A 121,896-nucleotide genomic window follows, 5' to 3' on the forward strand; every position below is an offset into this window, starting at 1 on the left:
ATCTCTGCACGCAGGAGCTGGTATAGATTTGCGCTGGCATCTGAAAACTGCCACAGGAGACACTGTCAGATGCTCTTCATGCACCCAGGGACCTCCTCCCACTTCTTCTGTGCCGCCTGAGCTGCTGTACAGTGTTTGCAGATGCCCTCATCTCCCGTCATTGTGTCCTTCAGGGGTGCCTTAGCCCCCCTGCCCATCTACAGCAAAGCTTCTCCTCCATGGCTGTAGCAAAAAAGAGCAGAAGCTGGTGGTTTATATGGAAGTGATCAAATGTGGGACCAATTTCCAAGCTCCTGTAGGTGATCATTGCTTAAAGCATGGCACAAGGCAAGTGTTGGGTGCTTAATGTGGCTCCTAGTTGCTTAGACTAGAACCTAGGCATGGATTCTAGGGGAGCATAGAGACCCTTGATTGAGCTATAGTGGTTGAGAGGTCCCTTTGTGACCTCCAGTGGGAGTTCATGCATAGAGTAAGGAAGGGCAGAACATCTGGTAGCTTGTATGATGGTAAAGAAAAGGACCAAGGCTCACACCCCATCCCAAAATCTATCTGCTGGAAGGGCACAGTGTGTTGAGGCTGCAGAGGTGTGTTTGGAGCAAGGATGGGGTGAAACCTGGGCTGTAGCAGGGAGCAGGATGTGAGCAGTGCAGGTGCAGGTCTTTTAGGGCAGCACCTGGGAGAAGCAGGGTCCGCACTGAGTGTGAGAGGGGCCAGGCCAGATCCTGAGGTTCAGGGTGTCGTTTGCTGTCGGACAACCAAAAGTCAAGAAGCAGTGGGAAACATCTGTGGAGAAGTATGGGACTTGTTAGCTTTTGCCTGGAGGAGCAGCCCTGCCATCTCCCCTGGATGGCTGCGACTCCAGTGGTGACTGGGGGATGAATTACAGCCACCAGGTTTTCCATGCCTTAGTATAGGCATGGGCATGGCCTCAGCCCCCGTGTGATGGAGCGAGTGAGCCCTCAGTTCCTGGCTTACTGCAACATCCAGTTGGAGGCTCTCGGGGAGTGCAAGTCAGGCTAGAAAGTGTTGGGTTTTTTTTTAAACAGAAAAAGAAAAAAGCCCTCCCACCATCACAAGATGTTTCTGTCTAACGGCTCTGTTCTCTCTCCACTAAATACAAATTATGGTTCTGACAGCCGGAGGCGCTTATCTCCAGCTGAATGCCAATTGCTTTCAGGAACAAAATGTTTGAAGTTCCTTTAAGGTGAAGGCACAGCGTGGTCCCTGCCACTGCTTTCAGCCTCCAAAACCTGCTGTCATCACCCCGACTTGGGTCTCAGGTCCCCAGCTGGGAGAGAACCAGGCAAGGGTGTGGACACAGGCTGGCAGCTACATTTGGACATAGCTCAGCCCTCCTGACTCAGTCGGGGGGGCAGGACGGACAGGGACATGGTCCTGGCCTGACGTTAGCAGTGGCGTGGCCCCTATAATAGCACCGTGCCCTGACTTGAGCTCTCTCTCCCTGTCAGCCTCAGAGATGAGTCTGTCCATCCCAGCCGTGGCGCTCAGCGGGATAAAACCAGAGCTGGGATACATTCTTGCACTGGGGCTCTGACCTCTGTTGGGAAGCGTGGACTTGAGCCGGCTCTGGTGCTGCTGGCCCGTGGGACACAGGGAGCATCGGCTCCGCGATAAGTGTGTGCCAGTCCCGTCCCTGACTGCCCCTGAGTGATAGTCACCTTACCAAGGGCTGTCTTTCTCCTTTCAGGAATAAGTACTCGGCTCCCGGCAGCGTCGCCGTCATGGGGAAGGACTATTACAAGATTTTGGGCATCCAGAGCGGTGCCAACGAAGATGAAATCAAGAAAGCCTATCGGAAAATGGCTCTGAAATATCACCCTGATAAGAATAAAGACCCCAGTGCTGAGGAGAAGTTCAAGGAGATTGCGGAGGCTTATGATGTCCTGAGTGACCCCAAGAAACGAGCTGTGTATGACCAGTATGGGGAAGAAGGTAAGGGGATAAGCACTGCCCACTGGGAGGCAGGGATGTGGGGTCCAAATCAGTTTTCAAGGTGAGGGAGGGTTTTCACAGAGAGATGTTTCAGTGTTTCATGCCTACTCCTGAAATGGGACTGGTTGCCAAAGAATTGAAGAGAGTGAAGGCTCCACAGGTGACAGATATCACCTCTCATCCCGCTCCTCCCCAGGCTGCTTCACTTTTCCAGCAATTTGTCACCTTGCTTCCTGGGGTGTCTGGGTTCCCTCTGCCCCAAAACCGTGGGCAGCAGCTGAGAAATGGAAAGAGCTCACCTCCTGGGTCATAGCTGGGGTAATTCATTAGCAGCTCTTTAAATTACCTAAATAATGCACCAGAGACATACTGCTTCTGCCCACGTTCCCCCTGCTCTTGGGCACTGGTCCCGCTGTCCTCTCTGGTACAGGCTGACCTACAGGATTCAAAGCTTTTCCCAATTTAAGTAATAGGCCCTTGTTTTGAAACCAAGCGGCTGCTGTTGTCTGGTGGTTGGCATGGAGGAGGAGGAGGAGGAGAGCCGCTCCAACGCAGGCAGCCTTATTAGTCGATGATGGAAGAGTGCAACCCCATTCGGGGAGAGTGCCGAATAGCATCTGCATTAATCAGCCCAGGACTTGGGTGCTTAAAAGAGCAGGAGTTCTGGCAGGAGCAGGCTGCTGGGTGGAAGAGGCAGTTCTCTCTCAGGCAGGTGCCTCCCCTCAAAAGCCACCAGCAGGATTAAGCAGCAGTGGGCTAATTGTTGACCCATTAGTTATGTCAGGGATATGATGGATGCACTGGGCACAGTGATTTGCTGCCCTGTAAAATGAGAAGAGACTCTCTAAAGTGAGAAACCAGCTTTTCCCAGGAGGCCTCAGTGAAATCGGATCCTGCTCAGGCTGGCGTCATGGGATTAAAGGTGAAACCTCCTGGCTGTACAGTCTTTTAGGAATGGGGCTCACTGGGGATTTGGCAAAATCCCCGTCTCCTGCAGGCATCTAAAATAAGAGTGAATTAAAGAGGGTAAGAGCTCTCCCACTGCCCCATCAAGTTAAAGACCGTCTTCCCCCGTGTCCCATCAGTGTTGAACCTCTCATGTTCTGTGATCTTCCCCACACCTTTTGTTTCCCATTTTTTGGGGGGCGATGAAGATCAGCATTTTGAGAAGCTTCAGGGTCTCACATGCTATATAGGCAAGGTGAAGTGGGAAAGTCCCTTCAACCCACCTAGGATACTGACTTTAGCACTCAGAAGAGACCCCCAAACTTGTCTTGCTGTGGAAGGGGCGTGGGGGGTTGGGGCAAAGAACAGCCTGTCAGAAATAGTCCTTCACTGTCACTGATGTGCCCTGAAAATAGTCCCTGAGCTAGGCTTGGCTTAACCCTTCCCAACCCTTCTGGTCAAAAATAGCCTTGAAGAGCATGTGTGACCTCTTTGGGGGGCACTTGTCATGTGCCTTGACTCCTTGGGACTTGGGATGAGTTGCAGTGATGTCAGGCTCAGCCTGGGATCTGGCAGGGGAGTTTCCCATGGGAAGGGTTGCCAAATGATCCAAACCTGGAGCTTACCTGGCGTTTCATACAGCCAGGGTGCAGGAATCTGCATGCTGACCTGGGGGCCTCCTCACCTCCACCTGCTCATAGAATCATTGAGGGTGGAGAAGAACACTAAGATCATTTAATGAAGCACTGCCATGTTCACCGTTAACCCATGTCCCTAACATCCACAAACCTTTTGAACACTTCCAAGAATGGTGACTCCATCACTTCCTTGGGCATCCTGTTCCAATGCCTGACCAACTTTTATGTGAAGAAATTTTTTCTAATATCCAGTCTCAGAGACAAAGCTATTGGGCCAGGAGGGAGCCTGCTCATGGGGGAAAATGGAGGTGTGCTGATGAGGGTATGTTTTAAATTAAAATTAGGTGAATTGGGTAGAGAGAATCAGAGGTCCTTCAGCAGGGATAGAGGGAGGAAAACCTGAATGGATTCTGAGCCTGCAAGGTGTAGGAGTAGGACTGTGTGTCATGGGTGGAGATGGTGCCTTCATGGTGGTTGGGCTGGAGGGGTGATCTGCAGACTCAGGAGAGGGTGGAGCAACTGCCTGGAGGTGGCAGAGGCCATTCTCCCACCTGGGCAGTGCAGTCCTTGCAGAGCATTCCCCCATAAGGAGCATTCATGTCTCCTCTTCCCCCCTCTCTTCCAGGTCTCAAAACTGGAGGTGGCTCTTCAGGTGGCTCAGGGAACACCTTCCACTACACCTTCCATGGAGACCCCCACGCCACCTTTGCGTCCTTCTTTGGAGGCTCCAACCCTTTTGACATCTTCTTCGCCAGCAGCCGCTCCCGGATGTTCAATGGCTTTGACCAGGAAGACATGGATATGGATGACGATGACGACCCTTTCAGTGCCTTTGGCCGGTTTGGCTTCAACGGCATTAACGGGGTTCACCGGCGGCACCAGGAGTCCCTGCACACGCGGAGGAAGGTCCAAGACCCACCTGTCATCCATGAGCTGAAGGTGTCCCTGGAAGAGATCTACCACGGGTCCACCAAGAGGATGAAGATCACTCGCAGAAGGCTCAACGCTGATGGCCGGACCATGCGGACTGAGGACAAGATCCTAAACATTGTCATCAAAAGGGGTTGGAAGGAGGGAACCAAAATCACGTTCCCCAAAGAAGGGGATGCCACTCCAGACAACATCCCTGCAGACATCGTCTTCATCCTCAAGGACAAGCCTCACTCGCACTTCAAGAGGGACGGGACGAACGTGATCTACACGGCAAACATCAGTCTTAAAGAGGTGGGTATGGGTGGTAAATCCCATGGGGTGTGAGGTGACACTGGTTCATGGCATTTGGGGCCAGGGTGGGGATCAGTCCTCCTGCTCTGGATAGGAAAGACCAGGTAGGTCACAAGAAAGGAGCTGCAGAAGCCAACTTGGTCTTGGCTTTGGAGGTGACTTCACATGACTTCCATGCCAGCTGTGGGACAGTGATGCTGCTGTCCCTGCTGAACACACCTCACTTCTTGAGCTAATTCAGGTGGTATTTGTCCATTTTCTCCCTTCTCTGTATGTCTTGTTTTTCTCTTTTAGCATAGGGTATTCACATATGAAATGAAGGCCACGTTGTCTGTAGGAGCAAGGGAAAACTCAGGTTGGGTGGCATCAGTCTGATTCCTGCTTTTCTTGTAACTGAGCCTGTTGTGGCTTAGTTACTGCCTAGGATTGCACCAGATGCTTCTTCCCATGGGCAGAGAGGAGGATCACCTGGAGGAAAGTGATCCCTTGCCCTCCCTGAGCAGTGCTTTAGCCGTTTTCCTTGATTTTTGCTTTCCTAGATAAGCAATCAAACAAATTAAATACCCAGGCAACGAGTAAAACTCAGCACTTCCAGGCTGCCAGTCTTGGAGGTCACGGTGGGGCTGGATGGATGCATCAGATAATCCAGCAATCTGCATGAAGGTGGGAGAGGAAAGGGGAGATTACCTCAGTACAAGATGTACCATTTGCCACTGCTGCTGTAAAACTACCTTTTAATAAATCCCAGCTGGCAGCTGCATTTAACGTTGACATTTTTGGCAGCTGCCATTTGCTATTCCTTTCAGACGGTAGACGCTGTCTGTCTTTTTAATGAGCTGAGGTTTTTTTTTTCCTTCCTGAAGGCAGATTTATGTTCTCAAATGCATTTAATAGAAATAAGCTCAATGGGCCAGACCTGAGGTAGGAAAACGTGATCTTGTGAAGTGTGCCAGGAAGTCAGGAGAGCGCTACAATGGCTTTGCATCCTGGCTCGGGCTGTGACCAGGTGTACTGGGGGCAAAAAGCACACAGACCAGGCAGAGCAGGGCACTCCTGAAGCAAACTCAGGTCCACTTAACTTACAGACTCAGGAGCAGGGTTTCCCTCACAGTGCAAAGTACAGAGGTTTATTCCTGCAGTAGCTGGTTCTCCTGGCTGATCCAGAAATACTCGTGAGAGACTGCCTTATTTATGGAGCTGTGCATGCCATATCTCAGATATTTCCTTCTGTTCATTCCTCTTATCTGTAAATTTAACCCTGACCTGGCTGTGCTAATGCCCAGACCATGTTAGCCCAAGTTTGTGTACTGATCAGGCTGGAGGGACTCTTGCCTGCAGCTGACTTTTGAGCAGCAACTGGAGAAACTGGTTCCACCTCCACAAACTGCTGCACCACAAGTGTTGGACACTTGTGAACTCCATGAGCAAGGTTTGCATGCTGGCAGTGGGTTTGCACAGTGCAGACACAAAGCAGAAAATTGATGGTCCAGGCAAATTCCTCATCTCTTTCAGCTGGAATTTCTGGTCTCTGACCTCCCCCAGCACAAACCCAACATGCTGGGCATCCTCGTGGAGCTGCTGGTCTGGCTGTTGTCCCCAGCCTGCTGCTTGCCAGGGCAGTGTGATACTCTGCTGCATTTGTCTTCCAGGACAAGAAGTTCCTCAAGTGCTCTGGAGCACGAGCAGATGCTGGGAGCTCTCCAATTCTGTATGCTACCACCTTAGTATGTGACAGAGTACAACTTCTCCATATCCTCAGCCTCTGGCTGTAGTCTTGAGTTTCTCCTTGCACCTTCTGCCTTGCAAGGCTGCCTTTTCTAGCCTAAGTTTTAGTCTCTGACACTGCCATGAGGGAACAGAGTGCCCTCAGGAAAGCTGGCAGGTGATGGGTGCTGGAGGACCCTCCCAGCCCTCAAGTCTCAGCCCTGCTGAGTGCCTGGTTAGGGCAGTGCAGGCTTTTGGCCACCTGTCTGCTGCAGAATCACAATGTAGGAGCACTTTTTCAGGGATTCGTTGTCTTCCTTCCTAAAATCAGGCGTGTGCCACAGCAGGGAGCCGCAGGAGGGAGGAGACACGCAGCTCCACCAGCAGCTGCCTCTGCCGGGAGGCAGTGCTGCCGGCAGGGCGTCGTGCCCTCCTGGCTGATGCCTAATGCCTGCCCTTGGCACCATCCCACTTTGCATCCTTCACCTGGCTTCACCTTCCTCGAAGCATCCGCACCTTGGCTCATCCCGGCTGGGACGCGGCCGATGGCAACGCCCTCCCCCGGTGGCTTTGCTGCGAGTGGAGGAGGACCCAGTGGTGACCTAGATAAAGCTCTGCTCGCACAGCACGGCGCTCAAACCAGGGTGATTTCATCCCCAGGGATAAACCAAGCCTCTTTCTAGGATGCGGGGTAGCTCCTGCGGTTACTGGTGTTACTTCAGCAACCGTTTTCCCAAATGCCAGCAAAGTTGGGCAAGAAGAATGAAAAACAGGGACATACGGTGGAGGAGCGATCGCCTCGAATTCTTGCGTCTTGGCTCTGGGAAGGAAACATTAAGATCCTGTCTGCCTTCGCTGTTACCGCCCGCTTCTGCTCACATCTCTGCCTGCTTTCCCTAGCCACGTGTTCCCACAGGGAGTTCTTGTTCTCCTTTCTGTTCTTGTGGCTGGAGGTGTTCTTTCTTGGCACATGTGGGCACATGCAGCCACGGCACACTGCACTGGGCACCAGTGAGCAGGAGGGCCTTGGCATCCTAGCCCAAATACACAACACAAACTCCTTGATGTGGGTATATTGTCCTTTGTTTTCCCACCAACCTGCTGGAGATCAGCCAAGCACCTGCTGTTCACACAGAGCTGGTGATGGCATCCTCCTGCGGGCTGAAGACTTCATCCCTGGAGGACACCCTCTCCAGGAGGAGTTCTGTGCCAATGAGCCATGCAAAGGAGACAGGACCTTCTCCCCTGTTCTCCACTCAACAGAGACTCCCAACCAGCTCTGGCACAGATCCCTCTGCAAACCCTCTAGTCCAAAGCCTTGTTTCCACTACAGAAGCCTGATCCATCATCTCAGAGCCAATGGCCAGCACGAGATGTTTCTCCTGCTGCCTGTTGCTGCTCTGCCTCTGGAGGCTTTTCCTGGGGAGGGGAATGCAGACTATTCCCCTGCTTACCCCAGAAACAGCAATTGCTGTTTCTCCACTCCCCTTAGGGTGTTTTGGGAGGGCTGGGTCCCCCAGGACCCAGTTCAGAGGGACCAATCTGTGCCAGCCCCCACATGGAAGCGGGAGGCTGTAGCTCAGCAAGCCCCCAGCCCCCACCCCCTTCCAGAAGCATCGTTCCGCAGTCCTCTCGCTCAGCCCTTGCTGAAAGCCTGGAGATGATCCTGCCCACATGTACGACAGAGCTGTCTGAGTTATTTAAGGACACAAGGATTTTCTTGCTGCATTCCTGCATCACGTGGCTCGCCAATGCAGGCTAGCGTGCGGCTGCTGCCGGGGGCTGGGGTACAGCGGGATGGCACCCCCACACCGGTTCCTGGCTGTGCAGTGGGACAGGAGACAGGAACCAGCCCCTCCAGCACCCTAGCTCCCAGGGAAGCTCAGTGCCACGGCCACAGCGTTGTCGCATGCTGGCGTAGCCTTGTGGGGGCCGTCGGTGACGCGGATGGGACGTGGGACAAGGGCTGTGCTATAGATAACCCCAGCACCGGGCAGAGCTGCCGTGCTCGGGAGGGTGACAGCTGATGGGCTGTGGCAGCATCCCATGATCTCAGCTGGATTTTCGGCTGCCCGAGGCTGGGCAATGAGGCTGGAAAGGGGCTAAATTTAGCCTGTGCTGTTGCTGTGGGTGGCTGGGTGCTTGCTGGTGGTGCCTTCTGGGCAGCCCAGGAGGTGGTGAGGGGAGTCCTTACCCCCATGAGAGGTGGGCCACCCCTCTCCTGAGGCTCCCCTCTGCTGCACAGCTCCTGCAGCCCAGTTCACAGTGGTTGGACCAGCCTGGTGCCAGCAGAGAGCTGTGCTTGCACTGGTGAGCATCACCCAATGCTCTTGGGCAGCATCCAAAGGGAGCTGGACGGTTCAACCACGGGAGCAGCCAGTGAGGGGACAGGGTGTGGCTGTCGGGGTGCTTTGGGGTGTCAACCCCATCTGATGGCCTGTTCCCTCTTCCTCCCTCAGGCCTTGTGCGGCTGCACCGTGAACATTCCCACCATCGATGGACGGGTGATCCCACTTCCCTGCAATGACATCATCAAGCCAGGGACAGTGAAGAGACTACGCGGGGAGGGGCTGCCCTTCCCCAAGGCCCCCAGCCAGCGAGGAGACTTGATCGTGGAGTTCAAAATCCGCTTCCCAGACAGAATAGCTCCCCAGACAAGACAGATCCTCAAGCAGCACCTCCCGTGCTCCTAGACTCCAGGGACTCTCCTCCAAAGCAGCAATACTCCAAACGCATGTGCCACAGCACCTGGCCTGCACAGAGCCAAGGTGCCATAGCACTTTTAAATGCAAAAAAAAAAAAAAAAAAAACCCAACAAAACCAACCAACCCCTCACACTACTTTTCTCCCTCAAAAAACCCATCCGACCCACCCCCTATCGATCCTTCTTGGCTGGTTTTTTACTCCAACCACGGGGAGACTCCTGGCTGCCACAGCTCTCCCAGCTGCCAAACCTTTTCTTTCTCCCCAGAGGTCCATTTTTTGCCTTGCACGAGCGAGAGCTGTGGGCCCTTTTCCCGGGGAGGTACGTCGTGTTGTGGGTTTTTTATGTCACCTGCTTTTCAGGCCACTCTTCCCACAAGAAGCTGGACTTGTCGGGGTCCGGCGCTGTGTAAATAGGACTCCGCAGGATCTGGCATCCCCGCTGCTGGTTTTTCTCTTCCCCTCTTTGATACTTGCTGCTGTTTGGGGTCCCGGCTGTACCGCGGTGCCGATCACTCCTGCTTGCGGTGGCCCCCCCAGTAGCCGGACAATTTCTGACCTGGGGCCACGGTACCGAGTCCAATCGTGGTCCGCTCTCCTGTGCCAAGCCTACACCGAGCCTCAGCTGTGCCGAACAACGGAGCACGTGGGGATGGCCCGTCCAGCCTCCTGCCCCGCCCGGGGACGTCCCCGGTGCCCCTGGGCAGCGCTTGCCTGCACCTGCTGCCCACAGGGCCCCAGCCAGCAGGAGGAAGGGGGAAAGCCCAGGGTGGAGCTTTCTTTTTTCAGATGTGTTGAGTTTGCATTGCTGCTTTTATTTTTTAAATACATATATAGAGAGCTCATTAGATAAACTTTGTAAGGGTTTTTCTCTGCCTGTATTGGGGATACTGGCCTGACGCACCCAGGCTTTTTTTGAAAGGGGGATGATTCAGCCACACGAACAGCAAACCCCCGGAGTGGGGTTGTGTGTGCGTGTAGCACTAATCTGGGTGCAAAAGCAGAGCCAAGCGTGAGCAGAGCTGTGGGTTTCACTAGTGTTTCAGGTCAAATTAGGGATTCTAATAAGAAGAGAGAGGCGTGTGTATATATTTTTCTACAGGGACAGTTCATTCAGGAGGTGTTTCTGGACATCAGGGTGGAGCTGGGAGGTGCATGAGGCAGTCTGTTTAGTGGCTCCATTTTCAAATACTGTATTTTTTTAAAACCTTTGGATTTCCATCAGGAGAATTTTTATATTTCTTACCTTTCTCAGCCCACTCTGCCTCATGCCATTTTTTTTCCCAGGAAAGGGCTGCTGTGGAGCACGAAGTATGTTTGACCTGGCTTTGTACAGCTCCTCTTTTACTGCAGCACTGCCAAGAAAACCCCTGCCAAAATATTCCCCCCTGCCCTGGAAATCCCTTTTTTTTTTTGTTAATTCCCTAAAAAAACAAATTACTGCCTTGAAGCAGGGGGTCCCTGGGGGTGGGGGGGCTGTGTGTGGGGTGTCCATGGGGTGGGGGTACAGCCGTATGGTGTTACCCTGTGGGGTGAGGAGACCTGTGAGGCGCTGCTGAATCAATCACCTGCTTTGGAGGCCTCCAGTTCCCTCCACTGGTCCCTGTGGAGTTCAACGAGGAGAAATGTGGTGGACGCCGTGAGCGAGAAGACAGGCCAGCACGCAGATGCAAGCTGTTCTGCTTTTCCCGTTTTCAACGAGACCTGAATGTTTTATAGTGGGGTTTTTTGTAATTTTCTTTTTTTCTTTTCTTTTTTTCTTTTTTTTTTTTGTAATGTCAGTATTGAGAGAAATAAAGAAGTATTTTGAAAAATACACTTTCTCAGGGTGTTTTGTAATGGGAGGTGCCAGGCTGGGCTCCAGCAGACAGCAGGGAGAGGGCTCTGTGCCAGGGTCATTGCCACCACCACCCTGGCCAGATGCCCTTGAGGCTGGCAGGGAGAGGAAGAAGAAACGTATTTGTTCTGCTCCTTGAGGCACAGGACCTTCCGTGCCCGGTAAGAAGGAAAAGGGAATGAACAGGTGACCTGGTTGGTCACAGAACGGCTGCTCCTGCCGTGCATGGCCTCAGTGGTGCTGACCACACTGCTTAGGTGGCGGTGAGGGGCTGTGTCCCCACAGGGCTCTGGGATGTGGCTACCATGGGCAGTGGGATGGTCAGTGAAGGGCTGCAGGAAGAGGCTGGAGAGAGCAGTGCCCCTCTCTTTGCAGAAGGGCCCAGGGGCAGGGTCAGAGAGAGCTAAAGGCATTACTGGCACCCATGGGAAGTCCTGTCAGGAAAAGTTTGCACAGTGCTCCCAGCCAGAGCAGTGCACAGGGACAGGAGATGAGAGCAAAACCCATAAGCCTTGAGCCCATCTCTCAAGTCCAGTGTGTGGCTCAAGAGAGTTTGATTTTGGGTGAGATTAGTCAATAAATTAAATTGGATTATGTTAATTGCTGCATAGCACTGCATATAGTTTCCATGGCCACCGTATGCCCATCACCGTCACTGGGCACCTTGCCTCTCTAAATTTGAGGTTCTTAACCCAACTCGATCTCCTTTGATTGCCATGTTAATGAAGGATGAGCTTTGGTGAAACCAGCCAAGCCCATCAGTGATGGAATTGGAACTGGCTTCTACATGTGACACCCCCACACACCATCTTTCCTGCCCTGAAAGTCTCCTAGGACAGATGAAGCCCAAGGTCATGGACTAAGCAACCTCAAGGGACTTTTATAGGGGTGATCCATAGACAGGGACACTTTCCACTAGACCAGGTTGCTCAAAGCCCCATCAAACATGGCCTTGAGCATTTCCAGTAAAGGGGCATCCACAGATTTTCTGGGCAACATGTGCCAGTGCTTCACACCCTGACAGTAAAGAATTTCTTCCTGATATCAAATCCAACCCCCCCCCCACCCCGCCTCTTTCACTTTGAAGTGATTACTCTTTGTTCTGTCATTACATGGTCTTGTCAAAAACCTCTCCCCATCCTTCTTAGAGGTTCTCTTTAGGCTGTGGAAAGGATCAGAAGACAGGAGGGGTGATGGGGTGTTGGGACACAGGGGGACTTGTCATGACATAAATGGCATAGAATAAATGGTGGTTTCAACTGGGATAGAGTTTATTTTCTCTCTAGTGCTGTGATTTGGACTCAGTATGAGAATAATGTTGATAACACACTGTTTCAGTTGTTGTTCAGCAGTGCTTACCCTAACTCAAGCACTGTTCCATTCCCCATGCCAGTGAGCAGCTGCACAAGAAACCAGGAAAGAGCATGGCCAGGAGAGCTGACCCAAATTGGCCAAAGGGATATTCCATGCCAAAGAACATCATGCCCAGTGCACAAACTGGGGACAATGAGTGAGTGGCTGCATGGCACTTAGTGAAACCCCAGCAGTCCTATCTGGTGCCCAACATGGGCCCAGAGGATGGAGTAACAATCTATCTGAGCAGAGCCTGTTAGACCAGGTTTGTTACAAGCATTTGCTGTATTAGTTTAACAGTATTTGTTCACAAACATTTGGGGGTTTTTTTTGCATTCAAAAGTTCTTGTGCATGTGCTTGCAGGAGCACCTTGCTTGGTGTGTGTCCCCTGTGATCTTCCGTGGGGCCAGGGTGAGCTCTTTGCAGTAGTGGCTTATAGGTGTCTTTAAGTGCCACATCTACACCATTTCTGAAAGATTCCAAGAAGATGTACAGATCTGGTGCTTAGGAACATGGTTCAGTGGTGGACTTGGCAGTTAATTGTTGGACTCGATGACCTTGGAGGTCTTCTCCAACCTAAACATTTTGTGATTCAATGATACGCACCTTTGAAATACCCCCAGGGATGCACCACGGCCGTGGCAGCCTGCTTCAATGCTTGGCAACACCTTCCATGAAGCAGTTTATCCTAATATCCAACTTAAATCTCCACTGGCACAACTTGAGGCCATTTCCTCTTGTCCTGCCCCTTGCTAGTTGGGAGAAGAGACTGACTACACCCTCCTTTCATGTCACTGTAGAGAGTGATCAGGTCCCCCCTGAGCCTGTTTTTCTCCAGGATAAACACCCCCAGCTCCCTCAGCTGCTCCTCACAAGACTTGTGCTCCAGACTCTTCCTCAGATCTGTTGCTCTTCTCTGGACTCACTCCAGCCCCTCAGTGTCATTCTTTTTTGTGAGGGCACCAGAACTGGACACAGCACTTGGAGTGTGGCCTCAGCGGTGTCTAGCACAAGGGGATGAGCGTTGCCCTGGTCCTGGGCCACACCATTGCTGATACATTCAGGATGTCCTTGGCCTTCTTGGCCACCTGGGCACACTCCAGCTCATGTTGAGCCACTGTTGACCAGCAGCCCCAGGTCCTTTTCCATTCAGGAGCTTTCCAGCCACTCTGTCCCAGCCTGTGGCACTGCCTGGGGTTGTTGTGACTCAGGGCCAGGACCCAGCACTTGGCCTGCCTGAACCTCACATAATTGGCCCTGGCCCATGGATCCATTGGTACAACAGGATCTCCATTTGTGAGGCAAATCAGATACAAGCACTCAGCACTGCCATTCCCTCTGTATTTCGGGAGCCATCTGTTGGGAACTGTTCATAACTGCACTTTTGGCCTTTTTCCTTGTACAGTCAAACTATAGTGGAAACATTTTTCTACATCTCCTTTCTTTCACAGAATTAGTCATAAAAAGGTTTGGGTTGGAAATGATCATAAAGCTCATCACATTCCAAACCCCCACGGACTGGGACACCTTCCACTGGACCAGGCTGCACAAAGATCCCTTTAGCCTGGCCTTGAACATCCAGTGTGGGGCCCAACACGGGGCATTCATATCTATAATTCTCTCCTGCCTTCTGTCCTTGGAAGTCCTCCATTCCCCAGGCTCGTAACAGCAGGCATTCTTTCAGGGAGGAGGAAGGAGGTAGTGGTACCTGGTGGTTTTACCTGCGAGAATAGGGAGAGGACACAAGAACGCGGGAAGGAAAAGCTACCTTGACCATAGAGACACAGATATGGGAATTACAAAGGAAAACAATCACAAATTAGGATTCTTCCAGAGTATTTGCTGCCCAGTCTCCAGTGGGTAGTTTTCCAGGCAGAGTCAAAGGGTATAGTATTCCTGATCCTATGGCAAGCATAGCATCAAAGCTGTGTCAGGGGAGATTGAGGTTGAAAAGGTTTTTTGCCCAGAGGTGTTGACAGGCATTGGAACAGCTCCCCAGGGAGGTGATTATAGCACCAAGCCTGACAGAGTTCAAGAAGGGCTTGGACAGTGCTCTCAGGCACAGGGTGTGTCCCTAGGGGTGTCCTGTACAGGGCCTGGAGTTGGACTTGATGGCCACAATGGTCCATTCCAGCTCAGGGTGTTCTGTGATTCCATTTCTACAAGAAGTCAGTGGCAAATCCAAAGGACTAGCAGAACCCTGCCTCTGTCCTCTATCCCACAGTGCACCCTGAAGTCATGGAGCTACACAGGGCAGAAATCATCCATATTTCTGGAGGACAAAGGAACTTTTCAGTGTCCTATGCTCTTCCACTGAGCAGCTGCACAAGAAACCAGGAGGGGCATGGCCAGGAGAGCTGACCCAAACTGGCCAAGGGGATATTCCATGCCACAGAGCATCATGCCCAGTGCATCAGCCAGGGGCTTGTGGCATGTGGGGTGTGAATGAGCAGCTGAGTGGTACTGATTTGCCAGCTGGGTTCAAACCTCCATAGGAGGGGAAGACTTGGAGCAGGAATGTCCACAGGGAAGCAATACACATGGAGCAGGAAATGTCAGTGGGGAGGGCACATCTGTGGTGCAGGGGATGCCCATGGAAGAGGGATGCCCTTGGGACAAGGATAGCCATGGAGAGAGGATGCACACGGCCTGAGGGAGTTAGGAGAAGAGATGGGGCCAGTGATGCCAATGGAGCAGGGATGCCCACAGCACATCCATGCCTGCCTGGAGCAGGATGGGTTCCTGCTGAGAGTAGTCACTTGTGGCCCCCTGCTGAGCCTAGAGGGTTTTGGAGTGGTGCAGGAGGGTCCCAGTCTCTTGAATCAGGGATCAGCCTCTAATCCCAGTACCATGGCCTGAGAGAGGTCTCCCATGCTGCATCAAGAGTGGCTGGACTGTGGCTCCCATCACGTCCAATGGTCTCCATGGGGCCTGGCTGTAGGGACTCTAGGGGGTGAAGGGGCTCTGGGGCCACAGGTGGAACCCAGGGCACAGGGAGGTGTTCATCATGTCAGCAAAGGGAGGGGATGCCTCATTAATGCCACACCCTACAGGGCAAGCCTGAGCCAACAGCATCTTCCCCCTCCAGCACCTTTGGGAGCTGCCCAGTCCCCCCAGCAAAGGCTCGAGGCAGGGGAAGCGGGTGCTGCAGAAAGGCTCTTGCCCTGGCAGTGAGTCTCTGCTGGGGGTCTCTGCTGGAGGAGTCCTGAAAGAGCCAAACTCAGTCCGTCATACCAGCTGCTCACCTGGGGCTGCTGAGGTTCACAGGGCTGTGAGTGCTGGTCTGGGGGACACCCTCAGCCCTCCCGCTGGGTTCACAGCCTCAGAGCAGCATAGGTACTCTTGGAAATCCTGTGGGTCCCTGTCCCCTCACCGGGAGCCATGTCCCACAGAGGGCAAGGAAGAAAGGAGATTTTCCAGCCACTCTGCTGGATTCAATTAGCATTTGCAACTAGGAGCAGCAGTGGGGAAGATTTGGGCTGCCAGGAGATGGGGCACACATCCCACCATCCCATGCTCTCCTTGCCCCAGTCTCCGCAGCAGACAAAGATGCCAGGGTGGATCTGCTGCTCCACCTGCTGGGTGGTGATGTTCTCACACCGGCAGGAGGAAGAACCCCCTGCAGGCGGCTGGGGGAGTCCTGGAGAGCTCCTTTCCCGGGTCGCAGAAGGCACCTGGGTCTGGTTCCCCGTGGCCAAAGCAAACCTGGTATCTCTGCCCCTGCAGAGCTCAGGGAGGAGAATCAGCCTTAGAGAAGAATGGTGATGTTTAACCCAAAACCGGGATGCAGTGAGGCAGGGGAAGCACCAGCCCTCCCAGCCTCAACCCCGCTGCCAGCAGCGTCCCCGCTGGAGCCAGCAGGAGCGATTTCCCCAGCAGAGGTGGTGTGAGGACAGGGACGCTGGAGCCGGCAGACAGCTCCCAAATAGGACAGCACAGGTGAGTTGCCAGCCCGGCCCCTCGGGGCCTGCACTGCCTCCTCCCCCGCAGGGGTTGTGCTATTTAAATGCAGCGTTCCCTATTTCATTGTGCTTATGCCCATGGCTCCGCACAACCCCTTCTCACGCCCAGTCCTGTCCTTCTGCCATTAAATCCTCTCCCCTAAATATAGATGGCTTGATGGAGTCCTTCAAGCTGTGCCAGTCTTTGGGACAGACACCCCACAGCCCAGCCCCACAGCTCCTCCCTCCCCCTCAAGGCTCAGCCCCAAAGGCCCGTTCTGGAAGCAAACACTCTGCCACACAAAATGCATTTTACCTTCTTGCAGAAACCCTCAGTTCCTGCATTCCCTAAGAGCTGCTCTGTGCATTCTACTGCCACTGCTCCCGTCAGGCTGAGGGCTCAGCCATATCCAGCCCCTTGTCCTGTTCCTGCTCCCTAAGACCCAGGGCTTCCCTCACATAAAACAACCAAGTACAGCAGTAGTGCACTTTTCAGTTCACAGAAGGCAAAATAAAGGAAGCAGCAAGGCAGGGAGGCAGAACAGGTGAAAAGGAAGAGAAACTGTGGTCAGAACCCAGCTACTGTGTCTGGAGCACAACACAAGGCCAGCTTTCCACCAGAGATCCAAGACAAGCATCAGAAACTGGGATATACGGAATGGGTTGAGGATTCTCTCTCCCCCGCCACAGTAGTGTCACAGTGCCACAACCCCAGAGACATCCTTAAGTGCCCCTTGTGCCTGGACGAGATGGGGATTGTTGGAGAAGTCCTTTGCTGCAGAGTCACAGCAGCAAGAGACCCGAGAGCTCATGGCCAGCCTTGGAAAAGCAACAGCAGGTACGTGCTGCCAGGCTCCTCCTGCCAAGCCAGGGAGAGCAGAGATGCTGCCAAACCCATTTCTTACATTAACAGAGCTAAGAGGTGTTAAGCATGAAGAGCAGCCCTGTCCACAGCAGGGGAACACACACACAGATGGGCTCCACTAGAGCAAGGAGCGCTCACACAACACCAGAGACATGGGTTTGGACAGCACCAGCACCACACAAAGGAACTGCTGGGACCTTGCTAGAGTTTTGTGGGATTTTTATTTTTTTTTATTATTTTTGTGGGGTTTTATTCTTCTTTAATACAGGCTAGCGTTGTACCCTTGCTAAAGCTGCTGATTCTGCCACATAAACTAGAACAGAAATTTCTCAGAAATTAAGTCAGTTCCCCTCCTTGTTATTCACTGTCTGCCTCCCAACTGAACACCGCTCTGGATTTGTGTTTGCAGAAAACATCCCCTTGTACAAAGTCTGACGTGCAGCTACACTGTTCTGACTGAGGAATGAAGAAGCCAAGAGTCCACTGAACATTGGATTTTTCCCTGTACAACGTGGCCTGATGTGGAGTTTGGTCCACGGAGGACAGCGTGTTAACCGTAGAGATCGTCGTCATTGTCTTCGCTGTACACGTTGCCCCCGCTGCCACCTCCTGTGCCTTGGCTTGGACCAGCGCCGCCCTGGTTGCCCGATGGGAACCTGCATGCAGCAATGCAGGACAGGAGAGAAGAGAAGCTGCTCAAAAGCCTCCTTGCAGCTCAGCACCATCCCCTCCCTCTGCGCCAACCCCCCGCGACAACTAGGATGGGCAAGGAGGAATGGGTGAAGCCTTAGGGAAGGTCAAAGGACTCATGGCTGCTAGCTGTCGCTTGAGTTAAAGGAAAAAAAAGAGACTTTGGGAGCCCCAACAGAGCAGGTACAACTAACCTGCAGCACACCCTACACCTGCCACGCTGTGAAGGGGTACTTTATGCACAAGGTTGAATGGGAATGTGCAGTGCAAAAGAGATTTGTTGCCCAGAACCCATCAGAAAGCTGCCCCAGTGCTGTACTTGGGGGCTGCCTGAGCCACACTGCCCACCCCTCCCACGCCACAGGTACCTGAAGCTGCCAAAGCCACGGCTCTGCTGTAGGGTCTGTGCAAACATCTCGTATTTCCTGATGTCGTTGTCACTGACAGAGCGGCGAGCAAAGCGCATGGCCTCCTCAAAGTGATCCCTGCGGATCTCGGGAACTGGATCGTCCTCCTCCACCTCCTGCAGCAGGACAAAGGGACCAGGTGAGCCGTGAGCCTAAGCTCCATGGGCCCAGCAGCTGCTCACAGCTTCCCCCTAGGTCAGGAGGCTCCCAACACCCTCCAAGCAGGGGATGGAGAGGTGTGCATGAGTCAGGACTGCAGAAGGCACCTCCTGAGCAATGCTGACCATGAGGCATCCCAGGAGGGTCCTCAACCTCCCACAAGATGACAACAAAGTGCTCCAGCTCTACGCTCTGCACAAGAGCCCACTCATCCCCTGATGAGGATGACAGAGGAACGCATCACACCTCACACATGTGGGTAGGGAGAGCTCAGTGTCCCACTCACCATGGCAGAAGGGTTGGTCTGCCTCTCACGCTCTCGCCTGATCTCACTCTCGATGGATTCGCGGATGGCCAGTTTGCAGGCACGCTGGCAAATTTCTGTAAGGTCAGCCCCTGAGAAGCCATTGGTCATCTTAGCCAGGAAATCCAGGTCAACATCCTAGAGAAAGATAAAAAAGGAAGAGAGGCCCTTCCTTTACACCTCACATCCTCAAGTGACAGAGAGGTGTCTTTAAATCCCAGTGTAGCAAGGTGCTGCCTTAACTATGGCCAATTTTGGAAAGATCAGCTGTTAAGACTCCCATTTTCAGGAAAAGTTAACCACTCACAAAAGCAGGCTATGCTCCTCACACCCACTAAAAATCCACGAAGTGGCTGTAAATGCCTCTGCACTTACAGATTTAGGATATGACTTGCTCAGGTCTCCACACGAGGAGTCAAGCAAAACACCATCAGACTGGAAATAGAGATGGGGCACAAGCAGACCAAGATAGCTGACCTCCTCCTTCTCCCCCTCAGTTGAGAGGGTATTACTGCAACCTCCTTTGAAACTAATTAGGTAAGCTTGGTATAAAAAAGCTTGGGCTCTCATTTTATGTCTGTTTCTCTTTGATTAACTCTCAGCTCCATTACTGCCCCACAGCTCTTGCCTATGACAGGGTTCAGCAAGAATTCACTGCAACGGCTCCTCTTCAGTTTGTATTTCACACCTATGTGTTCTACACATATTCTTTTCCTCACCAAAATAGGCTTTTCCAATCCTGCAATGTGAGCAGAACCCCATCAAGTGACAAAGAGCCGCTGTGCCTGCAGATCACTTTCCAGCTTTGCTGACACCTAAACTCAGAGCTCCAGCTTCCTCTCCCATTCTACTACATGGATGAGCCTCCAGACCTCTGTGCTGTCCCACAGCCTGTGGGGAACACGAACAGCACACAGCAAACCCAAGCCAGAAATAGTCAGGGTGCAGATCCTACCTTTGCAACCGGTGATTTCCTCAGATTGGCCTTAAGGATTGCAACCCGGGACTTCTCGTCGGGCAGGGGGATGTAGATGAGCTGATCCAGGCGGCCGGGGCGCAGGATGGCTGGGTCGATGATGTCCGGCCTGTTGGTGGCACCGATGATGAAGACGTTTTTCTTGGTGGACATGCCGTCCATCTCGGTCAGGATCTGGTTGATGACACGATCTGCAGCACCGCCGCCATCCCCGATATTCCCACCTCGGGCCTTGGCAATGGAGTCCAGCTCATCAAAGAAGAGCACACACGGGGCTGCTTGGCGAGCCTGCCAAAAGCAGTGGGCACCATGATTCCATGCTAGTACTTCCCAACAAGAAGCACACTGACTTCACACGAGGCCTTCCTTAACATTAACACAGCTCAGGAGCTCCAGAAGCTCTTCACAAGGAGAGCTTAGAAGACCTGCTCCGGAGCAGTCCCTTGCTACACAACTCCTGAACAACAAGCTGGATTTCCCATGAGTGGAAACATAGTGAACAACGCAGAAAAGTATTAACTCCAACACACAGAGTCAAAAACAGATCCATTTTACTGGACTAGAACTCTCCCCACAAGAAATGAAGATGTCAACTGGTTTTTCAGGCACTCGAGCAGGTGAGATATATGGAAGGGAAAAATCCAATTGTCTTCAGCTACGTAAAGGTAGTTATAAGGAACTGGATCTTTCTTCACACTGTGCCATGAAAGGAGGAAAGATCACAAGCACAAGGAGGTGCCTGCTGCAGCCCTGACTCATGCACACCTCTCCAGCCCCCACGCTGGAGGATGGTGGGAGCCTCCTGACCTGGAGACCTGTGAGCAACTGAGAAAATCCCAGTGAGAAAAAAAAATTGTTCATAATGAGAGTGCTCCAACACCAGCACACAGGCCTAGAGAGGTCAGAGATTCTCCACCCTTCACACATGTCCACAACTCAATGCGCTGAGCTGATGAAATTTCAAGTTATCTCCCTACTCTGGACAAACAGCTGAATTATTCAGTCTCTGAGGTTCTCTCCCACCTAAATTTTTCTCCACATTCCTACCAACTTTTTTTTAACAGCACCATCCCTGACCATAAGAGCAAGGATTCAAAGGATAATCCATGCAGACACCCTCTGGGACAGGAGATGACACTATGGGACAACTGAGCAGGAGTGAGCCCCTTTCTAATCTGTGTATACTGCAGGGCAAGAACCCACAGCATATTCTGAAAATCTTTAGATGATGACAATTAATGAGGTGTTAATCTAAGTTTCATGAGGTGTGGAGCATACATGCACCCTCCTAACCATACCCTCTGCCAAAGGCACCGGGGAATTTATCACCCTCTACTGACAGATGCCAAATGCAGTCAGAGAAAAGAGTTTCAACAGTTGTGTTGCTGAAGAGGATTAATTCCAACACCAGGAAAGAGTTCCTGCTCTCAGTGCAAGTGGGGAAAACACAAAAGACATAAACAAGAACCAGTAAGACAGATGCAGTGGAGACAAAGTTCGGGAGGTACCTCACCACAAAGATAGCACAGGGAGTAGGAGAAACACTTACCTTGTCAAAGATCTCGCGCACGTTGGCTTCAGACTCACCAAACCACATGGTGAGCAATTCCGGCCCCTTGATGGAAATGAAGTTTGCCTGGCATTCGTTGGCAATGGCTTTGGCCAGCAGTGTCTTACCACAACCAGGTGGTCCATAGAACAGAACCCCTTTTGATGGGGTCATGCCAAATTTGAGGAACTTGTCTGGGTGCTCCACAGGATACTAGAAGAGAACAAAACAAAAACCTCTCATGACGAACCACAACAGGCTACCTTGGAAGTACAGAATGGTTTGAGTGGGACCGGATCTTCAAAAAATCATCCTCTGCCATGGGAAGGGACACATTTCTCTGAGTTAGTTTTGGTTCTACAGATGCACTACCAGAGATTTCTGATGGAGTAAACACAGGATCCTGTCAGGTGCCACTGCAGTTTTAAGTGGACACTGGCTTGGAAAGGTACCTATAACAACCTATTTACCTCTAGGAATGAAGTACAGTTCAGTACTTCCCAAGTACCAGTTCAATACTTTCCAGCATATTTAACCTCAGCTTCACTCTGCCCTGCAGAAGCAAAAGGGAACAGCTCATTACCTAACCTATTTGCTCTGCTCTCCAGAGACAGCAAGGTGTCTGATGTGAGCCTTTATCCTCAGCAACGAGGTCATATACAAGACAGGTGATGATTTTAACATCAGAAAATTAGACTGAAAATTTAGATTCTTTTATTCACAGGCAGGATGTTTCTACAGTGCCAGCTGAAAGCAGGAATATATCAAACCCAAACCATGCCAGTGCAGACACCCAGAGTAACATTTTGTCCTGTTCTTTCCCTTTGTAGAGGGCTTCACAATTAGTTCTCACACGTCCCTGTGCTAAGGCTTATGGGGAGCCCTTCAGAAGCTCTCTGTATGAGCACCTTCATCCAGTGCCTGGTAGATAAAGCTACCACGGAAGATGATTCTCAGCAGTGGTCCCACTGCTGGTCTCCACTGAAGAGGCAGAACTTGGCTGTTTCTGCATGTTGCACAATACCCACATAAAATGCCACTGCAGACTCAGCTCAGGAAAACCTGATGCTGCTTCCCAGCACCTTCCTCCCCAAGTTCATCAAGATGGAACAGCCTGGTATTTATAGTCCATTACAAGTAGATGCCATAAAGCCAAACATTTACCCTGTTTGCACCCCAAACAGGAAACTGAAGATATTCTGGATTTTATTATAATATTTTTTTAAGATGGCTAAGAAAAAAATCTGTTGTAAAGCCCTACCTGTACAAGCTCCTGAAGTTCTCTCTTTACATCTTCCAGGCCACCAATATCTTCCCAGGTAACTTGTGGCACCTCCACCACAGTCTCCCGAAGAGCAGAAGGGTTGCTCTGGCTCAGAGCCCACTGTTGTTAGAAGAAATAGTATTATATGAATTCTAATATGTTACATTCTTTTGCTTCAGAGAAGCAATTGATAGCACCCAGAACAATGAGGGACACTCCTTGCATTACCCTGAAGTCATCCATGGTCACAGCCAGAGAGTTCATCACTTCAGCATCGATGGTTTCATCTTCTAGGTCTATGAGATCCATCTTCTTTCTGATAGCCTGAAGAGCAGCTTCTGAGCAAAGAGCAGCCAAGTCAGCACCAACATGGCCATGGGTCTCATTTGCCACCTGAAAACAGAGCACTTACCATGACTCACAGGGATACAAGCAAGGGCAACACATGCTCTGGTCCCTCACTGGGAAGAGAGATGAGCAACACCAGGGTTTTGCTGCACATTCAAGACAAGTGCTAACACTCAGGCAAAGACACTGTGCCTTCTACTGCCTACTAGAGATCCAATCTGCATCTAGAATTCAGATGGTGTGCAGAAAGGTAACCCTGAGGACTGCAGTTCTTCATTCAGGACAGAGATGCCAAGAACCATCCAGCTTACAGGTGGTGCAGTGATACCACAATGCTCACCCAAGCTGTGCGTGAGCTTTTTCAGGGCTGCTGTACTTTTAAAGACAATGACACAACAAACAAACCCAGGATGACAGTGGCAAGGTACTTCCAGACTGGAATGATACACATTTGTTTCACTTAGCCATGCCATTCCTAACTAGAGAGTGAGGACTTTGGGTCACTGGTAAACTGGTCACAAGGAACCTGAGAGATGACACAATCATGCAGTTCCATGCTGTCCTAATTGAACCACTGCACTTGTATGATCAAGTGTTAACAATTCTTCTATGAAACTGAGCATTGGGAACCACACGAGCTTTCCTAATGGCACACTCCTCACCTGTTCCAGATCCACATCATCAGCCAGTTTCATATTTTTTGTGTGGATCTGCAGGATCTCCAGGCGCCCAGTGGCATCAGGGATACCAATATCTACCTCTCTGTCAAAGCGACCTGGGGAGTACAAGCACACATTCAGCTGTTGATTCTGCACACTACAGAAGCTGCAGTTGCTGCCTTCCTCTTACTGAATAGTGATGTTTTCCACAAAATACCACAAAATGACAGTTTTGGGTTTGTCTGCAGCATCTATCAGCACAGTAGAAGAGCTAGATCAGAGACGGAGGAAAAGCATTAGGCTTTTAGGGAAAGTGAGACTACTGTGAGACTAACAGTAAGACTTTAGGATTATACAGTACAGAGGACTGCTCATCTAGGAACTTTTTCTGAGCCTAATTTTTGGGAAAATAGGCTTTACTGAACCAACATACCATGAGACATTTTTGTTTATTTCTACCTTTGTGCCCTTGTCACAAGAGCTAAAAAATAGTGAGACGTTTAATTTTTTAGAACTTTCAAAGCATTACCCAAGTGGTGAAACACATGAGGAAAATAGGGCATCCCTGCAATATTCACTAAGATATGTGCATCTCTGTTTTCCCTCCAGCCACAGCTGTGCTTTCAAATGGCTCACTACACATTTAAGAGGCCAGTTTCCCCTGCACACTTGACAGATTTGCTATTACAGACTACCAACTGGTCATACACCAGACATTCACGTTTTGAAAACCTGAGTCTCAGAAACCACTATACTGTTCATTAATAAAAGAAACTTAAATCAGGCCTTCTGCAATCTAATGCATGAACATTCCCTTGAGTATTTTCTCCTTAAGTGTGTCCTGAAATAGCTTCAACTAATACAGGCTAGCACACTTTTCCCACTTCAAAGTATTATTTTATTTCTACACATTCTCACCTAACATGGCACAGAAAATGACATCAAAGGCTGCAAGCCTAGAAAACCATTTCTAGCAAGGAGCTGGCAACAAGTCAATAGTTTATGTAACACATGTTCAGCATGACTTTCTGCTCAATTCTTACGGGGCCCCTGAAGCATGGCCTGTCACAAAGTGTGTGACAGAGGGAAGAGAGGGCAGGGGCGGTTACCAAATCGCCGGAGCGCGGGGTCGATGCTGTTGGGTCTGTTGGTGGCTGCCATCACGATCACGTGTGCCCTCTGCTTCAGCCCGTCCATGAGGGTCAGCAGCTGAGACACGATGCGACGCTCCACCTCCCCGTGTGTCTGTGGAGACAGAAAGCAGCGCTGAGACCAACGGCTCAACAAGGAGCACGGCAGCCAGCACTGCATCGAAGCCGGCAGATACAACAGCCACAGGATGGTAACAAACGTTGTGAACTGTATCTGACTGTCCTCATGTCCAACTGAATTCAGGTGTTAAGGAGCTGCTGCTTTATCCTGTAGTGAAATGCAGAGACTCATGCCAGCTGCTACCAAAAAGAAAGGACATACTAATTTACCTCCTATAAGCTCTCTTTACCTTCTCTCTCTTAGGAGCAATGGCATCCAGTTCATCAATGAAGATGATGGCAGGAGCATTCTTTTCTGCTTCTTCAAAGGCTTTCCGCAGGTTGCTCTCAGACTCACCAGCTAGCTTGCTCATGATCTCAGGACCTAAAAGACAGCAATGCTGTGCCACTCAGAAGAGAGGCAGCTAGTCCCAAAAACGCATAGCTGAATTTTCTTAGTACAACATTGACATGGGACAAGCCGTATTTCAAGCCAAAGCAAATACTATCAACCAAATTCACTAAATCTGCAGCTGAAAGGCAAGATCAGCATGCAGAATTAGTTTCTATCATTATTTTGGTGTTTCCAGTTTACTCTAAGAAAATGCAGCACTAGTCAACAAGCTACCTTTAGCTGCCTCTTTCCTTACCCTATTTCACACTTGATGAGCTTCTCTGTAATGTGCCACCACACACAGTTAATGCCAGTCCTAGCTTGCAAGAGAAGCAATCAAATTGTAAGGTGATGAATTATCAGGATAGGGAAGGAGAAAGCTCTATGAAGCCATCTTTGGTTTACATTACACAGGTATACATTTACCTTCATATAATCCTATAAATCAGTTTGAAAAAGTCAAAACAACCAACCACAAACAAACAAAAACATAACCCCCATCTCCTCTCAAAGGTTAAATAGAAAATAAAAGTGTGTAAGCACACTGATCCCAAATGGATGGACAGCATTCCCCTGACATCTACAACTGCTGAACACTAGTGCAGGTTTAGAGATTTATTCAATTTTTACAGATTTTGCTATTATGCTGATGGCAGTGGTAATGAAGAGAAAATATGCCTCTACAGGATGCAAGAAAAATAAACCTGACCCTCAGGCATAGAAAGCTGCCAGCTGTAGAGACACAGGGATGGGCAGATGCTCTGAGTATTTCATTACAAGTAACTCACCAGTTCTTATCAGCTCTGTCTACAGCACTGCCTGCAGCTCCAGATTGGGGTCGGCAAGCAGTGAATGCATCGCTAACTCTGACAGCGTTATTTTTATTATGCAATAGATATATAAGCATCTAAAGAAACAGTTGGTGCATTAGCATTCAGTGACAGCTTCCACAAACTTGAGGAAGTACATGACAGGGTGACATATGGCTAAAATCTGCCCATTTACATCCACTATCTTGAGATAAAAGCAAGTTCCTAACCCTACTGCTGGTCATTGCTGTGCTGTGTTCTACTGGCATTTGCTATCACTGTCACATGAGTGAAATCAGAGATGAAAAGCTGCATTCCTTCAGTAAAAATGTTCTCTTATTCCAGCATTGACTACAATGGGACAGAAAAGCAGTGTGGAAAATTCAGGATCTGGTCCTTACTAGATATCAACCAGTAGCCACCTCAACTGCTACAGGTAAGAGTTAATAGGAGTTCTGTCACTTGTAGCTCAGTCCAAAGGATCTCATTATAGTTTTCAGGGAAGTCAGTTCCAAATAGTGTACTGTGAAACAAAAGAGGTCTTTGTGCTTTACTTGAGGGGAAAGAGGAACCACAGCAGCCACTTATTTTCTGAATGCAACATGGTGGGAGCAAAGCCAGAAGCCCTGCCAGTTCTGCCTTTAACAACACAAATGGACAGACAGACGCTGAATCTCTGTGTCTCAACACAATCTTCCAAGCACTCTGCTACAACACAATCGAGCTTCGGGGAAGTGCCACTAAAGATACTTTCACACAAAGGGCTTCCAAGTGTCCCCAGAGGCATGCTTGAAAGAGGTAAGGAAGGATGTCAGGAAGACAACAAGGCTGTAGAAGCCCTGTTAACACCATTCCTTACCATAAGACAGACAAGTGAGCACACAGCAGACCTGGGGCCAAAGCAGCCACAAAACTTACCGTTGATCAGGAAGAAGAAAGCCCCCGTTTCGTTGGCCACTGCTCGGGCAATCAGTGTTTTACCAGTGCCAGGAGGACCATACAGCAGGATCCCACGTGGAGGCTGAGGACAAAGGCAAGGGACTTAGGTTGTGAGTATCTGACTGCTTAAGCAGCTTCACAGTGAATCTGTAAGTGTTTGATAATGCCAGTCTGAAATTGTGATGCAAACTTATGCAACAGCTGCCATGTCAGCACTGCTATCAACACTCTTACTACTTCACACAACACACAACAAAAATCTTGCCAGTAACTGGCAGCACTGATTCAAAGCATCACTCTGTTTTACAAGCTGCCAGTGTTCAGTCCAGAACATGTAAGCAAATACCTTCCAAACACTAGCATTAAAAAACAATCTCAAAAACCCACACCACAAATTATTTATTTCCCTCTCCAATACCTCCTAAATCTCTGTTGTGGAGAGACATCTCCCAGGGCAAGCCCATTTATCCACGTGGGGACATACCTTCACCCCTATGGCCTTGAACAGAGCAGGGTGTCGGAGGGGAAGCTCCACCATCTCTTTGATTTGAGCCAGCTGCTTCCGGCAGCCACCAATGTCATCATAGCCCACTTCATTCAGCGACTCCTCTTCATCCTACCCATGAGGAAATACATTAAACATCTGAGTGAAAAAAATAGTTCAACAACCCCTCCCAGTCTACAGAAGCCAGGAATATGGCTTTTTAGACATTTCTTGCCTGTCTTGAGATTCTCCCATTCAAGTCTTCCTGATGTCTTCTATAATTGTTTCTTAGCTGTCTTCCCAGACATATAAAGAGAACTGCCTGCACGTACTCAGACTTCACTGAAGCCCACCCTCTGGAAAGACAGCCTCTGCTGCCAAGTTCCCTACAGATTCTAGCACAAAACAAGCTCTCTGACTCTTTGATGGGGCTAATGGAAGTAACAAGAGACAATGTCAGTATAAAATACAGTTACTCCTTAGAGTAAATGCTGTCTAACTATTTGGCATATACTATCTGCCAGTTATTCAGGTCCACTGTTACCTTTTGAGACTCACTTCAATTAGCACAGAATGTTAAGGTCCAGACATACAGATAAGATCAGCTGTAACCAACTCTTCCTTCACAGTATCCATTCACTCAGCTGTCCAAACCTTTACTGGCCTCAGTTATTTAGGCCACATTAAAATAATAACATAGCCTGGAATCTCAGAGGGACTCAGTTCAAGCCCCACCTACCTCAAGCAGGTCACTCATGAGCTAGACCGAACAAGCACTGAAGGTCTTAATTTTGGAGATTTCTGCCCTCTCTGGGCTCTGCTCCAGGATTGGGGGAAACATTGTTCCAAGTATCTGCTGGAAATTTCCCTTGATCCAGCTTATGCTACTACACTCAGTCATGTCCCTGGGCACAGCTCTCAGAAGAACCTGATCATCTATCCCTTCTCATCAGACAGTTGCCAGTAGGCCTGTCCCTTTGCCTTCCTTTCTCCAGGCTGCATCATCCCATGATCCTAGTCCCTCCTTCATTCCTGACCTCCAGCTCCTCATAATTTTGGTGGCCTAGGCTGAACTTACTCTTGTCTATCTCTGCTGTGGTCTGAAGAGGCCAAATGGGATTCATGGAGTGCCCATGTGTAGTCTCACAAGGGTCACAGAGGTGTGTTTCAGAAGGCAGCTAACAAACCAATACTCAACACTATTTCCAGGCAGATGAAGGTACTTATTCTATGAAGTACACACTCACCTTAGCTCATTTCCCTGAGACTTTCTACTCTGTACTGTAAGGTCGCCAAGATCTGTCAGACAAACTGCTCAGGTAGCCACAAGGTTGCAACACTCAAGGCTAAACACCTTAATGGATTGGGGATTTTTTTTTTTATGTAAACCATTTGAGGATTTCAAATTTCTCTTGGAAAAAGTGCCCATTACTCTTTTCACATGGCATGAAATTTAGCACCATTGTAAGCTCTCTCTGCTATGGGCCAAGGGAACACCGGAACTGAAAGATGCATCCAAGCACAGTGTAAGATATCTGGAAGCAGATGAAAAACAACTGCTGCCAAAGCATGGCATCTCATCAGCAAACCTACCCCCAGTGCTTTCAGCGTATGAGTAAGACACTGGAAGTACCTTTCTCTGACTACCTTCAGCAGCAGCTCATCTCCTGAAACCAGAGTTTCTGACCATTACATTCAGTAGACAAAATGTCAAAACACGAACTGCAAACACTGCTGCCCTCAAGCACTGTCCCAGAAACAGGCTTTGGACAGAGGAGATCCAGCAGGAGAAGCACAAGGCAGGGTTCTGCTCACCTCCCGTTTGATGGGCTCTCCCTCACAATGGATCACTGTGTCCGGAGCCACTATGCAGTACGGGCTTGGATCTGTCTCCACCACTTTGAACTCCACTGCACGCATCCCTCCACGCACCAAGAAGATGTCACCTGTAAAACCCCACACATCAGTGGCCTGTTGCAACCCACATCTGCAAAACGTCAGCCCCTGTATGACCAGCAGCCCCAGAGTTTAAGGAAGTGGGTCACACAGGCAGACGCTGTGGCATTTATGACACTGCCTTGCATGTTAAACAAGAGCAGCATCCACTGCAATGGCTTGAGCACTGTTTCAGTTCTCAAATTTCATCCAGCAAAAAACAGCAAACAACAGAGAAGAATATTCTGCCCAAACACAAAACACAAAGGCAAGAAATCACATTTTTCCCCCATTCAGTTTCAATGTAACACTTCTAGAACAGGCAAAAAGCCCTAACTTAATAAAAATTAATTCTAAATTTATTTTAACTAGTTACTACTAGTTATAATTGTCTCCAGAAGCAGAATAATATATAACACTGCCCTGTGACTCCTGGCTGCACTGGTCTACAGACCCTGGATAACTTCCACTTGTGTCTATAATGTACTTTCATCTGTGGTACAGCAGAAGTGTTATGAACACAACTCCAAAAGTGCACTTGGTTTTCTACTCACCCTCCTAGTTATTCCTTAAACTACTATGAAGAAGTGAATTTTGTCAGAGTGCCAGCTGGTACACATGTCTTGGTTTCAACTGGGATAGAGTTCATTTTCTCTCTAGTGCTGTGATTTGGACTCAGTATGAGAATAATGTTGATAACACACTGTTTCAGTTGTTGCTCAGCAGTGCTTACCCTAACTCAAGCACTGTTCCATTCCCCATGCCAGTGAGCAGCTGCACAAGGAACCAGGAACAAGCATGGCCAGAAGAGCTGACCCAAACTGGCTAAAGGGATATTCTATGCCAAAGAACATCATGCCCAGTGCACAAACTGGGGGGATTTCACTGGGAGACATCACACACTAATGAAGGATAGGCTGGGCATCATTCAGCAGGTGGTGAGCAACTCCTCCTCTCAGGTGTCATGCAACACCTGTCTTTCTGGGTTTCATCCCTGTCTTTTCCATTACTACGACTATTATTAATATATTTTACTCTGTTTCAATTACTAAAATGTTCTTAACTCACAAGTATTTCCTTTCGCCTGATCTGCTCCCCATCCCACAGCTAGGTGAGGAATGAGTAGCTGTCTGATATTTAGTCATATGCTAGGATCAAAAGACAACAGTCCCTTTTGGCAGCCAGCATAGGGACAAAAGGTTGGCATAACAACAGATCTGAGCAGAGAATGTTAAGCCAAATTTGTTATAAGCATGCAGTATATAATGGTAGCTGATGACAGTGTTTATTCATGCTTGTTCTCAAGGTGTTTTTTAACACCTCACTTGGTGTAGGTATCCCCTGCGATGAGGTTTAGTGTCTTTGCTGCCTGGGCTAAGGTTTTCTTTGCAGTAGTGGTTTATGATGCAATGGAACCACTGGTCCTGAGACTAATCTGAGGAGTGAATCGAGCACTGCCATCTGCTCTGTACTTCGAGAGCCATCCACTGGGAACTACTGGTAACACCACCTTTCCTACATCTCCCTCCCTATGTCTTCCAATGCCACGCTGATTACAGGAGCACTTGAGAATTTTAAACATTTCTAATATTCTTTCAATACACCTGAAGACAGCCTGGTTCATATCACAGAATTTCCTGAGCTGGAAGGGACCCATGGGGATCACTGAATCCAACTCCTGGTCCTGCACAGGACAGCCCCAAGAACCACACCATGTGCCTGACAGTATTATCCAAATGCTTCTGGAATTCTGGCAAGCCTGGTGCTGTGAAATAGCACACTGCTGAACGTGATTCAGGTCTTGTTTAAAGTTAATACATTTAAGAACATCACCCAGAGGGGAAAGTGTCCAGCCCAGTGACTACCTATAACATTTTGGAATTTCACTCCGGAACAGATGTAGAATCCTGAAAAACTAGTAAATATACGGAAAAGGTGTGCTGTCATGCTGGCAGTTCCAGAGAGACACAGATCACTGCAATGTGCTGGGACCTGGCCCAGCACACTGGAAGCCCGTTCCATATTATTCTGTACTCTAAGAGGAAGAAACATCAGCACTGAGGCTACTCAAATCCCAGGGACAGGCAAAGCATGGTTTTGAGAGGGTTATTGTATTTCTTATTGTGCACCAGCCTCTGGAAAACCAAATGATGCAATGGACTGCTCATGACTATATGGAGAGCAAAGGCTGGTGGGACCAACAAACTTTGGGACACACATTTAGCCTGGTGACTGCTCCTCCCCAACCAACACTTTTACATAGAAGGAGATAAAGTTCCTGTAGTGCACATAAAAAATATGCTGGGATAAACAGTCTGGGTCACTGCTGCCTCAGCCAAAGGCAAACCCCACACATGGTTCTCCTTTTCCACACACGGTTCTGCTCTTCCTTGAGGACCTGGGTGCACTTTTTGGGTGATGTGGGAGGATGGAAAAGTCCAGTGTATGGGTCAAGGTGGTTTGATTTTAGGTGAGAGTAGGATATTAACTAAACTGCATGATGTTAATTGTTACATAATGCTCATATGGTCACTTCTATGGCAGCTATATGCACATCACCACATTCAGCACCTGACTCCACCACTCCAGATGCGGGGATCTGAACATAAGTCCCCTTCAATTACCCACATTAATGAAGGATGGTCTCTGATGAAACTGGATACACACAACATACACCAAACTGATTAATATGCAGGCAACTTACCAGTTACATCATGTGGTTGTAACTTAATTTAACAAGATTTTCTCCCAAGTTCCACTTGAGCCTTTCTGATGTTCTCTCATCTCATACAACTAAAAAAACTGCAGAATTACCAAACTGCTCTGCCAGCCAGCAGCAGCAATCACTCCTTCTGAAGATTATGGAAAATTCAAATCACCACTAGCAAAATCTCTCCCTACAAACGCTGGTCTAATGTTTCATGGAGATCTCTGCAAGCTTCTAGAAATTCTCTGTATTTAGTCTCAGACTAGCTCACACTTGAGGCCGTGAGGACTTCAAGACAGCCATTATTACCTTTCCTGATAGGTCTGTAAGCTTCCAAGAAGTAGGGCTTGAGATAGACCTCAAACAGATTCCCTGTGATCCCTTCTACCGTATCATCAATTGGCAGCACATGGATACGTTTGCCATATTTCACATCTGGGCAAGGCTGGATGCTGCAAAAGAAGAAAACTCCAGTTAGCCATATTGTGCTGGACTTGCACCTCAGTGTTACACCTGGACAAGAAAAGACATGCCCCTTCCCAGGAAAGAACATCCAAAGACCATCAAAAGCCCTGGTGAGACTTCCTACTTGCACAGGAATATTTCAGTGCTGATCAGGCAAAAATCATACCCATCAAGAGCTAGTCTTCACTCCTTTCAGACCTGTCCAAGACCACTGGACAGTCTAATAGTTTTCTCCCACCCTTCTGCTCTTCTGCAGACTCCCTCACCACATTCACACATCTCTAATGTAGCCTGAAGACCTGCAAGAGCCATGAGGTAGCTTTTACTTCAACAAGCTACCACAGAACTAGCTGGAAGGAGAAGTGAGCTGGGGAAAACTTTCCTCCCTCCTCTCTCTCACTACAGGGCCCAGAGTCCCTATTGCTGACAAACTTGATTCCAAGCAAAGGCTCACACAGTACCAAACAGGGGTAAACACCTTTGCAGCCATGTGTCAGTAAGTCCCCCTTTGTGAGCGCTGATGGTTAGGTTAAAGGCTGAAAGCCCTTTTCCCTTTTTAGATACAGGCTACAGTTATTATTTTGCAGTGTAGCACAACAGCCTACTGTAGCAACAGCTCAAAGTATCCAGCTGTGGCAGAAACTGGTTTCACCAGCTAAGAACAGCCATGAAACTGCAGCCGAGCACTTAGCATTTCATATGTGACTTTTGTTAGAGACTCCTAACAGATTCCTTTACCACATGCATTACAGAAAAGACACGGCAAAGGGGTAAAAGAAAAGAGACTGTCCCAGCAGAAACATTTTGACAGCCCACAGTCAGGAAGTGATTAGCACATGAATCTGGATTTTGGCAGAAACCGGGACACAGCAACACTGTAAGCAGTAAAAGATTGGCAAGAAAAACTTTGAGGCCAAGTGTGTGAAAATTCCCTGACCTCGCAACGAGTCAAGACAATTGGTAACACATTTGGGAAGCTGAGAAACCACCACAGACACAGTGCTAACAGAGAAGATGAGAGCATGGGCTGTCATACTACAAGAGACTCCAACAGGAATCTCCCATCAGGTTAAAGTAAGAATTCACTTCTACTTTAAATCCAACGACAGAAAACACCATTCTGAACCAATTACAGTGGTGTTTAAAACTTGCATTTTCAGTCATAGAGGGATGGGTGGAACAGCCTCATTTCTCTCATCCACTAAGTTTGTACGAAACACATTTTGCATTTAAAAATTATTACAGATACCACTTCAGAAAGTCTGGTGTCAGAACTAGGCTCTCATTTTCTCAGAGACAATGCTCAAGAGGTGGAGAAGCTGTTAGCCTTCCCTTATTTAAACCATTTTTATGTTCAGGAAACGTTCATGTGCTACCATTCTATTCCCATCACAGAATGTCTCCTGTAAGCAGAGATCAGCATTTCCAAGTTTTACTACTAATTTTAAGGTCCCTTCCAACTCAAACCATGTTATGATTCTACCTCCTGTAAGTGTTGCACAACAAAATCCCTGCAATATTTTTTAAGCATTTCTAATTTAAAAATGATTTTTACAACAAAAATTTGAATCCTTGGGATATTTTAATCTTGCTCTTAGGCTGTTCCACTTTTTTCTGGCATTCATTTCTAACAGGCTTTAACCTGTTTTTGCAATGGGGCAGCTCAGACACTAAGAGATAATGTGCGATGCTGCAAATGTCCTCACCTGATCACATCGCCCAGGCGCACTCTCAGGTTGTTGCGAACAACCCTGTTCATGCGGATCTTCTCATCTGAGCAGGTATCGTCTGACAGAACAATGCAGACTGCTTCTCTCCTCTTCTTTCCTTTGAGCAGGACAGTGTCTCCTCTGAACAGCTGCAGCTCATCCATCTTTGCCTGTAAATAGCAAAGTGATAGAAAAAGCTTTTGAAAAAGCAGGAATTCAAGCATTTGAAACAGTTATTTGACTTTGGAAATTACACCCTGGAAGTAATATAATAAATCCAGAGGACAGAGACTCTTACTACAACGGTACAGAGGTAATCCTGAAACCAGACAAAGGGCACAAGCTCGACTGAATCCTACAAACTGAGGCTCAAAGAACATTTTATCAAGGAGGAGTGTCAGGAAACAAGACAACCCTCCCTCAATGGTAACAGCTGTAGCTTCTGATGAAAATACTTGTACTCATGTTGCAAAGTTACACTTCGAGTTAATAGACAGCAACGACTTCCAAATTACTAGATTAAACGCTTTGCCTCTACAGACGCACCTGGGACAGTGACACAACACTGTTGTCTTCATTGATGGCTTCATCAACAATTAACCGATTGGGCCTGTTCTTCTGCTTCAGAATAGCAGTCGATAAGTCATCGGCTTTAGAGCTGGGAGAGAAAACACAGCTTATGAGCACTCCCTTCCCTGAATGATACTGGCCCTCTCCAGCCATCCCGTTTTCATCTCCACTTTCTAGAAGTTTCTTTGTTGTCTTGTCTTTTACAAACTTTACTTGTTTGTTGCACAAAGGAGAACATTACTTCCCAGGGACTAGTTGCAGGAGTTCAAGAGAGGATGTTTTCTCTCAGTAAATGTAACTATGAACTTCCAGTGGATACAGCTATGAAAAGAAGTGGCCAGAGAGATGTTGCTGACTGTAAGATGTTTTGCCCCAATGAACTAACCAGACTCATCTGAAATCACATGTAACTGCTGCCAACAAAACAAAAGTTCAAGTCTATTTGTCTATTTGGTGTCAAATCCCAGATAAATAGGGGCATTAAAGGACAATGCTGCAGCAACCCTAACAGGAAAAGTTGTAAGAGTTTAGCCTGTCAAGTCCTGTTTATTAAACATAGCAAGCTGTAGAAATATTCAAGTGCTCATAGAAAATTATTTTGTGTTGGGGTTTTTTTAGCTCTTTTCCATAATACCTTTATAAAAGTCACTGCAGCTCTGGCCTACAATGCCACAAGAAATAATTTATTGCCTTAACAAAATGGAACAACTAAAATATCAAGGAAATGGAAGAAGGGCAGATTAACTGTTCCCCTTCAAAATCTGATACAGCAAATAATTCACTCTATGACAGAATATGAGCTTATTATTGAGGAGCTCCTCCTTATTCTTGAGGAGCTCTTGGAAGCTGTATGTTAGCCACACACAGCAGGGGTGGAGTGCTGTAGCTTCCCCCAGTGGACTGACTACTTTCTCCAAATATGTAACTGTGCCAATGTCCAAGGTCAGAAGAGAAAACCTTGCATAGTCTGAATTGATTCTGACAGAAAATAAAGAAAAACAAAGTATTCCCTGGACCTAAGCAACTAGCAAGCACAGGAAGAATAGGGTGCTTTGTGGACAATGGCAGCAGTTGTAACTTTGGCTTCACCTCACCCTTAGAGACAGAATGATGAGAAGAAACAAGACCTTGAGTGGAAATGGCAGCACTTGGCATGTTCACTGCATTTTTAAGAGTTCATCAGAGAGGGGCAACATACCTACGGTGTGATGTTACCCAGGAGCCTCCTCACCTCCAGACAGAGGCTTTTCCAAGACAGGCTATGCAGTGTTGGCTCCTTCTCTGACACGTAAAAGAGGAAACAATACCAAGCAAGCCCACGAGAGCAGCCAGCTGCTTTCAAAAGGTTTTGAAGCTTCCCTTAAATGCTGGTAGCGCAGGAAACATGTTGCAAACAACAGGCAACATTATTTTAAGTGAACAAAACAAGCTGTAAAACATGTTCTTTCCTGGACTGCCAGTACTATTAAAAGTTACCTTTTTTCCTCTCTTTATTAAAAAGAGTGCAAGAGGTAAGACACTGCAGATCTATTGTCTGAGCAAAAAAAGGACACACTAAAAGCTGCTGGATGCATCTTGGAAAGGGCTCATGAATTCTAATCAATCTAAAAATGTGGTTCTGTTGTGAATCCTAAAAAGTCAGTGATTTCCAGGAAAACTGAGAGAACAATAAGAAAACTGAACAAATACATTATCAAGGCAGATTATGGTTAAACGGTGCATAAAACCAACAACCTCCTTGTAAGGACTTTGCCTCCTCATTAGCTTCTGGCCACTGGAAACTAACCCAACAAACAGAATTCAAGATTTCAGCTAAGGAACACCAGGGAGACACAATACTCATTATCTGAGTTATTCAGAGTATGACTGTAACTTCTTCCTCCACACCCAAGATGTGAATCCCAAGGCCTTTAGATAAGAAACCACTGCTAAACTTTGGCTACGTGAACGGTTGCTGAAACTAAGTGTCTGCCTCTTGGGAGGCCGGAACTGCTACCACAGCCTAAAAAACAGCCTGGAACACCAGATCAAGAACAAATGGTAAAGGAACTGGGTAACAAGTGGAAGCTTTTCAATCAACACTGTACACAAAACAAAAGCTGCAAAAAACTAGAGAGAAAGTTTGGGTAGCTCCCGACATATAGCAGTACATAAAAACACAGCAAGAATCAACTCTGGTTCTGGTAAATAAGAGGAAGAAGTTTTAGTATGGAAGAACTGAACCTACAGTTCTCAAAGAACTGAGGGGTGGCGCAATATTAGATACACTCAGAGTGACTGAAAAGGATCAGAGGCATTAAAAACAGAATTAAAGTGTCCAAGAAGGAACATCCGGGGAGCTAAATGTGCAGGGTGAGCTTCAGTGCTCTGACCCCACTGTTCTGCAGAGGAAAAAACAAAGGTGCAACAAAATTACATGTCAGCTAAGCAGGGAAATGACGTTATTTCTCCTGCAGACAAAGGTAATGTTTAGACAGACAAGCACTACCCATCTTTCAGCAGCAATTTATAATATTGTTATCATCACCATTTGCCCTCATTGCATTTCTCCAGGGGTTCCTCACGCTGCAGCTGAAACCCTCTCGGGAGACCGGAAACGCGATACTAGGGGGTCCACTTTCGCTCTGGGGGTCCGAGCTGCCGGCCCCCATCTCACTCAAGCACTCATTCACTCGCGCACCTCAATCACACTCAGACAAACCCTAATATATGTGGAAAGGGCATGAAAAGAAAATACCAAGCAGCAAAGTCTAACGTGTAGGTTGAGACTCTCTCCCACCAACTTTCCTACTCCTGCTGGGAAACTTCAGTAAAGGACAGGGACAGAAAACTAACCCAGGTAATTCTTACAGCTCCTTGATGAGTAGAGACCTCCTGACCAGGAAACCCTCCAAATCACCTCCCTGATCCACTCCATTTGCCAGCTCCTTCACCCCTTTCTTTCTCTGACTTAACAAAGAGACAAACTGAACACAAAATGTAGATTTAGAGCTGTTTTGGAATTAAAAGGAAATTCAAGGTCTGTATTAAGCTGCCCCTAGACAGAAGCCAGAAGTGAGGACACAATCACCAGCATAGCAAATGGCCCAAGCTTGCAAATAAAGTGCAAGACATCTATAAAACTGAAGCAACTATGTACCAGCCCTAAAGGCCAACCATAACAGGTTTCCTCAGCCTCCTTTTCTCTCTCAGTAAAGCAGTTCAAACAGCCTAATTTCACATATGGGAGAACGAGAGGGACTTTCTACAACTTACAGAATCACAGAATATCCTGAGCTGAAAGGGACACATCAGGATTATCGAGTTCAACTCCCGGCCCCGCATGGGACAGTCCCAAGAGTCATACCATGTGCCTGAGATCATTGTCCAAATGCTTCCTGAACTCTGCCAGGCTTGGTGCTGTGACCACTTCCCTGGGAAGCCAGTTCCAATGACCGACCACCTCCAGGATGAACCTTTTCCTGATATCCAACAGAAACCTCCCCTGCACAGCTTCATGGACCTAGTTACACCACTTGATGGTTTCTCCCTGTGTCAGAGCTCCCCTGTTCAGCAACTAATAATGCCCAGAGGCAGGGGAGGATACGAAGAGTCAGAGCAGAAAGTCAGTATCAATTAGTGATCCTTCTGAAAATGATAATCAACTTCCAAAGCCCCGTTTAAAGTAAGGAAACAAGCTGTTCCTTCAAGTTGGTGCTAAAAATAAGCATAAAGTCGCTCCCCAGAATGATTCCAGCTGCAGTAACGAAACTGAAATCAGCCATGTCTTCTGACACTGCCGTGGCTTTTTACTACCATCCTTGTGAAATCACTTCCCAGATAAAACCCGTGAGCAATTTCTTACCAACCTGAACATCTGATCTACAGACTGAACTGCTTTTCCCAGGTAGGTATTAAAAAGAAAAAAGTCATAAAACGTTTCCACCCCAAGTGAAGTGTTTGAGGTGTGTGGTGACTCATGCAGACACTTACTGAAACAAGACAACCATGGGGGCAATTTAGACCCCTTGTGGAGAAGCCAAGTTTTCAACTGTTTCAGACAGACTGGGAGAGGAAAACAGTTATTCCTTCAGAAAGCACACTCCCTTAGCTTTTGGAATGCTACTTGCCATGCTGAAGCTCGGTTCAGCAAGATGGCTGCCAGCAGCTGTGACAAAAAATGGCATCTAAAAAGTAACGTGTTCCAGCTGCAAACTGACTTTTGCTGGTTCCTGGGTGGGTGAGAAGAACTTTGCTGAAGTAGAAATCCCTTTTAAAAAACACTGTTAACCTTGCCCAGCTGCACAACTGGGGTCTGGGAACTTCACTTCCACTGCAGACACGCAATGCCTGGGCACACCTCGCTGGAACTGACCTGGCAGGGTCAAGCAGGTTTGGATTCCAGGAGTTGCAAAAGAAAGGGAAAACATATTCAAAGAACATCAAAAGGGACCAAAAGTGCCTCTGGCGAAGTCAGAAAGTTACTTCGAGAACTCTCGGACTGGGAAAATTTATCTTTGGATTCTGTTTTACTCCGCTCAAAATGCACGTGGGCTGCGTGCAGAGACTGTTACTCATTCCTGGGGAGCACGGAAGATGATCCTCAGCCTGTAACTGAGTAGAGCTAAGAAGAGTGAGGCAAGACACCCGAGACGGAAACACCGCCGACCGCCTCGGCCATGCCGGGCACAACATGTCTGCCTCGGCTAGCGCCAAGTCACTCGCCAGCCCCGGCCCCGAGGCCGCTGCGTGCAGGAGGAGCCCGGGAGGGGTCTAGAAAACAAAGCACTCTGTAGTTCAGGGCCCGGCGGGCGGGTGGCCCTAGGCCTGGCGGTGGCACGGCGGGAGGCCCGGCCCGGCCTCGCCCCCCGCCATGACTCGACACTTCCCGGCGAGGCCCGGCCGTGGCGGGGCGGACGGCGGGAAGCGGCTCATCCTCGTTCCGGCGCCGCCTTAGCCCGCCAGGGGCCCGCGGGCCGCCCCGGGTGAAGCGGGCGGGCCGGACCGGGCCCAGGCCGCGGCGGGGCCTAGGCCGCGGAGAGGCGGCAGGGCCCGCACTTACTCTGATCCCGAGGCCATGGCGCTGCGGGGAGGGGACGAGGGGCGGCAGACGGCGGCTCCTCAGGGCGGGCGGGGGTTCCGGAGGGTCGCGAGGGTCGCGGGCGGCGGGCAGAGGGCTCGGGGCGTCCGCGCTGGCTGAGCCTCAGCGCCGACTCATCGGCGAAGGGAGCTCCGCCCACGCCGCCTCACCTGCCTAGCAACATCCTGCGCTGGCCAATCGGAAATTCCGGCCGGCCACCGCCTGGGCCAATGGGAGAGCACGAAAAAAGAGACTGAGGGCTCCGCCTGAGCCCCGCCCCTCCGTATGCCCTGGCCAATGGTCACCAGCCAGACGCCACTACATGCAACCAATCGCAGTGCGGCTCTCCTTTCGAGCGACAGCTCCGGTGCGGCCAATGGCGAAGAGCCACCGACGGGAACACGCGGGAGGGAAGTCCCGCCTCCACAGCCGCAGTTGATTGGGCAGCGCCCGAAGGCAGGTCCAATCAGAAGGGGGGTGGTGCGCACGCGCGCCTCTTCCCGCCAGTTAGAGCTGCTTCCTTCCTGCTTGTGGCCGGCCGTGGCCGGGGTCTCGGAGAGGGCCGGTCCCACCCCTGCCTGGGGCACCGACACCTCCCACCCGAGCAGGCTGCCCGGAGCCCCAGCCAGCCCGGCCTCGAACGCTCCCAGGGATCCAGGGGCAGCCACAGCCTCTCTGGGCAACATGTTCAGGGCCTCAGCACTCTCACAGGGAAGAATTTCTTCCTAATAGCGCATCTAACCCTGCCCTCTTTTAGTTTAAAATAGTTACTTCTCATCCAATCATTTTATGTCATTGCCAAAAGTCCCTCTCCAGCGCTGCTGGGGCCCTTTGAAGGAATGGGAATCCTGAAGCCTTTTCCAGGCTGGATAGGAAATCCCAGCTCTCTCAGCCTTACCTCACAGCAGAGCTGCTCCATCCCTCTTATCATTTTTAGTGCCCTCCTCTGGGCTCTCTCCAGCAGGTCCCTGTCCTTCCCGTGCTGAGACCCCAGCTCTGGATGCAGAGCTCCAGCTGGGTCTCAGCAGAGCAGAGCAGAGGGGCAGAATCCCCTCCCTCCCCTGCTGCCCACGGGGCTCTGGATGCAGCCCAGGATATACAAGGTCTTTTTCTGAAGGAATTGCAGAACAAAGCCCCTCTCTGTCTCTCCTGCGTTCTGAGGGGGCTGCAGCAGCTCCTACCTTGCACTCCCCCAGAGTTCTGTGATGCTCTCTTTCCTCTCCCCTCACTCCTCCTTTGCTTTGCAGCTCACAAGCACCCCTTCCCTCTTGTGGGAGGCAAGGCTTGCCAAAGGCTTGGGTAATGGGGTCAGGGAACCTGCCTCATCCAAAAAAATGTCCCACCAGACACTGGGCAGGGACATGTGAGAGTGAGGGGCCTGAAGCTATGGCAGTGACACAGACCCTCAGCACCACAGAGAACACACAGGTGTGGGTCTGGACCTTGCTGCTTTCCCTGATTAGTACAGCATTGTGAAATTCAGACCTCAGAGCTGCATGCTTCAGACAAAACCCCTTCTCTGGGCTCCAAACCACAGAAACCAAGCAAAAAGCTGGTACACAAAGCACAGACAGGGACACACAATCAGCTCCCTGGAGCCCCAGTGTAAAGCCAGCCACCACGTGCAAGGCACAGAGGATGAAGATATCTCTGCCCTTGGTCTCTCACACATCCAGGGCACACAGCCCATGGTCTCTCTGTAGCTGGAGGCAGTGTCAAGGCCATGACAGCAACAACTTGCTCTGGAAAAAGAGCATGGAAAAACCCGAAGCTAAACAGAGCTGAGTTTTTTATTAGTAAAGGACATCTGTTCTGCTTCAGTCCTTTGGGAATCCAGCTTCATCACACAGTAATTCTGTCTTGGAGGAGTCTTTAAAGGCCTTGTGCCAGCCAAGTGCAGGGAGACCTCAGCAGATGGGTATGAGGGGCATGACCAGGTCAGCTTGAAGTGTCCTGGGCTGCTGCCCCAAGGTAATCCTGTATGCTTCTGGCAAGAGGTTCACTGTGAGGGAACATCGCCTGCTCCAGACATGAAACCAGGTACAAAGGGAGGGGCCTGAAAGAGAAGGGAACATGGCAGCAGCAAGAACTGCAGCATTCCTTTGCCATGCCCTAAGACATTTGTTCTGCATGTCCCCCTGCTCTACCTGCAGCCTCTGCCCTCCCCATTTGGCTCCATGTCAGCTCTTCTGTGCCCTAGGGAGTCACAGCAGACCCACAGCCTGTGGCCCCTCAGAGCAACCATCAGGGAAAGCTCCTCAGACACCCAAACTGCCCTCACAGCCTGACAGACAGTTTGTACTGCAGGACATGAGATTTCACCCATCCCTCTGCACACCTTCCCTGCCCTTGCTGCTGCCCATCCACTCCAGGGGAGCCCTGGGAGAACTTCTGCCACTGAGCAGCCGCCTCCTGCTTTCGGTTCAGCTTCCACAAGGCTTGCACCAGGTAGGAGGCAGCAGCTGGGTCACCTGCAAGACAGGAAGAAGGATCAGCCCTTAGCAGAGGAAGAGCAGGTCTTCAGCACTGCTGGGTTGCAGGGTATTACCAAAGAAGCTCAGAGGCCAGACGAGGGCAATGAGTGTAGGAAGAGTGGTATAATGGGGAAGAGGCCATCCTGGCTGTGTCACAGGCTCTAATTAACCCCGGAGCTGGCAGCCAAGGCAGATAGCATCAGCCCTGCGACACAGCCTGCCACACCTCTCTTTGGACACAGACTGGGCTTTTCCTTGCAGGCATGTCTGCACCCAAAGGGAGGCAGCCACAGGCAGGACTGGGACCAGCAGGTCTGACAGATCCTGGTGAAGCTCACACCTTTTCAGCATGTCAGAGCACTGAGCAGGAGACAGCAGCCCTGTGAGCAGCACTAGCCATGCCTTGGCTGAGCTCAAGACATGAATGCTCCCTTTGCAGGCCTCTGTACTGCCAGGGATGAACGTGCTGCTTTGTTAGGTGAAGCACAACTCCACTCCTCTGTTCTGGGAAAGCAGACCTGTCTGGGAGAAATTGGCTGTACCACGCTGGGAGTGAGGCAGGAAATTTCCAAGCTAGTCAGGGTTCTGATATACTACTCTGACGATAGTTTTGGTCTGTTTCTCCATGGCAGTGAGCTGACCAGATTGCACAGAAGTATCTCTAGTATTTAACATTGCTAGTGGCCCTACTGTTGTCCTTGACACCTGAATAAATGTGGTATGAAGCACAAGAAGCTCCTGCTGAAGACAGCAAAGCAGCCAAGAGCAAATTTGTGGAAATCCCTTGTGTTCCTCACCAAAATGAGCCTTACCTGGTGAGATCTGCAAACAGTGCTGGAAATCCAACAGGGCTTCTTTGTGCCTCCCCAGCTCCAGGAACTGTGCACCTCGCCCAATAAGAGAGAGCAACCTGATCTTCTGGAGCACCTCCACTTCTGCCTGGAGGTTCTCTGTCACAGGAAGACACAAACACCTGAAGACAGCATCCCTCAGACGTTCTCTCCATTGTCCGCAGGAGGCTGAGCTAGGTTAGCAGTCAGGACAGGCCAAGCATTTACTTGGGCTGCTCATCTTCCAGCTTCAGAGACAGATGGCAAAGCTCAGCCTCTCTGCCAGCCTGGAAGAGGTCGGGAGGCAGCAGAAGGGAAGAGTGAAGGATGTCAAGAGCCTAGAATGTTACATAGCTATGGTGAAAGTGATCTCAGCAGCAGCCTGGCCTTTGGCTGTCCCTCTCCACCACTGAAATATCTTTTTCCCCAAAGACTGGATTGGAGAAGCTTTCCAGTTCACAGCCCATTTAACTGCTACCTAGACAATGAAGAAGGAGGCAGAGCCAATGCTCAACTTCGCTCCAAAAAAACCAGCTCTTCTATTCAGAGGCTTCAGCATGGCCTAGAGCTTTGCATCCTGGGACAACTACCTCTTGCCAGAGTGATGCTGGGCCCACTCAGCTTGACCCTCTACCTGCTGCTGCCAAGCACACAGATCCTTACACAGCCAAGGCCCCACATAGGTCCCACCTGTGTGGTGTCCTACCTGTCCATTTGATGCCAGACCCGTGAAGCTGGACACGCAGGAGATCACTGAGGCACCTGTGGGTGAGAGGCCAGAAAAGCTTTGGAGCCAATCCCGGGCCTTTAGCAGAGCAGGAGTCAAGTTGTCCGGGCAGCCCCAGAGCCATGCTGTGTTCTGCCCTAGCCCCACCAACCACTGCTGCCTGCTCGTGAGGCCCCTTCTCCCAGCAAGGCTTTATCACCTGCTGAACTGTGTTACAGCTTCCTTGCTCTCGCCTAGCTTGGCCCATGCCCAGCCCTGGTGCAGGTATCCAGCTGCTCTCCAGGCAAGACAGCACAGGCTCTCCTTCTTCTGGGACAGGAGTCTACTCGCCAGTCCTGCCCCTGGCAATGGGCACTCTGGCTGCTCCAGCCTCTCCTCCACTCGTAACACCCGTGGAACGAGGTCAGTCGTCTGGCTGATGACCTCCTCACACACAGTTATGGCATCCTGGAGCCTCCCAGCCTGCTCCAAGGCAGACGCTGCTTCCAGGAACACCTCTGGGATCCTGGGCAGAACTGAGCTACCATCTAGAGGGACCTGGAGAGCAAAGGTGACATCAGTGCTGCAGAACTGCAGATTTCTCAGCCAGGCAGGATGCTTCTGTGCATACTGGGAACGTGGAGCTGCTGCCCAGCAAAGCTCAAGCCCTCTCCCACAGTAAGCCTGGTGAAGCAGGCAGATGGGAAACACTCACAGCTCAGCAGAATCGAGACATCAAATCCCTACTCTGGAAGTGAAGGACGTCCAAAATCAGACTGACAGCTGCTCCCCACAAGAAGGGGGAAGCTGTCTCTCCAAACAGCAGTGGTGAGTGCTCTCTGGTGTGAATCCAAAGGCAGACATGCCACAGGTCGGGGGTACTAGCCCCCACCTCATTTCCTTCACATCAGCCCCTGCCTCATTTCCTTCACATCTCAGACTAGACACTGAAGCCTGGAGTCCAGGGCTGATGTCCAGGGCCCAGCCTTTGGGACTGGGTTTGGATCCCTCCAACCCTCATCCTCCAAGTCACCAAGGGAGCTCTTTATCAGGAAACCTACCTGCTGCTGCAGCCCCTCCTGAAGGAGAGATAGAAAATCCAGGTAATGTTCCACTGCATCAGCCACCCTGTAATAGGAACAGGACATGATGGAAACAGAAGTGCCGTCAGCCAGGTGAAACCTGGGTTGCCAGCCCAGTCTCCCCCCCTGCACCACATTTGCCCTGTTCACAATCTCCGTGCTTTGAGCAGACCTGCAACAGTAGCACTGAACTGGACCACTTCCAGGAGCACAAGGAAAACTGCAGAGCCCAAACAGGCAGCATGCTGCAAGCAGACCAGAGGCACTGTTACCTCCCATCCTGGAGACACCTCTGTGCCAGAAGGTACTTCACTTCAGAGGGGTGGTGACGGCGAAGGAGAGAAGTGAGTACTGGTGTGTGGACAAGCATCTCTGTTTGCATTAGGAAATAGGGACTAGAGGAAGCAGCTGCTGAAGGGTTTTTTCCCAGAGCCTGTGAAACAGGAACAGAAAATATTATCAACATTACACAGGTCAAATCTCAGGCAGCTTCAATCTTTTGTCACTTCTGATATCTGGAGATGCACCCAGGCGAGCAGAAGTGCTGCATTTCACAAGTACAGCTACATTATTCTCGCAGCTGCTTCCAGCAGGAGCCATCAGGATCACACAGGGGCAGGCAGACTTCTGATCTCCACGTGGCACCAGGAGATTTGCAAGATCACCCAGATCACCGCAGGTTTTTAGTTCAAAGTGCTTTGAGCTGCCTGGAGCACCATATCCCAAGCAGCCACAGACGTAGTTAGACCATTTATAAGAAGAGAGTTCCCTCTCCTCTCTGTATGTATCTGACAGTTTTCAAACAGCTGAAGAGATAATTCAGAATCTACTGCTGTGACCTACTCTCACAGGCAGGTTCACACAACTAATGCACACTGCCCCACACTGCCAAAACCTGCCCTTAAAGACCTCTTTACTCTTACACACTTTACTAAGACATTGATACTTTCCAACCTGAGAGTATAACCTCCCACGCCACCACAAACATGAACTAGGACCCAAGGTCTTGCCACATCCAAACGTGGTGCTGAGCAGGAATTTTAGATCTTGATGGACTCCTTCCAGCCCACTTGCTGAAGGCAGCACCATGCTACTTTGGGGACCCCCTTCCAAGGTCAAACAACCCCCCAGAAGGAAGAAGCCTGCAAGCTCTGTGCAGGCTCTGCTGGGCAAAACTCATGCCAGAACTACAGGAACTAGACAAACCTCGTAGAGCAGAGTCAGGGCCTGCACCTCCACATCGGTCTCTCCCAGTTCATGGTACACAGCTGCCACATGGGACAGGGCAGGAAGGCACTGGAAATCTACCTGGAGCGCCCGTTTCAGGTGCTGAAGGGCTGTCTGAGGCTTGCCCTAGGTGGATGGGAAGACATGCATGTTGAAAGGGCATCTTGCTGATGTCTTTACCATTTGGTGGGATCCAGATTCTCACTCCGATTCCCCAAGAGATCCCCACTAAGCAGGGCACCACTTCAGCCAAAGGCAGCCCTCCTTAGGTCAGTTTTTGAGCTTCTCTCTCTCTGCAGCAACACTTTACAATCAGTCAAAATCTTTGCTTGGATTTTGCAGCCCAAGGAGGCTGAGGCCACAAGGGCAATTTCTGCTCAAGGCCTTCCCTCCCTGCAGAGGCCTTGGACCACACAGAGGCCTTGTGGGCATCAGCCTGAGCCTCCCCACCCCACAGCTGCCTTTCCCCTCTCTGCTGTCATTACCATTCGCTGGGCGCAGCAGCCAAGGCAGGTGTAGATCTGGGCCAGGACCTTCTTGGAGCAGAATCCTCCTGCAGCTTCCTCAAGCAGGGAAAGTGCGGTGGGGAAGTTCCCAGCCTCCAGCTCCTGCAGCCCTAGAACAGACCCAACATCTAGGCTCTGTGGCTCACCTTCCTGGCCCACCTGGTCCCAAACAATCGTGGTACTCTTTTATTCCCAGTGCCATAGGGACTGGCCTGATCCCCTCCAAACCCAGCGATGCACAGCAGGATAGTGCCAAGCTTCCATCTTTGCTTTAATGGTTTTGCAAGAGAACAAGTTACTCAATGGAATTGTCCAGCAGAAATAACAGCAGCTTCTAAGCCCAAGATGCCTCCTTTGGCCCAGAACAAGGACAGGGGTATGTGCTGGACAACTCACCTCCACATTCATCCACAATGACAGCAGTGCAGACAGGGAAGCACGCACAGAACCTCAGAATTTTTCCAGCACATCTTAGTCATTTCCCAGCAGGATGCTTTGGAATATCAACTAACTGATATTTATCACAAGTGGTTATTTGCTTTTCTTTCAGTCTTCTTTTCAGCCTTCCCTCTGAGGCTGCTGTCACATAGCAGCACCACACTCACATCTGCCACCTCCCTGCTGGAAGTGCTGGTGCTTCCCTTGAGTATTTTGGCTCCAGCTCTGTTGGCCAGAGCTCCTGCTCTACCTCCTGGCAGGAAGGCCCTGTATGAGCCCAAGCACCGCAAGACGGCACTGGCTGTCCCCAAAGCTGCTGGGATTGTCAAACAGTAAAGGAGAGAAAACAGGCAGGATGGAACACAGCAGCCAAAGGAGATCCATTGCCTGCTGTGACACCAGGCTACAAAGTGTCACAACAGCTTTGTGTGGCTCTTGTAGCATCATAATCCCAGGGAAACAATGGAAACAATGTGCTTGCAACAAGGCAGGTTCCGGAAGACAGACAGAAGAAAGGAAAATCTTTATAAATCCCCTGCCAGCCTTCTGCTTTAAGGTCACTGCAGGGCCCAGACGCCTCCCCTAAAGTCACAGACAGGCAGAGAAGCCCTGTGATAGTGCAGAGACAGGATGAGGTGGGGAAAAGCATGGAAGGATTTGAATATGAAATGTAAAGGCTGACACTCAGAGGCTCAGCCCAGACCCGCTTCCAAAAGAATAGCCGAAAAAACCTCAAAGGCCAGTTTTCCTGGGAAGAGAACCCAGGGTAAGAGCAGGGAAAGTGGTCCTGGGACAGAGCAGCAGAAGACTGTGCTGGCATGAGTACCTGTCCCCCACAAACCTTGCAGGAAGGCTGCTGCAGTGCAGAGGATCTCCTTCAACTCCTTGGCGCTTTGCACAAGGGGCAAGGAGGCCCCTTCAGGAGGGACCCGCCACACCTTGATCACAGAGAGGAGTTTGTTCTGCCCCTCACTGCAGTGAGCTCTTCCCTGGTCCTGTGAAGGCACAGAGGAGAGAGAACAGAGAATGCTGAAGGGAAGCAGGAAACACCAGTCCAAGGGCATAGAGAAGCATGTCCCACCAAACCACTCAGCACTGCTCCCTGCAGTGGGAGCAGACTGGGGAGCAATGTCCTACCATCTATTCACTTCAGCTACAACCCCCTTACTGCAGGGATTCCTGCCTGGCCTGGGGCAGCACCTCCCCAGCCCAGAGTGGGGGACACCTCCAGGGCCTCCTGGCAAGCAACAGATGCTTGCTGGAGTTCATTCAGAAAGATGGGACCCATCAGCAGGGAAGAGTTCTGCATCCCACTCCTGTTCCCTACAGAGTCTGCAATTGCATCTGCAGCCCTCTTCCAGCCTGCCCAAGTCTCCTCTCTGACACACAGAGGTCCAGGGCCCACACAGGCAGAATATTCTGGAATCCATTAACAGTCTCAGGGCCATTAGGCTATGCTGGGATGCCAGAGGGAGGATTAGTCATGCTGACTAGGCAGCACTGATGGGTTCAGCTGTCCAAGTTCCATAACAACATTTTGCAGAGTGCGTTTTAAGACAAATAGGGTATTTATGCCAGCTCTTCTGGGATCTGCCCGTGCCCAGTTACCTCAGCAGTGCTCAGGAGCTGGAATAGGCCTGCAACACTTCCCAGCCGGCTGGCTGCCAGCCACCAGGCTGCTTGCAGGGCCCCGAGGCGCTGCAGAGGTGCCTGCAGCTCCTCCACAGTTACCTCCTGCAGCACCTTTTGCCACAGCTCCTCCGTGCCAAGATCCTGTCCGCAGACCCCACAAGCCTCCAGAACTGAAAAAAGAGTAAGACAAGCAAAAAGACCTAGAGCTGTGAGACAATGCATTGGTGCCCTGTAACAGACATCCAGGATGCAAGAGGGAGAGAAAGCCTCAAGAAAGCACAGGCTCATCGTAGCAATGGAAAGAATGGAGTTGCAGGGCTGGCCTGGCCTCAGCAGAATGGAAAACAAACTCTAAAAGGGTGGAGCTGACAGCGGCACACTTAGGAGGCAACACACAGCACAACTCAGAACTAGACTCCAGCTCTGCTGAGCCCTCTTGAAGTCATCTGCCCTTAGGTAAGCACGTGCCAACACTGCAGATCCACCTCTGAACTGAGTGAGTTTTCTTTGAAGCCAGCACACCATAATTAAAGAAAAGTATGAAAATAATAATCAAGAAAACTAAAGAAAATACTAATTTTCTACTATCACTAAAACTTTGCTAGAGATTTGGCACCTTATACATCAAAAACGTTTGTTTCCCTTGAAACCTCCAGCCCATACCTGCAGGCAGCAGCAGGCAGGCAGCTGCACATTGTTCCTGGCCACATGTCACTCCACCTGCAGCCTTTATAGACAGAGCCAGGATGTCTGCTCACAGTTCCCCCCATCTCCAGCCTTTCCAAGCACAGTCAGGTGTGCCTGCTCAGTTTCCAGGTGGAGCCAGGCATGTCTGCTTACAGTTTCCCCCATCTCTGGCCTTCCCTAGCAGAGCCAGGAGTGTCTGCTCACAGTTCCTACACTTCCAGCCAGTCACCAAGTATCTCCAGAGCACAGAGAACGCTCTCCTGACCCCGAAAACTCCCATACAAAGAACCACATCCTTACCCCTGAGGAGCCCCTGGCGTATTCCCTCTGCTTCTCCTTTGATGGCAGAGTCAGATGCTCCCACAGTGAAAAGCAGGGAGTTGTAGAGGACAGTGAGTTCCAGAGGCAGGGCAGGGAGGGCAGCTGGCAGCCCTGTGGGCACAGCCAACACAAGAAAATTAGCTGGCTAACAGTAAACAGCTGTCCATGCTCAGGTGGCAACACCTGGCTTGGCAACAAGAGAAGTGGCTTGGCAAGAAGTTTTTAGTGATTGTGGTGTGATTTAGCCATTTGGGGACTGCAGTGCCCAGACATGCAGCATGGATCAGCACTCCACGTGTCAACACTACTTTAGACATCCATTCCCCAGCTATCCAAATGCTGCAGTCCTCCAGGAGTTAGGCCTTTCAGCTCTCCCAGGAAAGCACCTCAGCCTACTCTCTTGCACATCCACCCTTTCACACACTGTGTCTCTCATGATAAGGATATAATGGAATCACAGAATGGGTAAGGCTGGAAGGGACTGGAGTGGCTCATCTAGTCCAACCTCCCTGCTCAAGTAGGGCCACCTTAGAGCACATGACATAGGATTGCATCCAGATGGTGTTTGAGTATCTCCAGTGAGGACACTCCACAACTTCTCTGGGAAATTTGTTCCAATATGCAGTCATCAGGGTAAAGTTATTCTTCATATTCAGGTGGAACTTCCTGTGCATCAGTTTCTGCCCATTGCCTCGTGTCCCAGTGCTGGGCACCACTGAGCAGAGCCTGGCCCATCCTCTGACACCTCCCTGCAGACACTGACAGACATTAATGAGGTTCTCTCTCAGTCAGCTCTGCACCAGACTGAACATGCCCAGATTGCTCAGGCTTTCCTTGTAAGAAAGATGTTCCAGTCCCCTAATTATCCTTATTTCCCTCTGCTGGACCCTCTCCAGGAGCACCATGTCTCTCTTGCACTGAGGAGCTGAGAAAACTGCAAATAAGGCTGCCTCACACTGGGCTTTCTCTGCACCACACCTGTGTCAGGAAGCCTCTTCCCTGACTTCTCATGGAAAAGGCTGCCTCACTTTTATTTTACAGAAACCCCACAGCTCTGCCCAGCAAGTTAAGGTGGAGTCTGGGACTGGACAGTAACCATTTTGCTGGCTCAGATCAGCATATAGGGCAACAAGGATCATTTCATCCTGGCTTGTTTCCAGCACTACAATACTGGACCTGCAACCAGAGGAGCAATATTCATAAACTAAAACACAAGAAGCTCCATCTCAACTTGAGGAAGATCTTCTTTATGCTGAGGGTGCAAAGCACTGCAACTGTTGCCATGGGATGTCCTGGGCTCTCCTCTCTGGAGACATTTAAACCCCCCCTGGACGTGTTTCTGTGTCACCTGCTCCAGGTGGCCCTGCCTTGGCAGAGGGGTTGGACTGGGTGATCTGATCTTCAGACGTCCCTTTCAACCCTGATGATTCTGTGATTATCTCCTTTGCAGGCCCCGTTCAGCACTGGGCAGCGGGAACCGTTTCACCCTGTCCCCCTCACGCGTTTGTTTCCAGCACCAGGATATCGGAGCTGCATCCCGGTAAACAGAGGTGTCAGGAGCCGGTGCTTCCACGCCCACACGCGTCAGGCCCGGGACAGCAGCGGGAGGTGAAGGCGGGGCGCGCCGGCCGCCACTCACCGCGGATGCTCAGCAGCAGTTCCCGGAACTCATCTCGCTGCTGCCGCCGTGCCTGCCGCGCCTCTCCGCCGCACCGCGCCGCCTGCAAGGGACGCGCTTACCGCCGGCCCGGCTGGGGAGCGGCACCGGCGGCAGCCCCGCCGCTTGGGGGAGGGGGTGAGGGGAAGGAGGAGGACGTGCCGCACCGTCCATCGCCCGACCAGCGCCCGGCTGTGAGCGGCCCAGGCCCGCAGGCAGCCCCGCTCCAGCTCCGGCTCCGGCCCCGGCTCCGTCCCGCGCGGCCGCTTCATGGCCGCCGCCACCGCCCGCGCCGCTTTCCCGCGCTGGCCGGCGATTGGCGGGGACGGCCGTCACCACGGCAACGGGGAAGCACGCTGGGAAGGGGGCGGCCGAGGAGGGACAAACCTCGGCGCAAGGCGAACCCCCCAAGTCATGGAATCGGCTACGGAATACCCCGAGCTGGAAGAGACCCATCCAACCCCCGGCTCTATGCTGTACCCCGCAGGAACCGCACCACGTGCACAGCCCAAGCGTTTCTTGAACTTCGGCACGCTTATAGCTGTGACCCCTACCCTGGGGAGCCTATTCCAGTGCCCGACCACTCTCTTGGAGAAGACCCTTTTCCTAACCTGCAAAGTTCTGGACCCCAATTCAACCTAAACCTTCCCTGACACAGGCTCAGGCCATTCCCTCGGTCCTGTTGCTGGTTTCTGCAGAGAAGAGATCAGTGCCTAACCCTCCATTCCACCTCAGGAGAAAATTGTAAATGAGGGTTACCATGAAGGAGACCCCAGATGGGTTGGGGAGAAGGACAGAAGGAGACAACACAGCTCTCCTTGACTCTCACCATTTTATTTGCAGATATAATTTTTTCATAGCTGCCCAGAGCCCCATGCCACCGTCAGACAGCAAATCACACATGCTTCCCCCGACTCCCGATTAATTAATTAATTATGCAATTTATCAACGGAGCTATCCCTCCCTGGCTGCCTCATGGAGTTGGTCGTGCTGTACCCAGGCTGCCAGGTGAACAGCACAGCCAACCTGCCTGTTTTGGAGGGTTTTTTAAAAGAAAAAAGTCTCTGCTTCCCAGCAGAGACTTGAGCATCACTTCCACCTTCCAGGTGTAGCTGCTGGATGTGAATGAAAGCACTGACAGACAGATATGTAGATATCCAGGAAAGTGTAGCACCACGCTGCATGCAGAGCTCCCAGGTTGCTTTTCACACCTAGGTCCATCCCCTTTTTTTTCCCCCCAAATGAGGGACTGAGGTACAAAGAGGTTAATAAAAAATAAACCAACAATCTTTCTCCAAGCCACGTGGTGCACTGAGTCAGGGCTCAGAGGAGAGAGAAGGGCTCCCCAGCCCTGCTCCACACACACTGGCACTGCTGCTTCCTGAGGGGAAGGGGGGACATGCACACTGAGACTGGGACTGTGCCTTGGCATAAAAAAGCAGCCTGAAGAGTCGAGGGAAAACCAGAGACAGATGGGACAGAGGAATGGCTGTGGGAACAGAGCTGGAGCAGGCCCTGGGCTCCCCAAAACAGTACCATCCCTTGGGATCCGTGTTAGCCCCACAGACCAGAGCTGCAGATGCTCCCAACACTCACAACTCTTCACAGTGGCTGCAGCTTTTGGTCACTATTTTCTAGGCAACAAAAAAGAGACACAATGCAGTTTTTGTTCTGTGCCAGGCCCATGGGACACACCATGGGCCTGAGCCAGGGAAGTTTCCCAATGGCTCTCCCCTGCAAAGAAACACATGCACAACACTGGCAAAGCCCAAAGTGCAGAAAGATTGTGGAGTGCAGGATGAAAACTGCTCAGCTGAGCACTATGTCCTGTCACACTCAGCCCAGGGACACAGGGTCCAGAAATAAACCACCTGGAATAACTCATCTGGGAGAGCCAAGCAGGGCCCTATGACAACCTCTTTGGAGGGATGTGGGGCAAAACCTACTCCCCAGAACACCAGATTTCCCAAAGGCCTTGGACTAGGAGGCAACCCCTTCCTGGGGTTTTAAATCAGCAAACACAGCCCTGTCTGCTCTGGCATCAGCAGCATGATCTGCTTCCAAGGTCACCAGGCCCTAGACAGGCATTAACTCTGTAATCCCCAGTATGCTCGGAAGAACGGCAGCCAAACAATCAGCTTGAGGGCAATTGAGGAAGGCTGACAAGGACTGAAACAGTCAATGAAAAGAAGCAAGAGCATCTCCTGCCCTTCGGAAACTTGTCTTTGTGAATCTGAAATCTTTGGTGTAGCAGCCAGTCTGCCATGTCCAGGCAGCCAGCACTCCATGGCATCTCTGCAGTGACAAGGATGTACTTGCAGCTCTTCTGCTGAAAGTTTTGTTTAGTCTCTGGCAAGATAAGTGTGTCCTTTGATGATGCTACAGCTCTGCTGTTCCCTTTGCTCTCCCTGCTCTCCTGGGACCAACAGCCCACACATGGCAGAGGGGTGGCATGGAGGGGTGAAGAGAGGATGCCCAAGCCCCATGTGAGTGCTCTAACCATCAACAGTGGGCATGAGAAGTCTCAGCTGCACTGGAGTGACCAGTGAAGAGGAACAAGTCCCAGAGATGGAAGCCAAGGGGCCTGGGTGGCAGCTGTGGGGGACATCAAGGGCCAGTCCTACACTATCAGTGGCCACAGGGACTTCTGCCAGCACAAGCGCAGGAAAGCAGAAAGCTCATGACCAGGTTATGAGGTTACAAAAAGACTGATTTGAGCTCCAGCCTTGGGGTTTAGCAACATGTGTTATCCAGATTAACCTTACATTAATTGAAAATTTACTGGGTAACTGCTACCTTCACCCCCTTCCTCTCCCCATATTGATGCACCCCTCGTTCCTTCAGAAGCAAATGGCCACCAGGGAGTCAGCTTTCAGCAGATAACCTATTCTTAAGGGTGTGACTGCCAAAGCCCATTTTAATTGTGTGCTGATGCATTCCTGTAGCTCCTAGCTTCCTTCGCTGTTTGCCACTACCCCTTCCTTGTCCTAGCACTGTGTTGTGCATCCGGGCAGTGAGGCAGGCCAGGTTGTGATGCCAGCTACAAACCAGTCCCTGGTTGTGTCAGGTGAAACTGAGCAGGACCACAGAGCAAAGGACATGAGAGGCTGAGGTAGCAGAGCCAGCCAGCACAGCCAGCAGATCAGGAGCAGGACAGGCAATGGAAACCTAATATTAGAACAGTTTAAGCCTCCCTAGAATTGCATCTGAACACCTGAGCAGGCATTTTGCAGGGTAAAATATAAAATTCCACCTGCCCTCAAGAGCCACAGCAACTGGGCACTTGGGAAAAATGGCAAGAAATTAAATAATGAGAGAGATTTTCCCAGGGACTCTGCAAAGCAGAGAGGAAGAGCCTAGAGTTAAGCTAACAGTCTGCAATAAGGATCTCAAACAGGACAGTCATGGTGCATGAGTTAAAAATTAATGGGATCAGGCAAACATCATTGCAGAAATCCCAGATAAGCAGTCCTTGGCTCTTTCCAGAGAGGAAATAAACAAAAGGTTTCATAGTACCAAGTAATGTCACACAGTGGTTCAGGGCAGTACGGAATCCCAGCTCCAATGGAAACTGCAGTTTCCAATTAAATTCCAAACTCCAATGGAATCGAGCTGGGATGTGGCCAGGCACCATGGTCACCACCCTCTACCTGTGCCCATAAAGAAAGAAACACCATGTCTCCTGTCTGTGAGCAGTCAAGGGCATGTTTGGCATAGCTTACTTGTGGCATGAAGTCTCACAGAGAATGCCAAGGCCAAGAGGGAGACAAGCCCCAAACACAGGATCGTGGATGTGACTGACTGTGTCTGGTCCATACCACACACAGACACCGGTAAGTTAAACCACTTCCCAAACGAATTAGTGCCTGCTCCATGCTTTCAAGTAGTTGTTCCCAGGCTCTGGAGCCCACACCAAGGCTACTCTTGCAGCTGGGACAGCTACTCCATGTTCCCCTTTCCTGCTGGCCAGGCCCAGTGTAGGTGTGAGCCCATATTCTGTCACTACATACTCCTGCATCTTAACTGTTCACAGTAAACAGCCAGCATCCAGCAGCACACACCCAGGAAGAGATCAAGAGCCTTGGCTGCTATCACCCAGCCCACAGGGACTCTGACAGGTTGAGAACAGAAGTGGAGAATTTCTTGGTCAAGCACATAGTTATCCCTGCTACCACTGGCCCAAGCTAAGCCTGCTATACAAACCAGCCCAGAGCGCTCCTCACTGCATTTCACAGGGCTGAGAATCATGAAAGTGGGATTGAGTGTAGGGCAAGAGAGGCCTCACTACAGAGCAACTGACTGACTTTACAGAGGAGTAGCTGCCACCGAGGCTCCAGGAACCATCTGCATGGAACCATGTACAGTGTGATTCTAGCATGAAAACCGAGCACGTGAAAGCAAGTGGTGGCTATGGGACATTCCCTCCCCTTCCAAACTCCTCTCCCCTCCTCAGCAGGCCCCATCCCATGAGTTTTTGCACAGTCAAGGTGACACCTTGCTGGCCACTGAAGCCTATCAGCTGCACATTGTGGCAGGTGTCAGGAAAGTAGCAGCAAGACCCCCATTGGTGTTTCTCCAGCACTTCAGGATTCTTGCTCCTTGGGCTCCGGCAGCAGAGGCCTCCTGCTGCCAGCAAAGGCCCAGCGAGAGCTCTGACTTCTCCTGCTGAGAAACACCATCCCCGTGAGCCAGGAACAGTTGGCTCCAGTCCTTTTGTTCAGCACAGCCGCAGGGAGCTGGGGATAATCCCTGACTGCTGTCAGCAGGCACTCGTTTGCTGGTGGCCCATGTATCCCTCCCAGCCCGAGGGAGGCAAGGAGACAACCCCAGCCTCGGCCAACGAGCAGGTCAGGCTCCTCGGGTCTCCAAGGCTACCTCAGCCGAAGCTGCTTGAACCAGGAGCTGACGGCACAGTCCACACGCATCACCAGCGAGATCCCCAGCAAGAGGCAAATGCTGCTCACCACAAAGCCCAGTGACTCAAAGAGGAACCTGCAGGCACAACAGATGCAGTTAAGGATACAACAGCCAGCAGGACTACAAAGACAGGCTGCTACCTGCCAGCTCACTGATTTTCCTGACAATGACAGGCTGGTAGCATCCCACATCCTAAACCTGAATTACATTCACTCCCCAGAAGCTGCTGCCTGAAACCTATAAGCCAAGCACTCATCTGGTTTAGAGGCCACGCAGGACCTGTTGGCTCAGGGACTGTGGGGATTGTGAATCCCTCAGAGGCTGAGGCCACCCTTTACAGCAACTAGTTCAAAGATTTGCTGGTTCACTGTTTCTGGGTTTATCACTTCTGGTCTTGTATACTTACCTTTGGCTCTCTGACTACAACATTCTCAGCTTCCAGGTGGGCTCTGTATGTCCTTGGAAATTAAGATGAGGAGAAACTTCTAGGCTCTAGCTCAAGTCTAGCTTCTGAATTTCAAGCAGGAATTAGTTAGGGACACTCCTACAACCAGTACTAGGTAGTGAGTCAGAAGATCAATCACAGGATCTCTTCCAACATGTCTGTGAACTCTAGTCAGGGATATGAGTGTTAACCCAGTGTCAGAGCAACTCCTAGGACTTACTTTGGGGCAAAGACCTTCCAAACCATGAGGTGTCTCCTGAGGATCATAGCTGCACAAACACAGGCCAGAAGCTGTGGGGAAGATCAGGAAAAACAAGTTACAGGTGACTCTGGAGAGACCTCCTGGGCACTAGGTTCACATCTGAAGGTGGTGCTAAACTGCACATGCCTGGGAGGCTGGCACAGCACAGATCAGGAATGAGCATCCTGAAGAGGACTCCCTTCCACGATGTCTTCAAGTCAGGAAATACAAGTAGCTTGGGGTACATGCAGGCCCTTGTGGAGCCAGGCTGGGGCAGCACAGGGGAGGGCTCACACTGTGGCTAATCTGACCTACAATTTCACTAAAAGGGGCACCACTGCTCTCCTGATGAAGGGCTTGCCCCTTCCCTTGCACTGTCTCTGATCTGACAACACAGGAGAATGAATTAAAGAGATAAGGCTCAGAAAACTATTCCTTTCTTTCACAGGATTAAAATTTCTGGTGTTTAGCTCCCTGAATCATCACAGCACATATGAAAACCAGAGCTGGTGTGAAATAGGAATGCTAAGGAAGACAGGGAGGAGGATTACAACCCTGCAGCTCCTGAGCAGACATTCCCACTCTGGGCATATGGGTATGAAAAGCATCCTAACCCGTATGGCAGCTTCCATGCTGGAGCCCTTCCCAAAGCACAGAGCAAACAGCGTGGCTAAGAATGGACCTGTTCTTCCACCTGCAACCAGACACTCCACCCCTGGGCCTGGCTGTGTCTTGGCTGACCCCCTTCTCTCATCAGAATGTCCCACAGTTATCATAGCACACCAATTTCCTCCTAGACAGCCCTTCCCACAGCCACCCTGCCTCTGCCCGTACCTGTGCCCCAAGGACAAAGAGGTACTTCAATCCCAGCTGCAACAGAGCAGTGGAGAACTCCTCTGGAGACTCCCGGAGCCTCATTTCCATCATGTGTTCCTCCACCTCCTGCAGCTCCTCACGGGACTCCTTCTTGGGCTTCCTCCTCTGTGAAGTGGACATCTCACACACAAAAGGCCACAGCAGGAGCAGCGGGCAGCCAACTACCTCAAAGACAAAGGCATATGGAATTATCAGAGCCCAGGAGGTGAGAAGGACTCTAGGCTCTACCACCCTGCCCTGGATGTGCAGGAGGCACATACCCCAGCTCCAGGCCAGGCTGCTGGGGACCCACAAGGGGACCAGCGAGGACGCTGTTGCTCAGCTGGTGCTGGAGCCTTTATTGCCTCACGATGAATTTGCAGAGCCCCAGGCAAGGCACTGCAGTGAGCTGTGTCTGCTTGGGCTCCACAGCCCAGAAGAAACTGATTTACCTGCAAAGAGGATATGGGAGGCAAAGGTGTTGGCGCCCACCAGGACAGCGGGCAGGAGGTTCGTGTTGTGGTCAAGGTGAAAGCCAACAAAGGCTGCATTCCAGTGGATGGCTGGGAAGATAGGCTGGTGGCCTGTGGAATAGAAGAACTGTGAAGCAGCAAGGAGCCAGGAGATGACTGCGTACCATGGCACTGAAAACAGCTCTGAGAGTAAAAGACAAAAACAGAGGCAGAGGGTGGGTATATTAGAATAGAGGAACAAGACAGATTCATGGTCAAAAAAAGCCTAGTGACCTTTTTTTCCCTTTCCATGTTGGCTCTTTTAAGAGACAGGAAACAGTCCAGCCCCCTCCACAGATACAGCAAGGGGCCAGCATTATTCCCTCTGCTGGTGCCAGTAGCCTTTCTACTGCACTCTGTCAGCACCAGAGGGGTTTGATGACTGTTCACACCGTGGAAAGAACAAAGCTCCTTTACCTGACCCAAAACACTCCTCCTCCTCCCACATTCACATCCCTGCTGCATGCATCTTTCTTCTACTTGAGGATTTAAGCAGCTCTAAAAAAGCTAAGATTATCCTGAGGATCAGTGCACCACTATTTCCTAAGACTAGACACTAGATCCTGCTTCTCCCACTGGAACTAAGGCAAGGTCACTGCAGGTGAGGCCCAGGTCACACATCTAGCTGCTGCTCTACTAAGCTCAGACTCACCAGCATCTCCAGCAAGGCTTCTGGCACAGGTGTGGATGTGCAGAAGCACAAAGGCCTCCACGAAGAGGAGCAGGAAGGCAAAGCTCAGCCGCTCAGTGTGCAGAAGCATCAAGAGGAAGCCCAGGAGGGTGAGGGCTATGACCAGGGCTGCTGAGTACACGCTGCCCAGCCCGTACGCTGCAACAGTGGCCCTGCAGCTACCCCGCTCCAGCCGGCTCTTCTGAGACTCCTGCATCCTCTTGTAGATCTGAGGGATGACGTGGAGGAAGTCGACTTCAGAGCCGGGCACCCCCAGGTAGGGCGTGACAATGGATCCTGCAGACTCCCGTGTGTCCTTCGCGAACACCGTCATGGGATTGCACAGCAGGAGCAGCAGTCCCATGGATGCTAGTCCATAGACAGCCCTGGGAAAGACAACAACTGCAACCTGCACCAGCTCCTGCAGCTTGCCAAGGGAGTCATCAGCGCTGGAGGCAACGGCCCAGTAGCAGGCAATGCAGATGACCACTAGTGGGAAACCCCAGCGCACAAAGAGCACGAGAGGGTCCGAACTGTTGAGGTTGCCGTAGTGCCTTAGCCAGCTCTGCACTGCATACACCAGCCCAGCCAGCAAGGCAACGCACAGGAGGTAGAAGAGATTCTTGGCCCGCGTGTTTCTCAGGCTGGCAAGTGGGGAGAGGAAAACAGAGGGCCGGCACTGAGGGATTTCTTCGCGGCACTGGTGGAAGAAACTGGAGAGGCGCACGCAGACCAGCAGCATGGCCACGAGGCACAGCAAGTACCAGATCTCTCTCCGGTAAGAAGAAAAGCCAAGGAGCTGCTGCTTGGGACCTTCTGGCACAGTCAGGCGACCATCCCAGTGGAGCTTCCCTACCAGCAACATGACCAGCGAGGCCAGCAGGAATGGGGCCACCCGTGCCTCGGCCACAACAAAGCTGTCAGAGAACATGGCTCCACAGCGGAAGAACAGAATGCCCATGGGGAAGGCCAGCCCCAGCCATGCTCGCAGCCTCTGCCTCAGGCCACCACTGGCCAAGGGTGGCTGGCTGCCTGTCAAACGCGCTCTCTTGAGATGCTGGCCCCACCAGTGCCAGAAAAAACCCAGCTGAGAAACAGCGGCTGCCCATGACGACACCAGGAGCAGATCCAGCCCCTCCTGGGTGAAAATGTGGACCAGCCACAGCACAGCAGCCCCCACAGGGCCCCAGAAGAGTGGGTACAGGAGGCAGCTGCGACAGAAAGATTGTGAGGATGCAGCCAGCTCTGAGGCCATGTAGCAGAGCAAGCAGGAGGAAGCAATAAGGACACAGCCCCCCACCATACGCAGGGGGTGGAAGCGAGCCCAGGACTGGGTGCACACAGCCCGTGCCTCCCGCAAGTAGTGCTGGAAGCGACTGATGAGGCTTCCCAGCCTTGGCTCGAGCTCCGGAGGCACCTGGGTCCCCTGCACCTGGGTCAGGAGCTGCGTGTGCTCCTCCACAGCACTGGAAAAGAGCTCCTGCAGGTGCTGGAGCTGGTCTGGTGGCAGGTCTTGAGCCACCAGCGAGTAGGACTGCAGGAAGCGATCCACCTACAGGAGAGAGGACACAGGATCAGACAGTAGCACTGGGAAAACTGGGAATGGGATTCACTGTTTCATGCTGCCCTTTCATAATAGAAACAACTCCAACTTACCAAACCCTGCCAGGGCTGACCTGTTCCCAGCTAGAGCTGGTCACACAAATGCAGGACGTCACCACCACTCAATCTCTCTGCCAAACTGACATCCCTCTCAAGGGATGCATGCATAGTGACAGCCACAATGACTCCTGCAGCTACACCTCTGCTAATGCTGTGCATCACAGAGTCCTTGGCAGCAGTAAGGTAAATGTCCTCCAGAAGGTCAATTCATTACCATTAATGACTTGTTAATCTGCACCCCACGTTGAGTTTTACAGTTTTGTCCGAGGTAAAACACCACATTAAAAAATTTATAGTGGATGAAACCAAACTGCTTCCCTTTCTTCAATACTAGTACATTAATACACTGCACCACAGCTTAAGGAAAGCTCATTCATTTTGCTTTCTACTTCAAGAGGACATGAACAGAGGTGGCTACGATCCCAAAGGCATAAAAGAAGCCTTACAGGAGCATTAGCAGGGTAGAGCATCTGCAGACACATCCATCTGCTTAGCAGTGTAGATCTGCTCCAGTCCTGAAATGCACCAGTAACTTCACAAAGCTTCCATTTGCCTCACAGCAGTCAGAATCAATCTGTCTCTGCCCACAGATGGCAGACATGTGCACTCGTCTCTCACAGGCCTCCCTGGAATGCCATGGCTTCTTCAACACCACTGTTATCGAGCCAGAAACCTCCTCAAACAATGAGTGCAAATATTTAAACAGGCACGACTTGATAACGCTAATTCCTAACAAATCATGATTGATATCCTCAGTGATTAATGGACACTAAAATACAGTATAACCTTTAAACGTCAGAGCACTCTGCTGCTCTATAATTACCGAGCTGAGTATTTCTGTCTTCCCATCAGCAATCATTTTCTCCCGCTCCTCACTGGCTTGCACCAGTGGTGTCCAGCTGGTACTCCAAGGAGCTGGCTGGGCACTGGAGGAGTTATTCCTGTGCTCCCAGCAATACAGAGTCCCTCAAAGGTAGACTGGCCCTTAGCAGAGACACATACCTTGCAAAACCTGTGGCAAATGTGGCTCTGTAGCATGACCAGAGCACCAAGAGACGGCCCTCATGTCATCCATAGAGGTTCTCACTTAGCCTGCTCCACTGCCTAGGCTTCTTTTATACCTAGTGTAGAGATTCTCATTCAAATTTTGTCAATCTGCTCCTGGGGTTCTGTATTTTGTTGTACTTTGTGTAAATTGCTCCTTCAGTATCCTACTTTAGTATTATCTGTTATGTGGTTATTTTTTTAATTTGGTCTTCCATTCCTGTTTTTCTTCTTTCACTAATCTAGAACAGTTTTTTTGTTTTTTTGTTCTCCTTCAAAACTGAAGCAACATCAAAATCTCCACTTTTACTCTCAAATCTCCAACCAGGACATTAGCCTCTGGTCATCTTCAGACTTAAAGAACCTGTGTCCCCTATTACCTAATCCACTTCTGACCATCTGGGTGCAACCACCCTCCACCTTCCCAGACAGTATTTTTGTTGGGGGTTAGATTTGGTTTTGGTTTTTTTTTCCCTCTTCTCACAGAATTTTTTCCCATAAGTTTCCAAGAAGCCTTAATGACTACTTAGCCAGGACAAAAAGAGTGCTTGAGGGATATAGCAGCACGAAGCTACACCTATTGTTTTTGAGTCCCTGGGAGTGTCCCTCAGACGGGAGAGATGATTAGCTTTGGGGAAAGGCAAAAAGACAGATCTGGGGGAGGGGGAGGCACTCTTGCTCTCAGCGCCGAGGAGGACGGTCAGGCTGCACTCTGCCTCTGCCTCGTCCTGGGAAAATCTATCGTCATCTGCTGTGTACCCGGGAATCCTGAACTCGCTTTCTCCAGCCTCTCCCCCCACCGCCGCTGCTTCTTCGGACCTTTGAGGCTCTCCTGCTACTCTGTAGCCCTGCACTGCCCAGCCCTGCCGGGACACCCCTGCTGTTCCAGCTGCCAGCGCAGAGCTCATCTCATCCACCAGCCCGGGACTTTTCCTTCCTTCCAGTTCGGCCTCTCGGAGTCCTGCAGGGGCACCCAGATCAAACTGCTCTGGGCTTTTGTAAAAGAAAGCCCTCAAGGTTCTTGGTTCTGTTTATTATTGATGCTGTAGTTGTTGTTTGTTTGTCGTTTTGTCATATATACTAGTAAAGAACTGTTATTCCTACCCCCATACCTCTGCCTGAAAGCTCCTTTAATTTTCCTTTTAATTGGAATAATTTGGAGGGAGGGGATTTGAATTCTCCATCTCTAGGGAGGTCCTGCCCCTTCCTAGCAGATATCTGTCTTTCAAACCAAGACAATTTTCCATACCACAGGACTAAAGTAGAACATCATTTTTCTTTAAGAAAAATGGTGCTGTCTTTTACTGGAGCAAACACTGCAAGGATATAACGCTTCTAAGTAAGCTCCCCATGAAGATAACAGCCTGTTGTCATCTCAACCCCACCTAACCCCACCTAAAAGAGATTTGTCCTTAAAAACCCATTCCTTCTCCCCTCTAGTCAAATGGGAGGCCTACCACAGGCCATACCTGTTTGGCATTGATGTGATAGACTGAGAGCTGCTGCAAGGCTGCAGACACAGCGTCACCGTCCCCAGCGAACATATCGGCCATCACCTCCCCAATATTACTGTAGGGGATGGGCACCCCCAGCAGCAACGCCACAGTGGGCACCAGGTTCACTTGGGGAATGGTCTCAGGCTCCTGGAGAGACAGGGGAGGAATCAGAAATTCAGAGAGAACACAGCAGTGCAGCTTTTCACTCATGTGAGAGGACGGTGGGAAAGACATCCCTGTTCAAAGGTCAATCCAGGCAGAGGCACAGCTCTGCTTTTCCCAAGGGTCCTGTGGTGAGAAGTATGACTGCTGGGAGCTGTAGGTTGATGGGGAAGGCACTGGCTGTCCAACACCTCACCTGGCCCCACACAAACACCCTTCACAGCTGTAGTGACCTGAATATGTGTTCCAAACACTTCAGCCCTCTGCATTCTGTGTCAGCCCTTCCACTGCTCTCTCGACACAAGGTGACAGACCTCCCACTCTTCTCAATCAAGGTGAAAAGGCTGGAAAGCAGCACCACAGAAGGAGACCTGGAGGTCCTGGTTGATGACAAGTTGAATGTGACTCAGCAGTGCCCTTGGCCAACTCTGTCCTGAGGGCATCAGGCCCAGCACTGCCAGCCGGGCAAGGGAGGGGACTGTCCCGCTCTGCTCTGCACTGGGGTTGCTTCAAGTGCTGGGGGCAGTTTTAGGTACCAAAAGGAAGAAGTTAAGCTATTAGGAAGCATCCAAATGACAGCCAGGAGATTGATGAAGGATCTGGGGGGGAAGCCATGTGACAAGTGGCTGAGGTCATTTGGTCTGCTCAGCCAGGAGAAGAGGAGACTGAGGGACGACCTCCTGCTGGTCTTCAACATCCTAGTGAGGGGAAGAAGTGGGTCAGGCACTGATTTCTTCTCTGTTACCAGTAACAGGACCCGAGGGAATGGCCTGAAGTTGTGTCAGGGAGGTTTAAGCCGGATAGTAGGAAAAGGTTCCTCATCCAGAGGACAGTTGGGCACTGCAACAGGCTCCTGAGGGAAGTGGTCACAGCACCAAGCCCAAAAGAGTTCAAGATATGTTTGGACAATGTTCTTAGGAACATGGTGTGACCCTTGGGGTGTTCTGTGTAGGGCCAGGAGTTGGACTTGATGATCCTGATGCATCCCATCCAACTCAGTTTATTCCATGATTCTATGACAGAATCCCCATTCCTCTCAGTCAAAAAAATCCCAGTCAAACTGTCTCTCTGTAATACTAGGATGCAGTTTTCAAGCACCAACTTGGGCAGGGATAGCTAAGAGTCAGCTTCTCACCTCTGGAGGGCCACTGCCAAACAGGGGTGTCCTGCTGTACACAAACAGTGCTGCGTTGACTTCCTTCTCACTGTCACCACCATGGTCTCCAGTTTCTGTCATGCCGTGGTCCCCAGCCACCAGAAGAAGAGTGTCATTCCCCAGATGATCCACCAAGGACCTGTCACCAAGATAAGGAAGGTCAACTCCTCCATGGGCAAGGGTTCCACTAGCCTAGCTGGAAGAGGACTTCTCCCCAGCAAGCCTGCCCACACCACAGAGGTGAAGCCCACAAAGGAATATGAGCAAAACTGAATGCTGATGCAGAACTGTAACAAACCAGGGACCAGGGTGTTTTAAATTGTTGCTTTAAAGCCAAACTGAAAATTCAGAGCCCTAAGACAGAGCGGATCGATCTTGCTTGGGTCCCCAGCAAACAGTGCCTTCAGGGCTCTTGACAAAATGCAATTCAGAAAAAATGACAAAAACAAAATTTTAGGCTGCTTCTGTTTGGGTCATGTATCATGTTATGTGAGCCATCTTCCACTCCAAAGGAAAAAAGCAGGAATTAGTCTCTGAAGGATGGAGTAGGTATGACACAGTATATGCTGTGCTCTCAGATACACCAGGGCAAGTTACCAACTCCTTCTAGCTGCAGAACTTAAAGCAGTCCTAAGAATCAAAAGCTGCAGCATTTTGGGTTGAGACACACCTGCATAACTGAAATTTCTGATCCCATCCTGCCCTCTGACTCAAAGGTGCGGTTCATGGTTCTGTGTGGTAAATGCAGCAGCACTCATTCCCTAGCCAGGGTCCTCTGTCTGCTTCTCAAACATTAGCCAGACCTCAGTGAGACAATCTCCATGCTAAAGCTGGAAAGAGCGAGGCTCAGTTGCACTCCAGCTGCACTATTATCTCACGGTTTGTTAGAGAACCAAGACATAAAGGCAGCCTTACTCATGAAACCAAACCTCTCAACACTCATCTATGCAAGCAATACTGTCCATAGCTGGGGCCAGCTGCTGCTAGCCAAAGCTGTTTCCCATGTTAATAGGCGCAGTAGGCATTCCCTGTTGCCCTATGCATCTGTCAATTCCCTGGGAAGATCCCACCAGTCTGGCTGAAGGAAGAGGCCACCTAACAACCCCTCAGCACCACACTCATCACCTGAGCATCTCATTCATCTGCATGAGCTTCTTCGCCATCTCGGGATGGTCGGGTCCATGTTTGTGCCCACAGTGGTCCACGCCGAGAAAGTGAGCAATCAGCACATCCCACTCACCGCTGTCCACTGCAGAACAAAACCAAACTTAGCACACACGAACCTGGAATTCTAAGCCTGGATCCTCCTGCCAGAATTTCCTGGTTGCCTCTGGATATTGCTGTTTCTTCCCCTGCTGCCACTGTCACTGCCTGGTCTTGAAGAAATTGATGCAGTTTTTTTGTGAGGCATACCCTTGGCCAGAGGTTCCTGGGTGCAATGGCACAGGGACCTCAAAGCCTGGTAAACATCCCAGGATCCCTGGGGTTTTTTCCTCGTCCCCCAGGAGAGGAACAGTACAATGTCACTCAAGTAATCTTGAACTTACCTCAAACTGCCACAGACTGAGTTAAAACAAAGGTATGCTCAGAAAAAGGAGAACCCAGAACTCCCATCCTTCTCTGGAGATATTTTCAGTTGGACCCATCAATGTGCCACTCTGCATCCCACCCAGGATATGGGCATGACACACCAACACAGTCCCTAGTTAGAAAGTTACCCTGGCCTCTCCCCCCTGCTTCAGGGCCTTGACACATGAAAACCAACACACTTGAAGTTAAATGATGGACTGCAGCTCTCACACAAGGCACACAGACTTGCATGGGAAAGGCCACTGCGCCTCTTTTTTTGAATTTGCCTAGATTCATACACATAAGAATGGAAGTGCATTTCCCTTGGTGCCAGGACCTAAGGGAGGTGGAAATCACCTAAAATTCACAAACCAATTACATGCTTCCGCTTCTTCCCATGACTAGGAAGCACCAATGCTTTGCTGAGAGCAGTGCTGTGTCTCAGCCTCCTAATGTGTGCTTTCCCCAGAGCAATGTGCCTGCCTAGGCAGTCATGTTTCAAAGTTAAGCTGCTCCTTCTGCATCCCCCCAGTGTATTTATGACAGATGCAGAAGTCTAACCTCATCCCAAAAAGCTGAATTCCGTCCTAGACAAAGGAAAAGTATCTACAGAAAGGCTCCAAGAACTGGCTTATCTGTGGAAATCCAGCTAGAGACCTGTACTCCTTGGGCAGCAGTGTGTAACTGGCCAGTGCTGCTTTGTAACAGAAAAAATTCTTCAGCCCTACCTCAAATTTGCAGTAGGACTCCCACATTAGGCCAAGGTTTATCCACACCCTGGTGAAACAGCTGCTTACCGGTTGGATAGAGATGCTGCAGGATCCCATCATCCACAGTGTGAAGATCCTTCACATTAAAAGAAGGGAAAAAATACGAGCGGAAAAACTTCTTTGGGAAGAGTCCTTCCCATGTGTCATCACCCATGAAGACCACTCTCCTTCCTGAGCCAGACAGAAAGGAACCAATGAGAGGTGCAGCCCCCCTGAGTCACGCTGTTACCACAACAATCCAAAGAGCCTGGGCAGACCCAGGTCAGGGTCTGGAGCAATGGTGCCCCTCCAACTCATACCCAAAACTAAAATTTTCACTAAGAAAAATACCATCTGTCTGTAAATGACTTTGAATACAGGGAGGGACCAGCCTATGAGTATCTCTAAGCCTATGAGTGCCCCCTCACCAAATCCACTGCATAACCTCAGGACTTACTGCTGACCTGACATGTCACCTTTGCAGAAAGACTCGTGGGCCACCACAACACAAGTGGGTGCACGAGATGCAGCATGAAGCAGACAAAGCCTCACCCAAGGCCTGTGACCATGCTGCAAAATGCAAGGCAGCAGGTGATGGAGTAGAAGATGTGAGTCCTGAGTTCTGGCTTTTAAACACAATAGTGATGGTGTTCCAGACATGAAAAGTAGAAGGCAAAAGCACTGATGCTCCCCTCTGCCCTTGCTCTCCTTGCCCTGCCTGCCATCAACCAGCTGTGTTTCCACAGAGCCTCTTCAGCCTGGGAAGCCTCTCTTCTCTGAGAGTGCTACTCTGGCACAGGATCTACTGGTGCATTTTGCCTCAGATGATTTACTGCATTTGCTCACCTTGCTCACACAAAGTCATGTTGCATTAGCCCACTCTGAGCCTTGGGAGGAAGTCTCTCTGGGTAACAAACCACTGTGGCCTGTCCTCTTCCCGCTACTCCATTATCCCACTAAAACAAGGCCTTTACAGCCGCACTAAGCACCAAACTACAACGAAAATGGGATGAGGTTGCTGTCTCATGGCTGCAGGCAGCTGTCCAGGCAGGCTGGCTGCTTGAGGGACACCCCCACAGCACACCTGGCACCACCTGGCACACCTGGCTCCTCCCCTGTCACGTGCCTCACACCACAGGACGGACTGCCCTTGGCTTCCTACAGGCATTCCTGGGGGTGACCTTGGGACAAACACCATCACTGCAGCCACTTTCACCTGCTTTCTCCTCATCTTTGAAGATGATGAAAATGAGGCCATGGTCACAGCCACTTCTCACTCCCAAACCAAGTTGGAGATGCCCTGCCCTGCCTGCATGACAACCCCGCCCTAGGTAACTGTTGTTAAGCAGGGCAAAAGAATCAGCTCACAGGGTGGATCTGTTGTAAGCAGTGCCCTTCCCAGCGAGAAAGTAATCAAGGTTTTGAATACAAGTTAAACTGAGCAGAGGTTTGCACGTGCCCTGTGCCAGCGGGCTGCTGCCCTGCCCACACAGAGTCATAGAATCATAGAATGCTAAGAGGCTGGAAGGGACCTTAAAGATCATCCGGTTCCAAGCCCCCTCCCATGGGCAGGGACACTTCCCACTAGATCAGGTTGCTCAAGGCTTTATTCAACCTGGCCTTAAACACTGCCAGGGATGGCACATCTGCAAGCTCCCTGAGGATCTCATTCCAGTGTCTCACCACCCTCATAGTAAAGCATTTCTTCTTAATAGCTAACTTAAACTTCTCCTCTGTCAATTTTTACCCAATGCACCTCATTCTATCACTACAGTTCCTGACTAAGAATTCATTTCCAGCTTCTCTGTAGGCCCCCTTCAAGTACTGGAAGGCTGCTACAAGTTCTCTACACAACCTTCTCTTCTCCAGGCTAAACAGCCCCAGTCACAGAATCATCAAGGTGAAAGAGACCTTCAAAACTATCCAATCCAATAATCCACCCACCACTATAAACCCTAAACCCCACCACCCAGCACGAGATCCGAAAGCCTCTTAAGCACCTCCAGGGATGGTGACTCCACCATCTCCCTGGGCAACCTATTTCTATGCGTGTGAAAAACTGTTTTTTTATATCTCGCTTGAAACTCTCCAGCCTGAGCTAAAGGCCAGGAACTCACCGTTCTGCACCAGCTGTGCCAACAGGTTGTCCTCCTGGATGGCATAGGAGGCAAAGTTGCTGCCCACGTCGATGAAGGTGGGCAGCGAGCCGGTGGTGAGGCCCTTGATGCGCTGCATGGTGGCTGTGGGAGGGTCAGCTCGGAAGCGGTAGAGCCGGGCATGGCGGGGCTGGGAGGTGGCCAGATGGTGCAGGACACCCAGCTTGTTCTCGTAGGGCAGTGGACTGGCCTTGGCAGGGTCAAAGCGGGCGAACTCAAAATGGAGGGCGTCGATGATGACGAGCACGGCCTTGGAAAAGCGTTGGGGAGCCCAGCAGGACCCTGGTGGGAGGCTCTGCCTCTCCCAAGGTGGAGGCACGAGTGGGTCTGAGCAGGAACTGCTGCTGTCAAGCTCGATCCGGGTGAGCAGGAAGCCGCTCATGAAGAGCCCGATGCCAGCAAAAAAGAGAAAGCAAACCCAGGCCAGGAAAAGCACCACTGGCCACCGCTGCATCCTAGAGGAAAGGACAGGCAGGCTCAGCCCCCAGCTGAGCTCCACCTGGGTAGGCACTGCTCCCTACCAGCACCCATCTCTGGCCCAACACCCCTCACACCCACCCGTCCCGCAGTAACCTGCACCAGTCTGACCTGACTTGACTTGGTCCCACTCCGTGTCCTGGCAACTGCCCCACGCACCTCCTTGTACCCCCTTCCCACCGAGTCCTGCTCCCTCCCGACTGCCCAGCGCCTTCTCGGCACCCCCAGACCTTCCCCGGTACGCCCGTTCCCCTTCACATACCCCCCTGGGCCCTCGACTCCCGCACCACCCTTGTGTGCCCCGCGTCCCGGCCTCCCCTCCCGCCCCCCCAGCCCCTCACAGCCCTTCCCAGCCCTTTTTGCTCCCCCAGATCTCTCTCCCCTCCCGTCCCACCTGCGGCTCCCGGCGCCCGCCGCTCCCGGAAGCGCCGCGCGTGGCGACGACGGAGCTGGAGCGGCACCGCGGGGAGCGGCACGGGGAGGCAGCGCCCCCTGGCGGCCGGGAAGACCCAGCCGCCTTCCTTCCAGAGAGGCACATTCTGAACGGCGAAATTGTTTTAATCAATCAATTAATTAATCTACAGAGGCGCTCCCCGCCCTGTGGTGGGCGATGCTGTTCGCTGTAGAGAACGCACAGACCTGCAGTCTAGGGGCAGCTTCTGGGAGCTGACAGAGGGGATGTTGAGGGCAGCTCAGTTTCCTAGAGAGGTGATGCACTAGCACAGGCATCCTCGTAGGGGTGGGGGTCCCAAATTCTCAGAATTATAAAATGGTTTGGGTTGGAAAGACACCTTGAGGATCATCTAGTTCCTTGCCCCTTGCTGAAGGGCAGAGACACCTTCAACTTGACCAGCTTGCTCAGAGCCTCATCCAACCTGACCTTGATGGTGGCTTCCTGGGATGGGGCATCCACAGCTTCCCAGGACCACCTGTGCCAGTGCCTCACTACCCTCAGGGGAAGAATTTTTTCATATCTAATTTTTCCCTCATGTATGTCACTGCATGTCCATGGGAGATCCCAGCAGGAGCCTGTTGAGGAGGGATGGTCCCCCCGTCATCGAATGCTGGGGTCAGGCACCCAAGCATGAAGGGAAGGTGCTGCAGCAGCACTGTTACCATTTATTACATGATTCAAATCCAATACAAAATAGGGACTAAGGGAACAAGAGCGACTGCCTGCAGCACAACAGGACTGCTGGCAGGCCTTGGGAGAGGGTGTGTGATCCTTCCAGCCCTGTTAGCTGGAGCTGCCCTGTTCTGCCTTCAGCACCTCCGTGGCAGGAGAGTGGGAGTCCTCATGGGCTGAGGGCATCTCATCTTGGGTTTTCACAGCTTGTGGCTTGGTCAGTGTGGTGTAGATCCCCAGGGCCTGGAAAGAACAAGATAGTCATAAGGAGGGAAGGAGAAAGCCAGGCCCCAGTATAGTGCCCTCTTCACCTCCCCAGAGCCAGTCTCACTTGGGTGAGAGCAAGAATGGCTTGGGTTGGAAGGGAGCCTATAGATCCTTTTTCTACCCTCTCACCACAGGCAGGGACACTCTGCACTGGACCAGGTTGCTCAGAGCCCCGTTCAACCTGACCTTGAACACCTCCCAGGATGAGGCATCCACAGCTTCTCTGTGCAACATGTTCCAGTGCCTCACCACCCTCACAGGAAAGAATTTCTTTCTAAAATCTAATCTCAACCTATTCACTCAGTTTAAAGCCATTCCTCCCCATCCTATCATGACATGCCCTTGTAAAGGATCTCTCCACCTTCCTTTTAAGTAAGTCCCTTTTAGGTACTCGGAAGTGCTACAATGTCTGTCTGGAACCTTCTCCTCTGCAGGCTGAACAATCCAAATTCTCTCAGCCCTTCCTCATAGGAGAGGTGCTCCATCCCTCTGATCAACTTGGTGTCCCTCCTCCGGGCTCTCTCCAACAAGTCCCTGTCCTTCCCATGCTGGGACCCCAGCTCTGGATGCAGAGCTCCAGCTGGGTCTCAGCAGAGCAGAGCAGAGGGGCAGAATCCCCTCCCTCCCCTGCTGCCCACGGGACTCTGGCTGCAGCCCAGGACACACAGGGTGACACTGACCTGAGCGACCATGTTGGTGACATCGCCAGTGTTGGCGGGCAGCAGAACGGTGTTGGTGTCTTTGGCAATCTTGGAGAAAGCGTTCACGTACTGCTCTGCCACAGACAGGGAGGCAGCGGCATTGCCGTGCTGGGGACAGAGGGACAAGTCACATGCCACCAACAGCTCAGCGCTGCATGTATCCCCAGCCCAACCCAATCCAGCAAAGACCCTCTCTCTCTGCTGCTGCTGAAGGTGCCAAGGAGTGTCCAGGAGAGTCCAGGTGCCACCCTGCCCACAGTTTCACCTCCCCATGTAACAGCACCAAGGCAGTGGCTGCTCCAGGTAGTCATCACTCACCTGCTGTGCCAGAGCAGCTGCCAGGAGCTGAATTGCCTCTGCCTTGGCCCTGGCCTTGACCAGCATGGCGTTGGCTTCTCCTGCAACCAACCACAGCATGGTGTGCATCAGAATTATGACAAAGCACTTGCAAGGACTGAATCCCAAGCATTTCAGGGAGCGAATCAAGACAATTTCATGCATGCATGGTTGTCTCTTCCCCAACAGCAACACTATCACATCCCTCCTGCTGCTGGGAAGCTGGGGAAGGGCAGCAACATCAACTGGAGCTCAGCCTGAGACACCAGCAGGGAAAGATCAGAGTGGCTGAGGACACCTGGCTCACAGTGGTGCTGTCTCTCACCCGCAGCACCACCTCTCAGTCCAGAGAGCTACAGAAGCCCACATTTTAGCCCCAGGCACTACCAGCAGCTTTGTTGATTTGTTCGGCCTTCTCAGCTTCTGATGCCAAGATCTGGGCCTGCTTCTGGCCTTCAGCCACGTTGATAGCTGACTCCCTTGTCCCCTCTGACTCCAGCACTGTTGCCCGCTTCCGTCGCTCTGCCTCCACCTGCAAACACAGGTCAGACATCAGCCTGCCATGGCTGTGCTGGGGAAATCCCATCTGTGGGGCAACGACATGCTGCTCTGTTCTGCTGGGGGAAGCACGGCTTAGTAAAGCAGGAAAATACAGCTACACAACATTGTGTGGTCTCAGCCAGGGCTGATTCTGCTCCCATGCCACACAGCCCTTCCCAGCCCTGTCCCCACCTACATGGACAGTTGATTCTCCCTCCTTCTCTTCCAGCCCAAATATCTGGTGTCCAGCTTTTCTCAAGGGGAGACCTTCAGGTCTGAGACTTGCTTCCCCATAAAGCCCAGCAGGGATTTCAAAGGGAGCTGGCAGTGCTTGTATGTTACAGGCAGGAGGCACCACCACAAAAATTATGGTAAGAATTACTTATTCAGTAGCTCTACGTCTGCAGCCAAAGTGCCCTACTGAGGCAAGGGCTGGGTGCTGTCAGCTCTGGACAGGTAACAATCATGAACCCTACCCTGTATCAGCAATGGTGTGGCCAGCAGGACCAGGGAAGTGATTATCCCCTTGTACACTGATGAGGCCACATTTTGAGTCCAGTTCTGGGCGCGTCAGTTAAAGAGGGACACTGAGGTGCTGGAGTGTCCAGAAAAGAACAATGGAGCTGGGGAAGATTTGGACCACAAGTCTGATGTGGAGCCCTTGAGAGAGCTGGGGTTGTTTAGTCTGGACAAGAGGAGACAAAGTCTCATGAGGAGACTTTATCACTCTCTACAACTACCTGAAAGGAGGTTGCAGTGACACAGGGGTTGACCTCTTTTCCCAGGTAGTCAGCAATAGAATGAGAGGACATAGTCTTAAGCAACACCAGTGAAGGTTTAGGTTGGTCATTAGGAAGAACTTCTTCCCAGAAAAGGTGACTAGACATTGGAATGGGCTACCAGAGAGATAGACACTGTTTGTGGAGGTCTTCAAGCAAAGACTAGACATAGCACTAGGTGCTACGGTCTGGGTAACAAGTCAATGTTTGGTCATAGGTTGGACTTGATGATCTGAAGTCTTCCAACCTTACTGATTCTGAGATTCTGTAATGCAGTGTGGAAGAAGAGGCTTCCCTCCTGTTGCAGACCTCCCTCCTAGAGAGCCTCACCTGCATCTGCATGGATTCCTTCACACGTGGGGGCACATGGATGTCCTTGATCTCATAGCGCAGGCACCGGATGCCCCAGCAGTCTGAAGCCTGGTTGATGGCATCCACGATGCTGGCATTGAGGGACTCCCTCTCCTGGGAAGCACAAAAGAAATGGCAGAGAGCTGAGAAGAGGGGCTTAGCATGAGAGAGGTGTAAGAAGGGAATCAGACACCTCCTTCACAGGTCAAGGTCTGCCAGAAAGAAACAGGTTTCAGACGCGGTCAGGTGCTTCCTGCAGCTCTTGAAGGGGTCACTATCTCCTAGGGAGGGCAGTGCCCCACACTGAAACTGCTGGGATACAACATCTGGCATACATCTGGATACAAGAGAATGCCAGCAACTCTGGTTTCTTCCCAGCAAATGCAGCACAAGGATTACAGCACCCCACGACTCGGGTCAGGGATATTCATCACTGGGGCTGAGAAAAGAGTCACTGACTCGAGAAAGGCAGCTGGACCAGCAGGGTCTGGACACATGCCACCCATCACCTCCCCCAAATAATGCAGGGCAGGGCAAAAAATAACTCCTGTTAAAAAAAACAACTGAAACAAGACCCATCTCCAAGAATTCACCAATACGTCAACTGAAACAGAAGCCATAAGTCCTCTAAGCAAAGGGCATTTTGCTGTTAAGCACATCAGCCTGGCCATGCAGGCTGTCCTGGGATTTTGGGAGACACTGCCAGCTCCATAATCCACCTCCCCAGCTCACCCGGAAGACTCTGTCGAGGGAAAGTTTGCCAAGTTCAGATCTCATGGTGGTCTGGGCCAGCTGGGTCACTGCGTACTCAGGATCTTCCACCCCATAGCTGGCCTGAAGAGCAGAAGCACAAAACAGAGTGGATAGGGATGCCAAGAGCAACCCTGAACAAGGCAGGAGAGACAAACAGAGAGCTAAAGCAAGAAATCTGCCAGACACTCTGCTGGAAATGTGGAGTCTGGAACCTTGGGAGGAGCCAGAGTGCTCAGCCCACCTGCCAGGCAAGACACAGAGGCTGGAGCACACATTTTGGGGAGCAGGGAAAGGGCAGAGACAGGAGAAAGGTGTCCAAGGGGCAGGGATGGTACCTTGTAGGGGTCCATAACCCGTAAGTAGAGCACACCATCAATCTGCAGGGTGACATTATCTGTCAGGAGAGAACAACAGACCCTGTTTACTGAAGCAAAACAGAGAAACCCCCTCGTCCACAGCACAGCTGGGCAGGCTCATCCTTTTTCACCCCGGCACAGAGGCATGGCACAGACGAGGATTGGCTGAAATAGATCTTCTTATATAAAGGCTTTGTAGAAGGACCTTATGCTCCCTGGACTACACTGTGATGTTTTAATACATAAAAGATCTTGATTTTCCAGAAAGAAGCATTTCACACTGTAGCTCTCATAAAGATTTAAGGAGGAAGAAACCAACACAAACAACTTAAAACTAGAAATATAACAAAGCTGTCCGTAAACATTATATTCATTAACTTGTCCTAAAATGTTTCCTTACAGAAACAGAAATTTCTTTTGTGGTTCAATAAAGGAAAACACCTGAAAAATTTATTTCTGGCCAGATGCATTCAATTCATCATGAAGGGGCAGCTGCAGCCCAGAGAGAGCAGCTGGAACCTCCTGGGGTGCCCCTACTCACAGCAACAGCCTTCCAGTACCTAAAGAGAGCTGGAGAGGGACTTTTCACATGGACACGAAGGGACAGGACAAGGGGAAATGGCCTTAAGCTGATGGAAGACAGGCTTAGATTAAGTGTTAGGAAGAAGTTCTTTACTGTAAGGGTGGTGATGCACTGAAGTAAGTTGCTGAAAGAAGCGGTGGATGCCCCATCCTTGGAAGTGTTCAAGGCCAGGCTGGACAGGGTTTGAGCAACCCAGCCAAGTGAAACATAGCCCCTGCCTATGGTAGGGTGGTTGGTGCAAGATGAACTTTAGGGTCCTTTCTAACCCAAATCACTTAGTGATCTTGTGATTTTATAGCCAAGCCTGGGTACCAAGGCACAGGGCTGAGTGCAGGAGCTTGGGACAATTCCACTCATCCTCACATTGTCCCTTGCTCACCCTAGATGCAGCAGAATGAAAGGGGCAGGACACGGGAGCTGTTCCTCACCCAGTGTGACAGCTGACTGCTCTGGGACATTAATGACGATTTCTTTGAGACTCTGGACGTAACGAATCCGATCCAGGAGGGGGATGAGGAAGTTCAAACCCTGGGAAAAGGGTGGGATTAGATGGCTGATAGACTAGAGATAGTCATGCAAACAAAGCCCACACCACACACTGCAAACATATTTTACACACAGGGAATTTCGGTTACTCAGGGCTTTTAACACCCCACCAAGGAAAATTAGTCCACAGGCAGCCAAAAGGGTTTCAGCCTGGGAAACTAAGCCCACCACCCCTCTCTGATCCTGCAAAGGACGCGCCTCGCTACAGCTTTAGGAACCTGCTGAATCCAGAAGGGGAGAAAAGCTGCTCCTTACAGGCTCGAGGATTCGGTGGAACTTGCCCATCCTCTCCACCACCCAGGCCTCCTGCTGCGGCACAAAGAGCACCCCGATGTTCATGGGCAGCCCAGAGTTCCAGCGGCACGGAGCTGGGGCCAGCCGTGCCGCGCGCTTCAGCTGCTGGGAGTGCTGGGGGAAGGAGGTGGAGCAGGGTTGAGATCAGCTGCTGGCACTTCAGAGCCCATTTCCACACCTGTTACCCCATCTGGGCTCATGAGCAGGAGACCAGGGCAGGAAACAATGCCCCAAACAAGCCCGTGCTGTAAGGGTGTTCCCACAGGGATGAGGCCTGGGCGCCAGGGACAGCCTTCTCCATTGGTGCAGGGGGGCTCACTCCCATGCCAGAGTTTTCTGCACATCTCCACTCCTCTCACATCCACCCTGGAGCAGGGAATGAAGCCTCTCTGCCACCGAAGGGGCAATGAGGGTGTGTGTATGTGGGTCTATTCTGCCCCACTCAGCTCCTATAACCTGTGCAGGCCCACTCCCTGCAGTCCTCTCCCTCACCTCAGTCCTAGGCCACCCCTTTTTGACAACTTGTCCCTCCCCAGTTCCAACTGCCACCAAGGATTCCCACAAACAGCTGTTTTGTCCAGGCATTCCCCCACCCTCCTCCCCACAAACCCTCACTCACACAGCTTCCCTCAACCTCCCCACATCCCAACCCAGTTCACACATCCACACCCCCACATATCCATTGCTCCTACAACAACCTAGCCCCACCTCACCACTCCCCATGTTCAGTCACCCCTCACTGGCCCTTTCATTTGTCCATGCCCTTTGCAATGCACCCCTGTATCCCAATCCCTGCCTAGCTCACCACTGCCATCCCAGCACTTTCCCAGACCTCCAACACCCCTGCCAAAGATCTCTCTCTCTCACTCTGACTTGTCCCCTGCACCCCTCCTCCTCACACCTTCTTCTCTGCCCAGCTCCTCCCCATGCAGGGTGTCTCCCAAACCCTCAACAGCACCACCCCACTGAACCCCAACCTCCTCAGTTACCTCATCGCTCATTTGTCCTCTATATCACACCCCTCTCCCTCCTTACTCTATATCCTGTCCATCGCTCTGCCCCCATCCCAACTCTTCCCAGCCCCAAACACTCTCCCACTGGCCACTCTCTTCAGCCTCTCTATACCTGTCTGTTTTCTACACCACCGCTCGCCCTTCAGCTCTATCCCTGCCCGGCTCTCCCCCACCGAACCCCAAACACCGCCCCACCGCCTCCCTCTCAGTCCCCCGTACCCATTTCTCCATTTCTCCCCGCCGTGTCCGCACAGCCCTATTCCTTCCCAGCTCCTCACCACCATCCCAGCACTTTCCCGGAGCCCCAACACCACCGACCGCCCCCATCCCCGCAATTCCCATCTGTCCATAGCCCCCTAACGCCGGACTCTCATTCCTGCCCAACTCTCCCTCACCGCTACCTCGGACCCGCTAAACCCCCACCCCACTAAACTCCACCTCCGACCCCCATATCGTCCGTGCTCTACGTCCCCCAACACCGCTCTACCCACATCCCCCTCAACACTTCCCAGACCCCCAACACCAACCCCGTCGTCTCGGTGCTCCCAGTCCAGACCCCTGCCCGCGACCCCTCCAGCACCCACTACCCGGGCCTTCCCCACGTGGGCAGCCCCCGAGTTCTCCCCGTTTTCTCCCCACCCTCCTTCATTTCCCGCACCTGCAGCAGCCCGAGGCCGGGCCGGGCCCGGATCCCCGCCCGCGACAGCATCGCCCCCTCCGCCCGCCCCGCTCGGCGCCGCCGCCGCTCCCGCACTCCCGGAAGGCCCCTGCGCCGCGCCGCTTCCGGGTGCGCCGCCCGCATCGGTCCCTACGGCTTCTCCGCCCGCGGCCCCCGGTTCCGCCCGCCCGCGATTCCGCACCGCCCCCCGAGGAGGCGGCAGCCCCGGTCTCGTTCTGGAGCTCCAAACGGATGTTTATTAAAGTAAAAACGAACACGAAAAGTACCGGCACGGCCTTCGCGAGCCCGCAGGGCCACGGCGAGAGGGGCAGCCCCAGTGACCTGGGGGCGAGGGGTGTCATGGCGGCTCCCGAGGCCCGCTGTCCAGGGCGGTGTGGGGAGCGGCGCCCGGTGTCTGAAAGGGTTCAGAGCCCCGGCTGGGGTACGGTTCAGAGCCACGGTTTGGGGGATTCAGGGCCCCGGGATGACGGGAGCAACCCCCGGCGAGGGGGGGGTTCAATGCCCCCGTCTGGGGGATTCAGGCATCCAATGTGAGTATATGGGCAGGTTCAGGCTTCCTAACCCTAGTGCAGCAGGGCCGGAGCCCCTCGGCTGCCCCCGGGGAGGGCAGAGCAGGACCTCGCCTGCACATCCCCCTGCAATCCTGGCCTTTCCCCACACTGGGGTCTCAGCCCCAGGGCTGAGAGTTCATTGGGGTCGGGCCTGTCCCCTCTGGTTCCCTCTGACGGAGGGCCCGAGGATCCCCACAGCCTGGGCTGGCAGGGGGAGCCTTGCCGAGACCCTCAGAGGGCAGAGGGGTGATACAGAGGGGGAATGTGCAGGATTTGTTTTACCCTCTGCCCTGGCCTCTGACTGCCCCAATCTCGATTCTCCTAGTCCTGCTCTTGAGAATCCAGCCCGGCTCCCAGAGTCTGATGTCCTCCGTTGTTTCCCTGCTTCCCAGGGACTAAGCTGGAGCTCCTGAACATCCTCCATCCTCTGATCACGCTGCCCAAAGCTGCCTCCTGCATGGGATTCACTCCACACACACAGACAGTGGAAGGTTCCTTTTTTTTTTTTTTTTGGCTATCTTCTCAGATCCACAGCCCACGTGCTCTGGAGGCTCTTGCCCAGAGGGCTATCCCCATATTCCTGCAAAGAGCCCCAGGTCCCCATCCACGTGGCAGCTGTGTCTCTTACCTTCAGGAACCTGGCAGTGGCCACTTCTTTGATAGCCATAGGCCTCTTGGGGTCTGGCTTGCCCTAAAAGACTCAGAAGATAAGTGCAGGCCTTCCCAGGCTGCTTGGAGTTGGGCTAGCCTGGCAAAGCTGGTGCCAGAGAGGCTCAGCCTGTCAAAGAGGCTTTTAACACACCCCTGACCTGCACCCTGTGTGAGCACTGGGTCACTCTCCCTTCCATGGGCTGAGGCATCCCTGTCCCTAGGCAACCTCACAGTCCCCACAGCCCTGCCTGAACATGAACAGCCTGGTGCAGGCAGGGCTGGGGGGAAGAACAAGCACAGCATCTCTGATCCTCTGCACAAGCCTCCTCTGCGCTCCCAGCACAATAAATACTAATAAATACAAACTCTTCCACACTTTCTGCTCCCAGACCTGGGACCAGTGTGGATGGTCTTACTCATAGCTCCAGTCCAACTCTTCACTCCACACCCACCCACCTCAGCCACAGTCAAGTCTCCAAGCTGGGAGCAGTGCCAGCAGAAGGCCTGAGCATGTCCCTGGAGTGCCAGGGCTGCTCCTCAGCCCCTGTCCCTCTTGGTGAAGCCACCTGGGTGATCTCAGCCTCGCTGCAGAGAGAGGTGTCTGTGCTGGTCAGGAGGGTGGGTGATATCTCAAAGCAGTGCTTGCTGCCCCTTTACTCATCTCTCCCCAAAGTGCTGGGTTGGAGGCTCCCCAGTGGCCCTGGGGGGTGGGGGTGAAGAAGGTCAGGCCCGGGGTGAGTAGCAAGGGTTCCGTGGCATCTCCGTGAAGGATTTCAGTTCATAGGGGATCCCCGAATCCACCTCAATCGACTTGCGTGAGAAAAGCAGCCGAATGTCGTCATGAAGGTAGATCTTCCCCGACTTGGAGCTGTGAAACCTGCGTGGAGACAAGCAGGGCAGAGGAACCTCAGGCTCCCCAGGCGAGGGCAGGGCATCCTCAAGTGAGGGCACAACCCCCTTGACTACTTTGGCCCCTGGTCAAGGTGGCCACCCCCTGGTTGCCTTCAGAAGGACAGAGACAGCTGCCCTTGGGCAGGGTGGCAGCTCCAACCTCCCCAAAGGAGCAGCTGGTCCTTGCTCCTACCCAATCCCTGCCCCTGACTTGCAGGCTTGGGACATGTCAGAGAGGAGCCCGGGGTGACCTTGTGCTTTACCTTAGATGCATCAGGTAGCAGAGGACCCTGCGGGGTGGGCTGGTGCCCAGTGGGTCACTGGGGGCCACTGTGGACCCCTCCTCCTCCCCCACGGGCACCAGGAAGATGCGATGGCGTAGGAAGGTCATATGGTTGGCCGGCATGTCCTGGAAGTCGTATGTCACCAAGAACATCTTCACCACAGTCTTGTTGGGGTTAAATAAGGTCTGGGGGCAGAGGGGTATGGGGTGAGACTGGGAAGGATGCAGGATAGAGATGGGGCATCTGGGAGCAGAAGCTGATGGACCAAGGATCCAGAAAGCCCCACACCAGTCCTGGTGTCATAGGTCTATCAAAGCCTGAGTGTCATAGGTCAGTCCTTTCCACCCACCTGCACACATGTGCTCCTCTTCCATCACATCCCATTCCCACTGCACATACACACTTTCCTGCCAAAATCCTCAACCACCTCTTCCTTCCCTGATTCTCAAATCACCTTTTCTCCCTGACAGCACCTCCTCTGCTATATCATCTTGGTGGCCACATAACCTCTCTGGAGCAGACACCCCTTCCAGCTACTGCCCTGCCTAACAACGTCATGGAGCACACTCCTCCAAGCAGGACAACCAGAGCCCAACAAGCCCCATCCCCACAGTGCTACTGCAGGCCAGGGAACGACTCACCACTTGGATGGTTCCAGCTTTGGGGACACTGTAACCCTTCTTTCCCAAGGCCTCCAAGTCAATCACTCCCTGGGACAAAATAAATAGCATGTGAGAGGGAGAAAGCCTAGTGAGACCCCAGCTGGGAACCAGCATGGGCGTGAGACTCCCTCACTGGGAACACTTGACACAAGTCAGGAAGAAGACCCCCAGCTCAGCCCCTCTCCAAACCAAGAGTAGCAACAGAGACGTGGTGACAAGAGAGGTGATGACAATGACAGCTATGAAGCAGCAGGGCCTCTTCTTTCCCTTTTTGCTTTTTTGGGTTAAAGACTGCTCCTGGCAAAGGCAGCCATCTCCACAAGCAAGTGGTAGCTTCATCCACCCTCTGCAATGAGAGGCTGCAGCAGGGTGCCAGTGCACAGCCCCCCACAGCTCCCCCACATCCACGTACCAGGAAAGGTGAGGGCGCGCTGTGTTCAGAGATGTCGAAGTAGGTGACGTCGACAGGCAGGGTGACATGCTGGGGACAGTAGGAGCCACTGGCACCAATCTCTGCTGTGAAACCCTCGATCCTCCCCGATGGTGCAAAGCACCCCTTCAGGATGGACTCCTGAGAGGGGAGGGAAGCATTAGAGATTCTCAAACACCAGCCCTACACCCTGCCTCAATGCTCTGGGTAAACTCATCCCCATCTTCACTGCACCCATGTGACTGCTTGCCCTTTTGCGCCCAGAGACCTCACTCTGAGACAGACCCAGCCCAAACTGCTAGGATAACACCAACCATCTAACAGGGAGAAGCAGTGAGAATGCCACGGCTCAGCCTCACAGCACCTATCTCAGCAGGTTCCACTCAAGGATCTGCTGGCTGAGCCATGGCTATGTGTTGGCCACTGCATGGCAGGCCTTTTGGGGACAATCAGCCTAGCCCCACACCAGAGCTCCCATCAGGTTCAGCCTCTCACACTCATCACTAGCCCTGTGTGAAGCCCCCAGGATCCACCTCCCCCCAGCAGATGGGCACCGTTACCTCAAAGTTTCCCAGCAGGGCATGGCTGACAGTGGTGGTGGCCCAGGGTGCTGTAGGGGACCTGGTGCCCCTCCGGAGGCTGGTCCGGAGATGTCGCCTTGGAGTGAGGAGAGAAGATTGGTACTGGACTGAAGAGCACACAGCCCTGGGCTATTCATGTCCCGGGGAATGTGGATCCCTGTCCAGGTCCCCCATACCTTTGCTAGAGCTTAACCCCATTTTCCTACATCTCAGGGGAAGAAGAAACCTCCCCCCAGTCTTGTGGTCTTGTGGAGGGGAGATACCTGGGCCAGGGCAGGGAAGAGGACTCAACCCAACCTGCACCTCCTATGGGGCTGCAGGTGAGCAGGCACCCTGAGCCCCCATGTCCATCCCACAAGGCTGCCACTCACGATTTGAGGCGCAGCCCACTCTTCAGCCTCCTCCCCACCGCAGTGCAATCTGAAGAGCTCTGGAGGGGACACAAAATGGAGAACCATGTTAGGGCAGCAACCAGGGCCTGCGCACCCCTGGGAGGTGCCATTGCCTCTTGCCCTGCCCCATATATTCCCATATAGGTCCCAGCAGATGGAACAAGCTCCTGTCCTTGGGCAGCCATCAGTGGCCTCCAGAGGGGTGGCTTACAGGGCAGCACAAGGACTGGGGTGTCTGGTGGGGCCTTGGGGCTGCCCAAACCCCAAGTGGCTCAGCTGGGAATGAGGGTATTGGTACCCAAGGGTACAACACACTGCTCTCTCTTTACAAAGCAGGTCTCAGGAGCAGCCCCAGTGACAAGACACCTGTAGACAGAACCATGCAATGACAGCCCCTTGCACCTCCTAGGGACTGGTGGCACCTACAAGGACACTCCCCAACCAGCCTTGGAAAAGTTCTGTTCCCTGGTGACTCATGCAAAGTCCTCAACAGTGGCACCAGGCAGAGGAGTGCGTTGCACAGCCCTACACACAGCTAGGATCCTGCAGCCTTGGGGTGGGGGAGTTAAAGCCACAGTCACACTGCAGCCTCCTTTTAAAGATGTCCCTTTTTCAGGGGCTTTCCCTTCTGGAAGCCACACAAAGGACAGTATAACACAAAGGGATGATGAAGCTGGCTGGCATGACTGGGTGGGAAAACCCAGGGAAGCTGCTGGAGGGCTTCACTCTGCAACGACAGTGCTGAGGGCAGCTGGGCTGCGGGACAGTCACGAAAAAGGCAGGTAGAGATGGAGCCGTGTGGCATGGATGGTGTGTCCCAGCTGCAAGCAGCAAGAAGCCAGGGTATCTCTGACATCAGTTCTGTGTATCCCCACACCAATGGGATGCCCCAGAGAAAAAGAAGAAGGTGCCAAGTCTGGCCTGAGCCTGCTGCAGCCTCAGCTGGCAGGACAAGGTGAGGGAAGGGGGCTGATAAAAAGGGCAAGGTAAAAAAGGAGGAATCACAGGCAGCTCCTGAGCTGCTAGGCAGGATGCAAACCTCACAGGTCTGCCCCATTCCTGAGAGTTTGTGGCCCCTTGGGGACATGGCACAGGCACCTCAAAATGGCAGAAAAGCCAATGGCATCTCTGTACACTGCACTGGGCTCCTTAATCAAAGCATGTCCAGTCCCACTGCCTGCCACCGGACACTTGCTCTAATGGGCATCATGGCTAGGAGTTCAAGCCATCCCACACATCTGCCTTCCTCTTCATCAGGTAGGCAGAGGCCAGCTGTTCTTCCCACACTTGCTGGTATATCATGGCTTAACATCAGACACCAAGTGTGGCTTCATGATGTGTCCAACACTCACTGCCATGGGGAGGTTGTCTCCTGCCCAATCAAGGCTGTTCCAGGAGAGAAAGCCGGTTGCATGCAGAGGATACAGTGACTACAAGATGTCAAGAGCTGGTTAAAACAAATCATGCCAGGGCTGACTGTGAGCTGCTGCCTTGCCACTAGTACTGCAGCTCAGGGACAGGACAGGGCATGGTGCCACAGTGGACCATACTGCCCACAAGCACTGTTCTTAACTCTGGGTATCCCCAAGTCATTCCCTGCTTGCCCACATGAACAATGCTCACCTTGGCTGCAGGAAGCAGGTGATTCCAGAACGGAGCTCCCTTGGCATCAGTGCTGCGGCAGGCTGTGGGCACAGGATGGCATGGCAGGACCCTCTTCTTCCTTGCTGGTGGGGACAGGCTCTCATCCTCAGAGCAGGAGTCGGCCATAACCTCGGCAGCACGCAGCAACTTCCTTTTGGCTGGGCAGGTGCTGCTGAGCTGGCTGCTCCCACAGGGTGTCATCTCCTGGGAGCTCAAGTTGCTGGGCTCTGGGCTGAGCGTTGTCTGTGGAACTGGGGATTCCCTGCACCCATTGGCCACTGCTGGCCCTTCTGCTTCTCCACTAGCCCTGCTGGTGTGAGCTGGGCTGCTCCCTGGCTTTTCTCTCTTCCCACCAGGGTCCAACTGGGTTGTTTGTGCAATACTGTGCAATTCAAGGTGAAGTACATTGTGGCCACGTGCTGGCTCCCCATTCTCTCCATAGTCTATGGGCTGATCCCCTGATGAGACAGGGCAACTGCCTCTCATGTGCAAAGTACTGCAAGCAATATGCTGGGGCCAGGAGGAGGAGGAGGAGGAAGCAGAGGAAGCGGAGGAAGTGGAGGAAGCGGAGGAAAAGGAGGAAGCGGAGGAAGAGGAGGAAGAGGAGGAAGAGGAGGAAGAGGAGGAAGAGGAGGAAGCGGAGGAAGCGGAGGAAGCGGAGGAAGCAGAGGAAGAGGAGGAAGAGGAGGAAGAAGAGGAAGAGGAGACATCCTGCGACTTGTCCTCTCTGCTTGCCTTGGGGCTGTGGCTAGGGCTGCCCTCACAGCGGTGCTCCACCACCCGCAGCCCACTGTGGGAGAAGTGCTGGGCAGAGCCACAAAGGGAGAGCTCCTCCACCAGCAGACCATCTTCAAAGGTATCGTCATCATCCAGAGAAGGCTGCCCAGGGCCCCCATCCAGCCCCCTGTCACCCCAGTGAGTTCGTTTGGGATCTCGCCCCCCCTCCAGAGTTCGTTGTTCAGGGTATCCCCTCTTCACAGCTGGCCGGGTGCCTGCCCACTGCTCCATGCTCTCAGAGGAGCTGGAGAGATGGGAGAAGATGGACACCTGGTAAACCTTCTGGCGCTTGATCTCTGTCTCATTGTAGCCCATGAGGATGCTGTGGTGGGTGCAGCACTGCGAGGAAGGCTCCAAGGGTGTCTCCCCACTGGGCCGGGACAGGCTGGGGTCTGTGCTGCGCTCTGGGGGCAGAGACGTCTCTGTGTGGATGTGCCGCATGGAGCCTCACTTGCCGGGACTCCGACAGGAGCCCATGCAGCAGCAGGAGGGGGACTGTAAAGTGCCACAGGTCAGGGTGCAAGGGCAGGGGGTGGGAGCTGGGCCCCCTCTCACTCAGGCTCTGTGTGTGAGCCCTCTACTATGAGGCGCTCCGCAGCACAGCATCTGGAAAAAAAACAGAGCAGAAGGGTGAGGCTCAGCCCAGGATCTCCATCCTCATCCAGGCTTCTGGCTGCAAGGGACCCACTGAGACATGGCTCCTCACACAGCCCACTTGAACGTCCCTCTTCAGGGACAGGAAGAGGAAAAAGGCTGATGTGGCTTTCTGGGAAACCCTCAGGCATCACCCACCAGCAGATTCAGCACTTCCTTCCTGGCTCAGGCAAGGAGAGAAGTCTCTAGACAGGCAGGAGACTCCCATGGACAAGTCTGGACAGGTGGAGAGGAAGATGCCTGCCCTCTGCCAGGGACACACTTGTGCTGTTGTGGAGTGGAGGAGTCAGGCAGGTTAGACCAGTCACAGGGGCTGAGGCCTTTAATCATCCCTTTGGGCAACAGCAACATCTCCCAGTGCTGGCCAAGACAACCTCTCCTGGCCACGTGCACTGAATTGAGGTAGGGCTAGTGCCAGCCCCATGGCAGGGACAGGAACCTGGCCTTACATGCCTGTTACCTCTTCCAGCTTGGACCAGGCATCTCCAGCACTTCAATCAGCAGCTGGGAGGTACCAGGGTCACCATCCACCCAATCCTGCCAGCTCCAAGGGCCTGCCCTTCTCTGTGCAGCATGGTGCCTCACTTTTGATTTTCAGTCCAGTTTGAGAGCTGTGAGAATCCTGACCAGATGTTGGTTTGTTTCAGACAGGAAAAATACTGAAATGGCTGCAAGTGCTGAGGAATTGCGGGAATAGTCACCAGCAGACTGAGGACAGACTGCCCGTGCCTGGCAGCTCTGCCTTTTGCCTGTCTTTGCAGCTATGCCTGATCTTGTGCAGCAAAGGCTTAGGGGCAAGAGAGCAACAGGGAAGTTTGTTCTCCAAGTGGATCAAGGCTTTGTGGAGAGTGAGCCTGCATATGCTATTCTGACCGTGCTGGGATGTGGATGGGAAAATGGCAGGCCAAGGTGCTCGAGACCAGGGAGTCTGTTTAAAAGGAGTGATAAAAGGCATAAACGTGCACCAGGAGATGTTTGGGACTGACTGGCTGGAAAGCAGCACAACAGAAAAGGCCCTGGGGGTCCTGGTGGGTGCCAAGTTAACCATGAGCCAGCAATGTGCCCTTGCAGCAAAGAAAAACAAAACTGCAACAGGTACAGCATTAACAGCAGGTTGAGCAATCTGATCCTCCCTCTCTGCTCAGCACTGGTGAGGCCACATCTGAGGGAGTGCAAAAAAGGGACACTAAAAAAATTAAGGGAATGGAGCCTTTCCTGTGAGGAAAGGCTGGGAGAGCTGGGACCGTTCAGCCTAGAGAAGGCTCAGTGAGATCTTATCTGGATATATAGATAAGAGGTTCCCTCTGAGTATCAGAAAACACCATTTTGTTTTACTGTGACTGAGCACTATAACCAGTTACCTAGAGAGGCTGTGGAATTTTCAACCTTGGAGATATCCAGAAGTCATCAGGACAAAGTCCTGGGCAATGGCTCTAGGTGGGGCTGGTCCAGATAACCTCCAGATATCCCTGCCAACCTCAACCCTTCTGTGTAGCCCACAACACTGCAGCCTGTCCTGGCTGCCCCCCACACTTACCCCTCTGCAGCAGGACCCGGCTTTGCCTCAGATTAACCTCCCTGTCCTGCAGCAGGTGGTCGTTGGCACAATTAGCTGAAGACACCTGCCAGTCAGGCACCCCCCAGAAACGGCGTGGCTGCCGTGGAATGGCTCCCACCATCACGGTGTGCCTCCGAACCTCTGCAACGTCTTCTCCAGCTCTTCAGTGTCCACAGTGGCTCTGAGAGGAAGGAAAGGGGGAGATGCAGGGCTGGGCTGATTCAGATGCTTCCTGGGAGAAGGGCAGGAGGGTGCTTCCTGTCTGCAGGGTTACACAGGCAGGGAAGGCAGCATTTAGGCTCAGCCTTTCCCAGCCTCCCGAATCAAAGCCCACATACATCTCAGCCACCTCAGGCAGTGCTAACACCTTGATTTCCATTTAAACCACAAAAAATTTAAGCTAATCTGTGAACTCTCATACCTGGCTTGATTTTAAATCCCTTTTGCATGCCTTCCAGTATGAAACCCTGTGCACAGGAACAGATTCCTCTTTCTTTCTGATGACCATTTCATGCCTTGCTTTCCAAGACACTGCAGCAACCTCTGAGCCTCCAGCTAGCTCCTGGTCTCATGTTCACCTCCTCCCCCTTCCACCCACAGCACAGGACACTTTCTGGCCCTACAGATAAGGAGAAGAGCTTGGAATTGTTCTCTTCCAATAAGAGATGCCTGTCAGGGAAGGCAGAAATGAGGAGCCTGACAGCCCTGAGCTGTGATGGCCCCCCACCAGTTTTCCCCAACACAAAGACAGCAATCCTTTCATGTGCACAGCACTCACCTGTTCAGATGTGCCCTTGATGCACAACAGAGATTTGCAGATGCAACACAGCTCCCCTGTGGTCATAATCCACGGCCACTGCAGCTTTGATGCCTGGAAGAGAGTGTGGAGAAGAGTCAGCTGAAGCAGCAGCTCGCGGTGCAACACCTTCAGAGTGTGCAGGAGCCCTTAGGCACCTCCACCCTCAGCACCTCTGTGGCAGAGGCAGCCCATGGGCTTATCCAGCCCAGGCACCTCCAGGAGGAAATGGTGCCTATCCCTGGGGTTCATGCCCGCCACACTTTCCTCTTCATACAAATGGGGGCTCACTGCAGCACCCATCCAGTGGGAAGTCACTGTCAGGGCACTCCAAGCCAACAGTGAGTACTGCTCTGAAGGCTGGAAACAGCAGGGCCAGGCAGATGAACAAAAACCCCAAATGGATGCTCAGAGGCAGCAATACTCAAGTGCAATCCCCTCCTGGCACCCTGGTCTGGCAAATTCTGCATCCCTGATGCAGAAATCCTGCAACTTGCACATGGGAAGCCAGCATCAGCTGTGCTCACTGCCTGACCACATCTGTCTCAGAAAATAGGCTGTTTTTTCACTATGTTTCCAAAAAGATTTGTAATTACAGGCTGTCATGACCAGTCCTGAGAGCTGGACAGCTCAAAAGCCACCACCACTGCTGCAGAAGGGCACTGCCAGCAATCAGCCAGAGCAGGACCTGTTGAGGTTCAATACAACCACACCCAAGGAGCATTTGCAGCAGGGCAGATCAGTGCTGCAGCATAACAAACAATGAGTCCAAAACCTCAAAAAAGGCTTTTTGTAAAGACCAGCTCCTCCTAAGGCCTGCACCAGAGCAGGTAGGAAGCCAAGTGAATGCCCTCAGTTGTGGGCCAATGCTGAAGTGGTAACATGCTGTGCTCTGCCTGCCTGGAAGGTTGCTGTTTCCCATCTCCATCCCTGAGGGAGACTTGTACCATGACTTCTGTGGCACTATCAACCACTAGAAAGAAAAATCAGCAACCAACAGCAAGAATCAGCCTGGTGCAGTGGAAGAAAGAGTGCCAGAACAAACACACATCACCTGCATCTTTTCATTAATTTCATTTATTTTCACCTGCATCCTTTCATTCTCTTCCCTGTGTCCCTCTGAAGTCACAGCCATTTTCTCCCCAGTGGCAGCTGCCTTTCAGGAGAATGGATGTATAAGGACAGGTTGACCTGCTAGCACCCCAGGTCACAAACCCCAGGTTTGTTTGCTAGCACAAATCCACCCCAGCTGAGCTCTCAACACGAGTCAAGGTGCTGCCAGCAGCAGCCACTAGAACACATGACTAGAACAAGGGGCTGCACCACCTTTTGCCAAGCCCAGATACCATTACTTGACGCACTGTGCTGGAAAATGCCAGTCCCATGGTAGGGACAGGAAAGTATCACCCAAAGTGTCTCCAAGTACATACTAAGATCTCCTTGAACATCCTCCTGGAGAAATGGCCATCAGCCTGGGATGGGGAACAGCTAGGGCATGGCTCTGCTTCTCTCTCTCCTCAAGATGCAAGATCCTCTGGCTGTATCCCAGTGAGGTTCTCTTGGCAGCGCCCAGTGCCTCCCAGGGCAGTGCCTCCCTGCTGAGAGGCCATCCAGCTCACAGCAGAGCTCAGCCTCTTACAGCACCAAGGGAGCCCACCACCTCCCCACAGAGCTGAACAGCACACCTGGGACCATGGCCTCTTGCACTCCAAGCAGGCACAGGGAGAAACCACCTGGTCACCTCTGGCTTCTTTCCTTGAGCCAGGCATTGCCAGAGCCCAAATTCTGGCCACATGGATGGGACAGAGCTAGGCCCAGGGCTTCACCAGCTCAGCTGAGCAGCACAGATAGCATCCCAGTGGACACAGCATATGGGGTTCCATGTGCCCAGACCAAGAGTTTGGCCCCTCCTAAGGCCACGTGATGCTGATTTTTTTCTTTTTTTGACAGTGTTTCAGTCCATGCTGGTGCTGTAAGATAGAACTCAGAGAGCTTTGCCTCTTAAGGGAAGCCCAGCCAGAGCTCTTCCACTCTGCCCTGCTTCTGCTAAGGTCCCCTCATTGCTCAGAAAATAGACAGGACCCTGTGCTTTTGCCAAGATCTCCCAGCACCTGGATCTGGAGCTATGCCAGGCACAGCTTTCCTCTATTTCTTTGCCTGGGAAGGGCACCACGCTTCAACACCTAAGAAATACCCAGTGCCAAATGACCTGCAGAGAGGGAGCATGTCCCAGGCACCGGGGCAGAAACGCTGTGTTCCTCGGGGACACCAAGCCACCAGAGCCTGACGCAGAATAACACAGCCAGGCCTGGTGGGGTTGGGTCAGGAACTTGGCTTACCTGCTGGTTCCATTCCTATTAGCACATCCAGAGGGAAACCAGGATTAACAGACCACAGTCTCAGTCTGGAAGCAACAGAGCTGGATGGCAGGTGAGGATGGGTCCCTGCCTAGGCAATGCAGAAGCAGTACCACATGCCAGGCTGCAGCCTGCAAAAGGATCTGTTGCTGTTTGAGCTGTACCATGTCAGCCAGAGAGGAAGCAGGATGAGTGTGAAGAAGGGAGGTTTTCCATCATGAGGCAGAGCCCTTGAGAGCTGGCAGGGCTGGTAGCACACCACCAGTGCAAGTAAGAGAGTAAGAGCTGTGCCCAAAGTTGCCACACTCATCCAGGGAAGATCCAGTGGCTTTCTGGAGCAGCATGGCCAGCCAGTCAAAAAGGACACATGGCCAGTGGACAAGATGCTTTGACCCGGGCACTGCTTCCTGGGACAGACCACATCACTGTAGGACAGAGTACCAGCCTATTGGCTGGCAGGGCCAAAAGGGGTCTTTGCACAATTTAGACCACAAAAAGAACTCCAAACCAACCCCTCAAAAGAAGTTTGCTGCCTTCTTCTCTTCTACTTCCTCTCCTGGGAAGTGCTATGGAGACACTGGCAAAGCAGGAACCACACAGCCAAGAGGAGAAAGGCCATCATTAAAAGAGGGAAAATAATCATCCTCAGAATAAGCAGAGTACAAGGGAAGAAAAGAGGCGACAGAAACTGCTGGAAACAGACTGTCTGGAGGATAAATCGGAACTCTATTGGTCCTATCTGAACCCAAGGAGAAGGAAGGAAATCTAAGCAGTGTGAGCACAAACCCAGGATCTCCCTGGCACAGGCTAAGAGCAGAGCAAGTGAAGCGCCAGCAGGCAGAAAGTTTCTGTCACAACCCCAAAGGATGGCAGCACTAACAGAAATGCTGCCACCAGAGAAGGGTTCCTGCATAGTCTGACAGATCAGGCATCTCACTATCAGAAGAGAAACAGAACTGTAAGGCTGGGGACTATCTCCACCACTGTAGCAGAGGTGGCAATCCACGGGAAAAGCTGACTAGGGAGATGCTAGAGGAGCAAACTGTGCCTGAAGGGAAAAATGACCACTGGCCATGGCTCTGGCACTATCCTGGAGTTCAGGTCAGGGAGAAGGAGCTGACACTTGGTGGAAACAAGAGGAAGGAAGAAGGAGAGGGAGGGTGAGTGGATACAGAGGGAGGGAGCTTCTTTGCCCCACTGCAAGGGCAAGTGCTGCTCTCAGGGTCCTCGGGAGACCTCCTGCCATGCCAGATTTATGCACCTGCAGAGCCTCATTCAGTGCTAGCCCCTGCCAGGAATGGAGAGGAAGCCAGAGCATAGAGAGGAAGGATGGGACAAGCAAAATTGCCCATGTCACGAGTGCAAGCTCCTAGAAACCACCAGACACAGCTTTACAGAGAGAGAGAGAGAGAGAGAGACCTGATGCCTCCCTGTGCCCACAGCACCGTGCCCGTGAGGTGCTGCTGCTCCCTCCCATCCCGCAGGAGGCAGCACCGACAGGGTGCAGAAGCCCCCGGGGACAGAGCAGCCCTCTCTGCAATGCATTTTGCTGGGGCTCCAAGCTGCAGCAGCCTCCTCAAGAGCTGAGGTCTGCCCAGCAACATGCAGTGCCTCCCCAGCCTTAGCACCACACACAGGTGCTGCAAGGACTCAGCCCTTCTGCTCAGCCAAGTCAGGATAACACAATGAAACCTCTCCTGAGAGCTGGGGGAGCCAGAGCAGAGCTCCCAACCCAGTGACTTACCCCTTCTCCCTTTGATGCCCCTCGTCCTGGCACAGATCGTCTCCGCACACCCTTCCCAGGTACCTGGCTTGCAGACGGCGATGCTGACAATAGCCTGTGGCTGGGAAGGGGGGTTTACAGGGTCTGCAGGCAGATCCCACTATGCGACAGCCACCTGTGTAAAGCTTTCCCCCACGTCCAACCCCCTCCTCGCCAACCTCCCCTCCACGCACGGCTGCCCCTCTTCCCAGGAAAGCGCAGTCAAAGAATGAAAAGCAGCTTAAAATCCGGCAGGACAATCGGGCAGCTCTCCAAGGCCGGCAGCACTCCCTGCCCACCCAGCCCAGCAGGTTCAAACCTCTTCGATACAGCCCACGGCCACCCAGCTCCAGTGTTCGGCCGGGAGCCCAGGAAACCTGGAGCAGGCAGGGCAGAGAAATCCCATGCAGCAGCCGCTTACGGAGAGGACAGCCCAGGTTGAGGACAGACCTTTGTCTCTGCCTGCCTGTCTCGCTCGCTCGCTGCCGGAGGAGGAAGAGGGGGGCGGTGGGGGACAGCGAGCAAAGATAACACCCCTAGGAGGGATGTCATAGCCACGTTAATCACTTGGAATTCCAGCCAGCGCGCTGCAAATATGGGCAGCAAATGGAGATGCTCAAAGCTCCAAAATAATTGGATCCTTTCACAAGAGCTGAGCCCAGAATCCAGCACAGGAATTCAGTCCCTGCTGGAAGTCGAGAGATAAAATACATGGAGAGGCAGGCACAGCTCAAGCAATCCTCAGCCACCTCTGTATCCAGCTCCATAGCCTTTGGCGCTGCTCTAATCTCAGGTGCCTTCCCAGTGGGAGAGAGGGGGGACCACAGCAGAGAGCCCGAGTGCCCAGCTGAGGACCGGCCCCTTCCCATCCAACTTACTCGACTTGTGGCAAGGTGCAGAAGCGCTGTCAGTGCAAAAGAGGGTTTTGTGAGTGAGACCAGCTGCCTCGAAGCCTTGCTCGACCGGAGGAGCAGTCCATGGAAAGAAGACCCCTGAAGCTGCTGTTTGGCCTCCGCTGCCCTGCAGGGGAGATGCCTGGCCCGGCAGGATTCCCAGCCCGCATCACATTCCCGGCGAGACGCACACGCGGCACATGTAGGCTCCTGCTCGGCGCCTCAACGGCAATGAAAAGGCACAGAGACTTCTGCCAGAAAACAAAGAGGCAGCGGCGGAGCTGGGGGTGGGGAAAACTCTCCGCTGCCCAAGAGGATCCCTGCAGAGGCAGCAGGATGCTGCTAGGCTCCACCGCAGCTATTCACCCCCATTAGCCCGAGGTGGCACCCACTTGCCTGGGTGTGGCACAGGGAGACAAGGGTGGACAAGCCCCTATTCCCCTTCTCGAGGCAGCGCCGGGTGAGAAGTGCTGGAGGACACGAGCCAGGCCCAGGACAACAGCTGTCCACAAGCAGCAGATTCCTCTGTGCTGGCTCCACATCATAAAAAGCTGTCTTTTCACCTCAGGGTAGCTGCTGCACAGAAAGGTGCCACCAGCACCGCACCTGCAAGCCCTGGGGAGCCCCATGGCATTGGACTTGGGGCAGCACAGTGGCCTCAGCAGTCACCTTGAGGCAAGACGCAAACAGCTGGCCACCCAGGCACAGGGACATGTCAGCCAGCTCCCCTCCAGCCCTCCTGTCCCTTTCCAGGGGCGGTGGCCAGAGGGACAGGCCCAGGGGACCTCAGCCACTGTCGACCTCACAGACTGGCTGTTCCAGTCCAGAGCTTGGTGCCAGCTGAAACCAATGGAAATTTTTCCACCATGTGATTACCAAGTCACATGCCTGTGCAGCCAGTCACAGAATGGCTTGGAGAAGGCAAGTGGATCTGGCCAAGAGTAGGGACCACTTTGGGTCTGCACTTGCATGAGGTCTCTGGCCATGACCAGGACACCAATGCACTGCCACATTTCAAGTTCAATAAGGATGTTTGTCCAAGGGAGGCATTCCCCAGACCCAATCTGGATGAGGCCCTCACCATTCTAAACCACCTACAAATTTTAGCACTAAGAGTCCTTTTATTTGATCTTCCGAGAGAAGGAATAACACCCTGCATTTGGTGTCTGCATCAGAAGCCTTGCAAACTGTATACTAATCTATTTAACTCAACTCCAGTGCTAAGACAATCACTTACAGCAACTCCTCTCCTGTCAGCTCCCTGTCCTAGGCTATGCATCATGGGAAGCATGATCTAGGTGTGCAGCCTGAACAGCCCAGCCCCTTTTCCAGCACTATTAGCTGGGTACAGAAACAGAAGCCTCTGGGGAGCTCCAGTGGTGGGGTGACATTTTGCAAGCTGGGAGAAGACAGCACAGAAATCAGCAGATGATGGCAGCCCTGTTGCTCCCAGCTCTGCCATCTCCTTTCTTCTCCACCTGTACCACTGCATACAGCCACAGGCACCCAAAGCCTCCTTACCAAGACGGCTCCTTCTGTACTGATGCCTAAATCCAGATGCACAACACTGCCCCTTCACCAAATCCTTCACAAGGCAGCTTGGCTCTGTGTCCCCACCAGTGTGCTCCTCTTCATTCCCACCCCATCCTCAACTGCACCCAACCACCTCAACCACAGATCCTGTACTATTTCCGTGAACCCCCAAGGCAAGCCCGTAGCTCTTACCTGTGCTGTGTTGCCTCCTGATTGCTGCAGTTCATACCTTAACTCACCCCAGGCTCCTCCCATTCCCGACTGCCACACACCCACAGCCCCATCAGCCCAAGCCTCCTTGCACACACTCGCCTGATGAGTCCCTGACCCCCGGCAGACCCACAGCACCATCACCTTTCCCTACATCTCCAAACAGTCACCAGGCACCTCAGGGCAGTGGAGAAAGTCCCAGGTATGCCGAATGGCTCTGATCAGCTCCAGGTGTCAAAGCTGCACATTTGAAGAGGGAATAGGCAAAGGCTTGCAGTAGGGAGGGCAGCAAGGATTGTGCACTGCAGCATTTGCCCCGTGGGAAATGCCCCTCCCCACCACAAGCCCTCTTGCAATACACTTCCTTTTACTGTAAGAGCCCTCCAAGGGAGGTGCTTGAGCACAGGCACTCGGGCCTCCTGCGTGGTTACCAAGCTGCAGCCTGCAGATAAGGCTGCAGCAGCTGTGGGGACACTCAGCATCTTTTCCACTCCCTGTACTAGACACGTATGTGGCACAAGGGGAGGAGATACCACACACACACACACACACACACACACACACACACGGCTGTGCACACCCACCCAACTCACCCTTTTCCAGCTGCAATTTAGAAAGGCTCAAGTCTAGCACAGGCCAGAGTGATGACATGTATCATGCTGGGCAGGTATCTGGGCCGTAAGGGTGAGTCTTTGTCCGTCTTTGATTTTAAGAAGACAGACACAATCAGGGCTACTGCAGGGAAGGAATATTTGCACCATGAATTCAATGTCTTGCACCTTGTCCTAGAAAAGGAAAACCTCTCTTGTAGGACTGGAGGTGAAACACCTTGCTGGATTTAGGAAAAGGGTGACACAACTGTCATTCAAACATTCACATTGTTGCCCATAATGAAGGCAACCACATGAGAGCAGAAGGCCCTAAGAAGGGAAACATGGGGGTAAGAGGGACTGTAGGCATATCCATATGAAGGGCAGCAGGAGACATGGTCCAGCTTCTATTACACCCCGTGAAACTGCAAACCTCCTGGTCCACACAGAGTGAACCACCCCCAGGGTCCCACAGACAGCAGGGGAAACTAAGTCAAAAACATTTTCAACCTGGTGGTTGACCCATGCCCTGAGGACACAGACACACCTTTAGACCTGACCCTCCTAGGGAGACAGAGCTTGTGAGAAACCAAAGAGCTCTTCATGGCCTACCAGAAACCAGCTCATCCCCTGCCACACAGCATTTGTTCCTGTAGCTGGGAACAGACCTCAAGGACCTCTTGGCCCAAACCACCAGATCCTGCTACTCCCAAAGTGCAGGAGATATCCAAGTAAAGTAACAGGGATATCCAAGTAAAGCCAGCGTGCCCAGAGCAGTATTGAGTTACATGTGGACTGCCAAGGAAGGCAAAACAGAGCACACGGGGTGATGGCAGCCCAGCGTCAACAAGCCCAAGGGAAAAGCTAAAGGAGCAACTTCAGAAGGGACCTGGGGACTAACATGGTTTATGAAAATGTTCTAGGCCTTGAAAACCCACATAAATGGAGCCTGGACATCCACACAGCCTCTGCCAGATGAGAAAGCAGATGTAGCTACTGCTGCAGGTCAGCTTAACCCAGGCACCAAGGCTACGAGCAGACCCTTTGCTCCAGGTTCATTACTCTTGCAGACAGGATGGGCCAAACACTGTAAACACCCTCTGAACACTTACACACCAGACATGGGCTACTGCAGCATCAAACACCAGGTCAAAGCTTGGAGACACAATAAATCATAGAGCAAAGTTGTTCCTGAAGAGAAGGTTCATAAGACTGCCAGGAGCCAGCCTTGCAGGAGGACAGGATCAGGAAATGAGCAGCCATGAGAATAAAAGACTGGCAAAGAAACAGAAAATACTGGGAGCAAATAATTCTTTCCAGACAGTCCTTTGCATTCACCTCAGTGTCCATCTGCTGAGGATGGTCAAGCAGCTGGAACCTTTAAAAAAAGCTACAAGTGACTTCCCTTCCAACCAACACTATCTCTGGGACAGGCACCATGGGGAAGATAAACTTTCTATCTGGAGAACTGGAGGCCAGCATCCTCATGAGCCTTCCAAAAACACCAGCACCCCCCTGCCATCACAGCTCTGTTCTTCCAGCAGAGCAAGGAGGATGCTTTACATCCTGTGCTTCACTGCCCACAAGCTTCTTGTGCTCATGTGGGAAGGAAATAATGCAGGCTTACAGAGAGATGCGTGCTCCAGCTAAGAGAGGCTGGGGCAAGTGAATGAGCTGAGCAATGGTCCTAAGGCAGTGCCTCCATCTCCCACCACTGCTAATACCATACAGATGAGTCCAAGTGAGAAGGGGACGGACAGAACAAGACTCCAAGCCATCCATGGGCCTCCAAGCTGGTCAGTCCAATAGTCCATGAGATGTGACATTGCCAAGCAACCTGAGAACTGCAGAACTGAGGAACAACAGTGAAAAGGAACCTCAGGGGGTCTGGGTCCAATGGTGCTAACAGCTGGGTCAAGTTCAAACAAACTGCTCGGGGTTTGCCCATGCCAGGGGCTGAAAGTCATCAAGTGTGGAAATTGTCCCCTGTCTCTGGGCCCTATGCCAGGGTCTAACTGCCTTGCAGGGAAATATTTTTCCTAATGTCTAACTGGGATTTTCCTCATGTGCCATTGCTTCTCATCCTGTCCCTGGGCACTTCCCAAGAGAGGAAGCGGCAGCTTCACCACAAACCCACAGCTTGCAGCAGCAGTAAGAGCCCCCTTCACTGCCTTCCCTCCTCCAGGCTGCACACGCCCACCACTCTCAGCCTCTTCCCACTGCAGCACACAAGAAGCCAGAGCTCCAGCTTATCTCTGGAGACTATTGGAGCCTGCTGGGCTCCATCCTGCCCAGCCAAGGGTGGCACCAGGGAGGACGGGAGGTACCTGCACCTGCATACCTTGGGGATGTTGAAAAAAGAGAGACTCATCTCAACCTGAGATCAGCAGGAGCTGCTTTTGTTTAAGTATCTGATCTTTTCTCTGGTTGGTAGCAATACCAGTGCCTGCTGCAACACACCTATGACAGAATTCTAAGACAAATTCCCAAGTACCTGCTCCAAGAAGTTTGGCTGTAGGCAAAGAGAGCTTTGGTTGTGCTGCTGTAGCTCTGATATCAGGGCTGTCTCCACCATGCCCATAAGGGACCTGTGTGCAAGTGTGATGAGCAGGACAATTGGGAGTCCAACCAGCAGACTCCCTGTGCTAAATGGAAACCCAGCAGTCCAGAGCAGCAAAGCAGCCATCTGCAACCCTTGTAATATCCTCAAGGGTCTGCAGCAGAGCCCAGGTCACACAAGGGGATTTGGAGCCAACAACCACCCATATCCCCAAATCTCCAGTGTATTATCTGCATCCCAACTCTTCCTCCATGCTGTCTTCACTCAGCCCAGAGCTATTTGTTTATCATTCTCTGCTCCTAACAACTATCACTCGTTTTTCCATCCTACATCTGCTGTCTCAGATAATTGCACAGGATCTGACCAGTACAGAGACTTGCTCAGCTTGCCTAGAGCTGGCTGGACCCTCCACTGCCTGTGTGGGGATGAAGAGCCACCAGATTCACCAGAGGCAAGCACACCTGATGCCTGTACTGCTCCCTTGCAGTGCTCCTCTTTGGGAAAGCCTCAGCGCCGAAGACGCTCCAAGCTTTTCCAGGACAGCAACGTACCCACAGCTGGAGTTCAGCATGTAGCTAAGATCCTGGCCTGTTCCCAAGGCACAAGAATTGCCTCCCCTGCTAGGCGCTGTGGCTTTCCCAGGTCTCCTCTGGCACCCTCAGCTCATCTCCCAGGGACTCAGCATGAGCTGCCAGACCCTTGGGCTCCCGTAGAACCTTGTCCTGGACAAGCACCTGTCTTCTGCTTCCCACTGACTCATTCCCCAGTGATTCACCCCCTCCTGACTAACTAAGCAAACTGGGCAAGGGTGGCCTGACCATGCCAGAACCCTTGCTCCCCACAGCACCCAGAGGGGTAGGGGTAACACTACTGGCTCAAGTCCATCGTGGGGAGAAGGGGCAGAGGCAGGCTGGAAGTGCTGCCAAGATAAGGAGCAATGCTAGGGGAGAGCTTCCTCCAAGGCTGCCTTCCAGGCAAAACCATTCCCTTTATCAGCTCAACCCTGCTGCCTGTGGGAGGGTTACCCAGCACTGCCACAGCTCAGATCCAAGGCAAGATGTCTGCCAGCTAAGCTGTGTTTGGGTACAGCCAAACACACCCTTCAGGCTGTGCCTCTTCCTGGTTTTATTCTCCAAGGTGGACAGATTCCTGGGAGACACAAAATTACTTCTCAGCATGGCTACAGTCAGCTGGCATCAGCTAATGCCACTGTGCATGCAGAGCCCACAGGTTTGGCCAGTTCCTGAGTGTGGACAGTGGAAGTCACACACATGATCTGTGTACACACAGCTCCTCTGCAGGCTGCTCTGCTGATTGGCTATTCCCTAATGCTTGGGGCTGAGGGTCAAACAGGCTTTGCCCCACATCCTCTCCCTTCCCTCTTTTCCGCATCCAGGCCTATTCCCAAACCACACACACTGCTTCCACCTGCTAAGCCGTTCCGAGGGCTGTCCAGGTGACCTCAGTCTCCTCAGAGACACCAGAGCACACAAAGGTGACAAGAGGAAGATGGCACTGTGCAGCTCACAGTGAGAGCTGCGGCACACACAGGGGCTCTGCACATCCATCTGTGTCTGAGACAGGAGAGCTGTGGTGTGAGCATGAGATGCGGCTCCTGCAGCACACTCGGTCACAGACCTGTGCCTCTGCCTGTCAGAGCTCGAGGATCCATTTCCTATTGACTACAACAGAAAATCTCTGGCACCATACAGGCTCTTCTCACACTCTTTCCTCCCCCATCACATGGGTTAGAGTCATTCTGACACGGGACTCTGGTCCCTTCCACCCAGGAGCACTTGGCCAGCTGCAGCATTTTGCCTGCAGCCACACACAGGATACTTAGGGCAAGTATACTGCAAGAGAACAGGTCAATCAAGCATTATGTCTTCAGCAGGGTCACGCAGCCCCAGCTTAGACAGAAAGCCCTGACATGCAGGAGTTAAGGCCAAAGTAAACTGTATTTTGGCCAGGGAGCGAGGGACAACACTTTAGGCTGGAATGTCACATATTAATAGGCACAAAGAATTATTTTCTGCCAAAGCTTAGGACTGTATGCCAGAGCTGTTGCTTCTCCCTGGACTTTTACATTTTTGATCCTCACTATGTATACACAGAGCTTCTTCTCTCCCCTCAGGACAACAAAATACATGGTTTTGTCCCATGGCATCCTTATGTGCTCCTGCAGCTTCCCCTGCACAGCACTCCTCCTCTTATCAGGATGCTCCAGTACTTCAGGTCCCTTCTAGGGAAGCAGGGGGGAGATCCACTGTGCTCACCATGTGTCAACAGGGCCAACACAATGGTCACAGTGTCACTAAAGTTGCAGCAACTGGGCAAGCTCCGGAACAAAACTCAGCAGCCACCAGCAGGGCAGACCCGCAATTTAAATGGACATGCTTAAATCAGCATACGACCGGTGAAAAGATGAGCTTGTCTAAAAACTCTAGGAGTCCCTGAGAGAGCAGCAACAGCCCATATGAGCTCTTGGACATGGTCAACTCCCTGACATAGACCCTAAGCACAGGGGAAGCTGAGAGACTGCCCTACATCCAGTTAAGCAGCTGGGGACTGATCCAATTCGAGCCAGACTGACTTTTGAGCCAGAGATTCCTGCCACACCCTCCTTTGTGGCTTACACAGGGGTAACATCCCATCTGCAACACCCCTCTCCAGCTGGGATGGGAGAAGGAGAAAAGCAGAGACAGCCAAACTGCTCCTGATTCTGACATCTCTTCCACACCAAGGGGAACCCTTGCAAGTGCCTCATGTTCCCCTTCTGCAGCCCAGGTGGCTGAAAAGAGTGAGAGAATGTTTATCCAAAACACAGTGAGTAGATACTGCTGTCTTCAAACAGCACATTCCATGTCAGCAACCTAGGAACTACCAGCAGAGAGGAGCCCAGTTATCCGCCTTTATGTTTGTTCGTGGCAAGCTTCTGCAGCACAGGTGATGTCACAAGACAGGGTGAGAAGAGAGGATTTGGAGCAACAACAGATTAAGGAATTCAGGCCTTCTGAAAGTCAATGCTAAGCGGCAACGAGTCCATGAAGTTGATGCCTTTGCTGAAACAGTTCCTGGTTACTGGGACAGACACACAGAGAATGACCCTAAGAACAGGCTGGCTCTACCAAGGTGAAGAGATGCTTTGGTTTCTGAGAGCTCAAAAACAAGCCCCCTTCTCATGCAGCTCTGTGCTTCCACAGTCTTGCCCTTCTAGCGCTTATAAAAGGAGAGAAGCCTCTAGGCTGCTAACTTAGGTGGTGGCTGCAGAGACCCTCATGGGATATTGCCTGGAACCAGCTTCCATCTCCCAGGCTGAGCCCAAACAGTCCTTTGCTCCAAAAATCACATCTGAGGTCATCTGATCCAACATAAAGATCAGAATTACTTAATAAAAGATCACATCGAGGAGCACACTGTGCCCCTGGATGGAGCTGAATGGTCAAATGCCTGCTAAGCTGGCACTTAAATCCTGAAAGTTTTAAGGACTAAACCACCTTTTTCTGTATACATCTTGGATGTAGCAGCTGGATGGCTCATGCCATCCAAAGCTCAAGATGGAAGCTACCTGTGTCCACTTTTCATCTTGCTGCAGGAAGGGAAGTGGAAGTTTCTGCCATCCATCCCTTCCCTAGCTCTTTTTGCTGGGCCCTCTGCTGCTATGCCCCATAGGACATCCTGAGCAGACACCATTAAGAAAAGCAGCCTAGAAACCAGCTGGAATTGGGCTTTCCTGCTCAACTACACATGAAAAATCCAGTTTTAGCTCAGGTGGGTATGAAGCTTCTTCTTCTGTCAGGGCAAAATGTCCCTGTAGGCACCAGAGACTCTCATTTCTGCATTTTGGAAAGATCCTCCCTTAATAGGCACTGCCTTTTACCCTCTGCAGCCCTGAGCAGGCTGGAGAGGCCCAAGTTCTGGGTACATCAGAGGTGCTGCTAATTCAGGTGCCTTGTGTGGGACAGCTGTAAATTCATCAGGGGGAAAGAGGTGGAGCAAAACCAAGCCACCCAAAAATGCCAGGAAGAAGATACTCAGCCTTGTGTTCAGTCATTATTAAGGCTGGGTAAACCCTAGGATACAGCTCCAGTTTTCACCTGCTGTTAAACCTCTCCACTGAGTTGCTCTCACTGATTTTTCACTTCTTTTTTTTTTTTTTTTTTTTTTCTCTCTGCCCCACTTCGAGCAGGGACCTCAACGGCTGCTGCCTCCCAGCAAAAGGGTCTCCATGACCTTCGTAATTCAACACACTGGGAAAGGCTCAATCAATTCCCTCTATTCCTAGGCCAACACAGACCTTAAAAGCTCTCTTTGTTCCTGCTACAATTCCTATCCCACAACCATGGCTTAACCCTTAGGGCACTGCCTCAAGTGAAGAGAGTTTCACAGAAGCAAGGCAGTTTGCAGCATCCATGGGAAGCTGGACCTACCCTCCACTTAGAAAAGGGCTGTACTAACAGCTGATGACTCGAAGGAGGCATCAGATACTCACAAGGGTGGAAGGGATATCTCTGGCCATGCTCATCATCATTACAAACTACTGTACCTCACACTGCTGCAGCAACACGGGCAGGGTTTGGGCTTTCATCTCTTTATAGTTTCCTGGTTTTGCTCTGCCTGCCCTCAGTTCAGTAGGTTTATTACAAAATATGCTCCATGCATGCAGATTTGGGGTTACACAGAGGAACAGGGGTGAGGAAGGAAACAGCTGGGACTGGGCACCCCCACTGTCAGTCTTGCAAGGACTCCTCTGCTCCTGCCCATAGGCACAGCCATTGTTCCATGACCAGGAGCAAATCAGAGCCAGCAGAGGGATGCCAGGCTCTTACTACACACTTCTTTCCTTGTCTGAGATAAGCTCAGACCCACATCCTGACCAGCAGCCCAAAGTCACAAGCTGGGGAAGCAGTGCCATGGGACTGTGCATTATTATACACCTTGGACATGGGAATGCAGAGGACATGGAAAGTACAGCCAGGTCTCACTTCCTAGCATGATCCCTGACACAGGAAAAAGCAGTATGGAGAAAGGGTTGCCAAAAATGCCAGCTCTGCAGCCAGAACAGAGCTGCCCAACAACACCCTGAAACACCAGTTCCATGGCAGACAGTGCCAGCTCATACACTGTGCCCCAAAACACCACCTTGGCTGGCAGGAGGGGGTAGGGCCACCTTGCAGCACCCTAAAATACCATTTCCTACTAGCTACTGTAACTTCCCCTCTGCCCCTTTCTGGTCCTCCTCCACCCCTTTCCTTCTCCTCAGGCTTCAGGGAAACTGAGTCACAGCATGCTGGCCCTGCCCTGAGGAAGGAGAGGGGGTGGGCAACCCCCAGCCCCTGGCACAGAGTGGGAAGTAGAGCAAGAGTGGTACTGAGACCTTGGAGAACCCCAGCCAAGGGGAGGGATCAAAAGGTACCCACATATTCTACATCATGCAGCTTTCCCAATTGTGAATCTTTTCTGTTCCCACCTCTCTTAAAGCAGAAATTGGCCCCAGTCTGCCACTGGGCCTACGGCCTGCACCCAACTCTGCTGGGATACACAAACTGACCCACATGCTCCCTGCCACCACAGGGGACCAGGACATGCAGTAACCTAGCATGCTCAGAAAAAACAAACAAACAAACAAAAAACCCTGAAGATCTGGATAGAGCATTATAAATCAGAAGATCGCTGTAGGTCTCAAAAGGCTAGTAGGGGACTGGATGCTTGAGAACAAGTCAAGGCATTCTTTACCTTAATAGATTCATGTGTTTGAGTAAAGACTTGATACTCTGGTCCAGCTCTAGGAGCTGGTAAGTTTCCAGGTACTGACCTCAGGCTCTCTAATTTTATCATACACCTACAGAAACCCTTTTGAGGACCTGCTAAGCAGTATAGCTTCCCAGGACCAGGTCTACAGCAGTGTTCACCCACAGCAGAAGCCTTTAAAATTGCTGATTGGTACAATTAACAAACCATCACTCATCTATCTGCCTTGTAAACAGGTAAGTTCAAGATTTGTTCATTCATGCTCTAGGTCAGACATCTCATGAATTTTATTAAAGTTATGGTTTCTTGAGTATGCTTCTCAAGACTGCAGCGAGGTTAACAGCTCAGCATTGCCCAGTTCAGCTGAGACAAAGAATGGGAAAACTGAACTCAAGTTGCAAAAAATTCACAGCTGTTACACACTGCTCATCTGTATGTCTCCTGGCATCTTTTCCCAGGCTTCTGTCTTCTTGATTGCCTTGCTCCACCTTCCTGGGGACTGTCTGAAAACTGACCCTTTCACCCCTCCCCGGGGAAGTGTGTTAAGGTGGTATTTGCTGTTATTGTCATGCAAAGCAAAACATTACTGCAATACCCTTGCCCCAGCTCTATCTCCCAGGACAACATAATACTAGATGAAATTCATTATCCTCTATCACTTTATGGTACTATCTTTTCATTTCTCTGTTAACACACATCAGAGACATATCGAGTTTCAGGCCGGCTCACTCCAAAGGAAATTCTCTCTTGCCTATACAGGGATTTGCACAAACGATTCCTTTTCTTTTCAGTACCAAGAAAAGCCCAAACCACCACAATAAAGTAATTTTAAAAAACCCAACCCACAAACCAAAAAAACACCAAAAAAACCCAACCAAAAATTAAAAAAAACCCCACCCACACTCCAAAAATATCAGTTGAAGCTTCGGTTAAGGACAGAATTTGCCTTTTCTCTCCAGAACACCACTTTGGTCAGACTTTTCCCAGGCTCTGGAGGGCAGCATTCTCACTGCTGCTCAAACAGCTTCATCAGCAATATCTGGAGTCCTGAAGTGAGGATGGTTCATGGGTGAGATGCCTGTTCCTTCCCAAAAGTGCCCAGTACATGAACATAGGCATTTCCTGGTAAACTGTTCCTCTTTGCTTTCAGCCTCTGCTACAGGGGTGACCTCTGATAGCAGCCTTCCTCCAGAAACATCACTGCATTTTGCTCAGTTACTCCAACACTGTCATATTGTAGGGAAACAGAATTAAACAGCTGAAATCTGTAATAAATCATCCCTACTGAGCTGCCAGGGAAATTGCCACACAGAAGAAAGAGGAGAGCTGTAAGTCTGTTTCCTCAACGAATCTAAGACACAAAACAGCCTTTGGTTACAGGGAACAGGCACAGCAGCAAGAGGAGCACTTTCAGGGTGGCAGATTGATGCCTTCAATTTTTCTGTTCTCTCTCTCCAGATTTATCACAGATCATTGCAAATACCTTAAGATCCCAGACTGTCAGCCTAGGAAAGAGGTCAGAAGACCAGACCTAGATGAAAAGCCTGAGAATATTCTAGTTCCTCAAAAACATCTTGTATTTTTAGCTTTTGCTGCTGTTAAATATGAGGTGAAAGCAAAGCTCAGACTCCCTGCTTGGTGCCATAACTGCTTTATTTTGCTGGCAGCCACAGCAGAGAGGATCTTGCGAATTACACCCTTTGTCCACTGCTGGCCCAGCTATGCTAATCTCATCAGCAATGCAAACTCTGGTATAGAAAGGGCTGAGTGGCTGTGCTGGCCTGACAGCTCCAGCAGTGCTGACTGGCAATAAGAAAACCCTGGTACATGGCATCCAGGCATTTTCTCCCAGCCTGAGTGGAGCTAGGAGTTGGCTCTTGCGAGCCATTCTTCATGCATCCTCCAGACAATCTGTACAGCACAGCTGGCCTCAGCTACCTTCTCACAATTTAGGGAATGCAGTAGAAACATGCACAAAGTTGAAGTTTCCCCTTGGTCCCAGTGATCTACCACCTCTCTGCTGAAATCCCCACTACTCTTCCCACAGCAGCAGCATTCAGGTTGGTCCTGATGTCCCACAGGGCACTGTCAATTTTTCAGAGTGACACGGCTCAGGATGGTGTCCCCACCTGGTTATAAGCAGGCAAGTAGGTCCTGGACTTGCCTCAGGTAATGGCAGAGGCAAAGCAAAGGAGCACGTAACCCACACAGTACTCTTCCAGTTTCAACACCATAGCTCAGCCAGGAGGAAATAGCTCTTGGCTGCCTCTCCCTAAATGTTTATTCCAGCACTGCCTATCTTAACTCCTCCCCAAATCGGCAGCACAGTATATGACTCCACTACCTTTAGGCTTTTTTGGTTCTTTGTGCTTAAAATTGTATAGTATGAACAGGTAAGCCAGAAAAAGAGGGGGCAGCACTTCAAAGACCACAGGGTTGTAACTTACAGGGTCACAGCACCCAAGAGATTGAGCCTTGGGCAGCCATCTTGGCAGGCAGGGTGTTTTACAAATGATAAAAGAGAAAATATCCTCTGCCCTAGAAAATGGCAATTCCCGCCCCAGCACACACATATGACCCAGAGCCTCATCTGCCAGACTCTGCATCACCCCAGGATATTTCATAGCACATCTTGGGGCTTCGGTCCAGAGGAAAGATGAGAAACCACCAGCTGTGAAAGTGGGGTCAGGGGGAACTACAGTGTGGCTCAATGGACTTTTACCATGCTCTGCACCCATAATTTTTTATTTTTAAATAAAAGAAAATTATTTTTACCATCTGCACCCATAATATAAGGTAACACCAACTCTCATATCAAGTACTGAAGGAAACATATATGGAAAGCAGTGCTTGAGCTGCTGACCCAAAACTGCCTTCAGTGTTAGGTACCAGCATCCCAGATTCCTCCATGGGAAGGAGGTTCCAGCCCCCAGTGCAGAGCAAGCTGTTCCCCTCTGAACGCGGAAGGAACCTGTTGGAAGTGACAGGGAGGAAGCAGATGGGCGGCTTTCCCAGAGCCTCCATATTCCAGCTTCCACCTCCTTGTTTGCTCTCCCTCTGGAACACCAGGGTATGGAGTCCAGGGAACATTGTGCAAACAAGTCTAGACCATTTGGCAGTTTTAAGATGACTGAAACTGCTGAACTGGATGGAAGTGGGCAGTCCATACAGATCTTACAGTAACCCTACATCACAGAAGGACACTAGGGCATATTGGAATGGCTGAAATGGTTTTCAGGGCAATACATGAGGCCTTGTACCCTGGAAAGTTGGAGTCACAGCTCAGGCAAGGATTATGACGTTTGTGAGTGCATAGCTATTTGGCTAGCTCACAGACAGTCATCCTTTCCCATCCATTTTTGACTGAACACCCTAGTCCCAGACAGACTCTGGCCACAGGCACTAGAGCAGCATGTGCAAACCCATGGCAAGCCCACGCATAACCTCCATATATCTCCAAGAACATTGTTCCCCTCTCACTCTGGGCTGGGCACAGAGCTGTGGGCAGGGCATTGCAGCTCGCTGCCAGCAGTGACCTTTGAGAGGTGTAATGAGAGAGGTTTACAGCTCACACAGCCATCCATGTTGACATGAGCAAGCTCTGCTTGCTGCCAGCAGGTCCTTTTCCCTGGCTCACATCCAGGCCTTTAGGCATATCATGGATGACAGGTCAGGTCTCAGTCACACTCACATTATGGCCCGGCTGGGGATGGCTTCCTGGCCCACTCCCTCTGCTAGTAAGTGCATAATTTCCCCTTCACCAACAGGAGCCAGCTATCTTACCAGTATCTGGTAAGGAGTCTACACAAAGGCAGCTTCAAAAATGTTAAACTTCTCCTTTACCTGCCCCAGAGGATGGTCTCAGACCATATCAGAGGGGTCACAAGAGTGTCTGCTCTCCCTCGGTGTACAGATACCCTGGAGCAAGGCAAACTGGCTGGGCAAGGTGGACAGCACAGCACAGTGCCAGGCATCCTGGGAAGGTGCAGTCATGGCTGGAGCCACTTACATTGATTAACTGAGGATGAGCAAGGGCAGCAGAATGACTCACTTTCTTCCATGGTACAGTGAAGGGGATCAAGAGACTGGTTTGTTCCTGGCTGGGCCTGCTCTGCAGCGCAGGACTTCAAACCAAACAGGTCTGTAAACAGGAGCTGTCTGCCCACACCTCAGCAAGGGGCAAAAGAGGGGGAAGGACAGACAGAACACCCCTGGCCACTCACCCTGAGGCTGCTGCGAGAAGACAACAGCTCCAGATGCCAGATTGTCAGGCAGGAGCCCAGAGGGGCCAAGTCCATGGCACAACTGGGACTGGGCTGCACTGAGAGCTGTGGCACCTTGCACATCTGCCCGACTGCTCTTCTGCCTTGTCAGTGACACTGCTAGTGACAAGTTGCCATAGCAATACCCTCCAACATGCTCCCCTGTCTCTGTTCCTCCTTGCTTGTCCTCTCCCTGCTGCTCCACACATAAAACACCCAAAAGCTTCAACATACTGCTAAAAGGCCGCACCTGGACCAAGGAAGGAAAGGGGGCAGAAGTGGAAGCCCACTCCCACAAGCCCTCATCTCTGCCTGCCTCGGGGGCAAGGACCCTACTCTGGACCCAAGTGCATTGCACCCCACCTTGTCTATTCTGAAGGCAAGGCACAGGGGAGCCACAGATTTGGGGAATAGAGGGCTTTTTAACTGCATCTCTTTCATGCTGTGGCAGGCAGGGATGCTTCAACATGCTCACCTGTTGCACAGGACCTGCTCCATGGGAGTGACATGCAGCTGCTGTTCGGTCCAGCCCAACACAGCTGTCTGCAGGTCACAGAGCCCCAGGAGCTCATCCTACATTGCAGATGGGAATGGGGGTCTCAGACTCTTCTTGCTGCATCCTGGCAGGCACCTCCTAAGTCTCTGCTCTTCAGTTCCAGACAGTTTCTACTTCAGGCAGGTCTGTACTGCTGCACCAAATCTCACTGTGGCTTGACTGAATTCAGTTCAGTCCTTGAATTGAAATGATCCTGCTTTGTTTCTTGCCCTAAAAACTCCTAAGTGCCACTACACAGTTACCCATGCTGGGTGGTAAGAAGAGGTCCTCTCCCTTTCACCTCTCTCACACAGGCACAAGACACAAGGGGAAGACAAAGGATCCTCTTGAACCACGCTCAGGAGTAATACCTATCAATATCTTTCAACATGTAGATTCAACAACTTTGCAGACAAGTGAAAAAACCCCCACACCTTCTAAAAGCCCTGCTTCTCTCTCTGTTCTGCCTTTCCCCACAACCAGTTACATCACATGAGGGTTATAGCAGAAGCTACCAAAGCCTCGGTCCTGATCCAGGATGACTCATGGAGCTCCGGAGGCCATGTAACTTCCTTCTGATACCATCAACCATGCCTTACACAGCTAAAAATAAAGATGGGCCAAAACTGCAGAGCCACATCTTGCCTAAACACGAAACTTAGCAATGCTCAGCACTGCTGAAAAATTACCTGAGCAGGTGGAAACCAAAAAGTGCAGGCAAGCCAAAAGTCTTTGATGTACCAAGAAGGGAGAGGCCAGGAGGCCTCACCCTGTGCCAAGCTGGAGGGCTGGAGGATGGTGGTGGCAGATGGCAAGTAGCCATCCAGCCATACAGACACGGCCATGGCCAGGATCTCACCTCACTCATCTGTGGGCTTTGGATATTTCCACACCTAGAGGTTTTGTGGAAGACTGTTTTCGGTAATGCATGCTCCCATCTCAGACAACATCAATCAACTGCTGCATACAGGAAGGATGCTGCATTTTTGGCAGGAAATGATTGGAAAGCTGCTGCCTGCCTCCCACCAGACAAGAATAGGCATCTGCAAAGCAAGGTCCAAGGGATGTTTGCAGCTAAAGGTTAGAAAAAGGCTCCATAGCTGATTGAGGTGAGGAATTCAAAGTTCTTCATATCCCTGGGATACTGTGCCTGTAGCAAAACTTTCACATATGAGTATACAGGATTCTCACATAGATCTTAACAGGAAGCCATAGGATTGCACACAAATTGGAGCTCAGAGGGACACTAGCAACATTCAGAAACCTAAAATAGCTTCAGCAGATGATCCTCTGCTCCATTCTTGGGAGCAGCAAGAACTGAACAAGGATCCAGCTGTCCCAGCACTCCCATGAACAGGATCTTTGAATGCCCGACCTATTTGCAACAGAGATGGTAGGCAAATAGGGGATTCCTTGCATAACTCCAGGGCAAATATCCACAAGGAACCCAGAGTTTCAGTTCTGAAGGAGGAGGCAGCATTTTCTTGTGGTTTTCAGTGAAAGATGCCCTAGTGCTACATCAGACTCTGGGGCAAGGGTAGCCTACACACACCAAAAGAAGGCTGGAAGACGTTAGGTTGGCTGCTTTCAGTTTAGGATATAAACTTCACTTTGCCTATTTGTTAGGTTTCCCAGTACCAGGTTCAATCCCATTCCAAGAGAGAGGCACTGCAATTCTGTCCATGGGTCTGCAAGCTGTATCAGCTTCCAGACTACAGCCAGCTGCACTAAACAGAACCAAAATTGCTAATTCAACCCAGATATAAATTCACTGATATCACCTGGGTAAGGTGTTATACAAACCAGAGAACAGCTTCATGCTGTGGCCAAGCAACAGGAAAAGCTGCTGCTTTTCCTATAAATGGAAGATTTGCTGTCCATGAAGACATTAAGCTAGGAGGGGTGGGAGAAAAGTGGATCCAATACTATGATAGTGGGATGTGAGGCACTGGCACAGGTTGCTCAGAGAAGCTGTGGATGCCCCATCCCTGGCAGTGTCCAAGGACAGGTTGTATGGGGGTCTGTGCAACCTGGTCTTGTGTGTGGCTCCCCTGGCCCATGGCAGAGGGTTGGAATGTGATCTTTACAGTTCCTTTCAAACAAAGCCTTTCATGATTCTATGGAGAGTCCTGTATTAAAACGCCTCTTGTTAAAAGGCAGGGGAGCCCTGAGAGGATGCTGTGAACTTCGTGGACTGGAATCCACAAGCAGCTCCAGCAGAACTGAGAGCAAACCTTTTTTCTGGTCTTTGCCATTTCCCTCATCACTAAGAGAGATATAAAATCCCATCATGGAACAGGTATGGGTGAATACCACAACCTAGCTGGATAAAGGGGCCACTCTGCTATTACTGCATTGTGTGATTGGCAATCTGCAGCACAGAGCACTGGCATGAGCAAAGGTCTTCTTTCTTTCCTTTCACCTTCACAAGTAAATCAATCCCTGCCCCACCCACTGTGGGTACCACTTCAGCATCAGGCTGAAGGATGAGATGGCCTGAGGCCCATTTTCCAGCTGCCTCTGGACTGGTCCCAACTTCCCTGGCAAACACTTCAGAGAAAGAGCTGCAGAGCCTGGGCAGCCATGCATCCTAAAGTATGTCTTCCCCATATAATCTCTCCTGGCCAAATCACACCTGAGCTCGGGGGTGAGAGAAGGGTTCAGCTTGCCCTGCCTTAGGCACATGTCCTGATGAGGGCTCCCTTTCAGGCAAGAGCACACTATGCAGGTGGGGCAAGCACTGCTGGATTCTAGGCTGGCACACAAGCATCCAAGGACTGGGCAGGAAGCCCACAGCCATCTCAGGCTGCTCCAGGCTGGTTACCTTGGAGCAGGTAATATTTCTTGCCAGTGGTAATACAAAAACTGCTGGTCCTCCTGAAACACTTCCTCTGAGCCTCATATACCAAAGCCAAGCTACAAAATCCTGGGAAAATGCAGGAAAAATCCAAATGCTTCTATAGAGAACATGATTACATCTGCCACAAGCTCTGGGTAAAGTCTCAGCTGGGTTCAGGTGAAGGACGGCAGGGACCTGCAGCTGGAAAATTCAATCCTGCTGGCATGCAGGAGAACGAGTGTGGCAAACAGCACAGACTCCAAGTTCCCAAGGGTTTAGAACACACCACCCTTGAGCTCCTGACAACTCTGTGCACAGTTCAACAGTCTTAGCAGCACTGGTTCCTCACATCCAGGTTCCTTTTGCCATGCTGCCAGCCAGGTGGGATGCAGGAGCACCCAAAAAACCTTGGCTGTGGGAAAACCTCACCTGGGTGACATCTACTTTACAGTTATCCTTGTAAGACAAGGGGAGAAGAGCACAGAGTTCCTTCTTTCTTCACACAGCCCTGATGAGGGAAAGGAAGTCATGTTTGAAAGTTGCTAACCTTGGTGTAGGGCTGAAGCAGACAAAGAAGGTAGCTCTCAGCTGTCAGCTCTTACAGTGTGGCCTTGTTCTGGCTCTCTTGGGTCACCTGGAAAGACAAGTCCACACACATAGGTTCAGCTGGAACACTGGGTGGGCAGTAACTGCTCATCCAAGCCAAGTGAATTAGTGGCCCATGCACAGAAGTGGGAGACCCTAAGCACCCCACCAGCTCAAAGATCCCACCACATCTTTTACCAGTGCCGAGGCGGCCCCTCCAGCTGCAGCCCTGACCCACTCCTGGGTTCCAGCTACCCCCAGTTCCCTCCATGACTCCAGGCTGGGCATAATTGGCTCTCCAGAGAGAGCTGCTAAAGTCACATCTATGATCCCCCTTCCCAGACTGCTGTGGGAAATAAAGGCCTTTCTGTGCCTTTGGCTTTATTTTTGTCCACCCACGAAGCTGTAGGTTTCTCTACCACACAGGCTTTGCTGTACTTGAGTAGGTGCACTGGCACATGGTTTATCTGCAAGAACAGGCGCTGGCTGTGGTCCCTACAGGCCACCTGCTAAGCCACCCCATGGAGACACAGAGTCAGGACAGGGAGGGACAAACTCCACTGCTGGAGAGACACCCCTCCCAACAACCCAAACAGACCAAGACAAATCCAATGCCACAGCGTTTCCAGGCTACAGGGAAGGGAGAAAACGACAATTGCTTAATAGAAATCTCCAAGAAGCCTGCCAACACCATCACAAATATGTTGTTTAAGTCTCCTCCCCAGGCTCCTAATTGCAGACCACTGGAGATGACACTTTGTGGGGGCTAGGTCCTCATGCATGGTCCTTGCAGCAGATCCTGAAAACCAGGATGGCAGCAGCCCCCCAGGGTCAGGTCTGACCTTTCCCCTGGCTGCAGGCATGATGGGCAAAACCTGCTCCCTGTGATGGCAGCCTGACCATCCACACAAGCAACACCCTGCAGCACCACTACAGCACAGCCCAGCTGTGACCAGAGCTGCTGTGCTGCGGAGCAGAGCACTGTGGGCAGACAGGCTGCCAGTGCACCAGAAGCACAGCCTTCACACTGTGGTGCAGGGAGGCATGGCCACACTATCCTGCTGAGGCTTCAGCCCTTAAAACAGTCCTGAGGGCACCCAGAAAGTTTGTGCTTAATGACACCTGCACTGGCATCCCAGGAGAAGTCCCACCTGGAAACTACCAGCTATGTACAAGGACTATCATTTTGGAGAGCTTTTAAGCAGAACAAGCCCCAGTAAATGCAGTATTTACATATACATATATTGAAAACCCTCCACCAAGTCCCTGCTCTAGCACACTGTCTTTCAGAGAAGGCTCAAAAAGTACTAAGCCTGAGCAGTGACAAGAATTGCTTTGGACATGGCTGAAGTACTGCCACCCACATACTACATCAGCACAGGAAGCGATGGAAATGTATCTGACAGGGATGGGTTGAAAACACTACCCAGGAAGAATGCAATTACCCCAAATGGACCAAGGCCAGGAGATCTGGATTACCACTTCAGCTCTTGCATAAAGGACTTTGCATCTTTGTTCACTTCCAACAAGAATCTCAGGGCTGACATCAGCCCTGGCCCGGGACAAGGATTTCTTACAAAAAGCACTTTCAGCTGAATCGCTAACTTCCCATTTTGCAGCATACAGGACTCCTTTGAAGGTTTCTCATCCAAGTATTGTTCTACCATCAAACTGCTTAGCTGGGGGGTTGACCAGGCCACCGGCAAGTATGACTGCAAACCACTGGCCAGTCCTGAAAAAGTTCTCTGAAATGCAGAGCATGTGAGCCCAGCTGCTCTTCATTCAGGATTCACAACCAGCTGAAGATACAGACGGAAACAGGGGAAAACATGTTAACTGGCAGCTGGAGGTTCACAGGCCAAGCAAGGGAGAATGTGAAAGAGAGAGGCAAAGCCAAAGGAAGGATGAACAGAAACACTTCCCTGTCAAAGAACATGATTTTTAAAGCAGGCCTCAAACTTCGTGAGACCAAGTTATCTGGAGGTATATTCACCAGGCTCACCTGCTCACAAGCAAAAGCAAAATGAAATAACAAAGGAATTGAGCTGGTCAGAAAATAGGCTCCAGAGAACAGAGGAGCCAGGTGCTACAGACAAAAGGAAGGATCAGAAACATGGTAACACAACATTACCAGGACACGGAGACCTACACAGCTCCCTGGAGGAAGGGGGTCCCTGAGAATTATGTGATGTGAAGAGACATCAGGCAAAAGCCTCTCACAGAAGACTTTCACAAACTAATCTGCAACAATCTCACTAAATAACCTGCAACAAACCATCTGCAGCACACAAATCTCTCCTTTCAGGGTTTCTCCCATGCTGCCCTTCACACCTGTCCTGTTTCAAACACAACTCATTAATTCCTCCATCTACCAAAGCCTCTGATAATTTGATTACAGCTCCATTGACAGCATGCTGAGGACACCACTTTTCTAACCATATGGCTTCACTTTCTCCTTTTATGTCTGTGGTCACATACCTACTAACAACAGGTTTTCTTGTTCTGCATCAGAAAGTGATCTGGGCCCCAGGCATGGTGCATTTCCACACAGCACACGATGGTGCCAACCAGATCTAGCAGAGGACAAACATGGGCAGGCCCAGAGCAGTAAGAACATGTAAAGGACTTGGGAAGAGGCAAGAGTCTTTGACTTTGAAGACTCAGATCAATAACCATCCCCTTCAATCACCCTCAGACAGCAAAGTTTGGGTATCTCTGGCCTCTGGTACTTAGCAGTTATGCAGAAATGTGCCAGGGCATGCAGCCTGTAGCACTCAGCAAGAAGGAAGACCAGAATAAAGATGTGCTCCTCTGCCCTCAGAGGTCCCTTGAATACAGGGAGGTAACTTCCTCCCACTGGTCTGTATACTGAGAGAGAAGAGAGCTGAGGGCAGAGGGGTTGAGAAAGCTCAGCCCCAGCTGAGGTGGGGTGTAGGGGCTGCAGCCTTCATCCAATTTGGAGTAAGCCAACAGGAGTGAAAGAGCAGCCCTACCAGTAAAATTTAAATTATCTGTAATTCCCTAAAGGCCCCTTCTGAAAAGGGCAGACATGGAAAATAAAGCATGCAGAGTGCTCTGCACGACTTGCTGCAAAAGCAGGGAAGCAAGAGAGCTCGTCAGCAAGCTGTGCCTCTGAATAGCAGAGTTCCCACAACGCAGAGTGACCCCACCAGCTTTCCTTCTTTCAGTAGATAAGGAACCTCTCACATGGGGAACAGAAACAAGGCAGACGACCAGCACAGCTGAAACACCCCCAGCACTGCTCCAGCTGTGGCTGGACCTTGGTCCACAAGCTCAGCTCACCAAGGACCACAGCTGTACAGCTGTGGTGACAGCAGGGCTCTGCTGTCGTGACCACCCCAGGCTCCATAGAAAGGCCCCACCAGAGTCAGCAGGAACCCAGTGTTATAGTTAAATGTTATGGGAGCACGGGTTAGAGGTCAGGTGAGGGCAAGTGTTGACTCCCCAGCAACAAACACTGCGGCAGCAGCGTCGCTCAGAACCAACTCTGTCCAAAACCCTCGGCCTGCCAGCTCCCACCAGTGCCCTGCCCTAGCGCAAGGACTGCATGCTGGGACATGTAGAGTCCCCATCAGGGCCCCGCCACACACTCACGCCGAGACCCGCACCATGGGAACTGCTGCTGTGAAACAAGGCGGTGACGAGGCTTTACAGGATGACTTCATTCTCCTGGGTCCTCAACCTAAAGCCCAGCCCTGTCAAAAGCAGCTCTACCACTATCACGTTGGGAGTTTTCTTCTGTGTCACTTGCCGGACCTTGTTCACCTCCTCGTGTTACCAAGCTTGCCAAGACACTGCTTCGTGTCAGGGTTCAAGCCTGCTACACTCTCCACGGTTTCCCAACTTCCCCTCTTGCTGATGCCAACAGACACGATGCAGGGAGAGGGCAGGTCTCTAAGCAGATCTCTGGTTGTCTGATGTTTTCAAAAAGGCAATGAGTGGAAATCACTCTTAAAATTTAAATTTAGAGCACAACATTCCTCTACCATACACTTTCCACAGCAGCCGCAAATTCCACACTCCTTCTTGCAAACAAAAATAATAAAAGGAGTATGGAAACCGCGGAGGTAAGTGTCTGCCCCTCGTACTGATGAATCACGTTCACGAGTGGGTTGTGAACCAAGCCCACCTCCCCACCACCCACCTCGAAGCCATTCCCTCTGCCTTCCCTAACAGGCCACCTTTCCAAACATGACACCCGGGCTGCCGAGCGCACACCGCCTGCGTGATTTCTGTGTTAAACCCGCAAAACGCTTGAAAACCTCGCTCGGTCGGTAGCTGCTGATTTCGGGTGCGTGACTGTCCCGGACGGGCCCTTCCGCCCGCGGCTGGCTGTCACCAGAGGGCGGCGGATGCCGCGGTTCACATCCGCCCCGGCGCCCACCCCGCAGCCCCACGCCGGGGCCTGGGAAGGGACCCCCGGGGCAGGTGCCGCCCGAGCCACGCCTCCCGCGCCCCCGGGGGGACCCGGCCCCAGCGCCGCGGGCTGTCCTGGGGGACGACCCACCACGTCCCAGCTGGGTTGGAGCTGATGCCCGCGGGAGGAAGAAGAAGAGGAGGAGGCCCCACCGTGCAGGCAGAGCCGCGGACAGGCTGTCCCTGCCCATGTCACAGCGCAGAGGACGTGGCCCTGGTGGGCGAGACCAGGGGCAGCGCAGCCTTCCTGAGCTGCCGGGGAATTGGGAGCCAGGATCGGGGACACCCTGCAGCACAGCCTGCACCCCGCTTCGGTGCCTCCCGCCTCCTCCCACACCTGCCTCTGCCAGACACAGCCCTCCCGAAGCCTCAGTTCCCCCGGGCACCCCCCACCCAAAAAGTCGCTCTGCGGTCACACCGCCGCCTGGCCCCACTCCGCCCCGGCACCTCCACAGCCTCCACCGTGCCAGCTCCTTGCCGGCCCAACTGCCCCGGCTACAGCTCCCCATCCCAGTCACACTGCCCCAAACTCACAGACCTCCATCCCGGTTAAGATCTCTCCAGCTCAGAGATACCCGTCTTGGTCACGGTCCCTCCCTGCTCATAGTCCCCCATTCCGTTTACGGCCTCCCCCATACTACCCGATCATGGCCCCTCCTGGTCGCACCTCCCCCAGCTCCCGCTCGCCCCTGCGGTCTGGGCCCCCGGTCCCAACGGCCCCCCCGAACCTTCTGGAACCGGGAGATGGCGTCGGAGATGGGGCGCACGAACCCCTTCGCACGCCGCACGCGTGGCCCGTCCCCGCCGAAGCCCGGTCGTGCCCCGCGCCCCCCGGCCCTGCCCGCCGCGGCCCCGCCGGACCCACCAGCGCCCCCTCCGCCGCTGCCGCCGCGGCCCCGACTGTGCGCGTCTCCTCCGGTCCTTCCGGGTGCTGCTGGAGACACGCCCCCGCGCCCGCCTCCCGCGCTCTGATTGGCTCTCTGGGCGGGGCAGGGCGCGGGGCGGGGCGAGACGCGGGGTTGCTCGGCCAATGGGCGGTGAAGCACGGCGCTGATACCCCGCCCACAACCCGCCCCCTCCACGTGCGGGAGTGTGATGACAACGGGGAAGGGGCGGGCCCAGGCGGGACGGCTCCTCATTGGCCGGAGGAGTCCCTGCGCGGGGCGGGACTGCCGGCCCCAGACCCTGTGGGCTGAGGGGAGAGCCCTGGCCGACGGTGGGGCTGGGACACGGCCCCACGGGCACGGCATGTCCCATCCACGAGCACGGCCCTACGAGCACGGCATGTCCCACCCACGGGCACGGCATGTCCCACCCATGGGCACGGCATGTTCCACTCAGGAGCACGGCCCCACGAGAACGGGGGGTCCCACCCCAGAGACACGGCAGGGCCCCACGAGCACGAGGTGTTCCACCCCACGGGCAGCCGTTTCATGCCCAAAGCGTGTCCCACCCCGCGCACACACCCACGGGCACAGCACGTCCCAACGCCACAGTCGCCCTTTGCCCCGCCCACGCGTGCGACGTGTGCGAGCCCCAGAGACAGCCCTCCCTGGCCCCAGGGGTATGGCCTCTCCCAGGTGAGATCCCCGCGGTGTCCCTTGCCTCATGTCCCGAGTGGGCTCTCCCTGGTGTTCTCCACTCCCCAGGTGGTGCTGGTGCCCCGCAGGCCGGGTCTGCCGTCCACCTGCACTGCCGGGCTGGGAACTGGCAGTGCCGGCCTGTGCCAGAGCCCGCCGTGGGTTCCGGACCCGAGGGGGCAGCTGTCCCCCGGGATAGGCTGCTCAGAGATACCGAAACAGCCGTGGGGCACCTGGGCACTGCCACCCGCCTGTGGGGACACCGGCAGGCCCCACTGCCCCGAGGGGAAGCAGCCCACAGCTTACCAGCCTGACTACATTCAGGTCAGGGAAGAGATGCCTTGACTTTATCACTTTTGGGTGAAACTTGGTAAAAATGAGTCCCCTAACTGACTCACCTTGCTCCTCAGAGAGCTGCAACTGCAACACCACTCTAAAAATAGTGGGGACCAGTATCATCAAATGATAAATATAACCAAGATCTCGTCTTCTGACTGTGTTAGCACACAGTGAGCTGGATGTGAACCTGCAGTGCACCAGCTGCTGAGTCCCAATGCTCCCCTCGCCTTGCTGCTGATTCTGGGGCATTATTTTCGGAGGTGCTGTCATGGATAAGCTGTGCTGGTGCTGTCTGGGAATAGCTGTGAGCGGGACAGACGGTCCTCTGGCAGCTATGCCCTGCACGTGCCTCTCTTCAGGGAGAAATAGCAGCTCAGTGTCCTATGGACAGCTATGTGGCCATTGAGCAGCTGCCAACACAGGACCTCATCTCCTCCTGGGGCCTCAGATTGCTGCTCTAGGAGATTTCTTGCTGAATAACCCCTGGCTGTCCCCAGATTCAGCTTGTGGGCCATTAAAGGGTGTTTAATGTATGGAGCATTTTAATTTCTGAATGTAATGACAGGAACATGCGATCTTCCAGTGCTCCTGGTCACTTAGGAGCCGCTGCCTCAAACTTCATGTGTGCAGGTGCTGGTGTCAGGAAGAGCCAAGATAGCTCAGTTCCCCCACGTGCCTGCTTGTCCTTCACAGTGCAGGTTTCCTACAGACTTCCAGAGGAAAATTTAGCTTTTCTGCCTTTTGACCCTGCATGTCATCTCTGCTGAGCTGGCAAGAAGCTCTGAAGTCCAACCACAAAGGTAGAAGAGGCCATGGAAACCAGGGATGGGCTGAAAAAGGCTCGGTCCCCATCACACAGCTGCTTCCACAGACTGTGTTTTCCAGCATGAACTGGCTGAAATGAGTTCACAGTTAAAAAATGGGTAATGAACCTTTATTGGTCTGAACAGGAGCTCAACTGGAACAACTTCAGTTGAAGCTGAACCCACTGTGGAGCTGAATGAAAAAAAAAAAAAGCTGGTTCAGCTCCTTGGCTGGGGGGAAATATGGGCTCGTTTGTACTTGACAAGAATAATAGGTTTCTGTTTATTGTGTGGGCAGTGAAGGATTAATAATATCCTAAGTTATTTACCTCCTGCTTTTGAGTGCTGAGGGTTTGTGAGTGATGTTCCTGCTGAGCACACTGTCCCTTAGCAACCTCCTCTGATTTTTGAAACATGTTCTTGCTCCAGAAGCAGGATTAAGGAGCAGGACATAAAAGTCTCTTTTGGCAGTCTGATGAGGTGAGGCTGCTTCCACTGCTCTTCCCATGGAGCAGAACCTCAGCAATGACCATTTGATGGACCCTGTGGGCTTGAAAAGGGTTTTACAAGGGTTGGTGAAGGCAAGCGAGGGGTTTAAACACATTAGGCATGGCTCTGCACCGTGGCTGGCCACTTTCCAGAGACTCGCCTGCCAGGAGCGCAGGGAGAAGGGTGTTTCCCCAGAAGGATGAGGTGTCCTGAGCAGCACATGGTAGAATGACGTCCTTCCGTCTTGAGCCTTTCTGCCTGCAGGGCTTCCCTTTGAAGGGTGCCCTGGCGAGGTGACTGAGTGGTGATGAGTTCATCCCTGGGTTAGCTCCCTCCTGGAGCGAGGCAGCCAGTGCTGCCCCAACCTGCCGGTGCTGGGCTGGGGCTGTTCCGCCTGTTTGCCAGGCTGGCTGCTCCCACCGGAAAGGCTGTCAGGTGCCAAGCTCCAGGGTGCTGAGGAGCTGACACAAGCAAGGCTCCTGCCCCAGTTTTAATTTAATTTAATGGTTTTCATCATGGAACAGTGACATCCCCATGCATACAGTCATTTTGTTGGTGTGAGCAGGTTTTGCAATCACAAAAGCACCTTTGAGAAGTACATGGATCATCTCCCAGAGCTGATGGGGCAGGATGTACCTGCATTGGGGTGATGCTACACCTGCATCACCTGTATGCTCCGCGTGCCAGCAGGCTGTGCCATGCTATGCACACCTGATCCAAGTCCACAGGTAGGTAAAGCAATAAAGGGCCCATGTGCAGACACGAGCCTGGAAAGACCTGGAGTCACGCCAGGGAGAGATTGTAGTGAATTTTAAAAGGACCTTGAAGGAAGCTGGTGGAAATGAGCTGTCACGTTCCTTGGGGGCCCTGGCAAGTGGTGCCAGGTTGGGTGGGGTATAAAGCAGTGGCAGGGCAGGAGCAGACACCATGTAGTGACCCATGGCCTCATCCCGGCTGGCAAAGGAGCTGGAGAAAGCCCAAGGGGCAGGTGTACTGAGGAGCATTGGGCTAGCACTTCGATTCTTAATGGCGTGTTGCCACAAAAAAGCTTGGGTTTTTGTATCTCTCACAGCCCCAGTCCTAGGCATGCAGCACAGACTGTATCTCCTGCAGCTCTCCCTCTGGGGGTTTTCATCTTCTTGTCCTCCCTGTGTTTTGCAGCTAGCGGAGACAGAGGCCAAAGCCTATCCCTCTGTCCCTGAGAACGTCACAATGAGAGGATGCACTGTAGTGCCGTGTGGTGCTGTGCTGGAGCTAGGGAATGTTCCCGGGGGAGTGTGATCCAGTGCTGCAGGACCTTTCCCCTGCTGGAACCTGTTTCCATGATGTGCTTGGTTTACCTGTTTGACCGAAATGGCTGTAAAACTGGAGATAGAAATCAAACTTGGAGAGTTGCCTGCTGGAGGAGTCCTACTGCTCTCAGGGGTAGGGATGGCATTCTCTTTTGTCACTGTGGGAATCCCTTCTAATACATCTCCAAGCAGGGCTTGGGATTATGACAGATCTGAAGTCACTGCAATACTCTGACTGAATCCCAGTGCCCTTCAAAGCCTTATCCCAAACTGGGTGTGTCTGACGGAATTCAGAGTCCTGATGGGAAAGGGAGAAGTGAGAACGATGGATCTGATGTCACTAACCTGCGCTGAGTAGTAGGGCCAGGCAGGGCTGCTATTTTCCTCCCATACCCACACCACACTCATAGTTCCTGTGCTGCCTCTCCCATCAGCTGTCTCCCAGCACTTTTGTAGAGGAAGGCAGCATTGTGACCCCCAAGGGATCATGGTGGGCCTTAGGAACCAAGGAACAAAGGCTGGATGATCTGGAGTCTGATGCAGGTCATTAACTCAGTGCTAGAGCCACCAGATTTCACTGTTGCTTTGTGTCTCAGACACACATGGGGCTTCCCAGAATTAAATAGGGGTCTTAGCTGTGTGCAAAACTCCAGAGATCTGTCCTAGAGCTGTTTGCAGACTGTATTCTGAGGGAGGAGGGATGAGGGCTACAGCTTGGCAGGCTGAGGATGCTCAGCAAGAAGAATTTCTGTGCAGCCCAGGGCAGGGATCTCCAGCCCTGGGGATCTGAAGTACAAAGCCATAGCAAATATGATGTTGGTTACACCCTGTTCTGAGCAGGAGGTCAGACTGGGGATGTCCCCGCCTGTCCCTGCCACCCTATATCCGGGGCTGAAACAACACCCATGGACTGTATGTGCCTGTTTAGCACCAGGGAAATCCCTGCTCTCTTTTCACTGTTGGAAATGAAGAGCTCCAACTGCTGCCACTTCACCCCTCGGGGTCACCCATTGTCCTGGACAGTTCGACTTCACTTAATGGCCCTCTGCCCTGACTTGCAGCTGGGGAGCTGGGGGACGGGCTGGCTGTGGATTTAAGGTGCCATCAGGGACGTGCTCTGAGGAGGATGCCGGTGATCTGGGCGCGCCCGGGGAAGAGAAGTGCCTGGCCCCACCACTGTATGTGTGAATGGGTCCCTCCCTCATTCCCTTGTTCATGCCTGAGCCTCGCACCCTGCCGCTTCCTTGCAGAAATGTTTCCTTTCTTTCATGCCTGCGCTGAAAATAAAATACCATAAAGAGAAAACCTGAAGGAACTGATAAACTCTATTTATCCACCCAGACAGCCCCGGCTCCAAGGGGCCGGCCTTGGT

The 121,896-nt window shown here is 51.9% G+C and overlaps 6 protein-coding genes across 17 annotated transcripts in view; 1 reads left to right on the top strand and 5 right to left on the bottom strand.

Moving 5' to 3' along the window:
* Positions 1 to 9,276, top strand: part of DNAJB5 (DnaJ heat shock protein family (Hsp40) member B5) — a 14,276-nt gene extending 5,000 nt beyond the window's left edge. For 3 of the 4 annotated variants that reach the window (XM_063422327.1, XM_063422324.1, XM_063422326.1), the window contains exons 2-4: positions 1,709 to 1,953; positions 4,162 to 4,760; positions 8,924 to 9,276. In XM_063422327.1, the coding sequence (XP_063278397.1) occupies positions 1,743 to 1,953; positions 4,162 to 4,760; positions 8,924 to 9,157 (1,044 nt within the window). In that variant the 5' untranslated portion in view covers positions 1,709 to 1,742 and the 3' untranslated portion in view covers positions 9,158 to 9,276. Of the gene's footprint in view, positions 1 to 1,362; positions 1,636 to 1,708; positions 1,954 to 4,161; positions 4,761 to 8,923 lie in introns of those variants that run through there. The other variant, XM_063422325.1, reaches the window with a different exon arrangement.
* Positions 9,277 to 17,366: 8,090 nt separating this feature from the next.
* Positions 17,367 to 39,973, bottom strand: VCP (valosin containing protein). The gene is made up of 17 exons (XM_063422687.1): positions 39,824 to 39,973; positions 34,759 to 34,870; positions 34,210 to 34,382; positions 32,348 to 32,490; positions 29,212 to 29,342; positions 27,397 to 27,528; positions 26,892 to 26,994; positions 25,022 to 25,155; positions 24,630 to 24,765; positions 23,524 to 23,636; positions 22,742 to 22,906; positions 22,511 to 22,633; positions 21,250 to 21,462; positions 19,680 to 19,988; positions 18,707 to 18,862; positions 18,223 to 18,377; positions 17,367 to 17,820 (listed from the first exon to the last, which is right to left on the bottom strand). Exons 1-17 carry the CDS (start codon positions 39,838 to 39,840, stop codon positions 17,715 to 17,717), a joined length of 2,421 nt encoding a protein of 806 aa, XP_063278757.1. The 5' UTR covers positions 39,841 to 39,973; the 3' UTR covers positions 17,367 to 17,714.
* Positions 39,974 to 41,632: 1,659 nt separating this feature from the next.
* FANCG (FA complementation group G) lies at positions 41,633 to 51,862 on the bottom strand. The gene is made up of 14 exons (XM_063422349.1): positions 51,569 to 51,862; positions 51,384 to 51,465; positions 49,724 to 49,855; positions 48,713 to 48,906; positions 47,946 to 48,099; positions 46,646 to 46,776; positions 46,140 to 46,286; positions 45,206 to 45,366; positions 44,913 to 44,979; positions 44,072 to 44,409; positions 43,852 to 43,907; positions 43,128 to 43,265; positions 42,180 to 42,312; positions 41,633 to 41,897 (listed from the first exon to the last, which is right to left on the bottom strand). Exons 1-14 carry the CDS (start codon positions 51,671 to 51,673, stop codon positions 41,780 to 41,782), a joined length of 1,956 nt encoding a protein of 651 aa, XP_063278419.1. The 5' UTR covers positions 51,674 to 51,862; the 3' UTR covers positions 41,633 to 41,779.
* Positions 51,863 to 52,904: 1,042 nt separating this feature from the next.
* On the bottom strand, positions 52,905 to 69,970 carry PIGO (phosphatidylinositol glycan anchor biosynthesis class O). 2 transcript variants are annotated; one of them, XM_063423616.1, is made up of 11 exons: positions 69,907 to 69,970; positions 68,997 to 69,490; positions 66,928 to 67,071; positions 65,687 to 65,810; positions 64,541 to 64,700; positions 63,217 to 63,390; positions 59,024 to 60,593; positions 58,312 to 58,443; positions 57,839 to 58,041; positions 56,984 to 57,054; positions 52,905 to 56,393 (listed from the first exon to the last, which is right to left on the bottom strand). In XM_063423616.1, exons 2-11 carry the CDS (start codon positions 69,487 to 69,489, stop codon positions 56,273 to 56,275), a joined length of 3,192 nt encoding a protein of 1,063 aa, XP_063279686.1. In that variant the 5' UTR covers position 69,490; positions 69,907 to 69,970; the 3' UTR covers positions 52,905 to 56,272. The 2 variants fall into 2 exon arrangements, with proteins under 2 accessions (XP_063279686.1, XP_063279685.1); XM_063423615.1 differs by having other exon boundaries at positions 58,312 to 58,515.
* A 641-nt stretch (positions 69,971 to 70,611) lies between these two features.
* Positions 70,612 to 77,974, bottom strand: STOML2 (stomatin like 2). The gene is made up of 10 exons (XM_063423626.1): positions 77,816 to 77,974; positions 76,106 to 76,258; positions 75,733 to 75,832; positions 74,701 to 74,759; positions 74,345 to 74,446; positions 73,592 to 73,726; positions 72,330 to 72,474; positions 71,925 to 72,004; positions 71,586 to 71,714; positions 70,612 to 70,881 (listed from the first exon to the last, which is right to left on the bottom strand). The coding sequence occupies exons 1-10, from the start codon at positions 77,957 to 77,959 to the stop codon at positions 70,750 to 70,752; spliced, it is 1,179 nt and encodes a 392-aa protein (XP_063279696.1). The 5' UTR covers positions 77,960 to 77,974; the 3' UTR covers positions 70,612 to 70,749.
* Positions 77,975 to 78,046: 72 nt separating this feature from the next.
* On the bottom strand, positions 78,047 to 116,956 carry ATOSB (atos homolog B). Of its 8 annotated transcripts, none has more exons than XM_063423617.1 (11): positions 116,887 to 116,956; positions 111,547 to 111,633; positions 87,690 to 87,782; positions 86,891 to 87,092; positions 83,902 to 85,305; positions 82,258 to 82,316; positions 81,866 to 81,962; positions 81,288 to 81,446; positions 80,855 to 80,923; positions 80,193 to 80,398; positions 78,047 to 79,915 (listed from the first exon to the last, which is right to left on the bottom strand). In XM_063423617.1, the coding sequence occupies exons 5-11, from the start codon at positions 85,138 to 85,140 to the stop codon at positions 79,762 to 79,764; spliced, it is 1,983 nt and encodes a 660-aa protein (XP_063279687.1). In that variant the 5' UTR covers positions 85,141 to 85,305; positions 86,891 to 87,092; positions 87,690 to 87,782; positions 111,547 to 111,633; positions 116,887 to 116,956; the 3' UTR covers positions 78,047 to 79,761. The 8 variants fall into 8 exon arrangements, with proteins under 8 accessions (XP_063279687.1, XP_063279691.1, XP_063279689.1 ...); XM_063423621.1 differs by having other exon boundaries at positions 86,891 to 87,173; XM_063423619.1 differs by lacking the exons at positions 111,547 to 111,633; positions 116,887 to 116,956 and adding exons at positions 91,809 to 91,908; positions 92,705 to 93,082.
* Positions 116,957 to 121,896: the final 4,940 nt, after the last annotated feature.

The sequence above is a fragment of the Prinia subflava genome, chromosome Z (genome assembly GCF_021018805.1).
Source record: "Prinia subflava isolate CZ2003 ecotype Zambia chromosome Z, Cam_Psub_1.2, whole genome shotgun sequence".
In the NCBI taxonomy this organism is placed as follows: Eukaryota; Metazoa; Chordata; class Aves; order Passeriformes; family Cisticolidae; genus Prinia; species Prinia subflava.

Coding starts and splice junctions, on each gene's coding strand:
- VCP (XM_063422687.1), bottom strand. Junction 26,995..27,396: donor TCAAGGCCATAGGGGTGAAG/GTATGTCCCCAC, acceptor CTTTGTCCTCAG/CCTCCACGTGGGATCCTGCT. Junction 19,989..21,249: donor TGCGCGAGATCTTTGACAAG/GTAAGTGTTTCT, acceptor TGCTTTTGGCAG/GCTCGCCAAGCAGCCCCGTG.
- STOML2 (XM_063423626.1), bottom strand. CDS start 77,959: ATGCGGGCGGCGCACCCGGAAGCGGCGCGGCGCAGGGGCCTTCCGGGA. Junction 72,475..73,591: donor AGGAATCCATGCAGATGCAG/GTGAGGCTCTCT, acceptor CTGTGTTTGCAG/GTGGAGGCAGAGCGACGGAA. Junction 70,882..71,585: donor TCACCAACATGGTCGCTCAG/GTCAGTGTCACC, acceptor TGTTCTTTCCAG/GCCCTGGGGATCTACACCAC.
- PIGO (XM_063423615.1), bottom strand. CDS start 69,489: ATGCAGCGGTGGCCAGTGGTGCTTTTCCTGGCCTGGGTTTGCTTTCTC. Junction 64,701..65,686: donor CAGATGAATGAGATGCTCAG/GTGATGAGTGTG, acceptor TCTTGGTGACAG/GTCCTTGGTGGATCATCTGG. Junction 56,394..56,983: donor TGGAAGGTCTTTGCCCCAAA/GTAAGTCCTAGG, acceptor TTGTGCCTGCAG/GTTCCTCTTTGAGTCACTGG.
- FANCG (XM_063422349.1), bottom strand. CDS start 51,673: ATGAAGCGGCCGCGCGGGACGGAGCCGGGGCCGGAGCCGGAGCTGGAG. Junction 43,908..44,071: donor GCTGTAACACAGTTCAGCAG/GTGATAAAGCCT, acceptor TCTCACCCACAG/GTGCCTCAGTGATCTCCTGC. Junction 42,313..43,127: donor CTGTTTGCAGATCTCACCAG/GTAAGGCTCATT, acceptor CCTGTCTTGCAG/GTGACCCAGCTGCTGCCTCC.
- ATOSB (XM_063423617.1), bottom strand. CDS start 85,140: ATGCGGCACATCCACACAGAGACGTCTCTGCCCCCAGAGCGCAGCACA. Junction 81,963..82,257: donor AGTGGGCTGCGCCTCAAATC/GTGAGTGGCAGC, acceptor CCTCACTCCAAG/GCGACATCTCCGGACCAGCC. Junction 80,399..80,854: donor AAGCTGGAACCATCCAAGTG/GTGAGTCGTTCC, acceptor CTCTGCCCCCAG/ACCTTATTTAACCCCAACAA.